The 121,896-nt window shown below is 37.7% G+C and overlaps 1 protein-coding gene, 1 non-coding gene and 1 pseudogene across 11 annotated transcripts; 1 reads left to right on the top strand and 2 right to left on the bottom strand.

Moving 5' to 3' along the window:
• Positions 1 to 9,721: 9,721 nt before the first annotated feature.
• On the top strand, positions 9,722 to 102,799 carry SLC4A7 (solute carrier family 4 member 7). 10 transcript variants are annotated; one of them, XM_085051143.1, is made up of 27 exons: positions 36,556 to 36,709; positions 45,505 to 45,586; positions 56,761 to 56,901; positions 59,136 to 59,271; positions 60,262 to 60,422; positions 62,689 to 62,877; positions 65,605 to 65,973; positions 70,858 to 70,973; positions 71,743 to 71,802; positions 72,397 to 72,554; positions 74,446 to 74,533; positions 76,074 to 76,220; positions 77,592 to 77,695; positions 79,231 to 79,405; positions 81,817 to 81,950; positions 82,502 to 82,747; positions 85,069 to 85,174; positions 87,007 to 87,168; positions 88,122 to 88,235; positions 88,680 to 88,841; positions 89,103 to 89,354; positions 91,490 to 91,558; positions 92,002 to 92,175; positions 92,540 to 92,671; positions 93,429 to 93,520; positions 95,283 to 95,390; positions 98,338 to 102,799. In XM_085051143.1, the coding sequence occupies exons 1-27, from the start codon at positions 36,674 to 36,676 to the stop codon at positions 98,417 to 98,419; spliced, it is 3,795 nt and encodes a 1,264-aa protein (XP_084907269.1). In that variant the 5' UTR covers positions 36,556 to 36,673; the 3' UTR covers positions 98,420 to 102,799. The 10 variants fall into 10 exon arrangements, with proteins under 10 accessions (XP_084907271.1, XP_084907270.1, XP_084907274.1 ...); XM_085051145.1 differs by lacking the exons at positions 36,556 to 36,709; positions 71,743 to 71,802 and adding an exon at positions 9,722 to 9,970 and having other exon boundaries at positions 62,689 to 62,838; XM_085051144.1 differs by lacking the exons at positions 36,556 to 36,709; positions 71,743 to 71,802 and adding an exon at positions 9,722 to 9,970.
• LOC146441181 (large ribosomal subunit protein uL15 pseudogene) lies at positions 29,002 to 30,311 on the bottom strand (annotated as a pseudogene).
• Positions 29,709 to 29,779, bottom strand: TRNAG-GCC (transfer RNA glycine (anticodon GCC)). The gene has a single exon. It is a non-coding gene; the product is annotated as a tRNA-Gly (tRNA).
• Positions 102,800 to 121,896: the final 19,097 nt, after the last annotated feature.

Genomic DNA, 121,896 nt, shown 5'->3' with positions numbered 1-121,896 from the left:
TTTAATATATTTTATAAATGATCTAATATCTGATTTTACTAAAGTCATTTGGATCAATATCTGAGCAAATGTTGTGTATGAAACTTTCTGCTATGCTAGGTGACCTGTGTGACCACAAAAAGAAAAGTTTTGCCTTTTGAGAAATTGGACTTTTCTATTATCAGATAGGAATTTGAGATTGTCCAACTATGTTGCATCTTTAAAATAGACCGCAGTAAAGAAGCAGCATTGTGAAGAGTATAAAAAGCACTTTAGCAGCACAAAGAAAGTAGTGCCTATGCTATCTACTTGTACACCTGTACAGAACACACTTTTTGCAATACAAAATACACAAGAGCTATTAATACAGAGGAATTTTGAAGGCACATGAGTAGAAGATGAATGTGTCAGTATAGCCAGATGATTTTTGAAGACAGGATGAAATTTTAATGTTGCAAATTCAAAGGAAGAAAATCCAAGAAGCTCTTTTCTGTCTAAATTTTGGTATCAATAGACTCTAACTTGCTTTCTTACCTCATCCCCCACTAAAATCAATCAATCAATCAATCAAAAAAAGCCAATTTTGAGATAAAATAATTGCATTTCACTGAAACTGTAAATCCATGTGCCCTGGCTATATGCATTTGAATCCTTTGCTAGACAAATACAAGTGCATTAGCAAACTTTTTCTGAACTGCTATGATTTTTTTTTGCCCAGATTGGCCTGCGACTTCATTGGCAAATTGTTTTGCAATACCTTTGGAATTAAGGTGAAGTCCGTATTTCATATCTGTAACTCTTACATGCAACTTTTCCATAATTGGAGATTCAGTGACTAGGTGTCTGTCAAGGCCACAGCTTTTTGTATCTTGCCAAAAACAACTTGGTGGTTCACAATCACGAGAGAAAACTAAGCTTCCCAACTGGCTGATGGGATGTAATCTGACTCCTACTCAGTTACCAGAGTGCTGCAGAAACGTGTTCCATTTGTTGACAGAACAATTGTCCTGGGTAGCATTTACTTACAATTTGGTACTTTCATAAATATTCTAAGAACTCATGTGGTACAGCACAGAAAGTGCAGGTAGCAGTTTCCATTTGCACTGTGATGGCCTAGGGCCATCACTTCTAAGCTCACTGCCAGCTCACTCAGCCAATCCTTTAGACTGAGTACAGGCTGTTTAGGAATTGAGACAGGTCATGCTGTACCTTGCTTTCCTCAGCTGGCCATTCTCATTGTTGGCTGCTTTCTTCTTGCTCTGACCCTCACAGCTTCTTTGCCCAAAATTGTCTGATGGGTGGGATTTGTGCCATAGTGATTTCCAGACTGGAAGTAGAATAAATCATTAGAATTGAAAGCACACATGTGGAAGAGTCCTGAACGACAAGAACAAGAGTGCACTTTGATAATGGCTCAGGAAAATTTTCAATTCTGATCTGTTTTTTTTTCTTGGCTTTTTTGTGGACATCTTACCTTTAATTACAATCTGGTGAATGCCTCTTCATTAAAGATAAAGATACAAGGATAGATTAGATTAGATTAGATTAGATTAGATGGACCTGGAAAGTATTACTTTGTTTCACTTTATCTATTGGTGATGAATTATTTTTGCTAAGAAGAATATTCTGAGGGACAGTAATCTCTAAATTTATGCTGAAATTACTTTCTCTCCTGAGCAATGCACCTACATTTGCCATTGATTCTTCTTCCTTTCAGTTGAGACTCTTTAATGTAATATGTTGTAATGGTAATTGTTTTTTAGAAGTCTCAGGAGATCTGAACTTTCTAGAAGTCACATTTACACAAGGGACTTGGACAACAGTTTCCTCACGGGAGGTTACAGTTTCTGTAATTCCTAATCTGATTTGCATTAGGGAATACATACAGCTCATTAGCAGCACTGTCATCTTAATTACTGCATAACCAAATGTGGGACATGTATTTGACTTGTAAATAAATGTTCCATATATCCATGCTCCTCTCAGCGACAGAAAACCAGAAATAGTGAGGATGATGATCTATGCAGTGTTTCTCTTTAAGTGAGGGGGTAAGCAAAGCAGGCCACCCATTTCCTCCCCCAAAATATCACAAAGCTGTGCCTAGTGGCACATGAAACCTCATTTGCATCAGTTGTGTCTGTCATCCACAAATACATTTTTCGCTATACTGAAAATGCTCTGTTAGGAACAACGTTCAAATCTGTTCTCTCCCAGGAGGCCAGGAGTGAAAGAATTGCCTTTCTGTTTTATTGGTATCTTCCCCTTTTAAAGTAAAGGTTTGCTAACTCTTGTGGAGAAAATAGAAACATATCAGGTTATGCTTTATTTTAAGAGAAAAAGGCAAAACAAGTTTGATAATATTCAGTAAAACACTTAAGTTAGAATCTGTAATTAAATAATACTGTATTTTGATTTATTATAATGGTTTATTCAAATATTAAAAGACTATAACTTTGTTATTCTGCTGTTTTCTTTCTCTAAGTACCTTACTTCTCAAGAGCGGAAACCTTTTAAATATGGAAGAAGAGTTTGCCTATCTGAAGTTAGGCATGTTATGCTCTGAAGAGTATGCCTGCCTGAAGTTAGGCATGATTTTTTGCTATGTTCTTGGTCAGAAAACAAAGACCACTACAGCTGATGGAAAACTTTTTGTGTAGTAAAGACACTTCATTTGAAAAGGCAGTGTTTGCATAAATACAGTGTCTAATTTTGTTTGAGTTTTTTTTTATCCCATATGGTTATTGAAAAAAAAAAAAGGAAAATCATGTTAATGCAGATGATGTTACAGTTGTTTATAAAGGTATAGGCACCAGATCCTGGGTGAAGACCTTGTGGTATGACATTGTGAAATAGAAATGCCAACTCTGAAGGCATTTTATATGTGGATAATTGGCATGTGGTATATTGGGCGTTTTGGAACTGAGTCCAGAGGGTGTCCAAACTCATTTAGAACTTGGCTTTTCATCACAACAGGTATGATTAAACTCCCTGGGGTGATGGAAGAGAAATTGTGTGGGAAGAATATGATCATCTGGAGAATCTTATGGGAAAAGAGATTTGGTGTCCCATGTTGCACAATTTACCTCAGCTACCTGGAACCCTGGATATATTAATATCTTTGGTATTTATTTACTGTCTTCCTTCTGTGCGTGTGAAAAATTTTTACAGAAGTTGACTAATCTTTAATATTCTTCCTTGGCTGAGGAACAGTGTAAAGGTTAAACTCATGACTTTAGGCTAAGTAGGGCTATAATAAAGGTGATGTGAAGGCCTGCCTGGGTGAGGTTAAAATATTAAACGGAGAGCCTGTAAAGAAAACACGGAACAAGTGCAACTGTGAAATGTGTGAGACCACATGACTGGAAAGAACTTCTTGGAATCTTTTCTTGGAAGAGTCTTCTCCTACTGCAGGCATTTACATGCTAAAGTCCTTAATTACTACTTCAAGGTCTATCCTAAACTAAGTAGTTTCTAGCTTTCTCAAGGTTGCCCTAAACCTGTCCTAAAAGGGTTCCCTAGATTTCATTCTTCCAATGTCCAGAAAGCTTTTCCAGCCTAAATTGTGCCAATGCTGTATTTTATGTTAAACAACTATTCCTTTTTTGTCCTGGGTAAAAAGTAAATATGGCTACCACAGAGATAAATCACGTGAAAGTGGAATGTCAGAAAGGCCTCTTCTTCTCATAAGCTGGCCACGGTGATGCTAAGTTAGCACTGTGATCCAGGTAGCATTAAACATATGGTCAGCTCTGAGGATGGATTTCACTACTTTTCTGTACAAGAGGAACATTTTAGATATTGCACACAAGCTGGATGGGGCAAGAAATATAAATTGGTGTTAAAAATCAGCTGCACATAATTGTGACTTGCACAGAAATTTAACTGAAAATCTCTTTGAAGTCTGCTTCTGCTACTGTTGATGGTCAAATTTGTTATTTGCGTTAGTGTAGTTGGACAAGGTAATTACCATTTATGATTACAATGGTACTAAGGAGGGATAAATAGCAATAGGTGGAAACAGAGTCAAGATGTTTGGTAGTTTGTTAGAAACCTTTTATACTATCTGACCATACCTTCTAAAATGGCCAGGTTCTATACACTGAAATTAGTAAATATTTTTCTTCTGTCAGAGGTCTATACAAAAAAATTATTAAGCAGCAGATTTTTATTTTCTGTTTTTTTTAAAGGCAACTTGAAAAAAATTTCCCTGGACTAAAACTTCTTTTCAAACTGTGTAACAGCTCAAACACACACCTGATTTAAAATGTGTATTATTTCTCTTTACATGGAAGAAAAAAAAGAAACAATAAGACAATTGATATTTTAAAAGGAGAATTGAGAAGAGAAAATGAAGTGGAAGTGATTTTATTAATTAAGTAGCCTGTCTTGACTTGCTATATACCTTTCAAATCTGCTTTACTCATCTGAACCAGTAGTCGTTCAAGCTAGTGACTGTAATGATGGTGACATCATCCTTTTGTTTATACTGAAATCTCTTCTGAGCACAGTCACAAAAGAGATAGTTTTAGGAGATTGATTACTCCTCAGCTTTGGAATTTGGTAATTTTGGTACACCTCAAACATGCTGCACTTGTCCTCTAGTCTGCTTTTCTCAGCTTTAGATTATGAACTCATCAGGCCTATGATTATTTCTTCATAAGCATTTAAAAACCACATAGTACACTAAATCTCCTAGAAAGAGATGAGAATAACTTTGATGCTTGACCATATGAATTTACAATAAATATTTAGTCACAATTTTGCATTTAACATTACACCCACAAACTGTGCAGAGGATGAACATTCAGCATTTGTAAATCTTAGTTAAGGATCTGCTAGAATGTGCAGGTTGTTCTTAGTCTTGATTTGATCCTGTTGTTCATGTGCCTTATGAGATTGTCTTCATTTACACAGTTGCTTCAGGTTTTTTGGGTCTTAAAATTATTTTTTTCACACAATCACTCAGACTGTATTCATCACAGAAAATATGACAGCATTTACTTAATGAACAATTTCTAGGTGTTTTAATTGTGCAGACTTAGGATGTATTTATTATTTACTGCACTGGAGTGACATAATTGTTTTTCTTTTTGCCTTTTTACTAACATTCAGGTTTATATAGCTGTTTCTTTCTTAAGCACTGACTTTCATGATAACTTTCACAAGCATGAGATGGGGAATATATCTTTTTGCAGATAGCTAGCTAAACAACGTCAAGTTTCAACTGATCTTCAGTATCCAATTTTAGATACCTCAACTGTTTTTTTTTTAAAACATGCTAAGTATTGTATGACACTTGTCATCAAAATGCAACATCATCTGGCTTTATTTGAAAATGTCTTTGGCTTTTTTTTTCAGTCTGAACCTGGCAAACAGGTACTCAGAGTGTAAAGAATGCACCGTTTAGTTGAGCACATAGGAGAAAGTTTCATTTTTAAAATTATTGTGACATAGAAATTACATTGGCAGTGGTCCTGAGACTCTTCAGTTTTCTCCTATATGCCTCCTAGCACAGAATCTTCCTTCCCTAGACCCTTTTCTTTGCCTTTAAGAGCATTAGGTCAGAACGCCTCTTTCTCCTTTTGCAGCTCTCGTTTGCATGTTTGTTTCCTCACTCCTTCTTCCCGTCACACCCCATTTAACATCTGATACTTACCTTTCTGATCCCCAAGAAATCAGCATCTTTCTCCCCAGGCTTACCCCACTTCTTTGCTTGGAGCCAGTCTTCTCAAACTACCCAGGTGTTTCTCTTGCCTGTCTCCTTCTGTACCTGGGATTGTCTGCACTAGTATTTGTGTCTTTTTGCCCTTACTCCTTTTGTTTGACTTTTGTTCCTTCTATTTAAATGTTCTTTGTCCTAGTTTAGTTATAGGAACTGGTTGTTTGCATACTGCTTCCCTCTCCTCCTCACACTATTTCTTGAATTTGTTTGCTTCTGCCAGCATCAGATGTGCCAATGAGAAAGAATGGCCAGGCCCCTTATCTTCTCCTCTGAGCTCCTCCTTTTCTTTTTGCATTGATGGCTCCTCAATCTGTCCTACCCATGAAAATTATTTCTGCTTTGTCTGGAAAGAAAAGGTTACAAGGACTATGGAATACTTACTCCTAGCATTTTACTCCTTCACCATTCTTAGGGGTGCTACTGCTGCTAAAATAATCTCCTCTTTTGATTACCTGCACTGGGTACTCCACACCATTAAAGCTGACAATGTTTTCATTAGTCGTATTGTGTCAGCCTGTAGGTGCAGCCAGTATTAATAAATAAAAATCTTAAGAATCTACTTTGGTAGAGTTAATGGCTGTTTCAGTTATCCCATCAAATGTCACCTTTTCATTCTGTTTGTAAGGTCTGTGGTAACTTCCTGTCAGAGGTCCTACTTTCCAGAGCAGCTGATGACTGGAGTGGATCTGATGCTGGTGTCAGGCTGGGTGGAAGGTGCTTTTATCAGCCTCTAACTTCCTTTCTTTGAGCTCTTAAGTGTCTGGTAGTTGGCAAGAAATTAAACAGCAGGAGAATAAAGTGTAAAGCTGACTCTGATGGCACTGCCCTAATGAGACAGGAGACAGAAAATTTCCTAGTCAGAGATCCGTCTTATCCAACAATTTCTCTCTCTTCATTCTATGTCCAAGAATGTGTTTGGGGAGGGGGTAGGCCACTCTTAGTGGACCAGGTACAGTAAAGATACTGATGGTCCACTTCTTCAGTGCCACACAAGCCCTACCCATCTCCTTTCATACATCAGCTGGTGTGTCAGTGACAGTTGCACTTATATTCATATGCACAAAGCTGGCCTGCTGCTATTTTGATAATGACTTCTAGGAGGTTTGGTAGGTTTTGAATGTTTTGAAGCTCTGGTCAACTTGTTGTGAACAGTGACATCACTTCCTTTTCACTCAGGCAGCATGGGGAAGCTAGGCTTGCCTTTTCTGCTATAGTTATACAAATGGTGACTAGATGGAATGCACTGAGCAAACAAGTTTTTCAGCTCAGCAAATGACTGTGTGTTCACCTGGAGATGTTGTTCTCAGTAGAGTGCCAAAGGAAGTAAGGCGAATGAATGCTAGGCCCTACTGCCCTACTGAACTGCCCCTTGATTTGTCCATTGGGCGTTCTCTGATGGTAGTGGAAAAACACGCTAGAGCATCTTGTCAGACATCCCTCCTCAGAGATCAAGGGGAAAGGAGCATCCTTTTATGACAAAACCTAACTGGCATTCATGTCAGTAGGCTCCTTTTTGATGGACCAAACATTTTTCTCACTCTTAACCCTTCATCTGCTGTCCCCTGAGGATCCTCACTAAATACTGTAGTTCACTGCACATTATGGGAAGCCCTGTTTTAGATATTACTGTTCTCTGGGCTGAGTCCTCAGAGAATGGAGAAGTTCTGTGCTTGTGAAGATGGGTTGTATTCATCCCAATTTCAGTGGAGAACCACTGCAATCTGCCTCCCAAGACACATTTAGCACCAGTTATGTAGGACCTGAAGTTATAATCCATCCCTATTATACCCATGCTCTTCTGTACAAGACCATTTTCAGTGGTTTCTCTGGGCTGAAACTCTGCCAGTAGTGTTCCTGGAAGAGGAAAGAATAGAATAGGTCACAGTTATACTGTAGGTGTATCAAGGCCCTTTATTTCAAGGTTATTATTTTTGTGGTGGTTGTGCACAGGGCTTTATTATCCATTAAAACTCATCTGAGACCTGACTGGGTCTTTGATTGAAGAATGTGTTAAGACTGCTCCCTGTTCAATCAGTTCCACACAGTTTGCTGTACTTCATCTCCTCAGTACAACTAGGCAGGTATAGCCTACACTAATGATGCATTCCTCTAAGTGCAGGTTTTAGTGACCTGGTGTAGGCCCATGCCAAACCTTTCATTTGAAAGCTTCCTCCAGATTTTACCCATCAGGAGCTCTGTCCAGGATTGCTAGGACTGCATCTGTGCCCAGTGCCATCCAACGGTGTGTGTACCTGCTATTCCCTACAGGGCATTTGCTTCTGTTCAGAGAAATTGTGAACGAATTTAATTTGCAGACTGATCTGGCTCTGCCAGCACCTTTCCTGAAAAGCATAGAGAGGGTTACTGATCGCCAATCAGCTTTTCCTGCCCAGGCATAGGCTAAGATCTGGAGCCTTTCACACTCCTGTGGCCAGCCTCCAAAGCAAGCGGGTCTCTGAGGCTGTGCTGAGCCTCCTGCTGGTAGGCAGTGCCAGAGGCCTGCTTTGCCTCCACAGCCAGGTTTATATTTTTGTCCGTGGGCTCTGCAGAGCCTCCTTTTATAGTGTTCTTAGTCCAGCATGGTATTTGTTGATGCACACATTCCTTTCATTTGCTGTTTCCAAAACTGCTGGTAAGACCAGAAGCTCTTCTGTCTAGATTTGAGAGGGCTAGTTTGAGACCCAGTCCAGTTTGATGCCCTTGCCTTGATTTGTCTTGACTGTGCTGTATCTGCGTCAGTCAGCCTGCCTTCACTTTTACACTGCATCTCCTGTGGTCTGGGTCTGATCCTGAGAGCTCTGTGCCTCTCATCAAATGACTTTAGACTTCTTGCTGCTTTCAGAAGTCAGGCTGGGACTGGCCCTCTCAAAATGATGTCGCTGCTGTTTTCTTCCTGACACTTCCCAGCCATTCAGTGTTCAGACACTGTATGTAACAAATAAACAAAAATAAACACAAAGCATCCCAAAAGTGATCCAGGGAACTGGCTGTATTGCACGTGTTATGGAGCTGTGTGGCTTCTCTGCCCTGCTGGTGCCCATCAATTCCTTGTGTTTGTTAGAGATTCAGTGACAGCTCTGTCCAGAAGCAAATACAGACTCTTTTCCTCAGGCCAGGCAGGGTGTCAGAGTGGAAAAAGGAGCCACACATAATTCCCCCTAAAGTGTAGTGGGTATAGTTAGAAGGAGAAGCCCGAGGGCAGTGTGAGCGTGTAGGCAAGAACAGGAAGCATGAAGCAATGCTTCGAACACCTGCTGTATGTGAATGTTCAATCCCATCAGCGCAAGGTGTTTCACAACTGAGTGAGCCTAAGGAGGGTGTCATTTTTACGGAGGCAGACAAGGCAAAGTTATCTCTACTAGACAAGTGTTAACAGCTGTTTCTTTCTAAAAACTTTCACTGGAGCAAAGCATTACAGGGGCAGCCAAAACTACAACCTTGACACTGCTCCCTCCCACCCCCCCGGCCTTTTGAATAAAGGATTGTTGGACTACTTATGCAAGGACAAATAACATTATTTTTGGAAATGACTGAATTATTTTCGTTATTTTTTTTCCAAAAGCAAAAAAAGAAAAAAAAAAAAAAAAATCAGCCTGAGGCAGACACCTGGCATGGAAAATTTCAGCTTGAGTGGCAAAAGCCTGGCAGAAGTTACCGGCAAGTGCGAAGGGTGTAAAAAAAAAAAAAAAAAGAAAGAAAATAAGAAAAAAAAGAAAAGGAAAGAAAGGCAAGCGTCAAGCAGCCGTAGTCACAGGCAGCGCTAGGAGCTCGCTGCCCTCCCGGGCGGGGGGCGCCGCTCCCGGCGGGAGCTGGTCCCGTGTGTCCGGCGGGCTCCCGGCAGCGGCGCGGGGAGCCGGGCCCGCCACGCGGCTCCGCGTGAGACCGCCCGCGCCTCCCCCGCGCCCCGCGCCCCGCGCCGCTCCGGCCCAGCCGCCGGCGGGCGGGCGGGCAGGGGCGGAGCCGGGGCCGCGCTGCGCTGCCGCCCATTGGCCCGGCCGGCGGCACGGGGCGGGGGCAGCGGGCGCGCCGCCGAGGCGGTCCGGGCTCAGCCCCGGCGCGGCGGAGCAGTCGCGGCCGCCCCGTCCCGAGGGCACCGGCGCCGCCCGCCTCCGCCAGGCAGCTCAGCCCCCGCGTCCGGTTCCAGCTCGCCGTTCGCTTGCCGCTCCGTGCCCTCGTCTTTCCCTCTCGCTCCGTCTCCCGGGCGATCTCGGCGGCGCCGCGATGGAAGAGGAGCGGGCGGGCGAGCAGATGAGACCGTTGCTCACCACGGTAACGGGGGGTGCGGTGGGGGGCGCACAAAGGGGCCGCCGGGCAGCGCTGCCCCGCGTCGTGCCGGGGGCCGTCCCGCTGCTCTCCTGCCGGGGCCGGGGGACGCGGCGGGGCTCCAGCCGTGGCTCCCCAGCCCTGGGCGGCGGGACCCTCTGGCCCGGGGGTCCCGGTCCCTCTCGCCCGGTGTGCCCGCGTGCCGGCCGCGTGCGCGCCGCCGTATCCTCCCCCGCCATCCCCGGGGGGCGGCGGCGGGGCCGGAGCCTTTTGTTCGGCCGCCGGCTCCGTGTGCTCGGCGGCCGCGGCTGCCCCGTGCACCCCCCCGTTCCTTTGTGAGAGCCCCGCGGGGCTTGTGCCGGCGGCGGTGGGCGGCGCGGCCGCCCCTGGCCTCGCCTTTCTCCCTGCCCCGCTGGCTGACGAGTTCCTGGGCGAGGGAGAAGTGCGCACACATGGCAAGCGGCGAGCTTCCCCTTGTCCTCGTGTTGCACGGCGGCGGGGTCGGGTCGGGTGGTGGGCACGCTTCCCCGGCGGGTTTCTAGTCCTGGGGAGTGGGAGTGTTGGTGGGGTGGAGATGAGTAAAACTACTGAGCTTGGGTTGGTTTTCTTCTCGGGCCGGGTGGCTCAGTGAAGCAGGCATGTGTTGCCTTCCTGTGCCGCTGAAAAATACATGTGGTTCAACGCTTGTAATTTCCCCTCCCTTCAGATGACTCAAGGTCTGGATTTTGTTAATGAGCCTCTGAGCTCTTACTCTGATGTTCTCCTTCAGGGCCCTTTCCAAAAAGGTGTTGCACAGGGATTTGTCTTCAGAGCCTGAAGAGGAGGGATATGTAGTTTGTCATACAAAGAGTGCTGTGATGGACAGAGAAATTACACTGAAAACACATGAGTTTTCATCGTCTTTCCGTTACCCTTCAAGGAGAGACTTGAGTCATATTTGATAAAATTGGCAGTCTAATGTAGTGCTCGCTTCCTGTGACATCAGTATGTTCAGAGTGTTTTTCCTTTGTTATAACAGAAGTGTTGATAACTTAGTGGTTCAAAGGGCCATGAATTTTGCAAATATTGCAATCTTCATATGTTGACTTGAGAAGCTGATGTTTGTGCTCACCTTTAAAGGTTTTGCAGATGTGTTCTAGACCATTTCTCCACCTTGTCACTGCCACAAAAAAGGCATATTCGCAATTCCTGTTAACTTGTTTAAGGTAAATTCTGTGTAAGAGCAGAGTTCTTGATAGGTTTAGTTCACGTTAAAACCATCTTGCTCTTCTGTATGAGGTATCGTCTTCTTAGCTGTCAGGAGAATACTCCCGCATAGTAAAGAGATGCTAGGTTGAGTGGAGAGACTTGCAAAAACTTTGCCCTTCAAGTGTGGGGTTGCAGTGGAAGATGGTAATGATTACCCTCAGGTGAATCCCAATGAAAAGAGTATTGCAGATGTCATGAAAGTCAGTGTGCCCTGAGCACATTTGTCAGGTCTGGGAGCAGTCATTAAGTTTCTGTTGCAAAAGAAATTAATTTTTTTGGGAGGAACTCCTGCTGTATTATTGCATGGTCATTTTTGATGAAGGCGTTTTGAACAGAGGTGCTCAGTGCAGTGGTCCAGGTTGGTTTCCATGCAACAGCCAACACCTGACCTTGGTGCCAAAGTGTATTTGGGAAGTAATTCCAGCTGAGTTGAAACAGTTAGAAAAGTGAGAGGTCAGAAGAATTGGTAGGAACTAGACAAAAAGGAGTTTCTGGCTTACAGAAAAGGCAGGACATGCTGATGTTTGGGTAATTGCATAGTATAGCAGTATTGGATATGTTGTAGGTTTCATAGACAAGAGGTGTAATTTTATGTACGTAGGAGCTACTTAATCCAAAATGTGAGTATTTTTGACAATAGAACTTGCCTTGTTCTAGCTAATCTTGTGTTTCTTGACAGTACAGGCCGTCTTCCTGCTAGCAAAGCTTGCTGAAACTGCTTACATGTGCATAACTTTCAGAAATAAGCATCTCAGTAAGATGAAAGGACTTTGTGAAAAAGTGCAGATCAAGTCTGAGAACTTCATTGCTGTAGCATAAAAATACAAAATCATAATCCCACAAAGGAGTCTCTAGAATTTCTTCCTTCCTCCAGTGTTGTTTCAGTGTTCATGTAGTATTAGATTAATGAGTTAGTTAATTAATTAATGAGTTAAAATCTGGTGCCTTTCTTATGGAGGAGCACTTTGTCAGTCATAAGCTGCTCCCTCCCCATCCCATTTAGTTAATCAAAATTGCAAAAAATCCTTTAACCTTGCTTGTTTTATGATTTCGGTCCAGAAGGACCTTCCTTACAGAAGGAAAATCAGTAAGTGTTTAGGACTTTGGTATTTTTAGGAACCTAGTTGATGGCAAATATGTGCATGAAAGTTGGAAGGGCGAGGTGAAACAAATGCCTGATAATTATTACAACTAAAGATAATCAGCATCTGGGGTGACTAGAGAACGCAGAGAATACAATAGGGAAAAGATACATAACTGCATAAATCCATGGTTCTTTCATACCTTACATACTGTTCTGATGGGCTGTTCTGCCCATCATCGTAGGAAAGACACATTATTATTGGAAAATGTTCACTGAAGAACAACAAGATATTAATTAGTTCAAAGATGATGAAAGATTCAACAGTCTAGGACTTGTCAGCCTAGTAGAGATGATGGAACAGTGATATGGTAAGGCTCTATAAAAATCCTGTGGAGAAAGTAGGTGAGCATGGAAGGGGAGGCACACAGTCAAATCTGACTTAGGTGCTAAATTCAGAACAAACAGATGAAGGTGATTACACACTCAGTGTAGGGGTTCACAGATACATTTGCTATACAATGTATACAATGTGGACTTAAGGGGAGGTTGTAGAAGCAGTGGAAGACAGATACATTGAGGTTAGTAAATGGATGAGCAACAGCCTCAGGAAGTCTGAGTTGAAAACAGCTGGAGGTTGTGAGTGTGAGGAGGAGGAGTTGTATGCTTGTCTTGTTTTTCCTCTTCCCTCAACTGCTACTTATGGTAATTCTTGTTGGGTTTTTTTTTAATAGGAGTGGGTCGTTGTAGTTTGTTTTCGGTACGGTGGTGAGTTTGACAGTTACAGTTATGATATTAAAAGTGCTTGATATTGCATACAAGTGATCTTAGTTCTAGCTTTTGTCATTATAGTGGTGTTCATTACCACATAGTTTGGTGGCCTTCTTTGCAACAGCTGTAAGTAGCATTTAAAGGAATGTGTGTTGCAGTTATGTCTCAGATGTTTTGCAGGTGATATTTTCAAAATACTTTATTTAAAAGTAGATGGAAACTTTTTTCCATTAGTATTTGATACTACTTCATATGTATCAAAATGTTCACAAGGTTGTAGACCATGCAGTAGAGTTAAGTACTGGGTTTGTTTGTGTCTTCCTTCAATTAAACACATCTGTTTTTATCATTAATTCTACTGTAGATGATAGAACTGAAAGTGGCTCTGTTGGAGAAGGGCACATTTCCAAGGATCTCCTTCTGGCTTTCCTAATCAAACCAGTAAAGTACTGTGGTCTGCCTTATCTTACTGAAGAGGGCATTAGTGTCACAGTGCTTTTTCTGAAGTGGCTATGTGGTTGGCTACAGCCTTTTTATTTTAACAGCTGTGCATGCACATTATTAGGTGGGCTACAGTCACTGTCCTATGCTGTCATCTTTTTTAACATGGGGCTTCTGTGATGCTAAGCCGAATGACAGGTCTCTGAAGAGCATTATGCTGATGCATATTATTTTTTTCTCCTACTAATGTAGTAAGCTTGAGCTGGTGTTTTCCCTTTATGGCTGGACAAGGGTAACTGAGGGTATGTTTGTACTGCATAATTGAGGACTGTGCAGGAAACTCTCCTCCCCCACAAGTTGTGGCATCTGGCTGAACAAATGCTCTGCACAAGTTAAAGGAATACAGTTATAGTTGTGTGGCAGTGCTCTAGCTAAATAGCCCTGATCAGAGAAAAATGTACTGGCTTGACAGCCTTGTAGACTTGAAACTATGACTTTGGAGAGACAAGCTGCTTTTCTGTGTTGTGCTGTTTGGGTACGGCGCGTACCTCGCACAGCTTGCACCATGTAGTGGCCTCTGTAAGCTGTTAAGTGTATGTCTGGCAGTCTTTCTGAGTTCTTGAAAAGTTACCATGGCTGTCAAAAACTTGTTGTGTTATTTGAGAACATTCATTACACTTCATTGTAGTAGTTCTATTTGCTGTCCAGAATAAGCTGGGGGTGTATCAACTTGAGTAGTTGTTGGTTTATATCCATGTCATTTGTCTGCTTCTGCAGGTGACTTTTGACATGTCACCAAATTTGTTGTGGGCCTTTGCATATTGATGCACCTTTACAGAAAGATATCTGTTGCACAGGACATTTAGTGGCCCTGAAGCAGTCGTAGTACTTAGTAAATAGAACTGCTCTAGAACTAGTGGTAGATAAAACAAGCAGAGTATAACTCTGAGTATACTCAAACTTAACTAGAGAAGGTCTCTAAAGAATACTGTCATGCTTTTGGTATAACACCTTCTGAAATGATAAAGTTTTGGGACACATCAGATTTTTTGCTAAAATGAAGATAGGTGTCCAGCTAATGTTTTGAAATAGTGATATGAATAGTGAAGTTCAAGGGGGTGTTTTGTACATAAGGACACAGAGATGAGCACCAAGATAACCCTGCAGAAAATGTCTGAATGGTAAAATGAGAATTTTGATTCTTTTACAGATGATCTTACGATGTTATTAAACATTTGCATTCCTAAATTTACATTTGCAAAATTACCAGTAGGTGAAAGTATATTATTTAAAAGAAAAAAGACCAGCATGTGTTTAAAATGTCCCAAATCTACCTTGCCAGCTTATCTCAACAGTTATTAGAAGGGATTTTCTGTCTGAGAGTCCTGTGGTAGTTGGTGTGGGGTGCCCTCAGAGTTCCGTGTTTCACTGGGAATTAAATTCTCTGCACTAGAGAGTGTGTCATAACTTAGAAAATGTACATTTTAACCAGTAGATGGAGCCATTTTAGTTATATATCAGTGTGCGTATTTACCTAAGTTTGGAAAACTTTGTTTCTTAAAGTGTTTTCAGTCATTTTGTCTTTAGAGGATGGCTTACAGTTTTTTAATAATTTCTTTACCTACAGAGGTAAATGTTTTATTCTTCCAATAACAGTGTCAGGACTGTACAGCAGGAAGTTTATTCCATTTTCATAAATGTGGAGAAAAAAGTGAATGCATGTTCTTTTTGGAAAATGCAGTTGTCTCTGTAAATTGTCCAGTGTCACATGAGTAGAGCTATAGCCTTTGTATACCTTGTGTTGTCTGAAGTAACTTTTCGGAGTATTGATCCAGAGTGATGTTACCTAGTAGTCTGGATGCTCTTGTGACTTCTGCCCAGGAAAGGCTGTTAGCTCAAAGTTTTTTGAGGTTTTTGAGACTTTGTTTTTCCTCTTCCAGTCCCTTAAACTAAAATAACTCAAAGCTGTGTAATGAAATGGTTGTCCTGTTTGGGTATACTGGCACCAGTTGTCTTATTTCAGCCATGCTGGAGTGCTTCATAACCTTGAAATACCCCTGGCTTATTATTTCTAGCAAGTCCCATTTTAGCAGAAGCATTCCCAGTGCTGTACTCATTGTATTATCTTGTATCTTCCTTCAACATCCTCTTTTCTAAAAGTTCATTTTTGGAGTTTGACTCTGCCCCTGCATTATATCCTTAATAATGTACCACCTAGACCTTCCCTTTCCCCCACTCTTCTGTCTTCTGCTCTGAAGATGATTTTAGATTAACACAATGCCAACTTGAAGAGTAGGACCTTATTCAAATCTTCATTTGAACTCTCAGTGTATGATACTTTGTAAGGTATAGGTGAGTCATCTTCTTTCCCAGAATCCTAGTGTGAGAGATTGTGAGATTTCTTGTGGCTCAGGGTTTTTGTTTCTGTTGTTGGTTGTTTGTTTGGGTTTTTTTCCTTACTCAAACTAATTGGAAGTTTAAATTTTCTACAATCGATACGAAATGAGTACTGATATTTTTCATGAGATGTAGTTGTGCTGTAAGGCATCTAGACTTACTTTCTTGGCAGTAGTGCTAAAATAGTATCCTGAAATACCAGAATATTTTTAAACTTAAAAACAGACTTGAAGGTTTTTTTAAACTTAAGTAGATGCTTCCGGATTGGACGCCTGTTGTCAAACTGTTGCCCCAGTTTAACAGAATGTCTGGAGTCTGCTTCCAAACAAACTGGAGCTTCCTGTGAATGAGGCATGTGGGTGGAAGCTGTGGAGAGGAAGTGGGAATTACAGAGAAGCATCCCCTGTATGTTGGAATTGTGCTGTTTGACCTACTCTGCCCTCTGCTACTGTTGCATTTACAGTGCAGCTATAGTAGTGAGGATCTGGTAGCTGAGGTCTGCTTTCAGATGGGGTGAACTGAGGACTCATTAAAACCTCACTTTTTTTTAGTCATTACATTTTTAGTATTTGAGGCATGTGTGTATTAAGCGTGTGTATATGGAAATAATGTCTTGAAAGACTACGCTTCCCTAAAATGTAAAGTGAAGATTTATTTTTTCCCTTACTCATTTTTGCACTAGGATGATTCCTCTTCATTTTCCATGACTAATGTCTACTAAATGTGTGCTGGCAGTGTCTTGACTGGGATCTATTTTGGGATGAAGAAAAAGGCAGCTAAGTTATTGTGAATAATAGGTTATGGCAGGGGTAATGATACCAGTAATTCCTTGCTAGAAAAAGTTAAGGATTTGTTTCCACAGAAAGTGCTGTCTGTGAACACGCTGATTGTTTCACTAGCATATTTTAATCAGAAGACTAGAGAATCTCTAATCAGCCTGCTTTGCATGCATATCTTTGTTACCAAAGAACAGAAAGAGGCTCAAACAAACCTGTTCATAGAGGTGTTGTAATAGAATCTTGTTTGGTGTCCATTTCTCAACTCTGATTGCTTCTCACTACAAAAATTGTGTTGCTGTGAAGAGATTCAAGCTGCTGTGTTCTCAATCTCAAAAATCATGCTAAGTGGAAGCATGTGTGATTTCTTTTAGACAGGGTTATGAGTAAGCCTGAGTACAGCTAGTAAATCACATTTATTGCTAACTGATCAGATTTCAAGTTTGCATTTAGAAGCCCTAATTCTTCAGATTTTCTCTTGTATTTTTAAGTAAAGAATAGCTAGCAGATGCTGGTGTGAATAGCACCTTGTACAAAGATTTATTTTCTGTTATGTAACTTCACTTTTGGATAAAAAATTTAAAATGTGTTTTCTCCCATTTGTAGTGCCCTTCACATCCCTTATTACTTTGAACCACAGCAGAGCTCTGGCTTATCTAACTCCACCTCTTCACAGTTAGATAATATCTGTATATTCCTCCCACTCCTGCTTTCACCTTTCATGTATTCTGTTTTGCATTTGAGCTCAGCCACAGGTTCCTTTTTCTTTCACACGGGTCCATTGTCAGGTCTACTTGAATTCCTGCATGCAGGAATGGTTCCTGTTGTGCTTTGAGGATGTTGTCCTTGAAGATCAGCCAGTACTCACAGGCTTTGCCTTCACACTCCATTGTCGTCTTCGGGGAGATTCTGCCAAGCAGATCCCTGGACAAGGTGAAATCCTGAAGTGCCATGTTGTAACTGTGTACTGGGTTGTGCACTGTGTACTGTAGTATTTGTCTTTCTCCTTCTCTCAGGATTTTAAATTCCATGATTTCATGATTGCTGCAGCCAAGGCTGCTCTTGGCTTTCACATCTCCATCTGCTTCTTCCTTGTTTGTGAGCAACAGGTCCAGCAGAGCATATGTACTAGTTGGGCCATTGATGACTTGCACTGAGAAGTAATTTTCAACAAACTCAAGAAAGTCCTGGAGTGCTTGTATTTGGCTATACCCTACCAGCAGATACTAGTGGTTTTAGGCCCCAATGTGTCTGCAATCACGTGGCTTCCTTCAGCATTCAGATGAAGGCTTTTTCTACGGCCCCTTCTTGATCAGGAGGTCTGTAGCAGGCACCTAGTACAAAGTTGTCCATGTTGGACTGTTCCCCGATCCTTACCTGTAGGGTCTTCAATGCCTTGTCACTCATTCTTAGCAAAGCAGGGTGTGTTGCAGCCAGCTCTTTGCATAGATTGAAACCCATGTTCCTTACCTTTCCAGGCTGTTTTTTCTGAAGATCCTCTGTCCTTCCATTGTAGCACCTCAGCCATGAGAGCTATCCCACCATCACTTTCTGATTCCCATTAGGTTGTAGCTCTGCAATGGTGCATAGACTAAGTCCTGTTACTTCCCATGCTGTGTACAAGCACTTGAGGTAGAGTCACTAATGAGGGAAATATATGAGCCTTCTGACTTGTGTTCCCATGTCTTCCCTTCTCAGTGTGACAAACTTTCTCCACCATGCCTAGTTTAAAGTCATACTCACAGGCTTATTTGTGCCTGTGAGTATGACAAAGATACTCTTGCCACACTTTGTCAGATGGATCTTTCTTCCTGGAAGAGGTTTCTGTGGTCATAGCATAAAAGCTCTGCTAATGACTATATACTGAACCTGTGGATGCATCTACTCTGCCCTAAGCCTTTTGCTTCTCGCTGGAGAGACTGAGAAACCGCATAGGCTTCCTTGCCCACAGTGCTCAGTAGTCACTTTTGATTTGCTCTGTAGTTGCCTTTTGGAAGTGTTACTGGTGTCCGTATGGATGAGCAGGAAAGTCCTGTAGTTTGAAGATTGCATGAGTCTCAGTCATTTTAAAATGTACAGCAGACCTCCCAGGACCTTCTGCTTATCTTATCTTTCCTATTATGCTATGTGTTCATCCCCTCCTGCAGCTCTTTCACCTGGCCTGCTCAGCACCTCAGAGATAGCACACCTCCCATAGGTGAGGGAAGCCACTGTGATTGACAGCAGTGATCCAGGGAGGAGCAGCGGGGCTTCCTGCAGGCCAACATCTGGATGGTGACATCCTCCCTGTGCAGATCTTGGAGCTGGGATCTCTGATGTGCAAGGGACTGTTCCTTTGGCTGGTGTTGGAGACTTCACCTTGTAACATGTTGCACAAACTTCAAGGGTGTTTCAGGGGCCCTTTGTAGCTTTGGCTGTGACATCTGTTGGCTGAGCCCTGGTAGATCGATGTGCTGCACCCAGGTTTATGTAGTGTGACTATTACACTCTACCATCCAGTTCTGTTCTCAATAAAGATTTAAAACACATATGTTCATGTGAATGTTTTGGTCTACCTGCAGTTGGTTTTTGATAGGCTTATCACATCAATATTACTTTAACCACTTCAGTACTGTAAACTTGTAATGACTGCTATTCCTTCAAGACAGATATTCATTAACAATAATTATTAAAGTTTTTAGTTGGCTGGTGCTGTTGTGTGGGCCAGTGTTGCATAACTTCTTGGCTTCTCAGCTTGGAGGGACCAAACAACAGATTTTCATGTTTGTGTTTTGCCAGTTCATTTGCCTGTAATAGTAGATATCTTTTTCCCTTACCTGGAAATAATAACAGCATTTAATAAATACCTCATTATGTAGAGCAGAGACAGTTCTACCATGTTGGAGATGCTTCCATTTTTGAAAAACCTAAATTTTTTTTCCTTTTTGTTTGTGATGTCTGTAAACACCATTTGTTGTAGTTGGAAATACTGTGGCTTTAGTCTATGTTCTAGGAATTTCTTCATCTCTGTCTCTTTTATAGAGGGATTTTGACTGAATAATGCTACTGGTGCTTAATAGGGTGAAACAAAACTAGAGGATCTTCTTTTCTAGTTGCTCCCCAGAAATAATGTTTAAAAGAAGGTATGCTCTGGGTTCTGTTACTAACTCATGAAGTCAAAGGACTGATTGCAAGCTCTTGATTTAGCCTTTGAAGCAATAAGGTAGGATTATTTAGACTACTGCGAGATTTATTGCTATTTTGTTTCTGTTAGAGAAAAAAAGCTGTTGGAAACATTGTATTTAAACTTACTGCTCGTTTTAGGCTAGCGATTTTTGGATTTTTTCCTTTGGCTTGTATAGCACTATTGTGAGGATATACTAGTATGTAAGCACATGCATTTCTTTAACGTGTCAGACATATTTCCAGACAGACTTTGTGTACGAAAAAGGAAATGAGAAACTTCTTAGTGAATAGCCACATTTGGTGTTCCTGTTAGTGGTGAATTCTTCATTTTGTTTGTCAAATGACTGCACCCTACCAGCCATGAATTTTAAAACAGTTTATATAAAAACAAACAGATAGCATCTGATGATTGTTATGACTCATTTAAGGAAGTGATAAAACCCACGAGTAGCAGAGATCCTTTCCTTTTTCAGCGTGTTTTTTTTTTTTTTATTAACTTTGCTGCGCTTGCGTGCAATTGAGAGATATCCAACAGGAAATTAATAAAGCAGATACACCTATAATTAATATATGCTTGAATTGCAGATAGGTAATGATAGCATGGAGAGGCATGCTTCAGCTTATACGTTAAGTTTATAAAACCACTTTCTAATTTTCGATTGTAAATATGAGCAATTTGGTTACAGCTATTCTAACTCATTTTTGTGGAATTCCTTGAGTTTTTCAAACTGATGATATATGTCTGTCTGAAAAGGAAGAAGAACCTTTTCTTTTGCTTGTTGGCATCAGTGTTGCCATCCATTACCTGCCTTAATAGCTGTTGCTATATAAAATGCTGGCAATTGTTTTACTTGTTTTTTAGGGACATAACCAAAGGGGTTTTTACAGCATATTTTGTAGTTAATTCACTGGATTGACTTTGATTGCTTTTACTGAAGTATGTAAATGTACATGATTCTTTGTGTTGTAAGAATAAATGTTCTTTGGCCTTGTTCTTATACACAGATGCTTGAGGTGCAGCTTCAGCTGAAGATCAGTATATTGAGAAGCTGAGAATATTTTTTGTGAAAGTCAGTGGAATGAACATTTATTTGTAAACTAAGTAAAATTACAAATTTGAGCCTTTAGAGCAGGTCACACCAAAAAATGTTAAAAAATCTGATCACCAGGAAAGAGAATAAATTAAATAGGGATATGATGCTGACTTTTTTTTTAATGTAACAGCTGTGCACCAAATGATTTTATTTGACATAAGAAACCTTATTTGTTGAACAATATTTTGTTTGTGATTAAATGTACTTAAGTTAGTCCATTTATAGACACAAATTCCAGTTCTTTATGACTTTTGCATAGTGCAGATGGGTTTGGTAGGTAGCCTTTTGGCTTGTCGTTCAGGAAGAAGATGGCCATATTCTGTTGAGTGAAACCAATGGTGTTAGTCTGAGGCTTCAATTCTTGAGCATGAGAAAGTTGCCTTTGCTATGAAGATATAAAGGAAGAGCAAAATATATACAGGGATCTGAGAACATTTGATATGCTCAAGGTCAAAGAATATACATTCTGCTTGTATTCTGTGCTTTGCATTTGAAAAGCCAGGAAAAGAAAAAAGTTCAGTGTGCTTTTCTCATTGGTTGTGGGGCCAACTTACTGTAAGCTGTTTGGTAGATGTGATTTTAGCTCGTCCTAATACCGAAATGACTTGAAATACGCTGCTTTGTTAAATAAGATAATGAATTTCCTCTCTGTCACATTCAGTGATTTGTTGTATGACTGGATATTTACTGTATTTGCATTTATGGTAGCCCAGGCTGGGTGTCCGATGATTATAAACTTCCAGATGCTGGAGCCAAAGTAAAGGCGAGCATTTGCATGTAAGAACAGTTGTTCTCAAGGTTTACTTCCTAGTCCTATAAATCAACTGTATAGCTGTGTTTCTTTAGGGTAGGGATGGGGGAGTAGGTCTCACTTGGAAAACTATGTTGGTGGTTGATGCATTAATAAATAATTAACTTCAGCTTTTTGACAAAAAGAGTATTTTGTATTTGGCTGTTCTTGGAAGAAATGTGAAGGGCTTGATGGTCATTGTTTAGATAATAACTTCAAACAGCTAAGGTTGTACTCTTGTCACTCTAAGACATTGCTGCAGAATACTCCTGAGTTGAAATTGCCGCTGGTGCATATTCTGAGTAAATTCACAGGTGTCCACTACTAGGTGCTGGGGGAGGTTGTAGCCAGAAAGTGAACTTGGTGGCAGTGAAAGCACCAGGGACCCAGGAAAGTGTCTATCTGTTTTCAGAAATGGCTTCAAGAGAATGGTGCCAGTATTTCCAAACATAGTTTTAAGATTGTTTTAGAGGCTGCAGAGGTGACAAGAGCTGGGGAGAGGCATGGGCAGTGGCAGCTATTGTAACTGTTGAGAGTCCAAGGGGGCTGTGTCTGGGGAGCTGAGTACTTATGGAAGTGACAGAAGGGGAATCTATGTTTGTATGCATGCTTGTTTCTGGAGATATAGGTGTAAAACATGCTTGAATTTCTAGTGAAGAGTAAAGAATACATACCTCCAAGATGGCATCTTTGCCTCTGTCTTGTGGCTTGCATTACTGCTGTAGTCAAGCTCAGAGGATAAATTGTAAGTAAGTCTGTAAATAATTTTATGTATTGTGGCCACTTTGATATGGAGAACATGTTTCCTCCTTCAGTTGTCCTATGGTATAAAACAGGCTCTTGGGTGAAGATAAAAAAAAATTTCCTTCCCGTCTTGAGGGTTGCTAAAAAAAAATCCAAGTACCATGAATGTATACAATATGTTATACAATTTAATGAAAACTGAACAATGGCTCTTTGTTGGTGAACAGATTGTTTGTGTGTATGTGTGTATTTATCTTTAAGGTGTACTAAATTTAAATGGAAGAAGTTATGTATTATTAGAGGAAAGAATGGACATGACCTTAATTTGGAGAACTTGTCTCCTGTACAGCTCTATATTAAAATACTTTTGTCTTGCACAAATCCAGTATGTCACTTACAGATCCTTAATAAGCATTTTCAAGTCCAGTAGTGTTATTCCTGAAGTGAAGTATGAGATAGAAAGGGGGAGAATAATCTGTGAGCTGCTTTCAATGTCTTCTTTCTTACTTAGGAATCATTAAGATAAGGTGATGGTCAAGAAAGTGGCTTACTGTGAGGGGTTAAATGGGGCAAAGCAGAGTTTGGTGGTGTCCTTATGTAGGTTCTCTGGTCAAGATAATTCTTAAGAATTCCTTGGAGAATTCACGTGTGACGGCAAGCAAGAGAGACAAGTTTTCAGCATCTTAACAAGGCTGTATTTCTCCCTTTCACCATTTATTGTGGTTTATTATTTGGTATCCAGTGCTTTTCATGGTTAGAATGAGGTTTGCCTGACTTCTATCCTTAACCTCATCTGTGTATGATCGGTCAAAGGTTGGTCTCTATACTTGGAAGCCTTTTCCAACTTAATTGATTCTATATTGACAGATGTCCTCAAAGGAACTGGATTGTCACTGAGTGCTGTATTCAGTGTGAGAAGTGAGTCTCTATTCCTGTGATGTGGAAGGATTCCCATAGGATGTTTCCTATTAAAAAATGTGCTTTGTGACTGAAAAATGGATGTGCTTACTCCACATACCTGCAAGATTGACAGTGACTTACAATGCAGCATGGAGAGAAGTTCTCTTGGTGGCTGTAGACCAGTGCTCCTCTGTTAGTAAGAGGCATTTGCATCTCAGCACTATTCCTGTGTTTCATATACTGCTTCATGTATAACTGAAAACTGAGTTCTTTTTAAGTAGTATAACATTGCCCTTCCTCGTGTTACTGTGTTCTATCTCTCAACTTTGGCATGAGTTGCTAAGTTCCAGGTGAAGTGTGTTCTAGGCAGAGACCCATAGCAGCTTTCCAGTGTATTAATTCTAGGCAGATAGTAATAAAAGCTGAAACGTAAATGGTGTCTTGGATGCAACTGTATTCTTTTGTTGGTTCTCTCTGCCATGTGCTGTTCCTATTACTGAAGAAAGTGCTTCTAAACCCCCTAGGCTCTGAGAAGAAAGCTTTGTTAGATGTACCAGAAATTGAAGAACCTCTAAATATAATCCTGTTTTTTATTTGTTATGCATAGTGATAATGCTCTGAAAAGATCATCAACAGTGATCTCCTAATTTTGTACCACCAGTGGGGACAAAAAGTTTCAAAACAAGTTTTGTGCTTTGTACTCTATATGATAAGGTCAATAATGCTATATCAATCCAAATAATAGAAAATCCAAACCTGAAAACTGTTGGTTACAAGTGAAGCAGCAAGACTCTAAATGAGCCCATGTCAAAGAAGCAGAGCTCTTGGTGCAGTTGACCAATGGAACTCGTAGATGAGGAAGCTGATTTCGTTAAGTGAACTCTACTAGTTATGTTAATGTGTTAAACCTACTCGTAGCAGGTAGTTTGACAGAAGTCTTATTAATGAGAACAATGGTTTATATCAAAGTTTTTCAGAGGCTAGATGTAATGAAACAGCCAGAATTACTTGGTTTAAACTGGATAATTAGATGTGATCCTGTCATGGTATTCAAAGACCCCACTTGAGTGCAATCAAGTTTTCTTTTCATCCTAGAAAGTGCTATAGCGTGCAACTACAGCACAATAGAGGAGCCAAGGATTGAGCAATTTGTCTTCCTTGGCAGCTGAGGGCTAAGTGAGGTTTCTGGTTTTAAATACTTACTGGTGACTTTTGTTGTGTGTGTCTCTGCTCGTGTAATAGAGAATGCCTGTAATTCAAGGCCTGCTCATGATGTGTTTGTAAAGAAGTGGTGCCTGATTGTCAAGACAATGTAGCGTGGGTGAGTTATGTTCATGGTTTCTTAGATCATGTATTAGTAATACTCTGTTGGAATGGCTCCTTCAGTGGCTTCCTAATTTACAATAGTTAGAATTTTCCTCTGTGGTTTCATAAATTTCCAACAAAAGCAGCTTAAGCAGAGGAATTTTTTTGTGTGAGTTGTGATTTCATTGCTGTTTGTTCATAAAATCTTGGTGAAGAGGTTAGTGTTTGAAAAACTGTATTTGAGTCGATGCTTCAGAGTTAATACAAAATACTAAGGATGTTCCTCTTCAGCACTGTAAACACTGACGTCTCTCCTTTAGGATCATAGAAATCATAGTCTCATTTAGGTTGGAAAAGACCCTTAAGATCTTGGAGTCCAACTGTAAATGTTTGTGCCTTTATTAATATGCATTGACAGTTCTATTGGTAACATTAGTAAAAATGACCAGTCAAGTTAGTTTGCAACACCTGGAAAATACATGAGTGGTTAACTGAAAGAATATGGGAGATTTTGGGAAAGCTTATTTATTGAATGTAATACTGCTTTAAAGTATCAATAAGTATATAGAGGTAAGAAAATTACTATTAAAAGAAAATGGGTAATTTTAGGAAACCCTTAGTGAACGCTCTTCCATCACCCTCTTCTTCCATCCTCCTTTTAAAGAGTTAGGCTATGAATGTTGCTAGTGACATCTCTCAAAACTGCATGCCTATTTTCGTCTCCTAATGCTTCCTAGTTCTTTTAGAGCTTTTAGATATGTGGGGTTATCTTGCATATTCAAATTAATACCCAGGGTAGAAGTAAAGCCTGCTGATGCACTGGTTCCAAAAGTCTGACTTGTGGTATAGTTCCCTGTTGTGTGATGTGCTTGGGGTGACACTGTGTAGGAGAGCAGGCATGTTGATGAATGTGTGTAAGGTGCTAATAACATTGTATCACGTGTTACCAAAAATCCAAAAGTTACATAATGGAAAGAGCCAAAAGTAGAAACAACCTTCAAATACATGAAGTTTTCTTCAGGTTGCTTTGTTTCATTTCCTAAACAGTAAGTGGAAATAAACATTGCAGTCTTTTCAACTGCTTTTTGTTTAAGATACTTGGCTTGGTATTTGAGTATGCAGCTTCGTAATTTTCTTCGATCAAAAAGACTCGAACTGCAAGAATGGAGAGAATGATGGATCTTCTCTGTGCTACTGTACAACAGCTTCCTGTCTGGGGCTGTCAGAATGCCATGCTTTTTTTTCCCAATGTATGACTGCATTTCAAATGTGTAAGCATTATAACCTCAGTTGTCTGAAAAAAGTTCTCTTCCGTTGTGTATCTAAATCACTTGTTCATGACTGAAAATTTACAGTTAATGGTGAGATCAGAGTGTGCAAGACATTTTTGAAGTGCACTGCTTTCAGGTTCCCCCTAGTGTCCTGGTATGGATGTGGTAATTCTAAAGTGAACTACAGTTTTCGTATAATGGGAGGGCTTCCTTTTATCCCAGTTGTTCTGTCCCAGTGAGAAAATGGCATCTTACCCTTTCTTTGAGCTCCTGTCAGTGTACCTGGACCTCAGACAGCATAAAAAGCTTTTAGTAGACTGTTGGCCTCGTTATAAGTATTTTAAAATAACCATTTATTTGTCTTGTGCTTGAATAATTTTGCTTTATATGCTTTAAAAAACCCCCACAAAATAATGTTTGTGCCAGTGTTGATTTTGATAATCAACAATGAAACTGCTTCAAATTGAAAAGACAGGTCCTTTTGGAAACCTCAGTTTTTGAGGAAGTCTGTAAAAGGTTGTTAAAATCAGATATGAAATTATTGCTTCCAGTTAAATGAACTATGTCTCAGAAGAAAGCTCTGAAATTGATGTTAAGATAGCCAAAAGCTATGATGTTGTGCTGTCCCAACTATCGAAGTGTATTCAAATGCCAATAAAAGGTACCATTTTCTGCCAAGGTTAAATGTCTTATTCTCATTCAGATATGATCTCATTTGATTCAAATTAAACTGCCATAGAAGCCAGTTTGATTCTGTTTGTTTTATACAGAGGAGATTTTTACGATGTGCTGTTGGTGATACTTTTCCAGCCTGCCTGTAGACAGTTGGTTTTCTTCTGTAGAGGCAGTCCTGTGAAGAAATGTGAGAAAAAACCCAAAGGATTTGGTGGATAGGTTGATTTCTTTGTGTGTGCCCAGACTTAGGTGAAGTAAGACTGGAAAAAGGGAAGAATATGCCTATAACTTGCATATGATCTAGAGAAATGAGAAACTTCATCATTAGAAACGTGGGCAATTGCCTAGAGGCCATGTATGTTCAAATTTTTCCTATATAAATATTTCTTTATATGGAGTAGGTGAGAAAGTTTCAATAAAGCTTCTCTTAACTGTTGTTTCTCATGTATCTCATATTTATTTTTTCAAATTCTCTTCTATGTGAGTTTGAGGTGGAGCAGTCCTTTGGAATCATGGAATGATGAAAGCTGGATTTGATTGCCAAAAACCATCATGTAAAGATGTTCTTCCCTCCCAGAAGAACCCAGTTGAACATTTAAAGTTGAATTAATGCATGTGTAATTAAGATATCTGATTGCAAAAATTTATTTGATACCATAACACATCCCCAGGGCTGTAAGCTGTGTTGTTCATATTTTATATGCCATAGTAAAAGGAAGTATTAGATTCTGTGTAGATGGCTTCTCTACAAATTTGGTACTATTGAAAAGAAATACTTCTTCTGGACACTTGGTTTCTAAATAATGAGAAACATAATGCAATTTTTTTTATTTTCTTCTCCTTGTTTGATATGTGTAGAAAATTCACTTGGCTGCTAGACACAGTTGCCATTGTCTAGAATAACTCTTGCATTTTTTTCAGCATTTAAAAATTCCCTGCTAGCTGTGAAATCCTGAATTAAAAGTGTTAAAATTCTTTTAGCCACTGGGTGTAGCATACTTGATTCATATTGCTGGAAGGTCTTTTACTTAGATCCCCAGTCTGGATGATGTATTTTATGTATTTGTCTTAATGTGAGGTTTACTGTGTGTTTGACTTGGTATTTTATTTTTAATCTGTTAATGGTATCAATTGTGTTTGTAAGGACATCTTAAAGCTGTTGAATCTCTTTTCAAGTTCAGGCAGAGAGTGCAGGAGGAGACTTTGTGTCTGGGGCTAAGACTTTAATTTATTGATGCTAGCTTTTGAGTTCCTAGGGCTGGTCAGAATTGCTATGGTTGCATCTCAAGGAGCATGGCTGGTGTAAGTTTTTTACTCTGCAAGTTCAAACTTGCCTTACAAGACAATCATGGCAGCAGAAATTTCATGGATAAACTTTATGGAAGTCTAGATAATTGTCTGTCTCCCAGAAGTCAGTGTGAAAGCCAGAAGCCTGCCTAAGTTCTTAATTGTGCATACTCCAATTTTGCTTAATATTGGTCTTTCCTTGAACATGGCAGTGTTAAGGTGCGTGGAAATGTGCTTTGTGTCTTTATTAGAAAGACAGAACTTCTCTTGTTTATTTTAAAATAGTGAAAAGTGTCTTTTCAGAGAGCACCCTTGTTAATAGGTCTTGGCTGGTTAGAGCTCCCGTGCAAGACATGTTAATGCTCTCTGAAGCTTGAGAACAAGTGTTAGACAAATGAGGAGCATTTGATTTGCCTGCCATGTATTGGATGCTGTCAACTTTTCTTACTAAGTAGCCCCTCGAGTCATAAATTTATAGTAGGAGTCCTACAGCAGTAATTTTTTCTCTTCACAGGGGACACGTGTGTCTTTCTTAAAAGTACTTTCTTAAAAGTGTTATAGATTGTCTTTTATGTGGTTATTGACAAAACAAAAAACTAATAAAAAACCCGTTATCAGTAGTTGTCCTTGAGACAAGGGATGAAGTGGCTACAAAAGAGGTAGGGGTTTTTTTTTTGCTAATTTTAGATCTCTGTTTCAGTTTCCCTTTGCATTTTGTCAACTGAACGTTCCTGTAAAATAGGTACCATGTACGATGGCATACATCAATCAGTTGTGTCAGAATCAACACCTTACTTTTAAACTGACTTCTCCCAGGACCTGCTAGTCAGACATAGTGAAAGCATTACCCTTCTTAAAACATCAGAAAATCAGCTACCTGCTTTTTTAAAACAAGAACTAAAGAAGCTCGTCTGTATAGCTTTACAAAATATTAGGCATTGCAAATAGGAAACAGAAGTGGATGCCCTTTTAAATGACACTTTAGTGACCCTTCTGAAGGACTTCGGAAGGACTCCTAGAGATTTCAAGTTCTGACAGTTTTTTTGTCTGGCAATGTCTTTATTTTAGACTTCTAAAATACTCTGTTGTGCTTTAGAACTGCAAGAGGAAAATGGAAGAAATTTTGGCAAGAAAGTACATGTCCTAAAATATGGCTTCATGGTAAGGGTGAGCTGTACTAACTAGTTCCTGATCTCTTAAAAGGAAATGTCATTCCCACAATGTCCTGTCTCCATTCTCATAAGCCAATTCAACTTCTGAAGCAGTCAACCCAAACAAAACCTTAAAAACCAGCCTACAATCTGAAACAAGACTTGGCCATTTAGTTTTCTGAAATTAATATTGAGTTACATGTTTATTCTGTAGTCAGAATCATTGAATCAAAAAATGGTCTGGGTTGGAAGGCACAGTCTTGTAGTTCCAGCTACAAGAACTAGTAGTGGTGAGGGACATTTTCAACTAGACAAGGTTGCTCAGAGCTTCATCCAACCTGGCCTTAAGCACTCTCATGGATAGGGCAGCCACAACTTCTCTGGGCAGCTCTCAAGTGCCTCACCACCAGACAGTAAAGAATTTCTTCCTGATATCTAATGTGAGCGAGCTTTCTTTCTATTTGAAGTGCAAGAGCTTTTCCTTCAGGGAAGGGTGCTCCATCCCTCTAATTATCTTGGTGGCCTCCTCCGGACTTGTTCCAGCAGGTCCATGTCTTCCCTGTGCTGGGAACCCCAGAGCTGGATGCTGCAGTCCAGGTGGAGTCTCACTGAGTGGAGTTATGGAATTGCCTCTCTAAAAGTACCGACTGCATTGGCCGGGAATCGAACCCGGGCCTCCCGCGTGGCAGGCGAGAATTCTACCACTGAACCACCAATGCTGGTGCTTACTTTATTTGTTTTCAGCTCATTTTATTCGTTGTCTTTATGTGTAAAAAAAAAAACAAAAGCATAAACAAAAAACTTTCATTCCACAAACACAGGCATCACCACCACCACCTTTGATTTTTTTTTTCCCCTCTACCCTTCTACTGAAGAACTTTGCTTCCACAATTAAAAGTTCCTTGGGCAGCTTCCCCTTGCCTAGGACTTTGTAGTAGCCTCAGTGAATAATATCAACGAGTGGGGGCAGTCCTGCCTCATTTTTCATGTAATTGAGTCTTTTCTGTTCACTTTAAGGGTCCACAGTTTCCAAATTAACAGTAGCACAGATTTTTTTTGGCTTCTTTTAAAGTGATACTGTGTCATGCCTACTTTTCTGAAACAACTAGAGTCCAAGTTGTCCAAGTTGGTCCTGTAATGATGTGTACCACCATCATTACCATGTCCTGAAGGAAGTTTGGTGTTTTTGCCCACGTGGCTGTGGCTAATGTGCCTCCTCAGCTTGTGGGTGTCCCTTGGTCTGGAAGACATCTTGTCAGTGAGCACAGGGGCAGGGAAAGAGCCTGGTGCTTGTGAGAGTGAGGAAAGGCAAGGGGGGCAGAAGTCGGAAAGCATCAGATCTAATGTAAGGCAAGGATGTTGCATTGTCAAAACATTATGAAAAGAATGGAAGGTGATGTGACTGGTACCTCACCATTTCTCCAAGCTGAGATGTGAAGGTACAGCAGTGCATATGTGGCTCTGCTATAGCCTGAGTCAGAGTTTGCTAGAGTTGCCCCATGGTCCTGCTCTACCTCCTCTGGGCTCACCAGCATCCCCTGCCTGTGCCTCACTGGTGCTGAGTGGCATCCGAGGTGAAGTGGCAAAATACTGTTGGTGCAATTTTATTGCTAGATTAGTTCCCTGATCTGGTATGTTGCTGGTTCTCATTATGGCCAGCACTGCACAAAACAGGAATTGCAGCTTTCTGGTACTGTCTGCCTTATTAACAAAATACGTGGGGTTGCTAAAACTTTTTTGGTCGCTGTGAATTTATCACGCTAGAGGCTTGCTAATACACTGGTGGCTGGTTGACATTCAGCATGTAACAGCAGTAATAATCTGACTGGCATTCATGATACAAGGATTTCAGATACCTTGAAGTTCCTGAGCATAACTTTGGAGATGTGAGTTGTAGACTTTTGGTTTTATTTTGTTGGGTTTTGTCTCGTGTTGTTTGTGGTTTTGTTTGTTTTTGTTCAGGGTTTTAAAAATTATTTTTTTAAAATAATCTTCAGATGACAGCACCTGAATCCTCTATGTTACAGCACTTTCCTAAAAATTTATTATGAAAAGCTGCTGTAGTTCAGATTGCAGGAGCAGGTCATAAGCAGACTGTACTTCCATTCTGCCTGCCTTCTTATTAAAAAGAAATGTTGTGGGCCAGCAGAGCACCGATTCCTCCTGCTGGATCGGTTGCCTGCTATTGATGTTGGAAACGTTTCCTCACCCTCCCACTGTAACTTACTGAGTTTTGATTTGTATTTAGTAATTTTGTTCACTGTAAGTAAATGTGTTGTCAGTAAGTTATCATACAGGTACTTGGTTTGACTGGGATACAGATATATGAACAGAGAACTTGAGACACAGGGAAAGCTGGAGTTAAGCCTTGAATTCATGTGGATTGGTGAGATTCAGTCTTTCACTTTTCTGTGGAAAGACATATGGTGAATAATCATTCAAAATCACACCACTCATTGAAAGACTTGTTTTATTTATTAGCTGCTGGCAGTTGGTGGTCTTGTCAAGGAGTTGTTCTGTTTGGGTGTAGTTTGGTTTGGTTGTATTTGAACAGTTTGTCTAACTGCATAATTGGATGATTTGACCTTCTTTATTTTTTCTACTTTCTTTGATCTGCTGTCAGGGAAGGGCCTTTTTGTGCAAGCACTTTAAATAATGTCAATAAAAACAAGATTAGATTATCTGTCCCTTATTACGCCGCTTCATATCTGGACTCATCAGCTGTTCACAATGGTGCCATCTATTCTAGGGAATTAATATAGAGGATGAGGGTTTAATGTTTGGACATTGACCTGTTGGAGTGGGTCCAGAGGAGGCCACCAAATTGATCAGAGGCATGGAGCATATCCCCTATGAGGAAAGGCTGAGAGACTTTGGATTGTTCAGCCTGGGGAAAAGAAGGCTTTGGAGGGACCAAATTGTGGCACTCTAGTACCTGAAAGGAACCCACAGGAAAGGTGGGACAAGGCTATTTAAAAGCAGATGTAGTGACAGGACAAGGGGAAATTCTATTTCAAATAGAAAGAGAGTAGGTTCAGATTAGATGTTAGGGAAAGCTTTTTATAGTGAGAGTGGTGAGGCACTGGAATGGGTTGCCCAGAGAAATTGTGGATGCCTCATTCCTGGAAGTGTTCAAGGCCGGGTTGAAGCTCTGAGCAGTCTGGTCTAGTGAAACGTGTCTCTGCCCACAGCAGGGAAGTTGGAACTTCAAGGTCCTCTTCCAGCCCGAACCACTCTATGAATCAGAATATTTGTACAAGTGGTTATAGAGCAGTTAAACATACGGCTTTGGTTAGGTGGCCTTAATAGTATTGAAACAGCCCTGGTTTACAGTGCTTGTGAACTTGCACAGTGATTTAAGACTATTTTAGGATAAAGAAAAATCAGAATATCTCTCAAAAATGCTGCCAGAATGCCTGGAGATGAATTTAGCTAAAGGCAAGTGATGAGAAATATGTTGCAGTTGTAAAGTGAGCAGCTTTGAATTCCTGTGTCTCCCTACCATTCCTCCACACCCCACCCCCCCATCCCCACCCCAGAAAAAGAAACACAAAGTTTAAAAACCCTGTCTCCTGAAAACCCCAACAAATCAAATCACCTAAGCCTCCCTAGCTTAGCTCAGTGCCATTTGCATGCTGACCACATGCTCATACATGCTGGTGTAAAATCTTGGTGGGGTTCTGTTGGAACATGGTGAATTTCATCTATCTATACTGGGGGACAGTTTTGAGTCCAGGAACCAGTCCTGGAAAACTTTACACACATCTTTTAGTTTTCTACTTCATCAAGTTATTTGCATCAGGACATGGGGTGATTAATGAAGTAGTACATAGTACAGTAGAGAACATAGTAATCTTGCTGTTAATGAGGGTCCAGGTTATAAATTTCATTGATATCCTCTCTAGAGAATAAGTACTCAGCTGTCCAAATGATGTTCAATTCTGTAATGTCAGGAGGGCTTAAACTAGTGATCTGCCTCATGTTTGCTCTCAGCATCCTGGTGGCTTCTGACAGCTGTCCTGCAATGTGCTGAGAAACCCAGGAGTCCACTACTGGGGCAATACACCAGAGAATATCTGTACAGAATACATCTATCTTTTTTCGTCCCCTTTCTTTTTTTGGAAACACCCAGTTCCATGTGTACGTGCCGATGCAAACTGAGGCAAGCTGAAGCGTGCTGTGCAGATGTATGTCTTGGGAACTAGTTGATATGTAGAAATTATATTCAGAAAAGTACTTGTAGGCAGTCAGACTTTTGGGTTTTATGGCTAATTTTAATTCATTAAACAATCAGCCACTGCCTGCAAAGATTTCTGTGTTCCCTTGCTAAGGCAGTAATATTTTCTTAGAGGAATACCTTATATTTAATTTCTTTGTAGTAAGAAACTTCTAGGAAGCTGTTCTTAATGAGTTAGTAGGTTCCCATTTGATAAGCTGAACAAAACCATCTATAGAAGTATTTGACCTACTAACTTTAGACTATGTGGTACAACTTGCCCTTGCTTCATCTTAATCCCCTAGCATCTTGCTTGCCCCCTTGGTCCCCCGTGGCCTGGGCCACCCTCAACACCTCCAAAATAAAGCCACATTTAGAAGTCTTGTCATGCTGTCTCCTAAGTTATTTCCTGGGTTTTTTTTATTCTTTCCTAAAGAGAGATGCATTGAGCTTATTAGATGCTGTCTTTTCAGCTGCATGAAGAAAGCGGGCAGTGTACTGGGTTGGTTTTTTGGGACTTCAATGTTAGAAAAGATAGTCATAGTGTCGTAGACTCTTGAGTTGGAAGAGATGCTTAGGGATCATCAGCTCCTAACTCCCTGATCTAATTAGTTCACATAAGAAATTGTGTGATTTTGGACTATGGATGCGACTCTTAACACCCCACCTCCCTACCCCCCAAACCAGGATTTTAAAGTATCAGTAGAAAGGGCACCCTAGATACACGAGTTTACAGGGCTGTATGTGGGGGTATGTCAGTACAGTCTCTCTGCAAGCAGACAAGCACTCGGTTTCCTTGTGCTCATATCTGGCTCTGTCCGATAGCAGCTGGGCTGGAGCTCATGTGGTAAATCCTGCTGAGAGCTCAGTCCTGCTTACCACAGCTACTTTAAATGTCCTGCCATTTCAGAATGGCAGATTAAGCATAGCTCTGCCTGCTAGACACTCTACAGACCCTGCAGTGAGGCAGTTCACTGCCACTTCATGGTGGACTGGGATCAGAATTGTGTATCACTTGAGAAAAGATGAGAAGTTTTTCAAAGATGTAAGAGCTCAGGTGAAATTTCTTTTTTTGTCTAGACAAGAGGTACATACTCTTTTGGACTCATCTTTCAAAAACATGCTTTTATAGACTGAGATAAGGTCAAATAAGTGGAACTTGAAGGGGTATAAAAGTGAAAATTAAGAAGCAAAGATTGAAGGAAAACAAGGTATGTTTTGTTACAGGTACTTATGTTCCTTTTATTTAAAAAAAAAAGCCCTCATACACTTCACAGAGACTTTTTTTCAGCATCAAACATATGGTTAAAATACTGCTGCAGTACAAATAGTTCTGCTCTGAGTTCTCACAGTGTTGTCACTGAACATGTTCAAGGATGTGATAATTTTGAATATATTTGCCTACAGTTTGTTTTAGAATACTTCTGTAGTTAAACATGTTGAGACAGTTGCAGTTTGAAGTTTGTGCTGTTCTCCATTTAATGGGAAGCTTTTTCCTGGTATTTACTCTTAAGGGAAGAGCAGATGTTTATCCACAAAGTGTTTTGGTATGTTACTTAAAAGACAAAAACTTCCATCTGTTTGAAAAAAAGCGGGCTTATATTGCTTCTGAGTGGCTTTTTTTGATTGTTTTGTTCCAAGACTGAGTGACAATTAACAAGGATAAGTTGACTGCAGACTATAAAGGGATTTCAATAAACTGCCTCAGAGAGGTGGGGTTTTTTTTTTAAATATTGAAACCAAGTGTGTGTTTTTTCCCAAAGTTAAAAAAATTTAAAAAAAGAGTGTTATTTCCACTCTTATTCTGTCTGAAAGGAGTAGATAGCCTCTTTTCCCTTCACACACCCACCCCCAGCCTAAATGAACATATTTTTGTACTTCTGGCAGTTTAATTACTAATAGTATGGATTTATGCTAAGGAGCAGTGCACTGAAGTATGGGAGAGCCACCAGGACACAGTTCAGCACAGCTGTTTCACGATTCATCTATGCAGCTGAAGAACTGCGTGAGTCCTTGCTCTACAATAGGGAAAGAATAGGTATGATTTAGGATGCGCAGTTGAGAAGCGATCACTAAGAGTTAGGGTATCTGATATTTTTGTTTAACTTTGTGCTTCCTGGATGAATCATTTAGTTTATAGCCATTTACATATGGCAGCAGAGAGGCTTTCAGTAGCTTGAAAGTGAAAAGATGCGTACGTGCGTTAGAGTGAACTTCTATTTACAGAATGGAAACAAACTACTTTTAAACTCTCTTGTCAGCACTATCTGAGAATACTTCTATTAGCCTATGGTTAGAGAATTTTCTGCACTGAAGCAGTGAGTGGAACTGAATGTGGCCTTCTGATTTCTCTACAGCTATGTGATAAATACCATCTTCAAAGTTGCACAATGTATTTGCACCACGTTGACGGACAGTATGTTACTTGGTTTATTTTGTCCAAGTTGTTTGTTGGTTGGGGTGGCACCAGTGCAGCTTCATTGCTAGTTCTCATCCAACAAGAAGTAGGAATGAAAGAAGAAAAAGGAACAAGGAAGGCAGTGACATGGCTTGAAGGTTAAGTTATAGATAACTCCTTAAAGAGCCAGTTTTCCCATGCATTTTATGATGGGATGAGGAGATTAGGGAATGTCAGTGATGAAGAGGGAAATAGTGAAATGAAGGTCTGAATTTGATCTGCTGGAGTGGAGGTTGCATTTTCCTAAGGTTGGCTTAAGGAAACAAAGTACAGCTACTCACATCATGCCTGGAACAGAGAGATCTTACTCTGGGAGGAGACATGAGATTAATTACAGCTACCAGCAGCACTTTTTTACCTCTTCAACAGGAGGAAAAAAAAAGATATTTCTTTTTAGGAAGCCTTGTTTTATTTTGTTGAACAAGAATATATGGCTTGTGTAAAAGAAACCCCCACCTGCATTGGAATGAGTATTCGGTGAAAGGTTGATAATACAGCTATAAACACACGTAGCAGATGTTTGACTTCTGGGTTGTTCTGTTCTGGGACCCAAAGTACAAATGCATTTTCGTTTTGTAGTGCTAGTGAAGTCTTGGATCAGAGCAAAAATATTACCTTGGAGCTGTTCTTTGCAGCTGTTGATGCAGAAAATATTAAGTCTGGAAGTCAGTTTCAGTTCCTTTTTTGGTATTCCCTGAGCTGGAATTGAAGGCATGCCGTCTTGCCCATTCTGCTGCTGTGCGACCCTGCGGTAGCTGTAATCAGTGGCCCGGGAGATGAGCGACTGGAGCAGGAGCGATTGGCTGGGGAGCAATTTCCCGGAGTACATCTGTGTCAGGCACAGCGAGCTAAAGCAGTCATGTATGCGCAGGCTCTGATCTCTTGGGAGGTTCATTACAGGGTCTCGGACAAGGGCATTCTTTGCTTCTGCACATCAGCATGGAAGAAGCTCGTCAAGGGAAGAAAATGCAACCTGTATGTAAATAGCAGCTGTGTAACGGAATAATGGCTTGAATGTGATTTGATGCAAGTGATATTTAGCAGCTGTGGCTCAGAATTGTGTGCTACCTTAGACTCACTAGTTATGGAAGAAATTTTTGAAAGATCTGGTGGTAACAGTAATACTTAGAGTAGAGATTTCTGTATTAGGGAAGATATTTGCTGTGTTGTTAGAATTGCTTAATCATAGTAACCAGCTTAATTCAGAAAGAAAATGTGCTTTTACAGTTGTGACACTATTATACCAGACTATTAGAGTGGTTGAGTGTTTTGGGTTGGGTTATTTTTTCTTTTTTCTTTTGCATTATTTTGAGTCAGCCTTTCTAAATTTGAAGGTTATCAGCTGTGGCTTTGCCTGATTCTGTGCAAATATAGCAGGGATGTTTCTGGTAGAGAATTTTGAAATAGCCAGTTAATTGTTCTTTTTTGACAAAAAAGGAAAGTGAACTTAATGAGCTGTGTAACTGAGGCAAAATGTTCAAGGAGATAGCATTTTCTTCAGACCTCAGTGGCACAGATACAAAACTCCATTTCTGGGGGTTTGTACAATGAAGCAGTGAATTCTAGTATTAGTGTTACAAGCTTTTGCTTACAGTTGTATGGGCTGTCATACTACTGCCATGTAACTGCAATGCAGAGTGTAACAGGGATTACTACTTAAGAGATTCCTGGAAATTAAAATCTATGGGATGGAATTTTCCTATGCTGTAATACTCTAAAGATCCCTGAATTATTTTATATGTGACAACTAAATTTTCTGTTTCCTTGTGTGAGCGTAAGAAGTAAGAGTTTGATTTAGGTGTGTTAAAGTGCATCAGATGGCAGTGGCTTTTTGTTTGTCAGGGTCTCTGTAGTACAGTGCTCAGTTTTTGGTTTTCATTGTGATGCTACTTTCAGCTCTGGGCACAGAACTCTAACAAGCATGTGTATGCCTAGAAGACTAGGCAAAGATATGAGGTGATCAGTTGTAAACGTTATAGTACTTCTGCTTTTTTTACTTGTAATTTCAGGAATTCACTTTATTACATCTAAGTGAATGGAGATGCAGATTTTTTTTGAATGAAATTTAGTACTGTGAGGCAGTGATAAAATGCAACTTTGTAAAATAGCTACTATAATATTAGATATGCAATTTGATATCTTGTGTTGGATTGGTGACAGCATTTGCTAAGTTTACGCATGGTGCTGAATTTTCTGGCTTGCAGAACACTCAGGTTGAATTCAAATGGGCTTCTAATTTTAATCAAATAGTCACTTGTATCTTAGTCATACTTTTCTAGGAATCAAGCCATCCATTTTTCTTGTGCTTGTTCTAATCCAGTTTCTTTGATGAATTGCTGTGGTGTGCCATAGTTGATAGCCATTTGCAATTGTGGCCAGTCTCTTGTTGGCATTATGTTTCCTTTTCTTTCTGACTTTCTCCTGATTTAATTTTCCCTTCTGATTAACACAAACACTTGGTTTATTGTCCAAGGACGTGTTGAATTTTTGTGGGATGGGACATGGCTTCTCTTGCAGGTTGTGGTGCTCAATGTGACCCTGACAGGAGTAAGGCCTGCTAGAACTGAGATAAAACTACTTATAAACATTAGATTTCAATGGTGCAAGAAGCAAAACATTAGCGTGTTTAGAACTGCTTTTTCCTGAAAGGGTTTGGGTTTCGTGGTGTTTAAGTAGCACACATACACGTTTTTTGTGCCCTCCACGTACAGTTTTGGAAAATTTAAAGTACAATGCGACTTCTGGAGAGTCTGACTGAAGTCTGTTGATGTCTTTTGGACATCCTTGTCCAAACAAGGTTTGTATAGCTGCTGTGTTTTTGTAAGGCTTCTAGAAGCAGATTGGTCTGATGTATTTAGTCAGGTAAGCTGAGCAGTTAATTAGAGGATTAGTAGGCTAAAAAAACTTGTCTAAGTATCCCTAACCTATTTCATTATAGTTCTGGTGTTGCTGAAATAAATCTAATTGTCAGACCTTCCTGTGAGGCTCTCGGTGTTGCTTTGATTAGGAGGGACTTTCATTTACATGTGAGGATTGTTGTGTAAAATAAGAGTTGTATAAGCACAGATAAAATACTTGGGAAAAGGCTTGTGTGTGCTGACACCAAAGCCATTGAGCTGTACTGGAGTCTTCCTTGTGTTTGAGCCCCTGTGCTAACATAGTAGGGGGAAAAAACTGTAAAGCAGTTCTTCCTGTGCAAAGGAGACCATAGAAAATACAACTAAGGGGGAACCCATCAACAGTATGCTTCCTGTTTTAAACCTGGCAAGTGTTCTGTTTGTGAATTATTATTAATTGTGCTCTCATCTGTGTATATTTAGAGGGGAGGGCAGCTAAAAATTGTATGATGACAAAATGAGATAGGACTCATTTATCTTTGGTGCATTTTTTCTTGGCTGTTAGGTTGATGTGCTTGATTTAGAACTGGTAGTGTTTCATCACTCTGGCAACTTCTGAAGATACAGTATTGCTGTGTAGCGACTGTGCCCAAAGAACTTACTTCAAATGCATCTATAGGACCACTTGTGCAGTTCAACTTAAGTTGAGCAGTTTAATAGCTTGCCTAATACCTTCACTTACTGTTATTTAGAAAGACTTTTAATTTTTTTTTTGTATCCTGACTGTCCTTCAAGGAGGCAGCTACCAGAGATGCCTGCCCTCCTGCCCACTGTGGGCTCGTCTTACCTCTGGTTTAAAAGCAGAATCAGTCTGAAAGAGAAGTAAAACAATATATTTAGAACTTACCAAGTGCTGCTGTTGGTTGTTCCTGCAGGTGAACTAGGCCAACAAGCCCTTTTTATTTACTCATTTTTAGCTAAGGCTACTTGGTGCTGTGTATGGGTAGCAGTGGGAATACTGTAGGGTGGACCTGATGATTGCCTGAGGTAGAGTGGTTATCATTAATTCTGCATATGGTGTACAGAGATGGCCTCAAAGACACTGTTTTTCTGGTTTCTTACCACTTTCAGGATTTCTGTCCCTGGTAGACTTAGTCTCCTAATATTGTGGGTCTACAACATTGGTCTTGTCTGGTTTTTACTGACTGGAGTATTAGTGCTTATTGACTTGCAGCTCTGTGAGGTTGAATGGATAGAGAGGGGGTTGTGTGTGCATTTTGTAAATTTGAGATGTATTTTATTTCTTGACTATATGGAGTACTATGTGTGCCTGGAACAGAAATACAGGCTTCTGAAAACAACCACTTTGGAAAGAAATGTGGCTGTGAAAATGAATTGTGAATTACCCTGCTGGTTCTAAATTATCCTGAACAATATATTTCAATACCTATGTAACAAAATAAAGGAGTTAATCTATTTTTGAAAAAGGTCAGTTTTAAAATATTTTATAGATGTACACACATGTACCGGGATATATTTGCAAAGTGAAGTTTTGTAATTCCTCTTTGGTTGTCTTTGAGATATTTGGTAAAAATAAAGGTTTTAATTCCTTTTTCTAGACAAACCTTTATTTTTGAAGCAAAGCAATATTGAGAATCTTTTGTTATCTAATTTTTTGGTTTGTTTTTGTCACTTGAGCCCTTCTGAACTTCTGTGTGCTCGCTGGTGGTGAAAGAAGGAAGAACAGCGTGTGAAAGGCAAAGTGCACTGTTCACTGTGCTGGATCTTAGTTGGTAAATCTACAGTAGCATGCTACAAAGATTTGCCAGTTGGGTCTGTAAGCAGGGCATGCTCCTGTTTTGAGAAGAATGATTTTTTTTTTGTGCCACATTCCAGCCTAAGAGCTAAATCCCATCTGCCAGGTCTTTTGTGTCTAGAGAAGCAGAGATGTATCCATGGGTTCTTGTGGGAAGGAGAGGGGAACTTTTTGCCTTCTCTTCAAGCCAGAGAGGTTGGGATATAGTACAGTCACAAAGCAGTAGGTTTGCTGTGATGGTGTAGGCAGTTGTATTAGAATATTATTAAAATAAGAAAAGTAAAACTCTTGGCCAGGGACAGATGTATAAAGGAAAAAAGTTGATATAAGTGCACTCCTCCCTCCCCATCCTGGGTTGGGGTTAGTTAGGTTTTGTTGGTTGGTTTTTGTGTAGGGTGGTGGTTTTTTTGGCTTTTTTTTTTTTTTTTTTGTCCTGTATTTGCACCTACTTCAAAAAATGCTGCAGTGGAGCTTCTTTGTAGCATAAAAATGGTAATGTAATTATTTTTGGAAGGAGGGGTGATGGTGTTTGTGGAGGTTTTTTTTGTTTGTTTGTGCCCTCTCTTATGCCCTACTTAGGTATTTCCATGAGCACTAGTACAGTCTCTTTTGGTGCTGCAAATCACCCCCTAATTCTGCTAGGGAAAAGCTTTGGTCTGAGGGGATGTAAATAGAGCACATGAACATTGACTTAGCTAAGTAATGGTCTTAAATGTTAAGCTCAAATTATTCTTAACACAATTACTGTATTGCTCATAGATTTCAAAGGTTTGCAGTTAGCTGTATCAGCCATTTATGATCACTGTCTATCACCAGAATGATTTGATTGAACTGTATTTCAAGTACCTTAAAAATGTGCTTCTAGCAAGTTGTCTGTCTTGGAAGTGGTTATTCAGTAATGCACTTTGGCAGTGTGCCCGTCTGAAATCTGTCATGTGTATGACTGCACAAGGTTAAGTGAGTTGCATGGTGAGAAGTGCTTGTAGAGATGACAGTGGAAACTTGCCTTTGGATTTAATACTCCGTGCGTCATATTTGTGCCAGTCCTCTGGACTGCAGCTACCACATATTGCTGGAGGTTGTCAGTTCTTCCAAACTCTAGTGCTTTCCTTAATGATTCATGCAATTTAGGATTGACCGTTTTTGTTTTTCAATACTGCTTTTAAAAAATTTGTAGCATTAATATGGTAGATGCAAAAGGTGTATTGTATTAAATGACAAAAAATGTTTGATGAAGTAAAAAAGTAGTGTTAATTTCTGGTGCTTGTTTTTCTGCCAAGGGGAATCACTCTTTTCTCATGGACTGAGAAAAGGCATTTGAAAACCAGAGGTGGCAAGAGGAAACCTACTGGGAGTCTGCTGGAGCACTGAGTATTTGAAAGTTTTGTCTGATCTACAGCAGTTGAAAAGGGATTTCATTTTTATGCTGAGGAGAGTTAGAAGGCTGAGAAGACAGGTTTTAGTGTATGCAGGCACCTCTGGCTAAAAATGAAGATTTTACTAGAGGGTTGTTTCTGCAGTATGTTTGTGAGTATTCAGAACTCTGGTGTTAGGAAAAAATATACTTAGTGTATCATCATACAATGCAGTGTATCTTAAAACAATGTACTAGGCTTTTTCTTTTTCTTTTTTTTCCCCTTTGAAGTTCTCTGAATTTGTTCGGTTTTTATAAATTAACTTCTCCTTGTCAAAACAAAAAAAAAGCAAACCAAAGGTGAAGTCTTAATCTCTCCCTGGGGCACCTTGGTTGTTGCTTCTATGGTTTTTTCCCCCCTTCTCAATTGTTCTGTCTTTTGACTGAAAATGAAAGCTACATACATTCTAAGTTAGTCTTTATTTTACTTTGGCTCATCTACATCAGCTGTATTTGGGCATCTGTGGGATTATTTTATGTAAAGGTTCACATGAAGTGAATGGTAAACTGCAGAGGAACACTTGCTTTAAGATCCAGTCATTCTCCGCCTAAAGAAGGAAGCTGACAAGTTCTCAACAATCCCACTGTTCTTTGTTTATATAAAAAGTTCAGAAAATAGAAGAAAGAACTACAATGGCAGCTGTAAACATTTCCCTCGCTCCAGTGCCTTCAACAGACAAGATGGATCATCTATAATTACTGGAAATCTATGCCCTACAGACGTTATTTTTAACCAGGAAGAGGTTGTAGTTTGGACTTAGTTTTATAATGTATTGTAATATTTTTTGGTTTTTACCTGACCTAAGGCAAAAGTATCTCATACTGGGATTTGCTCTTGGCATCAGAAAACAGATATGTTAAAATGATGCTTTGTGTTTTTCTGAACAAAGGCTGTAAATGATATGCTTCCTTCACGTTTGATATTTGTGGTTGTTAATGGTTTATTCTTGGAAGAGTCTTTGCATATGTTGAGTACTTTGAGATAGTGATGGAACGGTTGCAAGGGCATGCATGCCTTCCTGTAATCTAATCTTAAAAGACATGTTGCTTTCACATGATGTGGTTTTCAAAGGCTGCTTCTGTATGTATGAGTTTGGCAGAGAATCTCTTTTACTAAAGCAAAGGGTGATGAAAATTAATAACGTGATATAGAACATGCGGCAAATACAGTTTCAAAATGTTATTGGGAGATAAAAATCTTTCCTCGTGTATATATTTTTCATAGTGTGTATGTAGTTTTTTACTGGTATGCAGTTGTTTGTGTAATCTGGAAAAAAACTTCGTTGCTCAAAAACTGTGTGTTTGGCAAAATTTCAAGTGTCCTAAAAGGACTACTGGGGATGGGTATGTTTAGGTACAGGATATTTCAGCAGTCTGTGGCTGTAACCATGAAGCTAATTGTGGAACAGGTTTTGATAGCAGTTTTCCTATTACTGGGGTTTGTTTTTTGGTTTGTTTTTTTTTTTCCCCACAAATAATAAAACACTTAAGGTAGTTTAGAGGATTTACGATTCTTCCATCTGTTTCCATCTTTACTTCGATTTTTCTGGCAAAGTGCAGCATCACTGTGTATATATGTTTCTGTGAACTGCAGTGTACTACAGTACTCTCGATTTTGGTGTGTAGGTGACAAGAATATACTATTTCCCCCATATTCCATTCCTGTCTTATTATCATGATACTTAAAAACTTTTTGCCACTTTTTTATTAATAGGCACTTGGAACATTTTCACAGACTTGCCCAACAGACATCACTTCAATTTTTTTAATTGTAGCTGTGTGAAGTGTAGAGGATTTTGATTTTTCTAACCTGCCTACAAAACTCTACTATCACTACAGTGCGGTAGTAGTGACAAAGTTAGGTTATGGTGTAATACCTTCCTTGAAAACCCTATTTTTAGGGACACAGCTTAGAATCGACCTGTATCTAGTTGTCAGAGGTTTATTCTGCCATGTGCTACTTTTTCTCTTGTATTTTTACTTATTTACATAGTGTCAGCTGCTTTTGGTTTTTTATGTGGTCTAGGTGCCTCTGACCTTTTTTTAAACTTCATCTGAAGTTTTTTCCCAGCATGTGGTGCTTTTCATCCTCATTCTTTCATCTTCTGTCCTCAATAGTTGAATAAAAATTTAGATTTTTTTTCTGTACGTGTGCATAATATACTGTAATAAAGATAGTCTTTGTTAAGATCAAGGAGTTCTGTGTTCAAAAAAATTTTTTGAGGGTAGGAGTTGATACAGTATGTTTAGTACATACTGTACATACATAGTAGTATGTTTAACTTGTACCTGTTACACACAGGTATGTTGTTTTTCATCCTTGCCACTTTCCTGTGAAGTGACAAACTCGTTCTATATATATAAAGCAATTGCTTAATTCTAAGACCAAAGTTTAGTTGAATGTCAACACTGTTGTTAGGGTTCCCAATCCCTGTAAGACTCCTGATTTAGGCTTCTATTTTTCTATCATGAAACCATTATCGCAGATCCTCCGTGGACTGATGTAAATGCATCAGATCAATGTAAATGCTGCTAGAAGCAGTGATCAAACAGATAAACTTGTGCTGGATCTAGCGGTGATATAGCTCCAAGAAAAGTCACTTTGGTGAGCTGATCTAACGGCAAACTAATTAAGTTGTTATAAAAAAAGCTAAAAAAACCCCATGAATCTGTTACTTAAGTGCTTTTTATCTGATTTCATGATGGCTTGGTCTGACTTGAGGAAAAAAGTGTGTGGTCACGGGAGCAGAAAGAGCAGGGACAGTAATCTTGAGTGGTTAGCCTTGCCCTTATACTTGTATGTAAAGCATTACCCTTAGGCAGTCATTCTTTTGGAGAACCAGCTCTGTCAGGAGGCTGTAATTTGTGAGCTGTGAAAAGTGGACTTTAAGGAATGCAGACACCTGGAGAAAGGCAACTTTAATGTAGTTTTGATGTCAAATCTGAGATGAGCTTAAGGTTTCTACTGCTCAGTTACTTCATTGTTGTTAAGACTGAGCAGAAGGTGGTTTTAAGGTCTGCTTTAGTGATGTGCTAAATGTGATTACAGGACGTGTTCAGAGATAAGCCTATATCTATTTCAAATACTGTGTGTTATGAGTGGTGTGGTTTCAGTTGTAATGGAAGTTGAACACGTCTGCTTGAAAATGCTGCTTTTTAACTTTGTAGGTTAAAAAAAAATTGAATTAGGTTGACAAGTGGCTGTTGAAACCTGACTGAAGCAGTTACTTTGATCTTTCCAGAGCTGTTGCTCTAGGAAAGACCCCCAAGTTGTGTAACCTAACCCTTTTGCTACCCCTTAGTTCAAAAAAGCTTCTTATATTTTCTGGAAAATCTCACTCAGGAATTGTCCCCTAAAAAGAAGAGTTCATGATCTCTGAATGTTAACTTCTGTAACTTTTTATAAATTTACCAGTTATTTTATTGAAGTAGATTGATTGCTTTTGAAAAACTGAAAGAATACTTCACTTCTGAAATGTGTGTCCTGATTGTTGATACGATGAAATCAAGAGCATTGCAGAAGGAAATTCTTTGGTACTTAGCCTATCTGTAGATTTACTGTCTTTTTCCTTCAATACAGGGTAATGTTTTCATGAAAAATTGGATGGGTAGGTTTTCAGTGATGTTTCAGAACATATTTAAGAATTTAGGAAAAATATAGTTCTATTTAGTTTTCACTTAAACTTGTGTCTTGTTTCTTCAGGGTCATGATGAAGAAGCTGTTGTGGATATGGGCAAAACCAGCTCTACTATCAATACCAATTTTGAGAAAGAAGAACTAGAGAGTAAGTTTTTGGTGGTTTTCTGTTTGCTTAGCATGCATCTTTGGACTAGGGATAAAAGATGACTTTTCCTTGCTAAAAGGAATCAAAATTTTATGGCTATAATGAAATTCTGGGAATAAAAGTAGTGAAAGGTAGAGGTGACCTGCCCTGTTTTTTGTCTCTGTGCATACTGGTAAATATCCACTGTTCTAATCTGTCACAAAAAAAAAATTATTGAAGCTTTCCAAGGTTTGAAAAAGTTTTTGCTGTTAATAAGTAATTTTCCAGCATGAATGATGTCAAGTTCTGCAGAATTGAAAGTCAGGAAACAGGGGTCATGAGGGAGATGTTTGTTTTCTTTTCTGGAAGTTAAGTATCCTTGTGATTGTGGTCATGCACTTCAGAAACTGAGAGTCTCAACAGACATGTAACTGTCCTTCTGGTTCCATAGTGGATTGTAAATTGCACACTCTGCTGTCAATAAAGCATGATAGTAATCTTCATTAATTGACTCAGGATCCCACATTCAGCAATAAAAATAGTGGTGATTTAGTTTCATATAGGAGAATGTTAAGTTAGATACTTCATCTAAGACATGACTTTTTTTCTAACTTGAAAAGAAATTAGTTTGGGATAAGGATTCATGGATGCTATTTAATGAATGAGGAAAAGACTAGGGAGATTCAGCGTTAAAGTCTTCATTATTTGCCTTTCATGTGGAATACTCTGAAGCTTAATTAACATTTGCAGAATGCTAGAAGGCAGTAGATTCACTGAGTAATACTGACTCTTACTGCTTCAGCACACTGGAGAACCATTATGGCAGCAGTTTATGGCTAAGAAAAGTTGATTTAGGTTGCTGTCAAGTTTTTCCCATACTGTGGTATAACAGGAGACAGTTTAAAGTGATTGAAGGTGTTTGCTGCTGTTGCAGTCATACTCTTGCTCCATTCCCTTCATTCTGTTACTGTTTTCTGTCTTGTTCTGACACTTCGGTTTGCCTGACCATACCAGAAGCCTGGCTAAGTGTGTTAGGCCGTTGGAAAATGTAACAGTCTGACAAAGGAAAATGGTTAAGATCTCACCTGTTGAGCACCTGAAATACCACACAGATGGATGTGTGGCAGAGCTGAGCAGAGGAAGTGTGAATGTGAGGCTGAGGTGCAGCAGTGGAGGCTGTGACAATGCCAGTTTAGGTGGGGTTCTGCTATAGGGAAACCAATGCCTTGGCTGTTTCTGCAGTTAAATCTTCAGTGTGGATTTAAGCTGTATCCTTCTTAATTTCTTTCTCTTGTCATTCTCAGGAGATGACCCAGAAAAAGCACATGTATGTTTAGCAGGGAGGCAGGGGTTAAGGGGAAGCAGGCATCCAGCTGGAGTAGTGTTTGAGGCAGCAGCCTTAGCAGCTGTGATACCTCGACCACAAAGAATGACATGGGAATGTGCAGCCAGATCACTTCCCCAGTCTCTTTCGGTGCACATTCTTGTAGGAATGCTTCAGCTAATACAGCACTGCAGTTAAACAAGATAATGGGTGGGAAGGCAGGGGGTTCAAGCTGTTTGAGGCAATTTAAGCACTTGGATGACTGCTATGGAAAATAACCCTGTCTTATCCATAGCCAGAGACTAAATTAAGGTGAAATACAAACTGCTGTCTAATGAGCAATTGTGTCAACATAAGCGCTTTTGGAAGAAGGAGTTGAGATCTCACTGTCCTCGCCTTGCTCTTAGCCATACAGCCTTATCTTTTCTTTGTCTGCCTCACTCGTTTTGGAGTGGCCTAGTGTTCAGGTGTCTCAATGCAAGACAGGACTGGCTATACAGAGGTTAAACAAATAATTAATAAGAAGTATCTGACAAGAAAAATCCTTTCCAGTAGGATTATCACGTACCTGAAGCTGTATATAGGCACACATTTTCACACATAAGTAGGAATTTTTCTTGGTGTTCACATGTATTTTTTAGTATCGTGTATATTTGTAAGAATTTATTTTTTGTTGGTAGAATGGGACAAGGGAGGGACAGCATATCTCTTGACTTCAATAAAAGTGAAAACTGTTTCAAAGTAAGAACAAAAGGTTTTTCCTTTCCTTTATGAAGGAGAAAGGTATGTAAGTGTGATTGTTTGACTCCTGGAGTTATCTTCTCAGAGATTCTTCAAATTCAGGGGGTTTTAGAGGATAAACTTATGTGAACTTACAGCTCTGTTTAAGAGTTCACTATTTATAAGTTATTATGATGCAAGCAGGTAAGTGGAATTTTTGAGTTTTGTTTTTAATTCTGGTATTAAAATCCTACAAGGGGAGAAATGGAATTGTTGCCTGCAAGCAGTGAAATAATTCCGACCAGTATTATTTTTCATTTTTGACAGTGTTTTAAGACCTTAAATTTTTTCAGTCTAGACTTTCAATATATGTTTCTGATGACTTGAAAAGGAGTTCCTGGAATTTTGAACCTTTACAGAAATGTGCATTGATGTATTTCAAGAAAAGGCGGCAAGCTGTGAATTGAGTTAAGCTATGGTGTGAAGCACCACACCTTTTAGAGCCCACCTGGAGGGGTGATACTTACCTGATTTAAAGCACGTGCAAAGTAATGTTGATAGGTTTGATACTGTAGAAGGCATAATTTTGCGACTAAAGTGAAGGTTTCTTGGTGTTGTCAGGATTGGATACTTGTATTTTTTGGAAATTTTGGGATGAAATGTTAATGGAAAGAGAAACAAATGCTAAAGGCGAAAATAGATGTTGAACTTGGACCTTCTCAAGCTCTGCATTCTATTTATGGTGGCTGGCAAAGTGTAGTACCTGTCTGGAGTGACAGTGTTTAGGTTAGAAAGGTTAGGCACAGGCTGCTTCTTTCGTAACACCCTTCCCGTAAAAGAGGAATGGTTAGAGATGGTAAACTGCAATTGTGGGCAGACTGTGTGTGTACTAAATAAAGGTACTGCACTTTACTAACCTGTAAGGCCTTATTTTGAATTAACGAATGTCAGTTTACAGAAGAGCTAGAAAGGGGAATAACATCTTAAAATAACCTTTTTAAGAGCACCTAATGTTCTTAACTTGATGCCAGGCTCTTTGAGCTGCAATGAATGAGAGTAATAACAAAGTAAGCCAGGAGTTAGAAGTAAGGCAAGAATATTAATGGCAGAGGTATTTCATGTGATCTTGTAAAAGGTATTTTCTGTTAAATGATGTTTAAGGAAAACTTCCTTAAATTTGTGTTAGGAGGTCTGGCTTCATACTACCAGGACGCATCTTTTGGAATATGTGGCTACTTTTCAACCTTGATTTAAGGATACATTTACTAGATATGGTTTAAGGGAAAAGGGATACATTCTGTTACTCTTAGCCAGCATAGCAAAGATAAGGAGTTTACACATAACAGAGGTTTTGTTTCGGGTACAATCTTGAGGTCAGGAATGCGTGTCTTGGTAGACTAGTTTTCTGTGGCATATATCCAAGCACCAGCTTTCAAGAGTTAAGATGGTTTAATAGCTATCTACTTTCACATTATCCTGTGGCAGGTGTAAGTAATGTTTACATTTTAAGTGACCCTATTACCTCTTACACCTGCATGAGCCTTAATTTTTATTTAAGAAAAGAGCTGTGCTTTTCACTTAATCTTAGTTGACAAGGACAAGTAATCAAATAATCTTGTATTTTTTCCCCTCTTTAAGGTGAATATTGTGTATCTAAGTAGAAAACTTGCTCTACAAGTGTTTTGCAATTTAAAACTTTTTGAAACTGTTTAACATAAACTGCGTCCTAATATTTTTTCCCAAACTTATTTGAGAGAACAATATGTAATGTTTTTGTTCTGACTGCATCAGAAATTTTATAAAAAGGCAGCTAACTGCTAACTATAAAAGCTCTATAATCTGAAACATACATAATATTATTAAAGTAATATTGTAATAAAATTGAAGTTTTACTGAACAGCACCAACTGAAGCTTAAAACTTGCAGTAAACTTGATAGCCTCAGATCACTAAATAAAAAATCTTTGAGATGAGGGAGAAGAAATAGGAGACTACTTTATTCTGCAACCTATTACTTCTTGATGACTTTTCATAATATGTATGTTTTTCTAATCCCTTAAAAATCAGTTCCAAAAATTTACTGAACTTGTACCTTGTTGGGTGTTGGAATTATTTCTGAATGGATGATTTCTCTAATTACAGTTCACTAAAAGCTAGTGTTTTCACAACAGTTTAAGCTTTTAAAGTGTGGATTTACCTCTTTTTTTAAAATTTGCAAATAAGAAATAAAAAAATGAGAAAGTTTGACTTTTTCTCAAAAAGGGGTAACCCTTATATAAAGCAAGATTCCTTCTGTAATGTTTATCATATCTTAAAATATCAATAAATGCATTTGGCAAACCAGTGCATTTAAGCACTTGTCCCAAGAGAGGGGTGTGATCAAATTTGTAATGACAATGTATTTGTGAGCCATTGATGAAGTCAGAAAATTTTCTTTACAAAAGTTTCATATGAAATCCTTTACACGAACATTGTTATGAATGTGGAAGCCTTGTGTCTTTACCAGGGGGTTGGGAGCTGATGATCTTTAAGATCCCTTCCAGTCCAAACCATTTCGTGGTTTTTATGTTGAGTTTAGTGGATAAAGATCTAGTCTTGAATCTTAGTGGGACTTCCTCTTGAATTGTTTGTTTCTTGGTTTTCTCTCCTCCAACAGAAACAACTCTGAAATTATCTTGTGTGTGTATCCTTTTTCCTGAGCTCTGCTGTAGAGACAGACTGGAGCAAGGATCTTCAGCTCAGATAAAGTGTGGGGCCCAGCTCTGGTCTGGCTTGGCTGTGCAGTGCAGGGACAGCTCTCCCCCTGCCACGGGTACCAAGGGTTGGCTCCTTTCCCAAGCAGGGAAGATCGGTGCTGGCAGTGAGCCACAGGTGGAAGTCTGTGCCACAATCTCTGTGTGGCTCTGCCAGCCAGCACTAAGCTTTTCCAATTGCTGTTCCTACCTGCATGTCTGATGTAATTACTGGTAATGCCTTCTTGAATATTGTTGATTGTGTCAAATAGAAATCAGTGCATTTTTCTCTGTGACTGCCCTTACAAAATCATTTAGTTTTAAGTCAGAAAAAAAAATCACTTCTGTGTGTAATGAGAAATCTGGCATTTACTGCTTCTGTCAGTGTAAAATGCCAATTTTTGTCATGTAGTGAGAAAACACTCTTTGCGAACTGCTTTACCTATGCTGTGCATACTGTGGTTTGGGATTACGCTTCTCAGTTTTATCAGTTTGAGTATAAAGAGTGTATTCTCAGATATGCCTAATTGCTAGGAGCAGCAGGAGATTTCAGAACGCAGCCCGGGTGGTGCAATGGATTCTAAAATATGCTGTACTGTGGAGAACCTTTGGGTTGCAGTTATGGCATGTAGCTATCCCATGAAAGAACTTTCTTCTTTCTACAGGTTCAGTTAGAAAATTTTATCTCAAGTGTTTAATCCGGAGAGCAAAAGATAGCTTTTGTCAAATAGTTCCTTTAACAAGAAGAACCCTTGGTAATTAAAGGAGTTCACAGTAATCAGTTCATGCATGGAAGACCAAGGTTGTATTAAAATATTTTGTATTCCCTTTTGATACATTAATTCCTTAGAAAATAATTTGATTGTTTCTTGGGAACATGCATGAGAAGTTTATAAAATAAGTGAAAAATACTCTTTGCTTTGAAATATTTAGTTTCTTTCTTATGCCAGGAACTTCACTATCAATACTAATTTGTGCATTTAATTGCATCCTTCAGAAATAGGGCATTTTAATTAGAAAATTAGCATAGCAGAAGCATTTTTAGTGAACTAGTGACTGGAGTGATTTTTTTCATTATAAATAAACAAGGGTGTGTGGGTGTGTGTGTGTGGGGGGGTGTGGGGGTGTGTGTGTGTGTGTAAAAAGGCATTGTTCTTGTTCCTGAAGTTTTACCAGAACCAAGAATATTTGGAGAAGTCCTATAGGCTGTGAAGTCTTTTAGGGCAAGAAAAGAGACTTTTGTTCTCACTCTTTACTTCTTCCATCCACTTGCTTTTTCCCATTTGTGTGTTTCTACCTTCAGAGCAGTCTTGTGACAGAAAAGGACACAAGAAGTTGTGCTCGTAGATTGCATTAAGCTTATTTTTGTGCATACAAGTACTCTCTGTGATGTAAGGGAAATTAATACTAAGGAATGAGATGCTGTGTTCCAGATCTTTCCTACTAGGGTAATGCATTTGGAGATGTGCGTTAAGACATCAAACGTCCAGACTTCTTCCCCATTTTATGATCTTACGAAACAGATTAGGATCTCTCTTGCAGATACTCCAGTTTTTCCATAATGGAATGTTCCAATGCTACAAGAAGATAGATTATGATATTATTTAATTAAAGTCTTCTGTATCAAAGAAATTATCTACCTTCAGATTATTTCTTCAAGATTTTCAGATAAAACAGTAATTCTTGTCACAAAGTTTTAGCCTTCAGCAGTCTTGGGAGCTTATTGAGAAAGTGGAGTTACCCTGATGCATTGCAAAAGGGTGAGGGGCATCACACATAAGATGCTGTATTGAATGGTTGAATATTAGGACCTTGTTTTTTGCAGGTAGCATGTTGCTGTAGGTTGGTATAGGTTGCCTGTATAGGCTGTGTAGGATATATCCTTAAGAATACTAAAAGCTTGGATGGCTGTCATCCTAACTAAACTGATCAAAACCATGGCTTCAGCTTTGAAGTTGGCTGCACTTTGAGCAAGACTGGACCGGGTAACTCACCTCCAGATGGTCCTTACATCCATCAGTAGTGGTCTTAGTTAAAAGATTGTTCTTAGTTCAAATTTCTAAGTAACAGGATTTGAGAGAATCCTCATAGATATAAACTTGATTTCCTTTGCTTTTCCTTTTTGACATGGGGAAGAATGTCTTATTTCAGTGAAGCTTAAAAGGCACCTAGCCAAAGAAAAGAGAAGGTTCTGTGTGGAAATGTATTTAAAGCTTTGTGACATCAGGATATTTTTGGATACATGTTTTTGATCTCTCTCAGACTTCAGAAATCTTCTAATACCATTTTCATAGGTGCTCTGGGGAGAAATCAGGGAATGTGGAGCATTTTCTTTCCTGTAAAAGTTAGAGGATTTGACACAAACCGATTTTTGGAGTGAGACCAACCGTGTGATTGGAGATCAACCATGTGATGGAGACACATTGCGAGTTCCTAACATTTAAGTTTGTTTCATATCGATAAAGGCCTTAAGTAGTAAATACTCTCAGTGGATTTGAACAGCTAAGCTTGGATAAAGTCATGTTGGATTAAAATGTCCAATTATCTCTTGAGCTTTGTATTACTAAATTTAGTATTGGGCAGTCTACTAATTCTATTGATTATTGGTTTATAGTAATTCTGTAAGAAGCTTGGCTTGAAAGTGGTACTGTGCTACAGACATTTACGTGAATAAAGCTTTGAAGGTCACATAATGTAGCTTTTGAATTTCTAAAAACAATATTCAAGGGAAAGATTGTGTCCCTTTTAAAAGTAACACCTGATGCTAGAAACTTGGATCCCAGCCTTTGTAGAGTTAAATTTCTCTCAGTTGCTTCCACTGATACTATGACATTAATTTTATATTAATTGCCTTTCTTGCAGGTCTGTTTTTTTATTTTTTTCAGGTTTGGTTTTTTGGCCAGGCTGAAGGATATCATAAGTTGTTTCACCCAATTCATTGGGAATGAAGGAAAAAAAATGGCCATGTTTTTGTTTTGTTTTGCTTTTCCTTGTAAATCGTATTTATAAGTAAATCTTTATCTGTCCATCTGCAAACATTATTACTCCTATCTGAGTAATGAAACTTAAGGAAACACAGACCTACCCAGTGCAGCTGTCTTATTTTAGAAGCCTTCTCAGTGCTTTACTTTGTTGTGTTAGAATCAAAGTTAAGCTTGTTCAGTTTTTATTATCTAGTTTTGTCTCACCTTTGGAGTTGATTATGCCTGTAATATGTTTTTGAGTAATCATGGCAGTATATTCAACAGCAGTAGTATCAGATCTTCTAGGTAGTAGTTGAGATATCTTTATTTATGACTGTTTGTGATGCCAGAATGGAGGTCCCTTTTTCTATAGAATCAGTCAGGTGCACTGATAAGCTGCTGCTTGCAATAGGTACATTTTTCTTGGTTAGTTTATTGTACTGCCAGTCCTGCTGCTTGCTCTGAAAAAGGAAAGAAAATTCAGAGGCTCTTTGTCAATATCATGTTCTTTCTTGAAATTACTCTGGTAGGATTACATTGGATTGTGATTCACTTTACTTAATAAACAGTGAAGATCATCTTGCTCATTGACATTTCATATTAGTCCCAAAATAGTGCTGCAGGTGTAGCAGTCTGAACACTGTGCATATACAGAAGTGGCTTGGGGAATGTGGTCTTGGTTTACATTTGCCTGCAAGACCCTGCCTACATGAGGAAGTTGTCACACAGTAGTCACTTCTGGGCAGTGTGGGCTGAAGGGTAGGATAATCCATGGTTGGACTGGTCACCGTCTTCGTGAGACCCTCGTTTGTTCACGTAACAACAAAGTAGCACGTTTATTCACGTAGCAAGAAACTTCCTTTAAATTTTCCTTTTGGAGTTGAATAGCAATATTGAATGTTGTAGGTTGTGGGCTGATTAGGTTGAGTGCTAACTTGGCAGTGCCTTCCTGGTGTGCTTGAGGCAGCTTTCAGTCACCTGGACACAATTCTGTGGTTCTGTGGTAGTGATAGCTGAGAGGTCTGTGCATTTTGGGTGGCAAAGCAATGTGCTACGGACACAGATTGTTTAAAAACATCTTCTATTTTTTGCCTGTTTCAGCTTAGTTTTCTGTAGATTTTACCTGTACCTTTGCAACATACCTGCTCTCCTCCAAACTTCTCTACTGCAAAAACATATTCTGTTTTAGTGCATGGTCTTTGACTATGGAAGTAGTTGCACTATTACAAATGCCCGTCTTTCCAGTAGCAAGGTGTATTGTATCAGATGGAGATCCATGGAAAATCTGTGAGGGATTTTTGTCTCTAGTTTGTTGGAACAGCAAGAGACCAAAAAGTCTTCCAAAAGTGGAAGTCCTTATTTCTCAGGGAGTAAAATTCTGAACCGTTTCAAATTCCTGCAAGGTTCTTTTTTTTGTTTGTTTGTTTGTGGTTTTTTGGTTTGTTTGTTTTTTTTAGTGCAGGGATCAAAACACGTGCTTAAAACAGTCTTAGAATATTAAAACAAGCAATTATATAAAATGCTCTATTAAAGTATGCTAGAGTTTTTCTTAGGAAGAAATACTTCCTGCAAAAAATACAACACTTTGGCAACAAATAGAACTGTTCTAGGGTATATGTAAACTGTAGTTTGATACTTGCTAATTGAATATATAAAATAAAGCAGAAATCGTAACAGGCATAGTAGCAGCATTTGCAGTGAGTGGTGGCTCTCTCAGTTGCAGCTTTGAGTGGGGTGTGGTGAGTAATGCAGTTATTTTTGAACTGCATACTTTTGCTTTCCCTATGCATATGATTATTGTATCATGATAGCATCAACAACATGACCATTGTTAATGATGCTCCCTGATCATAGTATATACCAAGTGCAGTGATTTATGTTTTGGTGTCACATTGGCATTAATTTCTCTGGGAATTGCATTGTGCATAGCAGTCACAAAGGGCAGAGGTCAGGCTGCTGGGCAGGGGCTGGGTATTGTTGTTGGAAGGAGCTCACAAAAGACAACTCTCTCTCTATAAATAGGACTGATGAATGCTTGGAGAAATTAATCTCTTTTCCACTCTTACATGGAAACAAATGGCTTTTAATATGCTTAATTTCAGATTTGGTCATAGTGCCAGTCAGTCGACTCTAATTAAACTAGTGTTGGAATTGTGTCAAGAGTTGGCTCTTGTTATGTGAAAAGGAATCTTTGACCAAATTAATTAAATGTTGAACTTACTTGTGTTAGTAATGATTTTTGCTTGTATTTGTAGTCATGTAGCGCTGTAAAGCAGTATCTTTTAGGGCTTAGGGTTTCCTTTTTTTGGGAAATAAATTTGCCATCCAACCATTATTTATGTCTTTAATGCCCTGTAATCATCAGGAATTTTCAATATCTTTAATCTGGTGTATGTGTGCTGTTTATGTGCATCTGTGGGTACATTCACAACTCCTAGGGCTTGCCTGCATAATGTAAATTTGCTGAATTTGCATCTGTCTAAGAGCTGGAAGACCATTTCCTTTTCCTTTGGTTAACGTCGGTCCTCTGTAAAAACTCTTCAACACCATGAAACAGAGTATTAAGTGCTATAGTTAATTTGTCTCTTCCTGAGATTGTTTGCTTAAATAGGAATTGGAAAGGATATTGTATATGCTATCTCCATTACAGGAGATGTGGTAGTAATATGTTCGTAACAGTCAGTTGATTGATTTCTTTTGCTAAGCTGTTGATGCTAGTGTTGTCTCAATGTGAAAGGTTAAAAGAAAAACAAGATGTTGAAAGTGCATGTTTTAAAGAGCAGTGTGTATTAATTTGAGGATGTGCTCCTAAATTTATGAAAAGGTTCTAGAATAGGAAAAAAACTCCCACAACGTCTCTGTAAGTTATTTGAAGTGTTGACCTACATTTCAGCATACAAGTTTCTTTTATGTTTGTGATACTAAATTAATGGTGTAACTGAACATCAGTTTCATCTAGATGTGTTATGTGCTACTTGAGGAAATACTGGCAGCTCTTTCAAGAAGAGAAAACTAATTGCAAACTCTAAATGGAGGGTAATTTTTTCATGAAGTTAATAAGCTGAACCAGGACTTTATTTTGGCATTCTAACAACTGCCCTGATACGAATCCCTGCAAAAAAGGGGAGTATCATGTAATTTCTGTGCCTTGGATTTGTGTTTATCAAGTAGCTTCTTTCAGTGTTGCAAGTCAAGCTTGTACTTCTGTATTACTTGTTTCACAGCTGGATGCTTACACTGAATAAGAGTATGACCTAATTTATCAGTGAAATGAGTCTAGCATTAGTTTCTTGACACCCTGGAAGGACAGAAAGTAAATGGTCATGTTAGTTCACTAAAATTGATTTTGTCAAGTGCTTTTGGATTTCTCTTTCTTAAACCCCTTGTCTTTAGATACTAAATTTGGGCAGTAGGTCATTTTTTGTTTACTTGTGTCCTTTTAAACTTTCTTGAAAAGGCCACAGAGCTGTATATATTGGAGTTCACGTCCCGCTTGGAAAGTCAGGCCGTCGACGGCATAGACATCGTGGGCACAGGCACAGAAGAAAAAAAGAAAAAGAAACTGATAGAGAGGATGGCCGAGAATCTCCATCATATGGTAAGAAATTTGTTGTGCATGTTCTTTGTGTCTCCTGAAGACAAACTTGTAGTAGCTACTCTGTGCTTTAACTGTTGTTTGTTTTGTGCTATTTCTTTTATTCTCACTATAGTTAATGTCTTTCTGTGTACAATCAGACAAGGATTTTGTGGTTGTGTTTTATCTACGTCAGAAGCTGTTGGACTTGGTCCAGCTGTCTGCATGAATGTTCAGCAGCCTGCACTGAATAGGTTAGACTAGAGCTTTGTAATGCTCTCCTGTAGCATGAAAATCTGTGTTATTTAAATTAGACACCTTTTTTCAGATTGTGTAGTCGTGTATGCTTCTTCCTCTGATTTTTGAAAGTAAGCATGTAGCTGTGAAAAGCAGCATTTGCCATGGTAATTTGATCAATGATCTTATTTTATTTAAATATTTACTTCAGCCTTCTTGCTGTCTGCTAGTAAAGGAATTGTACTGCCTCCTAAGTCTCTGGTTTGGATCACTAACTACCCAGCCCTCTCCCCCCCCCCGCCCTGCCTTTTATCCTCAAGAGGTAACAGTTTTGTCATATCATTCTCTGAAATGAAATCATTTGGCGGTACTCCTAGCAGATTTTCTTCAAGACCCTACGTCCACTTGTATTCTTAGACTTCCATGAATGGGCAAATTATGGTGCAATGTTTGAATTTAAGTGTGGACACCATGCTGTTCACTATTATCTTTCTATAACTAGCACAATGTTCTACATGTGGCCAGTACCTGAAAAAAAGGATTTTTCAAATGGAAATGTTTTGACAAATCTCCTTTTACCATTCTTCTACAATTCTTGGTTTCAACCGTCTTCTAGGCTTCCCCTCCCAAATACAAATGATTGTAACTGACATTATGTTTGTAGAGTCTTGATGTACAGTTTTTTAAGAAATAAGTGATACTAAGTTGATAGAAATTCACTTCCCTCTTCTGTATACTGGATACGCAGGGTTTGGTATGATTGTGGGGGATATGTTGGTTTTGGAATGGAAACAATCTGTATAGATCCTAACTGGTAATGAATGTTGTTTGCATTCAAGAACACATTTCAGAATTATGCTACTTGATGATGATATATACCAGAACAACAATGCAAAAGCAAAATTCAGTTTGGAATGAACCATGTTAGTAATTTGGTTTTTAGGCTTAAATCTAAATGGCCATCTTCGTTCTACAGTAGAAGTATATAGTTGTATATATATCATATACATGTTCATATCTAACAGCTGTGAGAGTTATGTTTCAGTGAACAAAGAAAAATCTTTAAAATTTGAGAAAATTAAAAAGAAAATTAAAATTGAAACTTACATGGACTTTCTGTCTCTAACCTTCCTGGAGATAACATTGCCATTAATACATTATTGAACTCTTGTAATATGAAAATTTGCTAGAGTTGAAACAAAATCTTAGTGTAAGTATTAAAAGTCTCTCTTAAATCATGTGTTTTCTGTTGGTGTTGATTTTTTTAAGTTTTGCTTATAGCAGTTGAGATCCAGTATTTACTTGATTGATAAGGATAGTTTAATTTTCTAGCAAGTTATTATTGAGCCTGTTTCACTAAGCATTATATTATGAGAAGTTAAAATATTTTCTGGACACTGCAGCTGCATAGTTTTCTACTTTCGTACGCTAACTTATACATAGTGCTCCAACCATGCAGTGAAAAGATTTTATCTTACATAAGTAGCAACAGACCACAGAAAAATCTGCTGCTCTGACAGTGAGTGCCTGGGTACTCACTGATGACTGTCTCGAAGCATTGCCTGGGCAACTGATCTGTAAGTAAGGCTGTTGGTTTCCCTCAGCCTGTTTTGTTTTCACTTTTTCCTTTAGTGTCTTGTGTTGTGATGGTATTACTAATTTGTTCTGAAAGTGAAAAGGTTTCTAGAGTTTTGATTTATTTATTTATATTTTTAAACCAGATTTGCTGTTCATGTTCATTTTCATATTGGCAATCTATGGAAGAGCCAAAAATGGTTTATTAACTTCCATAAACATGAATTTCCAGATGTTTTGTATTCAGAAATAGTGCAAAATTTTCAGAGAACCTTTTTTTAAAGAAATGATAATGTTTCTTTTGTTCCTCTTCCCTCTTATAGAGGATGTTGTCCTGCATATTTCTAGCTGAGGGCAGGAGATTTTACTGTTAGGTAATAACAGTAAAATCTTGTGTAATAGAAGTGTAAATTCTTCTAATTGTGCAGTTTCTTCTTTTCCTCAAGACACACCATCCCAACGAGTGCAGTTTATCTTGGGTACTGAAGATGATGATGAACACATTCCTCATGATCTCTTCACTGAAATGGATGAACTTTGCTTCAGGGATGGAGAAGAATATGAATGGAGAGAAACTGCTCGGTATGTTTGGAGTAGATTGTTTCAAGGTATATCTTATAGTAATTTTATTTCAAAGAACTGCAAGCCAGGTTTGGGTTAGAATCTTCACTATCTATAGGAGTTGTGTGCTTAATTCACGCTCAGCAACCCAAAACTTCAGTTCTTTTTGTCCAACTCTGAAAGAATCAATATGGTTTCTTGAGAGACCCTCAGTCTGTCTGGTGGTGTGTTCACTTTCCTAAAACTGATCATACTAAATATTGTGAAAGGTAGGAGTATGCTGAGTTATAAATACGGGTGTTTGTCCATAGAGTGTGGTATTGGCAGTCTCAGAAATCTCTTTGATATATTACTGCCATTATATTAGTATAATCTTTTTCTCAAGCGTAAAGAAAATCGGGTATTATGTTTTTCTTTGGTAGTATTTGATTAGTTTTTGGCAAATTGCATGCCTGAACGCTACAGGATGCCATGGTGGTTTTTGAACCTTACTTGTTTAGTTGCTTTCTAGTTGAATTCTTCTGCATTCAGTATTTCCAACTACCTCATTGCATGTTAGCTTTTGTATAAATTCAGTTTGCATAATGCCTGTGAGTCAGAATCAAGATCAGTTTATAGTTTCACATATTAATATTGCCTAGTTCTTAAATGCCTGACCTAGTGCCCTTAGGAGACCTGAACAATATATATGGTATGTTTCAGACAGGTTTCTAATCCTGAAATACTGATGAAATCAAGGTGCAAATCGGGTAACAAAGGATATTCTTCACAACATGTGAATAGACAGGTATTGCTCAAGCCAAGAGAAAAACAAAACTGTTAGATGCTAAAACAGTAGAGTGTGGTTATTAGGGCCTGATAAAAATGTCAATCAGTTGGGCTGTCAAGAAAATTAAAGCTGGTATGATTTCCCGTTCTGTATCATGCTTGAAGCCACATGGAAGAGTGGGATTGCTTGCCAAATTTTCCTTCCAGGAGGAATATAAATACATGTATGTGAATGCCTTTCAGGTGGCTGAAGTTTGAAGAGGATGTGGAAGATGGCGGCGATCGGTGGAGCAAGCCTTACGTAGCAACTCTGTCTCTGCACAGTCTCTTTGAACTGCGGAGCTGTATTCTCAATGGGACGGTCATGTTGGACATGAGAGCAAACACACTTGATGAGATAGCAGGTTGCAGCAAACATTTTTAAAAATACTTTATTCCTAGATTTTAATCTATAACTTGAGGTGTTTTTGGTGTTGTCTTAATGTTCTTGGAAATACTGTGTTGAAGAAACAGGTATGTGCATGCTTGCTGCACTTTTCTTGATCTGATTGTGAGGAGCTGATCATATAACCTTCACTTACGAAAAGCTACACTGGAGGAGTAGGAGCTCCTTAGTATGTATTTTAGAATGAGGCCCAGAACTTGCTTTTATGTTCTAATCCCTTAATGTGTTCTTTGTCTTTGTTTCTACAGATGAATTGTAAATATCTGCCAGAACATTTTAGGAGTTATTTGTGCACTTTAGTACCATAATTATTAATCATATTTTGGCTGATGTTAACTTGATGCCATTAGTGCAGTTGGTTGTTGCACATCTGGTATTTTTTTCACCTTTGTATGAGGTGAGCAGAAATAAATTTTGTACATGTTGTTTGACCTACTGTGTTGAGTGTCCTCACTAATCACATGGTCATTTTGGATAATATACAGGCAGCTTTGAAGATTTTCATATATATATGAATATATATATGTATATATATATATATGATTATATATATATGTATATATATTTCATATATACACACATGCACATATATATACATTATATATGTCTGCTTGGTCTGAATGCCTTTAAAGTAGTTCTATATGATTTTCCTGGTATCTCTTGCTGCAGGTACCACACAGTGGAATACCTTCTCAGGAATCTTATTAGACTTAGGGTTAACCAACATGTCAAGGTTTAGACCAACACCAAGGTGTTTTGGCCTTAAAAACTTCGGCAGTGCTTGAAATGTCTTCTTGTTTTGAAATCCTTGAAATTCACTCAGGAAATTGGTATTCCCTTCCTATTTTCCTGACTTACTGAGCAAGAGTGTTCAATACATGGTTTGTAAATGTAATGTTTTAGTTTATAATTTTATTTTTAGCAATTGAATTTAGCAATAATCCTAGTACGTAAGGAAAGTAATTGCTTAATTCTGTGTAACCAGCACTCTTAGTAGTAGGTATTTCAGTTGGAGCTAGGATGCCTTAAGAGATTGTGTGAATTTGTTTCAAGTGAATTTTAGGTAACGTTGTGAAGCATGTGGGTTAGCAGTGCTTGGTATACAAATGTGTTGTCTTGTCTCCATAAGCCAGGAATACACAGTAGGTGTTACTGTTTCTTTCTCATAATAGGAGGGAGAGAGTGGCAGATTTCCTTTGGAGAACCTGTAACAAGAGGCTCCAAAGGAAACCTGTGCTCTCAGAAAGAAGCTGCTATGTACAGACAGAAACTTTGCTATATGTTGTTGTGTTAGTAAGGACAGAGCCCTATCCTGAACCCTAATATTTTTCATTGTGCAAATTTCTCTGCAATTTCAGTTGAACAGTGCAGTTAAGTTCTTGATGCATTACTTAAAACTGGCAAAATATATTTAAAAATTTGTCACATAGGTTTGTGTTGCTTTGTGCAGGTTGGGTTTTTTTAATGAATTTATTTCATTTTTTATTGTTAAAAAAAGGACCTCTAAGAAACCACAGTAGATACTTTCCCTGATATGTAGGCTTCCTTTCCTGATGTGTGCATACAGCTGAGATGCCCCTTTGAAATTTGGTGTTGTTTGACAGATGAGTAGTTAGTTTTAGACTATATACTGTGAATTTTGTTTTATACTTCCTCTTCTAATGAATCACATGAAGCTTGGTAGAGAGTCTCAGGAACTGAGGACATCTGAAGATGACAGGAGTTGTGTAATTCATCTCATTCTGTAGGAACTTTCATTTTCTTATAGTTGTATATACTTTTAAAAGTAGGGAACACCAGATTAAGCCTGTCAAGTCTGTTCTCCATTGTGTTTGTCTTTGTGTACTCTACTCCTAGTGTAGGTTTGTTGAATACAATAAATACTTCTTTTGAATGTGGGTTTCCATTGAAAGTTGAAGTAAATGACAATAAATTATAAGATACTAAGTAATTTATTTCTTGAAATGATGCTACTAATAAATACTCTCTATTGGATCTGCATGTTGTGCTTTCCTTATTCTCAAATTTGCTTGCTTGTATAGTGACATTTTGGAAAATTTCCTGTGGATTCTTGAGGATGGTTTTGCTAAAGAAAATACTTTACTTTTAAATATATGTATGTATTTTTAAATTATTATTTGATGCAACTACAGTGCTTGAGTGTGGTGAGATTTGATAGCTACCTGTATAATTTTCTTCTTTGTTCTTTTGTTGTTATCATGTAGATATGGTTTTGGACAGCATGATTGCCTCTGGCCAGCTGGATGAATCCATACGAGAGAATGTGAGAGAGGCTCTTCTAAAGAGGCACCATCATCAGAATGAGAAAAAATTCAGCAGTCGGATTCCTCTGGTTCGGTCCTTCGCAGATATAGGCAAGAAACATTCTGACCCTCACTTGCTAGAACGAAATGGTGAGATAAGTTGTAGCATCCAGTTCATACTAACCTGGTAAATGCTGTTCTCACTTGGAGAGGAAGGAAAGGTCAGCTGGTAATAGCAGATAAGTGTTTCTTGGTGAGCAAATAACTAACAATAAGAGTGTGTATGATGAGTAGTTGTGGATGATAGTTTTTAATTTACTCAAGTATTCTACTCCTGCCTGTATACCATAGCATGCATTATTATTTTGAAGTATAGTAATAGAGCTAGATTGGTCCTAATGTTTTTTTAGTATCTGCTTAAACAAACATGCAATGTTTGAGGAATTTCAGCATCGTGGCATTACTTTATATGTGTGTCAGATGGATCCTACTTGCTTACACAGTCTTTGCACAAGAGATTTGGTGATCATGTCATGAGTTCAGTAGTCCTGACAATTACTGTGTTTTAACTCAGTGTTATGTTCATTTGACAAGAAGAAATTCACTATGCCAATGGTGAAGATACTACTGTTGGCTAGGACACTGTTTTTATCTTGTTTTGTAGAGAAGGGCCTAATGGGAACAGAAGTCCCAAACCCAAGAAAGGTATTAATAATTTTCTTAGAAGCTACCCCATATCTTTTTTGAACCAGTTCCTGAAAATTTACTATAGACATCCAGTCCCAAATCCCAAATAGCACTATGTACTACAGAGCAGTTTACTTGTATTCTTGTGTTTTTATGGGGCTTCTATTTCATCTCTGCTCTTGGTTTTCTTTTGCCTTGCATTAAGTAAGACACATAGAATTTCAAATGAAATTTTTTAGTCTGGTGAAAACTTAATTCTGATTTCATGAATCAGTCCTTGAAGTGAACTTCCTTTTCTGTCTTGAAAAATGCCTCATGGCTTAGAATATGTTTCACTTAGCTAAGTGCTTCTTAGGAGCTACATATGTTGGAGTATTCTTCAGTGAATGCCTGAGTTTGCTGATATTTTTTGTTAGCCAGTGGATATATGATGTATGCTTAAATATTTCTCTGGTAGTTTCAGAATTATTTTTTCAAGAATGAAAATGCAGCTAATTTATCTGAGAGCTTAATGTCTTCTGTAGCTCCTGACTTCCATGTTTTGTTCAGCAAAGATTAAAATTTCACACACAGACTTGCTTTTGCCCATTCTTGAAAACCTGTATACCCAAGGATAATTCTGGGAAATTTGTGTTTGAGATCTCTTTCTTGTCAGTTACCTTTCACGTATAATTTCCACTTTTCAGGGCATTTTATTCTTAATACTCTTTCTACAAGAGATTATGGGATATATGCTGAAATAGGAAACCAGTATAATATTATGAACTCATTGTCAGCATATACTGATTCACTTTTCTCTTTATAATTTTACAGTAACCTTCTAATAAACTGGTAAAGCAATCATGCCTAAGTACATATTAGTTCTTAGGCTCCTTGGCGGGATGTGTGTGTGTTAGGTTATCTCATCTCTCATGATTTATCACAGGTATACTGATGGAAGTCTAGTTATTACTGTAGTGATTAATGTAGGCAAAATAAACCAAGTCTGCTCTGTTGGTCCTATTTTCTGTTTTCATGTTTTAATAGTTGAGTTTTGAGGCTTTTGTTCTTAAATCAGGTTTGTATTTGTAGGATCAAGTCTTGTTTTGGGGGAGGGGAATGTATGTGACCTTTACCTAAGCATGCTTTCTGTACCTCCTTGTTAATTATTCTGGGCTTGTTGACCTTACTGGTCTCTGCAGTGCTTGGTATAAATATGAAAGTAAATGTGTCTAGTTTGCTGTTTCCTCGCTTGATGGCATGGTACATGAAACTGGCATGTTTTGGATTTCAGGGATTGTAGGAGAAGTCATCAGTAATGTTTTCAAGGAGACTGGCCATCCCAGGAAAAATGTTTGTGGCAAATGGGAGAAATGGTACCACTAAACCTTTCAATGGAAGCACTAACATGAGTATAAACAGTCTCTCTTTCTGCTTAAGGAAAAACTGAAATCCGTTGCAAACTCCAGTCTGAGGGAACTATCACAAGACTGTTATCTTCATATGAAATTAGTGGGACGTGGAAACTAGAGCAAGAAAAGTAACAAGGGATTTTTCAGAAATGTTCGATTTTAGGCATATGGGGCTACTAGTAAGTCATAGCAAGAGGATATGGAGAAGGGACTGTGTATCTCATTTTTGTGCCCTCTTTCAAAAATATATGTTAGTCTACAGCTGCCTGGGAAAATTCTTAGTAAAACAAGACTTTTTTTGGAAGACAGTTGCATTTAACACATTTGGCTATGTTTGGTCATGATCACTTTTTAAAAACTAACAATTCTTTGTCTGTAATGGATGGAGTTAACTGAAGTCTTGTAATGTTTTGGTCGGTAATGATTTTTTAGTTCATTTTTTGGATGGATTAACAGTAGTTGCTGTGCAGTTTGGAATAAGAAATCCTAGAAAAATTTAAGAGTCAGTTGCAAGAGATAAATTTTTTTTAATTAACAGGTCTTACTCTGACTTAAGATAATATCTTCTCCCTCAGATCTTTAGCATAATAATTAGTACTCCTCAGTAATTTCTGACTTTTCTAATGTCTGAAATCAGATTTGCTCTTATCTTTCTTGCATGAGTATGACACTTTGTCCCGTAAAGCTTGCAATTTACTATGTTAATGCATATTTGTATCTGTGTGGGTGTGTTTTGTTTTGTTTTAATTTAATTTATCCCTTTTGTAAGCCTCATGGTGTTCCATTTGTTTTACCTCAGGGGAAGGCCTTTCAGCCTCCCGCCACTCTTTGCGAACAGGTCTCTCTGCCTCCAATCTTTCCCTGAGAGGAGACAGCCGTTTGTCAGTTCTTCTCAGTTACCTTCTTCCTTCTTCAAGAGCTGGGACCCCGGCAGCCTCAAGGTGTACAACCCCCGTAACTACCCCTCAAAACACACCACCCTCCAGCCCTACCTGCAGTCTCCCGCCAACAGCGAGTGCCCAGCCAAGTCCACTTCAGGGCAAAGAATTGCTGGTGTCACCTGCCAGTGATGCTATTCCTTCAGTAATAATCCACCCACCTGAGGAGGACTTAGAAGTGCAGGAAAGCCAGGAAAAGAAGACAGAGGAAAATATTGGCAAAACACCAGGCAACTATTGAAGTTTAAGCTGTCCATGTGTGATGCTCTCTGCATCTGGATCACTTGCATTGCAATGTTTTTGGCACATAACTTGGGCACAAAGAAATATGATAACTATTACCTCTGCCTGCATGTTTATTTCTTCTCAGTTGTGACTGTCTTGTTTGGCATTTTTAACTTTTTAGCTTTTAACTAAAGCAAGCAAAAAATTCTTTAACATTAATTTGTGTAATTAAAAAGGAATATGGTTTTAAAATCTAATGTATAAGCAAAATGTCAAAAATGGTGGCCTTTTCCTTTCACTCACCTACAGTCCATAGCAGGTTTTGCTTTGGTTTTTTCAGTGGTTGAGTTAATGTTTTAAAACAGTGTTTGATATCCTAAGAGAGGTACCACTGAAAACATAGTAAAGTACTAGAGCTGAATATGAAAAGAATTAGGAAGGACACAATTATCAGTGGCATTCATAGTTTAGTTATATTATGAAGTCTTCAAGTAGGGTTTTTTTTTGGTTTTGTGCTTTTGAAAACCATTGCTATTAAAACCGGTAGTAGTCAACTGATGAAATTGTCAGGTTCAGTTACCTGCAACTGTTTCCAGGTGGTTCTCTGTTAGTGCACTGCTTCAGCATCAGACACTCCTTTAGTATTTTGTTGTGTTTGGTATGCAAAATGGGAGACAATAGTTAGTCAGAACTCAGCAATTTATTATTTTGTTATCTGCAAAGCTGTTCTTCTTTATATGTAAAAAGGTATGTAGATATATATAAAAGTTGAAAGAAACTGTAAGAACTTTTCCATCCTTTCTTGAAATGTTTTTAGTAAAACATTAGTAAAAGTAAAAACTTCAATAAAAGTTTCATAACTCATGCATTCTGCATACATACTGTTATAATTGGTTTACTTTAGCAAAATTATCACCGAATTTGAACCTTCAGAATTCTTGGCAGATTGTGTTTTTAAGGGGGGGATCATCTTTCTTTTCAGCCTTCAGGCTCTTCCTTCCCTTCCTAGAAATTTTTCTTGCCAAAGTCTAGCTTGTAGGTTTGTCTGCTTTAGGCCTGTGTGTGTTTGGAGTGGGGAGGGTGATTTCACTCAGTTCTTCCATCAGTTGAAGCTTTTCTTGGTTTTCCTAACTTGTTTAAGAAATAAGAGGACACTGTTATATATAGCAGTGAAAATATGCTGCTAGAGAAGAGGCTGTGGTTATCTGCCTTTTCACATTGGCAGCCAAGTCACTGAAAAGGAAAGACCAAACTGTGTCATAGTTTCTTGTCTTCAGTTGAAATGTAGAGGCCTTGTCATTACTTAAGTTCAGAAAAGCAAATAAAAATCTTTTTCTGACTTCCTCATGGGAAATTAAGACAGTTCACATGACGATAATTCTCTTGCAGGTCATCTTCCCAAGGTGCTTAGAAATCAGAAGTAAAATAACAGTTCTAATTGTTGTTCCAGTTCTCATTTCTCTGATGGGAAGACAGCAAGATCTTTAGAATCCAGGAGAAGGCAAATAAATGAAGCTCAAGTACGCGATGCCATTGTTATCACTAGTCAAGTTTTCTACTAGAATCTCCAAGTCATGTTCAAATCACTTTTGTTCCTCATGGGGATGTTTCTAATAAAGGAAAAGTCTGAAAAGTATGATTTCACGGTTAATCCGTGAGTAAAAGTCTTTCCAGAGAATGATAAACACCAACAATGATGGAAGATATTTTGTTTTCTGGGGTTTTCCCCCCCTTTTTTAATTCAAGAAATCATCTGACCACAGAAAGACATGTTTTTTTCCTTAGAGATGCTTCTGAAGACATTCTCAGACTATGACTTCAGGGCTGCAACTAGACCAATCTCTGCCTTGGGAGACAAGAGTCAGAAGGAAACCCTGACCAGGAACTCATCTTCCTGGTATTAATTAAAAACACCCAAACATATTCTTGGTCCATTCTACTATAGTTTATGGTCTGTATCACCTCTGTAGTAGTTCAGAATATTGCAATCTGGATATAATCTACATCTGTATGATTGAGTTGACTTTGCCTACTGTGGGCATTAGGAACTGTGTTAATTTTCTAGTAGGTGGCTTTCTTGTGTTGGGCTTGTGTTATTCAGACTTTTATTTTTTAGTTGTCATAAATAGCTGGAAGGTTACTGAACTTAATGTGAGTTACTCTAAAAGGAGGGGAAAGAGACACACCTTTGGTCTACCACTTAGTTGTAATCAGCCAGTCATCAGTTCATAGCAAGTCAGCCAGACAAAGGCTTCTCTTAATAATGTTTTTCAATTTTGTCATCAGTTGAAGAGCAGTGTTTGTTTTCCCATCTTTGAACTGTTGAATAATGAATTCCATAAGCAGGGCTAGGAAGTGAGCTGTGTTACAGCTAAAAATGAACACTGTTAATTCACCAGCTTCACTGAGCTTTCATAATGTCTGTGAGCAACAGCAAAGCAGCCTGTTTTAAAGGTTTTTTGGTCCACTGATAAATGTACTTCAAAGCTGAGCAAAATAACATTCGCAATAGTTTTCCTCTTACAGGAATTGCTTACTGAAAATAGTAATTCTGAGAGGTTTGCATATTTGCTCTCTAGTAGTAACTTGAACATTTTTTTCACATTAGAGCTGCAATGAGTTTCTCTGTCTCACAATCTGAAAAGTACTACTAGGTAGTTGTCCTTGAGTTTGCATCTGCTGAACTGGAGAAGAGAAGGATATAAGTTGTTTTGTTAATGTGAGATTGGAATAGAAGTGTTTCACTATTAAAGAAGATAATTTTTATTATTCAGAGTTTCCCTGCAAATACTAGATTGATGGATAAGCATAATGAAATGCAGTCTCATATGGAAATGCTTGCTCTGGTCTGAAAACCTGTGAGCAGTATTGTCTTGTGAGAGCAACAGTGTCCAACTGCAAGGCCAACAGAAAGGAAAACTATTCACACATGATTAAAGATCAGACAAATGTTCCTGTGTCAGTGCCAAAATTTGTGAGCCTTAACTGTGACTGATTGGAGAAATTTTGAAGGCAAACCTTTTAGAAGCATCAGTATCACTTTAGTACTGAAATAATATTTCTGCGAATATATAGAATCCTTATTCTCTGTCCTTCTCCTTGACTGTCTCTCCCCTTTTTGTTCTAGTCTCTGGTTGGTCTTGCTCACAGTGCTTTTCCAAAAAGTGCAAAATGATGCATTATGGCTCATCTTTCATCAGCTAAAAACATTTTAAGTTACCTGTATTGCTACACAGAAGGGGAAAAAGTGAAAAAAGTTTATATATCTAAGCTTTTATATTATGCAGCTCTTCTGCAACAACTGTTTAATATTTATTTTGAGTTCTACAAACACATCAACTCCTAAGCAGTTAAACACTTTGATCAGCTGATTTCTTAGGTGGTTGATGCGATGATTCTTTTGACTAACACATAAATCTTGGAGCAGAAGAGTAGAATGTGGTTTTTGTTGTTACTGGTGTGGGGGTTTTTTTGTTTTGGTTTTTTTTTTTTTGTTGTTTTGTTTTGTTTTGTTTTTGTGTGTGTGTGTTAGGAATTATGAAGGAAATGACAGCCTATAAACTCAATTTGATTTTTGCTTCAGGAAAACTACTCACACCACTTACATCCCTTATGAACTGTAAGAATGAAAATTAGTGGTCGAGGCTTGGACATGCATGTTTTTTGTTGATACAATGACTTTTTGGAAGAGTTTTTTTGGAAACAAATATGGGGATAAAATAAAGTGAATGCAGTTGTCATTTGAAATGCTAAAAACGTCAAAATTGAGAAATTACAAAAATGGGAGTATGCAAGTAGTTATGTGGCAGTGGTTATGATAGAATAGTAGCCCAATGGTAGCCAGAGAGAGCTTCATTTATATCTTGTCAAGAGAGATGCTTGACCTAAATACAAATTTTCTCCATGTAATACAATGTTTAGGCTTCAGTCTTTATCTAGATGTGGTTTTGAAAGCATGTGAAAGCATATTCTGTCACCGCAGCTGAAAGGTCTGGTATAGACAAGCAAGAAGGCTAAATGCACTTCTAGTGCATGTTAAAATGAACAAGTAAAAGCTCTGTAATTCAAGAGCTTTGGGCTTGATTATGCATGCCTAGACCAGCTTTTAAATGTTAATTGGGTGGGGAGAACCATGATGCAACATGGAATTCAGTGTGTGAACACTTGGGTTACTTGCCTTTTGCAGCCTTTACTGAACCTGCAATTCAGTGCTGCTGGAAGTGTAGCAAGATACATAACATGGTTTTGTTTTGGTGCGTTAGAGGGAAGCTGTATATTGAATTTGAAAAACTTTATTGTGTGTGTCTCTTCAGCTCAAGCGTGTATTCCATATGGTAATGTGTGGGATGAACAGTGGGAGCTTTGGTCTGTTGTTTGAGGCCATGGTTAGCAAGCTGTCTGTCCTTCATGTCATACGCTACTTACTTGTCCAGCTTAGTTAACTTAGTTGACCACATTCCTTGTAGTTGTAGTCTGAGGCTTGCTGACACTTTTTGCAATTGCAACAACTGTTACACAGCAGACTAGAGAGGTTTGCATTTGGTGACCGAGGACTTCTTAATATGGTGAAGTTGCTATATTCTAACTACTGAATCAGTTATGATAAAAATGCCAGCAGTTATTTTTTTCTGCGATTAAAGTAGCTCGTGTTTTCTGGTGACTGTTCTGCAAATGGCCATCATTTGGGCAATACTTAATTTTTTAAATTATGTCATTATTTTAACAACACGATGACTTGTTAATGTTGCATTTTTGATACTAATGTAGGGCACTTACTGAATAACGTGCACTTTTGCTTTAAGCAAGCTGCCACATTGAGTTTGGGTAGTGTTGCACACTCAGTTCACTTCCTGCACCATTTTGAACTTAACTCCTTTGTTTTAATTTAGGGCTTTTGGCGTCTCCACAGTCAGCACCTGGAAGTCTAGACACTGGGAAAAGTGGAGATGTTAAAGGTACTGGGTCAGGAGGAAGCAGAGAAAACAGCACAGTGGATTTTAGTAAGGTAAGTAACATTAAATACCTTACTGTTTAGCATCAGTTTACTATGTAACAAAAACTCTGCCGGTTGTAACTTCCCCCTTAGTTACAACTGAAATGTGTACCAGTGTACACAAGAAGTAGGACTAAGAGATAGCTTGTGTCACAATGTGACCTAGGCTAAATGTGTCACATGTTTTGAAATTCTTCCCAGTGGGAACTGTTTGATGATCTTCTCAGTATTTTGGTAACATAAAAGTGCAGCCGCTGTACTTTCTCATGCCGATGGAGATATTTTCACATCTGCTATTAAGGCTCTTATGAAAACAGTTCTGTAGATTGTGTTGTAACTTTTTTTCTAGGGCTTTTTGTTGGTTCCCTTTTCTTTTTTTGTGAAGATGGCTTTTAAGGAGGATTTGCTTTATATGTATTATGAGTTTCCTCTGCAAAAGTTGTACATCTTAATGTTTAGGATCATATAATACTACTTTCTTACAAGGTTTGTAAGAAAATCTACTGTAAATCTCTTATATTTCTTTCATGGTTTAAATTTGCTGGGCAAGTTCCATTGTGGCTGTCACTATGAAGTCCAGTCAGAAGTGTCATCTGTTCTGTGAAACACTGTAAGAAAATTAGTTTGCCAAGTTAAATAATTTTGTTTATGGAAAGCTAACTTATACTGTAGTTCTGATTTAATCATGGCAGGTGCCATATATTCCTGCTCCTCTGTCACAGTTTTTATATTTTTGTTTGGCCTGTCCTTGTGTACACCTGCCTTGTCTCCTGTTGGACAGGAGTCAGCCTCCTGGCACTGTAGTTGTGGCACACTTGGTGTGGGACTCAAGAGGCCATCTGTAAGTTCTCTAGCTAGCAATGTCACTGGTGCTTGTGTGTGTGTGTGTATGTGAACACAGAGTTCATGTGCTGTACCATTTTCTAATGCGCTTCTGTAATTATGTGCAGAAATGGAGGTGAAGATTTTCAGCTGACATATTGTTTATGGATGAAAAAATAAATATACAAATTATTCTTCAAAATTATGGCATTTGAAACATACAGCTATGAAATAACTCACTGCATTCTAGAAACCATGTGTAATTACATGAACTCTCCTTACTTAATTGTGCATAGATTTTGTTAATTTATGTCCTATCAGAGAATGTGTGTTGTGATAATAATAGAAAGGTGGTTATGCAGTTTGGAGTCTTCTAGAATATACTAGGTGTTGGTAATTCTAACTTGTAGAAAGTAGTTTATTATTATTTGGCTGGCTGGCTGACATTTTCTAAATGTGTTTGTCTTTTTTGTATTGTGGGATATTTAATTTGCTTTTTAATTTTTCTTTGTAGCATAAATGTCTAGTAAATTGTGATAAACATAATTATGTTATGGAATTTCTGCTAAGAAATGTAAGGGAATAAACACTTATTTCATCTTTGTATGAATAGGTTGATATGAACTTCATGAGGAAAATTCCTTCAGGAGCAGAAGCATCAAATGTATTAGTGGGAGAAGTAGATTTTTTAGAAAGACCTATTATTGCTTTTGTGAGGCTCTCCCCTGCTGTGCTTCTCTCGGGTCTCACAGAGGTTCCGGTTCCTACACGGTAAATAAATGCCTGGAAAGTCTGGCTTTACTTATAATATTTAAGACCTCAAATATATATACTGTATTAAGCTAAAAAAATGTAAAGTTTATTGTAACTTTATGCCATTAATTTGCTGCAAAATTTGAAGAAATGAGATCCGTCAAATTCTCTGAATGCATAATATATATATATCTATATCTCTATACACACACACACATACATATATGTATACATGTAAAGATGCTCTCTTAAGCAAGTGCAGGAGTTGAAACTGATAGCTGAGTTGGAGTAAAAGCAATGAGTCTTCCAAGTTTGTGTTGCCATTTTAAAGATGGACATGAAGATAGTTATAGTTCCCTTCGGTGTGACACATCTTGTCAGTGGGGAAGAGCACACCAAGTCTGAAGGTCTGTCTAATCTGAAACTCTGCTCTTTCTATAAAGAACACTCTGCATATGTGTGACTTAGGTGATGGAAAAACATTTTTTTATTGTATGCCCAAATCTACATGAAGTAATCAATCTGCAGCTAATACATGGAAGCAGTTTTCAGTCTGCAATATGCCATCCAACCTGGTGCAATCACCCCTGCTCCCCCAAACCCATGGATCTTGCCAGTCTACTGGGGGTATATTTACCACAGATGTTCAAAATACCAAAATACGTGTCCCATGATGAAGGTAGAAGATAATGTCATCAGTCATGATGCATGACACTTCATTTTCTGTGCATATTGATGTATTGGGCTGTTGTGTGGTGTTTGGCATACATTTGTACATTTATGTTTTTGGTGGGTTTTTAATGTTGTAAAATGATCAAAGTGTTTGTTTATCGTAGTAATTTTCAGCTTATGCACTCTCTTGAAAGGCAAAAATACATATATGTGAGAATTTTCAGAGGGTAGTTGACCTGAGTGCTCATAATGTTTACTGGGAAATTCCAAAATTTCTGCATACAGATTACTGTATTACTGTAGCTAAAATTATTCTGTCCTATGTTTTTCAGAGTGATGTAGACTTAGAGATCTGGAATAGCATAACTTGGATTCTGAAGATGTGCTCTCAGTTTCAATTAGGGTAGTAAACTTGCAAAGGAGACAGAACTGAGCTTTTTGTACTATGAGTTGCAAGAAGGTGCTACTTTTTTCAGATATTTTGTGCTTAGGAACATCATTTTCATGGATTATAGGAAGAAGGTTGTGAAACAAATTACTGAGTTTAACTCTTTTGGTTTATATCCTTTTCAATTTTTAAAATGCTACTCCTGTTCAAATTTTTGGTGGGTTTTATGTTAGGCACTGTTACTGCACAAGGAAATGGAGAGACTGCTCACATACACTGTGACCAACCCCCAGACTAGATCAGCTTCCCAGAATCACTTGATTTCTTAGGTGTTCAAGTATCCAGGTTCTCTTCCTTTCCACTGACACAAGACTGTGACTATAGTGTGACATCCTTTGTGTGGCATACCCAGTCACAGCAGGTGAGGGGATTTAACTCCCCTGAAAAGGTGATCATCAGGGAGCCTAGGACAGGTCATAAAGCTCCTAGGCTGCAACTTAAGGGATCTTTGCTACTGGGAATGTCAGAAAAGCTTAGAATCCAGAGGAAATACTCATTGAGCTCTAGTCTGTGGATTTCTACTGTTTTTCAGGCATTATAAGAAGTTGAAAAATTAGGCTTAATTAAGAAGATACCTGAGTAATTTTCGTTCAGGATCTGAGTTTCTTCCAGTAATAATTTTAAGCTGAGTCTTTTCACAGTGTTGCAGCAGTCTTTTTTAAGATCTGAAGTGGTGAAAATGGTATTTTTATTTTACCACTTAATTTTCTTTAAACATTAGTCTGAAAGACCCCTTCTGAATATATGCAAATGAGTCAGCCATACTCATCCTTTTTACTTTCTCCACAGGTTCTTGTTTTTGTTGCTGGGACCAGCAGGAAAAGCTCCACAGTACCATGAAATTGGACGATCAATAGCAACACTTATGACAGATGATGTGAGTGATCTGTTTTAAATGCTTGTAATTAAAGTCTAGAATAGTGCATTTACCAACTGATTTCAGTAAGTGATTTGGAGCAGCAGGTTAAAGAAAAAAACCCACAAACTGGTTAAATGAAGAACTGTAAACGTAAGTATTTTTTGTGTTAGTGAAGAAGATAACGGTAAATTAACTTTCCTCCTTGTCTGTCTTGAAGAAATCCTAAATGTCTTTCTGAAAAAATTTTGGCTTTCATATATAGACTTTATTTTTGTGTTAAATTGGTTAACAGAACTATTAAATAGAACTGCATTTGATATGAGTCACTGTATGTCAGAAAGGACAGAACAAACTGCATAAGTGTTCAGGACACAAAGTTTTTAAAGTGCATGCAATTGAGTCGTCTTTTTTTTTTTTTTTAATCTAAGCAGGGTCAAATAAACAAAATTAGAATTTTAATATCCTTTTGAGGTCATAGAGCCCTATTGGTTTTAAAGGCTGCAGGGGGAAACCAGGACTTTTTAATAGTGTTGCCATCTTACTGAGAAAAATTAGGATGTTTTAATTTTTACTTCACATTGAGCGCCACCTACTGAATTGCTGATAATTTTTAGGGTTATCTACCAGAAATGCAAGTTCTTTTTACTGTAGAACAATAGGAAGTTTAGGAATGTAAACTAGAAATTCGTCATTTTGCAGTTGGTAACCAGTCTATGAGTACAGTTTTTGTTCAGTGTGAGAACTGAATATTAAAAACTTTAATTGTAGCTTCTGATTTTTTTTAGATAGGCTGATCTGATTTTTTAGGAATACTCTAGATCACTGAAATAGAAAAAAAATACAAATTATTCAATGATCTAAAAAGACCTAAGGATATTTCAAAGATCTATTTTAAGATTAGAAGATTTAATGGTATATGGAGAAAAACAGTTCAGGTTTCATATGCACAGAAACAATTTAGGATCTTTGTCTGCAAGCTGTTTTTTATAGCAAAATAGCATCTTTTTCTTTTGTATATAAAATGCATCTTGGAGTTCATGCTGTAGTCTGTAAAACACAGCAAGGATTTTTTATTAGGATTGTTTTCATATGCTTTTTAAGTAGTCTTCTAAACTTAATTAAGCTAGATGTGTACAAATGAATTTTTATTTGTAATAAAAACTTGTGTATTGCTTTGAAGCTTATTTGAAGTATTTTTTGTCATCATTATTTAGCACAGCATAGTGGTACAGTGGCTGTAGGGCAGAATTATTCAGACAATAGTACATGAAGTTGATGTCCTGAATATTGAAGATTAACTTTTTATTTAATTTTGCAAATGAACTAAGTATTTTTTTTGAGTTTGAAGATTAAAACTTCCATATTTTATGATCCATAAGAATGTGCATACCGGTATCTTTTAATTTAAATGTATGTAAGTAAAAGCCTAACTTTTGAGGACCTACAAAATATTTTCCATGCCATTTTAAAAATAATCAAGTATAGTCATGATATAATAATGAGTTCTTCTTTTGGAAAAATTAAAGAAAAATGAATGTTGAGTACTTTCTTCTTGTAGGTTTTCCATGATGTTGCCTACAAAGCAAAAGACCGAAATGATTTGTTGTCAGGAATTGATGAGTTTTTAGACCAAGTGACAGTCCTCCCTCCAGGAGAGTGGGATCCATCTATACGAATTGAGCCACCAAAAAGTGTTCCTTCCCAGGTAAAACAAAAAAAAAAGGTCCAGTCTATCTTGCAGTGAAGGGGCCTAAACTGAACTTAGGATTTGAGCTGCTGAGTACAGAGGGGGACAGTCAGTGCCCTAGTCCTCCTGGCCACACTCTTCTTGCCACACACCTAGATCTCACTAGCCTTTCTGGCCACACTGCTGGCTCCTATCCAGATGGCTGTAAAGCATCAGGAAAGTCCCCACATCCATTTTGCAAGAAAAAGTGGACTGTCCATCTGAGATAGAAAAAAAATTTAAAAAAAAAGAATGGGGGGAGAGGTGTTTATCGGTTTTCTGCTATGCTGTTAAGTAAATTTTATTTACTATTTCCTTTTGTTATGGTCAAATGAGTTCACGTGACAACTGGGAGAATTGGTGAGAAATTGTACTTGAGTTCATGTTACAAATTTTACTACCAGTCTAGCAATGATCAGCAAAAATATTTTAATTCTTACAAGAACTTCTGTTTGCATACAGCATTGATTGCAATGCTTTAATGTATTTTGTCTAGCATATGCTGTTTACAGAATGTTTATGAAATAGATAAAAATCGATTGTATTGCTCAGATGTGATGATGCAGGCTTAGAATGAGAGCTAAGGAAAGTGGGTCCTTAGAGAGACTTTCTTCCCCTTCTCCCTCTTGACAACTTAAAGGAATTTGGGCCTCCAGGATCAAAAGCAGGGGAGAGACCAGTGCTCTTGGTTCAGAAGGTTGATACTGGTGTTAAGTCCAGTGGTTTGGCAGAGTGGGTGGAATAGAAGGGGGTAACAGCAGTCCAGTTTATTCATGAATAGCCTGAGGTTACCATGTAACTTGTTTCCAAAATAAGCAGGGCTCAGGGTTTTTTTGGAAGGTAGGCTCAGCTGAAAAATTTATGAGAAGCTGGTAAGCAGCTTGCTCAGCAGGGGAATGACTTCTCATTTATATTTCAACTAAATACTGTGTTTGTCATAAAAAGAGGTCAATTTCTGCTGCATGTTAAAAATTCTGCTCTGAAAATGGTTGAAGGAAAAGAAAGTATCTCAAGATTTCTGTCACATGGTTAAGCCTCTACTTCGTGTTGAAAATCTGGGCTTTGTTTCATTGTGTTTCAGGAATCTCTTTCTTGTAGCTACAGGGAAGATTAATACTGTTGTTCAAGGTACTAATAACGTCATCCGGGTGGTGTTGTACAGTTCTAGTCATCTGTACTCAACAAAAGATTAGTTTGGAAAGTGGAGGACTGCTGATGAGCTGAGAATAGGAAAAAGGGTGTGCAAGGCATAGAATTTCTGCATGCTGTCTTTTAATTATACTTTTTAGTGTACAGGCAGTGTCAAAGTATTTTTTTCTTTTTCTTTTTTTTTCCCTGTCTCTTCTGTAGGATAAAAGGAAGGCACCTAAATTTCCAAATGGGTCTACTCCTACTGGAGACGGTCTTAAAGAAGAAGGCCATCATGCCGGACCTGAACTTCAGAGAACTGGAAGGTGTGTTCACTTCCCTGAATGCTAGCTACCATAAAGAAATAACTGATAAATATTCATCTTAATGATTGACATTTAAACATTAAAAAATCATGGTATAAGTGTCAGAGCGCATCCTTTGTCCTTTTTCAAGTGTTGGATTCTTGCCTATAAGTGCCAATCTGCTTAAAGTATTTTCAAGCCCGTGGCAATGTTTCTCAACACATTTGTGAAGGATTTCACATAAGATGCTGCCTAATTTAACTAACTGACTTCTAAGAGTTGGGTTTTAAATTTTAATTTTCAGGAGCATGCAATTATCATAATTACATCAGGAATATGCAATTTTCAGTATTGGGCTAGGTACTAAAAAATCCCATTAATGCAAATCTGTTTTATTAAACTTACATGAAATGGAACAGTAAGAAATAAAAAGTGGCAAAAAGTAGTTTGGTGTTGGTTAGCTTTGGGTTTTGGTCAGGTCTCTTGTATAGATAAAATAAAATGAAAGGAATTTCTGTCAGTTATTATTGTTCTCTGTTAATTCTGAAGTATTTGCCAGAGAAGTCTCCAACATGGGAAATACCTGGTTATGATTAAACTTTAATATCAGGAATGAGAGTAGAGATTAAATCAACAGAAGAATTCTGGACTATATGTACAATGCTGTTATCCCCAGAATAATAAACCTCCAAATAAAATGCTTATTTTTCATACAGTTGCTAGAAAGACTTTACAACATTTGTGTTGATTTTTACCATTGTGGCTTTGTTACAATTGCTTTTTAGTGGTTTTATAGACAGTATGTGAAGCTGAGAAGTTTATTTCTGGTCACAGAATTATCTGTAGATGAGGCTTTTCTTTTTTTAGGAATGTTTAGGGTTTTTTAATAATTAAAAATAACATGAATTTTTCTAAGAACAAATTAATATCTAGTATTTTGGAGTCTTTAAGATTTTTTAAAATTGCCTTTTAAATTCTTGGCAATAACTTACTTACCCAGTTGAAGTAACTTACATATGTTTGGTTTTATACTTATATTTATAGAATATCTGTGTACTCAAGATAAGAACGCTTTAAAAAATTATGGACTTAAATTTATTTATGGACATAACCCTATGAATGAAGAGAATTCAAATAAAAAAAGCTACAGCTGTATGTTGGAGTAGCAATATTGAAATGTGTCAATGCAGTGATCTTGGTTGAGGTTTAGCATATTTTTTCTGTTCCTTGTTTTGAATATCATAAGACAGATTTGACTTAAAACATTGTTTATATAAGATGGCTTTCAAAGTTATTTTTTCAGTATCTAGCCCATATATAAAAAAATAAACCTAGTCAGCTTTTAAAAATGTGGGTAACCTGCTTGATTGTATTTGGAATACTGCTGAATTGGACAAGATTTTCATTTACGTTTTTAATTGTTATGATTTAGTCTGGATTATGAAATAGCTAATTTGTGCCGGCAATAGGCACTGGCAGTCATGTGTAGCCCATAGTTTTAAACTAGCTAGAATCCTTTAGTGTACAGTTTGACGAGTTTCATCTCACCTATTTAGGCTTTTTGGTGGTTTGATACTTGACATCCAAAGGAAAGCACCTTTTTTCTTGAGTGACTTCAAGGATGCATTAAGCCTGCAGTGCCTGGCCTCGATTCTTTTCCTATACTGTGCCTGTATGTCTCCTGTAATCACTTTTGGAGGGCTCCTGGGAGAAGCTACAGAAGGCAGAATAGTGAGTACAAAGAATGGTAGTGGCCAGGCTTTTAGACCTTCAGAGGCAAGTCACTGTGTGCATTTGTCTCATTTATTTATACTTGTATTTGAAGAATTTACCTGCAGCACTTGATTAGCCTGCCCCAAAGCAGATCTTCCCCAAAAGGTAATTGCTATGGAAAATGTGGGGAACCCATGTGAACAGGAGAAGATGCACAGGGCAGGTAAAAGATGTTTATCCTGCCTTATTGGATGAATGGCTTCATGAATTGAGAAAAGGCTTGCATTGCCTTCTTTTTGGCTGCTTAACAGTAATGAATAGCAGTAAAGGTGCACCATCCCACTAGGCCTACTTTAGGCAAAGTCAGAGGCTCAAGGTGGATAGCCAAGAACATGCACTGGCCTTGAGTAGTATGCCTATGAGGATGATAATGCCTGCAGTGTGTGGCCAGCAGTCCATTTATGAAATGGACAGGATATGTCTATGCTTGCACTAATGGTATGTTGCTCACAATAAAATAAAGTGTCTGAGGTTTATAAGCAGAAAATACTCTTCATTGTAAATGACTCAAATGTAAACCATACACATACAAAATTTTGGTAGTGTTATGCTGGGGAGCAGATAATACCAGCGCCCTTTTCACCAGAATATCATTGCACTTTAGTTTTTGAAGTAGGGAAAAATTACTTAATATCAGCAATGCTAGTAACTTAGTTTGAATTGGCTTATGAGTAAACTAGTTTGAAGTGTATTTTCTGTTTTTTAAATCTATCAGAAACAAACAAGGTTATGTCCTTTTGTGGGAGGGAAAGATGTCTTCATGTCCTTTACAAATTTTAAGATTCTGTTGAAGCTTATAATGTTACAAAATTTTTCTTGATACTGAGCTTAAGGTTTTAAGCTTGTACTGTATTAAAATTTAGTTAACTGTTTTATCTCTTCAAGTATTGCTGTTGACTCAGATATTTGTTTATTGGTGTAGCTCTTCAAGATGATAGAAAGTACAGAAATCAATTATATCTTTTCTGTGTGCTGGTTTTGCCACTCTAAATGTTGGAATGATTACTAAAATGCCAGTGTAAACTTTGAACATACAACATGTATAATAATGAAAGTACCCTCCTTTTAAAGCTTGATTCTCAAACACCTTCTTTCTTTTAGCTGTCTGGAATTGTTTACGGGTTTGTTCCTGCCTTCAGATACTTGGTGTGCATCATTGAATAAAACATTTAGTTACTTCACACACATGTTCAAGCACAGTAGCTGACATTGTAAGGTACACAGTTTGTCTTTGAAACCTTCCCTCGCATTCTCAGAGGCCATCACCTCCACAGTACTCCCGTCCCTGCCACCCTGACTGAGAGCCCCCAGGTTAATGCATTGACTAACCAAAAACACTAATTCAAAGGTAATAGAACAAGAGACTGGGATTATATATTTTTTTCTAATGTTATGAAGAAAAGATTCACTTTCATTTTTAATAGCCCCAGTTCAGCAAGTCATTTTGAGCATTTTCAGATGCTTTCCTGAACTGGAGCTCAAGTTTGCATAAATCCTGTTTTCTTAGGCATGCATAATTTCAAAATAGCAAATGCTTGAAAGTTCCACCCGGAACCTTGTAATTCTATGGCAGGAATCTGTAATCTGTGACTTCTCATAGTGGTAGGTGGTGTAATTAACTATTTTCAAGTAAATTTAATATAATTTTAGTATTTAAAATTCCAGCCTCTCTCTTTTGAGGTGCATTGTGACTGGGTTTTTTGGGCAGAAAATCTTACAGTAAAACATTTATTTCAGTAACTAGAGACCTTAATTCCCTGAAAAGAAATGCATTACCAGGTGGGACATTGGTTTACTGCTCATCTATTTTTGGTGTCATGTATACATAAACCAATATTATTCAGTAATTGCCCCTAAACCTCTGCCTGTCAGTTTATTTTAGTTTTTTTTTTCTTTCTTTTGTAATTCTTGATTGACTGATGCAGGTTTGATACGCCACACCGCATCACATTTTGGTACAGGTATATTACAATATATATATCTATTTTCTTTACAGAGATTGATAATTCTTTCTCTAAATAACAAGTTGAGTAACAATTTTCTTTTTTATTTATTTAATTTTTTTTTAAATTTGTATAATTGTTGGTATGGTTTTCCTCCATAGCTAGTAGGACTAGTAACTTGTTCTCATGATATTGGATGGCTTTATGTTTCTCAGGAGTGAAGTTTTCAAAATCTTATCTGTGGTATTGTTACTGCAAAACTGTGTTAAGTTATTCTTGTCTCAGACATGGGTATTAATTGCCATGTGTTTACATCTTGTCTTGTTTCTAAGTTAATGCATCTTAAAGCTGTGTTTATGCAGATATGATGCTAAATGCTAACCTGAAAGGCAGCATAGTTACAGCAGTTTCTTTTCCCCCAAACAGAGTGCAATAGAGTCTCTCTTTGGAGCCTCATTAACTGGGATTGCCTACTCTCTCTTTGCTGGGCAACCTCTTACTATCTTGGGAAGCACCGGACCAGTTCTAGTATTTGAAAAAATATTATTTAAATTTTGCAGGTAAGTGATGTTTATACTGGCTTGGTGCACTTTTCAACTTCCTAGTCTGTTGCAATAGGTGTAATTGAAAGCAGATGTGCAGTACATGTGTGTGTCCATGAAGGTAAATAAAGTGACAAGAGACTGAGAAATTAATAGGGTTTGGTAAAGCTGTGAGGCACTGGTGAACCTGAATGACAAAATCAGTGATAAGAAAGGGCAAGGACTTAAATAAAAGTTATATTCTTCTGTGTGAAGATGTTGGCTTTGCTTCTGCAGTGGTAAGCAGAGATCGATCTACCCTCTAGGAGAAACCATCTGGGTAGTTCTGGAGAGATCCATCCCCAGGATGCTTCCCAAACTAGGTTGTCAATCGTAGAAACACCTTGCAGTGTTGCTTTGGCTTTGGTGGGAGATGATACAAAAAAAGTTTCTGCTTCCTTCAGAGCTAACATCAGGCATGAGAAAAGTGATGAATACCTGTAAAGCTTGGCCTCAGTGTCTCTTCAAATATAATATAGTATGGTTGGGTTTTGGCTCAGTTAATGCTTTTTGTTTCTTTCTTCACACAGGGATTATGGTCTTTCCTACCTTTCCCTGCGAACTTGCATTGGTCTGTGGACTGCATTTCTGTGCATTGTGCTTGTGGCCACAGATGCCAGCAGCCTCGTGTGCTACATCACTCGATTTACTGAGGAGGCTTTTGCAGCGCTTATATGCATCATATTTATTTATGAGGCAGTGGAAAAGCTTATTCATTTGGGAGAAGTGTATGCCTTCAATATGCACAATGATTTGAATAAACTTACTTCATATTTGTAAGTACCAAGTTTCTATCTGTTAGTGAAATAAATAGGAAAACATAGAGAGGCACATTGTTTACTAAATGGCAGTGGGTGCCACTTCCAGGAAGGGTAGGAGGAGTGCTAGGGGTGTTGTATGGGTATGAGAAACCTCAGAAAAATTCTATTCAGGATGCTGTGGAGTTGAATTTCCTATGTTAGCTATAGGTGGTTGGAAGGGATAAGGGGTTGTGACAAAGTCTGCTGTAACTGAAGCTTTACTAAAGGTCAGAACAGGAATTCTGCCTTGCTACTTCTAGGAAGTACAGTTTCTCATGAAATAGAATGAGTTGGCATCTCAGACCTGCCAGATGGAGATCCTGCACATTGTTGCTCAGAGAAACTGCTCATTTCTCAGAGTTTAAATGAAATCATTTAAATGCTGGCACTCCCCTCCTGTTGGAGATGTGCATCTTCCAGTTTTAGTTGTACCTGTGCGGTCACAATGTGGGTGAAGGACCCCCAGCGAGGCTGTGTCCATGCACCTGAGTTGAGGGTCCTTGCTTGTTGCACTGGGCAGTCATTCCCTAGTTGGAGAGCAGAGTACGCACTGTCCTGCTGGGCAGCTGCTCTGCCTGGCCAAGACAGAGATCATCTTGCACACAGGATGACCTCTACCAGTGTCAAACCAGGTTTGCACTACTGTGTTTCCCCTCCCAAGATTTCTACTCACTTTTACAGTCATTCAGTGTTTCTTCAGTACTTTCTTTTGGGGGAAAGGGCAAGCACCCTGTCAGACTGCTTCTTGTATTTTGTTCACACTTGACATTTACTCCCCCTTTCCTGTCTTAGCTGTTAAGACCTAGCTATGTTGCCAGGAGTGGGCTGTGGGAGTACACTCATTTCTTACTTTCCCCTTTCTGCTGGCTGCTCATCCTTCTCTTTCAGTGGTTCTAGGTCCTCACTCGTCTCCTGTGTGAGCATATTAAATTGACTGATCTGGCAGAAATTGTACTGTAGGTCTCCTGGCACTTGCCACCTGATTGTGTTTTGCCATAGGCTGGCCAAGAGGGTGGAGGGGTGAAGGTGGGACTTCAATATGGTTTAGCTCTGTGATTTTTGGGACATGCCACAGCGTTCAGCTTTGGTTTGTCCTGTATTTTTTTTCTCTCACAAAGCTGTAGGAGGTGCAGCTGTTCACAAATGCTCTCTCTTTTTGCTTGCTTTTTCTCCCCGCTCTCTACTGTCCAGTGGGGAAAAGGGTGCAGAACAGGCATGTACAGTTAATTGAGCTGGAAGACAATCTCAAATACTCTCACATTTTCTCTGGGTGTGATTGTTTTTTTACTTTCTCTTTCTGGATTTCTGCTTATCTACTTGGTGGCATACTTTATCTTCATAGTCTTTGTAGAGAAATTTGTTTTGTCAGTCTTCCTTCAGCATGCTTTTTGACGTTGCTGCCTTGACCAACAATTAATGATGCTCTCTGTCTCTTCATGCTTATTGTTGCAATTCCTTTCTCTTCTGATGATTCTGTGTTGGCAACTACTTGGTAGGAATTACTGCTTTCCACTCCTTTCGCATTTCCTTTTGCTGTTACTTTAAAATTCAGTTAACAAAAGAAAATTTGTTTACTTAGTATAATTTAAATTCCCCTAACACTGTGCTTTGCATATCTAGGTTCTTCCTGCCCATGCACATTTAGCATTTTTTCCTTCTTTACCTCCACAACTAGCAGGATGCAGATTTGCCCTTCCATGGTTCATTGGGGGTTTTTTTCAGTGTCTTTAGTGAATCCCATAGATAAAAGAGTAATTTCTTGCTTAATACCTCTTTTTCCTCTTCTACATAAATTTTTATGAGCTAAACTTACCATTTGGTGTACTTGAATTGCTTTATTTGAAAAAATCCATTAACTCTGTATTCAATCTGTTGCGTTTTGGAGTTTTTTTAATCTGATGTGTACTTCTGTCAACCTGTCTGAAAGAAAGGATTCTGCAGTCCAAGTTTGCAGAATGCTGCAACAGGGAGGGGCATTTTTACTTCTACAAAAATATTGCTAAAAATGTATGTATACAGTTGCTTTAAAGCTGAGCACTGTAAGCATTTATTTTTTCAGTTAGCTCACTGAATACTCAAACATGGTGCCTTGAGGGTTACTCGATTCTTCATTTCCCCCATCCTCCCAATAGTCCTAGGTCATGTGATGTAAGGGAAAGCCTTGTACTCTGCTGCTTCTTCCATAGAAGTTTATGATAAACTCTGGTTTAAATTCTTCAGGGTTTTTGAATTTACTGCAAATTGCTGCATTTTGGCATATATGTCTTAGAAGCATGTAAACTTTTTCTTGCCTTCAGTTGTGTGTGTTCTAAGCCAGAGAAACCAAGTAATGAAACATTGCGTCTGTGGAGGAGTATGAATAAATCTGGAGACGATATAGCATGGAGAAACCTTACAGTTTCTGTGAGTATCTGAAATCTGTATGTGTCTATCTGTGTGCGTGTATGCACCTATGTATAAAAAATAAAGACCCACACGGTACCAGTTTTGATTAACATTTTTTCATCTGATTTCTTTTTTTAATTGAACCCGGACTGTTTTCCTTAAAACTATATTTGGAACTCTATTATTTCTTCCATAAGGCTTTAAACAGTTGTTGTAGAGGTGATGAGTGGGTCCAGGGAAGTAAACGCTAATGTAAATATCTACTTGAGGTAGCCACCTCAATGCTCCTAGGCACTATAGTCATCTTTCTGCAGGTGAATAGGATGAGGTGAATAAACAGGAATTTGCTTTCTTCCAGTTCCAGAAAAAATACTTTTAATATGATGTGATGGTGGAATTTGTAGTTAAAGTGTGGTAGCAAACACATTTCATTTGTTTGTTAGGCTTTGGTATAAAAATACAACAGAATCAAAGGAACAGCCTAAATATTGATTAGAAGAAAATATTTACTTGAAATTGAAAATAACTGTTTGGAATAGGCTTAAAAGCATTACCTTCTGAAGTGGATATTTTATACCGGTATCTAATTTTGTGGGTAGAAGAAGAGGAGGAAAGTTACAATGTAGAAGTGCTCTGGAAGGCATTTAGGGAGAAACGCTTTTGCTGATTAGTAGTTTCTTGGGCAGGGTGCAGTGGAATAAATGCAGCTGTGTACAGCTGCTTTGTATACCCTGTCATTTGACTCCCACCTGCATCTTGAATGATTTGGATTTGCCATGGTTTTTGTTACCCTTGCTAGGTGTGTGTGCTTACTTTGGCCATCTGAAGTTCTCTGAAACAGCAGTGGATATCTGTATGGGCTCTCTTTGTGTCTGAGCATAAACATTCACACTGGAAGCAGATCTTTTGCACAACAGAAGTACCATGTAAAATCTTAGTGCTTTACTTGAGTTCTATCAGTCCTGTTTTTTATGTGCTACCAATAGCTCCTAGTTTACCATAATCGCTTAGGATGGCAGTTTCTTTTGAACTTAGCTTTTATATTTCCTTTATATTTATTATTTATTTTATATGCCTTTTCATCCTCTAAAACACCTTTAGTATTACTTGAGAGACAGAACTGATCTGGGATTTGGTGGTGCTTATAATCCAAGTAGATTGTTAAGAAAGAGAATTTCTGCCGAAAGTTAAATTTTCAAGAAATTAATCTATTTAAAGACTATGTTGTGGCAGTGCTGCACCCAACTATTTGATTTATTGGCTTGTTGTTTCCTTGTACTCCATGTGTCTACTTTACCTTCTTTGCATTTCAGTAAGTCTTTTGGATAGGTATCATATGACTTTCTTTTCTTTTTTATTTGAATCCATTATTCATGATGCTTTCTTACTGTGCTAGAAACTTTTTCTTACGATTTGGTTAATCTTACTTTATAAGAGTATGTTTTCTCCCCTTAACTGTATCAGAACAAAACAGAGAGGTGGGAGAAACTCAGGACGTCCTTCTTTATGTTTGTTAGCTTAAAGTTGATATTGGATATTCTACTTTTCCTGGGCTTAGTCTTTAGCCTTTATTTATATATTCAATTTTGCAATGCTTTGTAAAACAGAATAGAAGTAATGTGACTGTAAAGAAGTTGTTTCTTCTGGGGCATCTCCCAGCATTTTTGCACCCTTCTGGAACAGACAGCACTCGTTTTTGGCTTTTCAGGCTGAGGTAGTGGTGAAGGAAGGAGCCCCCTTTCTGGAACTATGAACATTCTCAATTGTGTTTTCTGTATAAAAGTTGGAAGCTTGGTTGAATGTACTGAATGAATAAAACATAAACATATGAAGAGTTTTTCTCTTTGCAGGACTGTTTAAAATTTCATGGTGTGTTTCATGGATCAGCTTGTGGCCATCACGGACCATATATTCCAGATGTTCTCTTCTGGTCTGTCATACTGTTCTTTGCAACATTTTTCCTCTCTTCCTTCCTTAAGAAATTCAAGACCAAACGCTATTTCCCAACTAAGGTAAGATTAGAGTCTCTCTGATTAGAAACTATCGTTATCTTGTAATGTATAGGTTAGTATAACTTAACGGGGTTGAATTTTGTCTTGGGAGATTTCTTTTAAGACAGGAAAGGAAATTAAAAAGCAAAAATTAGCTAATAATTACAAAAATAAAGACATCAGATTAAAGAAATTATCTGCAGAAAATTTGGTGCTTATTCTGTACTTTTGTAGAGTTATAACAAGATATTCTAAACTTTGAAAGATCTAAGCAGTCTTATCTCCCCACATTAATGAGTATTGCCAGGTATCATTAGTAGAGATAATATTTCTGTTTTTTTCCTCACCTAAACATACAAAACAATTGCTTGCTTTCCCCAGACTACTGATGTCTGTTGGGTTTTGAGTGGTTCCTCAGGGGATTACTATTTCTGATAGATGTTAATGTGATGATGTTAGATGTGATGATTATTCTTAAAATCATTTATGTAACTTCTGCTAGGCAAAATGGTTTGATCTGCTATAAATCTCAGCTCATCCCTGCAATGTCTTCCTAATGTTTAATAAAGTTAGGTTTGATAATCTGAGTGTATTTCAAATTATATGCCTCTTATAGATTAAAACATCAACTGTATGAATATTACTGACCTAAGCTACCAGAAACTGGCTGTATGGCCCAGCCTCCTAGAGGGATTGAGGGGAGAGGAAGATGATGGAGTTGCTGGAAGTAATTTGCCTCTTGCAGTAGACTGCTTTCAAATGAGTGAACAGTTGTACAAAATCCTTGTCTTCAGACCTCATACTGTGATGTTAGGCAGCTTAAATTTTGAAGTAACAAGAGAAAATATATAATGTCCAGTGGAGTAGTATAATATAAATAAACTTCGCTTTTTACAGGGGAGAAAATTGTCTTTCTGCACATGGAAATTATAGTGGTAAAAAAGCAAGACTTAACACAAGTCTTTTCTTTATAGGTGCGTTCTACCATCAGTGACTTTGCAGTATTTCTGACCATATTAACCATGGTTTTGATTGACTACCTTATAGGAATACCTTCTCCTAAGCTCCTTGTCCCAGAGAAATTTGAAGTAAGAAATAAAACTTTTTGAAAAACATAATTTTTAAATGCTTCCAGTTATGCAAACAGTCGAACAAATGGAGTAGTATAGGAACAGATATTTCTCCTTTTTATTGCAATATAGTTGATCAAGTAGTTTCTCTTTTCTGTTTTGGATGTATGTCTCATCCAACATATGCTTTATATTATTACTGAAAAGGAACCATTCTTTTGTGTGAATGTACAAAAATGAAGCAATTAAATGGATTTGTTTTAATTTTCGTCATATAAATGTCATGTTCACTTGTAACTAATCAGTCTAAATCAGTCTTTTGGTCAAAGCCACTGGAAAACAATGTAGATGTGTATTTAAGAGACTGATCTGTTGTTCATTGAAGCTGATTGTAGTGATAAAATCTGCATGCCATTTTAGTAATTTAATTCCTATTGTTGGTGGGTTGGGTTTTTTTTCCAGCCGACCCGAAAAGACCGAGGATGGTTCATAGATCCTCTTGGAGGCAATCCTTGGTGGACACTCTTGGTTGCTGCTCTTCCTGCTTTACTCTGTACCATTCTCATTTTCATGGATCAACAAATAACAGCTGTTATTATAAACAGGAAAGAGCATAAACTGAAGGTAAAAGTAATTTTTATGGAAATCTAATGTTGTGTAAGTCAGGTTTATTTTACATCAGATTAATTCTGCAAATTTGTGAAACATTACTATCAGCTGCTACATATATGTATAAGTTGACTAATAAAGAACAAATATAATTTTGTGGATGCTGTCAAAGTATCTGACTTTTGTAGTTGTAGGTTATTCACCTGCTGAGTTAGAAGTATGGTGTCATATAAATAGAAAGTTTATCAAGTTACTTGTTTACTTAATTTTTTACAGAAAGGCTGTGGTTATCATCTTGATCTTCTCATGGTTGGTATTATGTTGGGAATATGTTCTCTCATGGGCTTACCATGGTTTGTTGCTGCAACTGTCCTGTCTATAAGTCATGTTAACAGCCTGAAAGTTGAATCTCAATGCTCAGCACCAGGAGAACAACCAAAGTTTTTGGGAATCCGGGAGCAGCGAGTGACAGGATTGATGATTTTTGTGCTGATGGGGATGTCAGTGACCATGACTTCTGTGTTAAAGGTAAAAGACAAATTTTCTGAAATATTTTCTTTGTGCTTTTGATTTTGTTGTTGTGATTTAGCATTTCATAATGCTAAGAAGTTCTCTTATGTTAGGTAAGGTATGACTGGACTCATCCTCAAATTGCTCTTTAGCAACAGATGTTAGTTGAATAGAAGCAATGTGGAAGGATGCAAAAAAATGAAATCTGAGAAAGCTAGGAATGTAGGGAGTAGTGAAGAGAGCAACCTTTTCCTGTTTTACCTGATCTTCTTGCCAGCTCCTTTTTAGTTTCTTGAGTTCACATTAACTAAAAACTGCCGTTCTTATGTGAGTGCATAAATGCAGAGAGAAAAGGAGTGTGATAAAGATGTAAAGTTATTTGAGCAGAAGTAATATAATATAGCAGAAGGAACAGAAACATTGCTTTAAAAGGGAGAAGTGACATTGTTCACTTCTTTTTCTTCAGCTTAATAAACTTCATTTAATTTTTAGGGTGTCAAGATTATTTCATGCATTATCATGGTGTAATGGTGATTTTGCTGGTTGTGTTGTAGTGTCAGATTACACTTTAGCTCTTAATTTTTATCCCGAGTGACCTTTCAAAGACTAGTGGAAGAAAATTACTCATCTCAGTTGGATTTTTGCTCTGATTTACTAAAATCTGTTCAACTTCTGCTTTGTTTTTTCAAATCCAGTAGTTAAAAGGAGAAACAAAAGAAGTGATCTTTTTGTTACCAGAAATGCAGACATTGCATAACTGTTGGTACCTTTAAAGAACTTTGTAAAAGTCTGTTTAAACAAAGAAGATCACAAGTAATTTCATAAGTGCTGTAGCTGCTTAAGTTTAGATAATGGACAAGAGTAATCCTGTAAACATACAGCTATAGTTTAATAAGTACTTAAGTTTTATCATCTTTAGCTGACCATTTGCATGTATATTGAAGAACATAAAGGACTGAAAAGAATATTTTAAAATAATATTTTTAGCAGTTACTAAAAATAAGTATTCAGATTTTACAATCTCTGATTGAAAAGTTACCATGAGCTCATCTGCATAAAGCAAATAATCAGAATCAAAAGCAGGAATATTGAAATAGATTTAATGTTGCTCAAAAGCAAAAATTAAAAGTGCTGATAGCTGAAGCAAAGTGTTTACCCCATGTTTTAACATCTGCTTCTTAGAATTTAATACTTTTTTTTTTTTATGGATCCAGGGTAATAGGAATGAATGCTCTTTATGAAATGCTTTTCTGTGTTCAGTGTGAATGACTGTTGTTGTCCAAAAGAAGTAAGGAGAACAAAGCCTTGCATCTGCCAGTTGCTGTGCTTTTGTTCTGTGTGTGGATTTATATGATTTATTGCAGTAGAAGATACTATATCAAGTTATAGAATTCACAGTGAAGGCATAGTTTTATTCCACACTGTGTAAGTGAAGGCTTTTGTTCAGTCTTGATAGCAGCAGTTTTTATTAAGATTGCACATTTTATCTTGAGTGTCCTTTACTTGGAAGCTTAATGAATTTGGGAGCAAAGAAGGCTTCCCAGCAGAGGTTTGATGCAAGTGCCACTGAAATCAGTGGACAACTTTGTTATCTTAGTAAGCTTTAAATTATATGAAAATATAAAATCACACTGTACAATATTATATAAGCTATTATATATTGCAATTTAAATTATTATAAATATTATCATTAATAAGCTTTAAGTAGCTCTTCTTACTGGAGCATAATTTAGCTCTGAATAATTAGCAGATTTTCATAGCTCATTTGGTATGGTGGGGTTTATGTATTGTCTGCTCTAGAAATGCAAGTGATCGAATGTAGAGACGGCAATTCCAGGAAATTGTACAGAATACAGTAGTCTCAATACAGTTCCTGTCAAATAGCAATATAAAGCAGTATACTTAGCATGAATCTAAGTATACTAGAAATCTTGGTTGCAACCTAGAAAATATAGTGACTGGCCAGTCAAGGCAGAAATACCTTTTTGTCCTGGTGATTACCTTGTTAGTTCTAGATTTTTTTGCTGCTCAATGATAGGTATGTTTTCTTTTAAATAACTTTATATTTTACTTAAGTCTGTGCCTTTCACTGATACTGCTCTCTTATGTTACGTTGGTTCTGCTTTTAACTGTGGGTGTTTTTTCCTCCCCAGTTTATTCCAATGCCAGTTTTGTATGGTGTCTTTCTTTACATGGGAGTATCTTCATTAAAAGGCATTCAGGTAAAGTCTGATTTTAATGAGCAGTTTGCTTTTGTTTTACACTGAATGAAAAAAGAAGCTGTGACACCTTGCATTATGTGAGCCACAATAAAGTTATCCCATGTTATCTGAATAGCATGTAGGATGATTTCCTGAGTGTTGTCTTCAGGTATTTGTTCTTACAATATTGTGTCTTCACTTGTCAGTTCTTTTACATATATTCTTTCAGTAGTATAGCTAAGAAACAAATTTTCTGAAATATTCTGGAATTTTTTTATTAGTAGTGGTGGGGGGGCAACTCCAGCAAAACAGCCCCTAGTTCCACCCCCTTGAATGTTCAGTGTCCTCCATTAGTATTTTATTTGAACTTAGCTTACATTTCTGTAGTCCACTAAAAATATTTCTATTCTTCCGGAGAGAGAGAGAAAATAAGTAACTGAAGAACAATTTTATTTTCCATGCAGTTTTTTGACCGTATAAAACTGTTTGGAATGCCTGCCAAACATCAGCCTGACCTGATTTATCTACGTTATGTGCCACTCTGGAAGGTCCATATCTTTACAGTTGTTCAGCTCACTTGTCTAGTTCTGTTGTGGGTGATTAAAGCCTCTGCAGCTGCTGTAATTTTCCCTATGATGGTAAGTTTTTTGGTTTGCCAGTTAGTAATTTTTATACAAAACTATGTCCATTATTCAGGATCTCTTCAGAGGATGTTTTCTGCCTTAAGAAAGAAAAGAGTGGGAAAGAAACAAAAAAACTCAAAACCGTGTAGTATAAGTTGTTCACTTTTGAAACTCAGAGACTTCTCATTTCCTGAAAATAAGCAATTCAGTTGGGAATAGCTATTGAAAGTGGAAATTATTTACCTTTGTTGGTAAGATAAAATCTTACTACAAGAAAAAAAGGCTTCAGTTGCAGCTTCTGAGTGTACCAGAAGTGTGTGTGCATTTTTGTTCATTTAAATAGTTTAACATAAAGTATTTTGTCTGTGGTTCCCTTTAGGTTCTAGCATTAGTTTTCATTCGCAAGCTCATGGATTTATGTTTCACCAAAAAAGAGCTTAGCTGGCTTGATGATCTTATGCCAGAAAGTAAAAAGAAGAAAGAAGATGACAAAAAGTTAAAAGAGAAGGAAGTAAGTGTGAAAGCAATCAAATGGAGCATGTTCTAAATTACTTAGGAAATACTTAATGCTATTTAAAAGAATTTTATGTGACCTGACCATTTGACATTATATACACCAGATACACATTTTGAAATTCTTTACTAATGAGAGGAAATTCTTTACTAGAGGAGCTGTTGCTGGTGGTTAAGGGCCTAAGTCAATTTCAATTAGGCTGTTATGAACTATGATTCTTATTTGTGATGAAAATCAGAAAGCAAAATGGAAAGAGGCAGTTGTTAGCAGAAAAATGTTGGATTTTTTGTCTTTTTTTGGATTAGAAGAAGAGAAAATGGAGAGGGAGGGAGAAAGGAGAGATAGAGGTGGTGGTGGAGTAGAGTTCTTTATTGTCCTTAAATTACTCACAAAACTGTAATATCAGAGACATTTTTGTCACATGTGTTTTTGTGGAGCTGTCTTTAAAAGCAGCTGCTAGTTACCAGTAATACACCAATGTAGATTGTATAACTTCTCCATACAAGTCCTGCCTTGCTGTACACCACCTAGCTGATTTCCTTGCGGAGCTTCTAACACCCTCCTTCCCCAGTCTCCCATGTTCCCTGCCTTAATAAAACTCTTCTAAGAGAAAAGGTCCTGAGTTCCATCTCCTGCATTCAATTCCGGTACCTACACGGAAGTGTTTCTTATCCCTATGGAATAACTGTCAGAATAAGATACTTCTTCGGTTTCTGCTGCGTAATTTTAAAAACTTCTTACTTGAAATTTACAGGAAGCAGAGAGAATGTTTTCAGACAGTGAAAGTGTACACCTTGCATATGGAGAAGCAAATTTGGATTTTCCTGGAAAAAACCTGAAATACAGGTATAAATTAATGTTGGTCTTGTAAAAGTTCTTGTATCAGATGCTGTAATTTGCTTTATATTAAGGCGGTTATGTAGGAGTTGAAATAACATTTTTTCCCAAGCTTGTAACTTAGCCATGATTAGGAAATATGAAGATATCTCATGGTGCTACATTAGTATTTTTATTCTGCATTGTTTTTTAAAACACTATCCTAATTATAAATTTACGTGACCATCTTGAACAGATCAGATGACTCAATTTCAACCAGCTGTACTAAAGGTGAAGAAGCGTCCTTGGTCAGTTTTTTTGGAATATTTGTGTGTTACTGTGCATGAAATACTGAGCATTAAGCAACTAATAGCATCAGTTGAGCCATGTGTTTACCAGCCACTTGGATTTTTCAGAAGAAATCTAAGTGTGTAATTCTTTGGTTTACTTAAGCGAGGGTTAAAGTCAGTAATTTCTGTGGTAGAAAACTCCCATTTTACAGGCAACCATTTTTACTTTAAAGGGTTATTTTCTAGACATAAATGTGAGAAGAGGTTCTCTTCCAGGAAAGCAAGTACTGGAATTTCAGTCATGGAGGTTCTTTCAGCCTTGGTAGGCATTTTGTCTCAGTTGGTGTCTCCCTTGCTGGTGTTGTATTTAGCTGAGTTGTCAGGTATTCTCAACTGTTCCAACACGCCCTGAAGATGTGACAGAAAAATAGCTTACATGTTTTATTTTTGTCTCTAATAATAAGGTTTCTTAGGTTAAAAATTGGCCTTCCTATGGATCTAGGGTAGTACCAGGTATACCCTGGTGTGAGTTGGGAACAGGCAGAAATTTGGATTAGACATTTCTGCTGAGTGCTGTTGTCTACTCTGAGAGCAGTCTTAATCAGACTTTAGCAACCCAAATGAAAAAGGCAAATGCTAATCTTTAAAAAAAAAAATTGGATTGCTAATTGCTCTCACAGTAGAGCTGTGATTTCATCAACTGTGTGTTTTGTATGTATTCTGCTGCCTTGCATCTTGTAGGGATCCCTGAGGAAAAATGGCTTTGAAAATTTTTTCTGCCATTTGAAAAACTTACAGACAACCTGGCGTAGATTCTTAAGCTAAAATTTGGTACAGAACAGAAAACAGTCCTAAAGTCCTAAAACACCTATGTCTGCTGTACATGTAACTGTGTGGAGGGCAACAGTGGAAATAGGCTTTAAAAACTTAGCATCTGTGAGGGTAAACTTGTCTTCTGCAGCACTTGGGAGGGGAGTGGTCTGGCAGAAGAACCTTGCAAAATGTCTAATAAGGCTTTGGACAAAAAAAAAAAACTTTGTAATTTATCCAGATAACTGGACTTTCTAGATTTTTAATAGTTTCAAATCTTACCTGAATTTTTAAAATTTTATTGACCTTTGCTCTTTTGCCCTCAATTATTTGCTAGAAGCCACTTAAAGTAACTGATTAGTGAAAACCTCAGCACAGTAGTGTGATTCAATCCATTATTTCTGAGCATGCAAAATAATTTTCTCAAGTTAGGTATGAGTTACCTCTCAAGTATTCTCAATATCTCTCTGGTATCTATGTAAAAAAACTGTTTTGAGATGCTATGTGATTATGGTAGTGCTAGTGAGTTGAATTTTCAGGTTTTTATTGAAGTATACTTTAAAGAGATGAACTCGTCCTGTGGCTGTGTAAATATTGAAAGAAGGCACAACTGATGTAAATGATGAGTGACAGTAAGTATAATAGTGTTGCAAGGAATTGAATACTAACTAGAAAGTATGTTTGTTCTTTAGCACTGATCCCTCAGTTGTAAACATATCAGACGAAATGGCCAAAACTGCACAGTGGAAGGCTCTTTCCATGAGTACTGAGAATGCCAAAGTAACCAGAGCTAACCTGAGGTAGCTATAATTACTCATGTGTTTTCTAACTTGTCTGGTGTTTAGCAGCTGCACTTTTAGTTACTGAAGTGTATCTAAAAAAAAGTGTATGTGGTTCATAAGTCTGAGTTAGTGACTTTTTACTTTCAAAGAACTTGAATTTGAGCTTAATTTTTCCTCTTTTCTCTGAAGTTTATCCATGTCTATAAGGAATAATTTTATTACTATTTTATTAAATATATTATTTTGATTAATAATTTTAAAGTTACTATGTATTTTCTTAATATAAGTGTTTACTACTCTGGTGAGGTTAGGATTTCTAAATATTAGAGTGTATATGAGCATGGGAGTGGTTTGATCCTCAACAATACAAATTCTACTGAGAATAAAAGGTAAGTCCAACACTTTCCTTGTTGCTTCGTGCTGCCCTAGGATCAGCCCCATGATTTTGTGGGTGGGTGGGTTGCTTGGATTGCTTTTCCTCAACTCATTTTTAATATCTAAAAATTTAACCTGTCTCAAATACTGTCTTCACTGAATGTGAAATACACTTGAATGAAGTACATGGACAGATCACGAGTCCTCAGTGCTGTGAACATTGCCTGTAAGCTGTCAGGCTTCTTCTGTGCTGGCCAGTAGCCATTTTCTCCATGAGCTCCCCATCAAAGAATGAAGTCTGTGTACGATGTGTATCATTCTGCTCTTCTGTCCTGGTTTCTTCCCTGTCTGGCTAAATCTGTCAAGGGAAACAAGCCAAAACATGGTTATTTATGTGGAGTATTCCCAACTTCCTCAAAAGCTTGTAATTTATAGGGACTGGTATCTGTGGACTGTTCCATCACATCCATGCAGTTATTGCTTAGTAGTTTTTGTGTAGGAAAGGAGAGGATGGGCATGTTTGCCTTGGAAAACTAAACTCAAGCAATCTTCTTGTCTGTTGTATGCATCTTCTGTTTGTTGATCCCTTTCAGCCAATTCTGTCAAAGGAAGACATATTTCAGAGATACAAAATTGTCAGGTTTTGTATAAAATTGCATCTTGGTGAAAGAGATCATGGTGAGGAGAGAATGTTTAACATTACTGCCCAAGTGAATGTCTAGGCTGTACTGTTGGAACATTTTTAAATGTTAAACACATTTAATTAAAATATTTTCAAAACTTGAGTACCACACAAATGAGACTGTCAAGAAGACACATGATAAAGGCATTAAATAGGTAACAGAGCATGTGTGTCAATATACCCTCCTTATTTAATTGGCTTTCTTCTTTCATGCTAAATTCTCAACAACCCATAACAGAATTTTTGGATGCTTCTAGTGTATCTCTGGTAGCCATTGGGTGTATAAGGATTGAAGAGACAGAGACCTGTATTTCTTTGTCCAGAAGAATTAAGATTTTTAAATTTGGTTTTCAGGCAGTTCTAAGTACAATTCCATCTCTTACTTTCCTGTGTCCTGAGTAGGTTAAATTAGCATGGAATTATATGCAGCATTAGAAAATCAGGCTTCTGACCAGTTTGCAGTGTTCTTTGTTCTGCTTAGCCTTGTATTCGTTATTCCATCTATTTGTCATGTTTTGCTAGAAGACATTCCCCTTTGATTTCATAACATACCTTGCTTGAGCTTAGTACAGTAAAAATTCCATCTTAGTAGGGAACTTGATAAAACTACAAATTGAAAATAAAACCACTGGTGCCAGAAACTAGCTTTTTAACAGGCAATCTGATATTGCATTAGTCTGGAAAATGTTGGAAGGCAGACTTCTTGAGCCTTATCTTAATTGGTTGCTGTTTTGAGGTATTTCCTACACTTTCTTTGTGTGCTGTTGAGATTCAGAGATGTCACTACTGGTCAGTCAAAAGTAATTCCCAGTAAATTACCCATTTCGCTTCTGTTAAGGTTTTTCTGCATAACTGTCTTCATCGAGTGGTACAGACAGACATTAAGTGCTGTCATAAAAATGGTTCTGTAGGCACTGCTATTTTCAGATTTGTATTCAAATACTAATGCAGTTCAAAGCAAGCATGTCTTTTATAATTCCACATGACTTGTTGTGTAGGTTGGCATGATTTATTAATGATAATGTATTTTTTAAAAAATCGTTTTCTAATTTGTTTGTCTTTCTGAAGTGATCCAGATTGCCTTTTCTTTCTACCTCAGCCATCTGTCATAGTTTACACACTCTGTGGAGTCCTGGCACACTTGTATTTTCTAAGGAGACCCAGAATTCTTCTCTTTGCATGAATTTCTAATATTTTTTTCTCCTTAAAGAGCAACTCTACAGATGTGTTGTCTCTTCTAAAACTCATTCTCCCTCTTAATACTGTTTCATTTCATTTTCTACTGACTTGCAGCTACCTCAGGACATTCCTTATTGTCCTTTGGTCAGGCACTGTTCAGTGTCTGTGTCCCTGAGAGTGTCAGTTTTGCAGTTGCCATTTGTCTTTAGGGTCTTCTAAAGACCCTAAAGGTTCACTTGAAGGGACACTTGCACAGGTTTCTTACTGTCCTCTGCTGTTGTTGGAAGCGTGGTTCCCCCTTTTGAGCAGACTGAAATGTTTTCCCAGTCTTGTGAACAAAATGGTTTTCCTGCCTGAGAATAAAGAAGTATTAATAATATTGCTTGCTATGTATTTTTGAGTATTTTTAACTAGACAGTTTTTCAGGCTATGTTGGGGTTTTATTTTTTTGTGTGTTTTTGAAGATGTTTTGCATTAACAGTTTCAAGTCAGTAAAACCAGTGGAATTCGATATGGCATTTATGGATGAGATATTGCGGTTTTCTCTTTAAGTTTGTACTGTTCCTGTGAATAGCATTTAACAATTACTAAAATGTAATAGAAATACCTCATCATAAAAGCATCCTTATGTAAATACTTTCAGTGTTTATTGTGAAGCATAAAATGTTTGAAAGTTAACCTTTCCTAAAGTGACCCAAACCTTACATTTTCTTCTTTGTTTTCAAACAGCCCTGAAAAACCAGAAAGTGTGAAAATAGAAGTGGAAAATACACACGTTGTAAGATATGTGGATGCTGAAACATCTTTATAGAATGGAACCAATGGGAATTAAGTGTATTTGTTTGTGTATATATATCACTGTAGGATAATATACCATGGAAGTGTGATTTCCAATTTAAGGAGCAACATATATTTAATTTCTGCCATTGTTTAGGGCACTGTAGATATGCTTGCATAATGCAAAGATCTCCCCATAAATAAGATAAGTGGTAATCACACTTCAGCTATTTATTTTATTGGAAATTTTATTTTCATTTTAAATAGGAAGACTGTAGTGAATGCTTTTTATTTTCAGTAATCAATATGTGCATAAAAGTTACATCAGCTTTTGCTGATGATTACTGGTCCACATTGCTTAAAGTTTCGCAATACCTCTGTTTATAATGTGCGCTACAGAAGTTTTGTTTTCAATGCAGGCAATTAGTGCTTGTTTTTGCAGGGTATACTTTTTTTGGTGGTTTCATAGAACAAATATTAATGTGCTGTTGACAAGAACTACTGTGTTTTATGTTTCCACTCCATGCTAGTGTTTTCTGTATTCTGTCTCTCCTATTTTACAGAAGTGGCCTAGAGCCCTATGTCAGGTGGTTAGTTAAGCCTTAAAATGTATCTAAATACCCTGGTGTGCTGCTTTCTTTGTTTCTTTTTTTTTGAGTTCTCTTGGGTTTTCATTATTGTCCAGTAGCAATATGAGTGCAGCAATGGTAGTTACAGTCCCAAGTCAGTATTTGCCATTCTGGACACTCCATGTTTACACAATATAAATTGGATTTACAGGCGGCAATTGGTCTATAGGAAGTTAAAAATACTTACCACATCAGTACTCTTGAATTCTTTTCTTCCTGTTTTTGCTTACATTTTTTTCCCATCAATTTTCAGAGTCTGATTTACTCAGCTCTAAGATTTTAAAGTATTTCATATCTTCATCAAATATATTTCTTGGTTAATACATTTTTTAATTTACTGTGTATTTGATTAAATTAGCTGTAGTTCAGTTCTGGAGTAGGTTTATGATCAGTATTATTTTGTGGATTACTAATTGCTTGTGGTATTTGTATGTACAGTTCTGATCCTCTCCGTTGTAAAGGGCATATATGATAGCACACCAACTTATTTTTAAACACTTTATTTATTTTAATTAGTATAAATTTTTATCATGTAAGAGGAATTGAAAAAAATAAATATTCATTTATTAAAGTAAATGGGATGTTTTGGGGACTCCACTGATAAAGATGCAGTCAGTGCATTTATTGTACTTACATTTTCAAGTTCTAGTGTTTAGCATTATAATATTTGAAATAATGAGAATTTTATATATAAATGAAAATCTTGATCACTTACCTGTGCAGTTTCCATTATTAATATTTTTTTGCCTTATGCCTTAGTTTTTTTTTGGCTTTAATTTCCAACATTATCTCTTTACATTCTGAATTGCCACTAGCCCTTTCTGGATGCATTACAATGGCTTTAATCAGAATCTGTGTTCATTTAATATTAGAAGATGCTGTTTGTTTAATTCTGCTTTTGGCAAAGTTGAGAGTTTTACCATGGACCAAGTGATAAAATTCTCAACAAGTGCAAAAGAAGCTGATTTTGGAGGAGGGCAGACTTTATCTGAAAATACCACTGAGGTGGAATTTTGGTGCTCTTCAGCCAAGTGTCACCTGTAGAGAAGATAATTGTATATTACAAAAATAAAGCAATCAGTGGGAATAAATAGAAACATTTTAAAATAGTATTTACATTACATGAATTGTTACTGTTCTCTTTAAATGCAGTGCAATTATTTAACATTTTTTTCCTTTTTTCATTTGAGTGAATTCTGAGAAGACAGTTTAAAGAAAAGAAATCGTAGTGTACAGCAATATGAATAATGGTATCCAAACTGTCATAACAAAGGCTCAGGTCAGTGGCAAAGCAAGTGAGGTCTGCATAAGTGGTTCGACCAATACTGTGTAATGACCTTCATTCTTAGATAATAGTGTAGCTTGTGCCTTAGTTTGACTTTGTGCTCTTTCAGAAAATAGCCCATGTTTACCCTCTGACTAAATTGAGATACAGGGAAACTACAGGAGATGGTTTCTCAAAACTTTCTGTTATTAAAAAACCCCAAACAAGCCCATCTGCATGTCAGTAGTTGACTACTAAGTACCTCTTCCTCTGAATCAAGGAGGGAAGAGATATTCTGAGCATTTTATGTAGCATCATCCACAACATAGTACTTTTGTCTTCCCAGTAGTATTTTATGTTTTGTGTTCAGTGTCCTGCAACAATTTCCAAAGACTCAAAAAATTACTAGAAGCCTCTTGGATTTCTAACTCTTTAATGCTGGAAATCAGGGTTCCATGGTGCTGCACACCTTGTATTTGGCTTCTGCTTCAGAAGGGTTAAGTTTTGGTCAATGTTACAAGAAGTGGGTATATTTTGGGTAGAGTTGAAAGAAAACAAAACCAAAGCCCCACAAGTCTAATCAAAGTATTTATTTAATTGTGTAGATATTTTAATCAGTGCCAGAAATACCATGACTTGGCAAACCAGTTTACAGTGACCTTTAGTTCCAGTGTTCTTGGGCAGGAGGTGCACTTGCACTTTCTTCCCATATGAACAGGAGAAGATCTGGTATTAAGTGCATAAATCCCTGTTGCTAACATATGGTTAAGTGATTCGCTGGTCATTTTACACCTCTGCTTTAAAGTCACACATAGTATTAAGATAAAACAGCTAAGGATATAGTTTATTGTATGTAGATACATGTTTTGCCTTAATGGATGCAAAAGAGCAGTGATAATTGCTGTGCACTGATTTTTTTTTTTCCATAGGGCTTAAGCCCTGTAAAAACTACGCCAATGGATTTCCATTCCAACAGTTAGAGGAAAATAAACAACCCTGCACTTTTTATAAATGCCTTGGTTTCCTGGAATGGAGCTTAGTGCTACTGTGTACCTGGCTGCAGAGCCACCTCAGGAAGTCCCTCTTTTTTTTTTTTTTTTTCTTCTTCTTCTTTTTCCTTTTTCCTTTTTTTTTTCTAATTTATTTATAAATATGAATGTTTACATTAAATGTAGGTCTTAATTTTGACCACTCCATTTAAATTATCATCTAAAATGTATCACTTAAAATGCAGCTTTGTGTTTAAATTATATTCTGGAAAACTCATTCTTACTATTTTCATATGTATTACAGTGACACGTTTTTCATTCTGTTTACATATGCCCAAGTTAATGACCATTTCCTCCTAGATTAATTTTGCAGCTATAACATAATATTTTATGCAGTTGTTCCATGAAATGTTCCAAATTGCCAAGTTTGTCATCATAAAACCTGTCAGGGTAGAACTTGGTGCCCTAATGGTTTGGGATCTTTTTCAACCAAGTATCTTAGCCAATTTTTCTGCATTTAATGCAAGTTCTCATCTAAGTTATCATTTGCTTCACCTGCATCTCTGTCTTTATACAGTCACTTCCTAACTCGTGCCCTTTGCAAAGGCAGGTTCGATGGGCTGTAAAATATATCTGTAACAAATGGGTGTCACATCACAGAGCCTGCACTGCTCTAAAGGGTTTGTCTTGTACATAGGTTCTGTAAATCATAAAGTAAAATGGTTCATTACTTTCAGTTCACAAATGTAATCTGTCAGGCGAGCACCACAGTGAGCTTAGTTTTCTTTTTGCTTTCTTATGATTAGTAATGTTTTAATTACTCATCTAGGACAAAATTATCAAGTACAGTAAAACGTGGGAAATACTTTGTTTATACCAACAGTAATTTATTTTATGGCAAATTTTAAGACTATAGATGCACACAGCTTTGAGTCAGCATAAGTGTAGTGCTATAAACAAATTGCTCAGTAAGTTTAAGTCAATTTTATTTTATAATGTTTTTAGTGAAAACTTATAGGACTTTGTAGTTGGCATTGAACTTTACCTAAAGACACTTTCATGTTGAGTTTAGTATCTGTTGACATTTATTTGGAATAATGAATTTGAAAATTGATACTTTTCTAAATGATTTTATTGGAAAGACACATCATTTATAGTGTTTTCCTTTCTATTGTTGCTGATGCTCCTGTGCAAAGGTGTCTTCCAGGTTCAGCTTCTGCAGCTGAACTGCAGTTTTGATTTTAATGCTCTTTATTTGAAATGTGATTACATACTGTATGGTTCGAATTTTTTATGACTGCTTTTCTAATTACAGTGACGTTTTCTTACTTTATAAACAAATCCAAAGCAAATGAAAACATTATTCCAGCTGTAGAATCAATATTCAGTTTATACAGAAAACACAACTCTCAGACTTGTCTTTAATGTGAAAGATTCAGCCTTTGTGTTGTTTTAATTACTGCTAGAATAACATTATCTTTTGTAACGTTTCAGAAAGTTGGTAAAAGCAATAAACAATCTCCTGGACTCTACTGAGGCCGCTCGTGTTTTCATTGCCCAGGCTGGGCCCGGGGGGTGCTGGGGTGCGGGAGACCCTGAGGCGGCGGCCCGGCCGGGGCGTCCCGTGACCATGGCAACAGCGCCGGGCGGAAGCGGTCGCCGAGGAACGCCGGCACCGCACAGCACGGCGGCTCGCGATTGGCCGGCGGGCCCGGCGCCTTCCAAGAAGAGGGGAGGCGGTTGGCTGAGGGGTCCCGTGCCGGCGGAGGGAGCGTCGCCGTTACCGGGCTGCGCCGTGGAGCGGGCGGGGCGGGGCGGCGGTAGCGCGCGGCGCGGCGGGACGCGCTGAGGGAAGGGTGGGCAGGGCGGTGCCGGGTTCCCCCCGCATCCCGCTCCGCTTAGTGACGTGTGATGCAGCCCTGCGCATTCGCCCGCGCTGAGCTTCCAGTGGGCATCGAACAGCCTCACGGCTCCCAGAGGCTCTGAGTAACAGCGAAGTAATTCCCTATAAAAGTCTGCCTAGAGGGCGTATATATAAAAGTATAAAAGTAGCGAGGGCGGAGAGGATGAACTTTAAAGAGCTACATGTTACTGTAGAGTTGATACTGAGCTGCTCAGTAGACCTCAAATATCCCTTTTTTTTTTTTTTTCTTTTTTTTTTTTTTTGCCTTTTTGTCTTACATGTGCAAACTGCAGGTTAACAGGGTGGATTCAGGCAGACTCTACAGAGGAAGGTTATGCTCTGGAAATTGTCCCAGAGGCTGATATTTGGTGGATTCATAAATCTGAGAATAGGCCTGGCCATTTATGGCTCCACTGGAACTGGGGTGGTGCAGAGGGAAAACAAAAAAGCAAGAGAGAAACAACCCCAAAACAGCAGAAGCTTGAATGTTTTCATTTGTCAGGAAACCAGGAACCTTACACTGGATCTTAATTAATCTTTAGAGAATCTCAAGTTATTAAAGAAAGATTGAGGTACATATATGTGTGTGGAAGTTTCTGTGTATAGGAAAAACACAGATTTCCGTATTGATTCAGTTAATAAAATGAATGAAATATTCCTCAAACATTGTGTGTATGGATTCTTCAGTACAATATCTTAGACACAGGCTCTCACTGCTGGGTGTCTCTTATGACTGCTGTGCTCTTTGAGAACAAGAGGAGAAGCCATCCAGAGTTCCCTTTTTTTCCATCAGACTGGGTAAGGAAAAGTACCTTTTGGGAGTTTTTTGTCACCTTTGATGCTTCCTTTGCTATCATTTTGATCATGTTTGAAATCTGTTTCTGTTTTGATGGTAATATATTCATAATTGCTCTTTTAAGGAGTGAATTTTCACCTGACCTTCATCTGACCCTGCTTATGGTATTAGATAGAGTATTAGATACATTCCTATCTAGCAACAGCATCAAAAGTCTTATTAAAGCCAACTTATCTACTGCTTCTTTAGCCACCTTAAGCCTGTTATCCTGTGTATGATTAGACAGTGGAATTCAGCCACTGGAGTGACTAAGAAAGGAGTTCAAGGGAAAATCAAGCAACTAGTTGGCTTACAAACTATCCAAATCCAGTAGTTATTGCTAAAAAAGATTATAAGGAATGTGAGACGTCTTGTTGAAGAGATCATTACAGTGTAGTCGGGGGGGTAGAAATATCCTCCAACGCTTTGTGGTTTTGTGTATTTTGGGGCTTGTTTTTACCTTCTGAAGCTTATGTGCTTATGTCATCTGGGACAGATACTAGACTGGGCCACAGATCAAGTCTGGAATAATTCCTTTGTCTCCTGTTTCTCATCATGTGGATTCTTTCATTTCTGACAGGCTTCTTGGAGCATTTCTTGTCCTATGCTGCATTCCAGTGCTATCAGAATGCATCTCTGTTCCTATGTAATTGAATCAGCGCAACTAATTAAATGTAATTATCCCCAATTAAAATGAATGCATTAATATTGCTCTAATTTCTTTGTTTTAAATGGAATTAAATGAGATTCTGCTGTAAAGACATTGTTAATGTGTATTTGTTCTTTATGAGAGCTGTCTGATCTCAGTTTTTATCTGGCACAACTGAGTATTGTTTGGTGTGTTTCTTATACATTCCTCATGGCTGGTGTAATAGCAGGGGGATAGTTATGAGGATAGTGAATAGCCTGGCTCCATGGAAATTTCTGCTGACACGAGTAAAGAAGAAACACGGGATAAGAACTTACTTGGTGACTTCAAGAAAGTCAAATAACTATGTGATGAGGTAAGGGAATATTAATGTCTGTTTTCTCTGAGGTTTCTGGCTGATAGAAGGAAAATGGAGTTGTTTCTGTTGCCTAGCCCTCACTCAGGACGTGGTGCTAGTATACCTGCCTGATTTGATGACTGATGAAAGGCTACTGATGAAAGGGACTTCCTGCTATTCTCCCTTGATTTACACCTGTGCCTTCCTGCCCTGTTAGCAGAGACACTCATTAGGCCACTGTAACAGTGAGCTAAACTTGTAGGAAAGTAACGACATAAATGGGAATATATTGTTTTCTGCATGTTTAGCTCTCTAAGCTGACTCAGATTTGGGTCAGATCAGCTGAAGAAATAGAGAAGAATTGCTGAGGGAAGGGAAGGGGAAAGCCATTTTCACTGGCAGCTGGCTGTTAATTAATTGGTTTAATCTCTGTAGTAAAGGGAAGGGCATAACACTCTAAGCTGCATGGATAAATCCTCCTTCCTGCATATTGTCCCTGCTCTTATGCAGCAGAAGTGCTTTGGAGACAAGGTAATCAGGGCTAAAGTGGGAGAGATTATTTGTAACCTGAATCAAGTTTCCCAATCCAGTGAGTGGATGATGCTGGGCTAAAGAGGTCAGTGCAGGGTCAGCTCATGGCCAGAGCTGGTCTATTTCTTGAAGGGTTTACTGACTTGTGCTGACTTGTTGGCCTCTAGGAAACAGAGGTGACCACAGTGTGAGTCCTCAGAGCTGGGTGAGGGCTATAGCCTTGAGTGAACTGCATCCCTTCATTCTCAGCAGCAGTGAAGGGAATTTGGCTCGATATTTCTCAGGTTCAGTTTTGCACAGGGACTTTTGTATCTGTAATGGCAACGAACCTTTAAAATATTAGTAATCTGCTACTCTGTTTCATCTTTACCACGGTAGAGCAAACAGCAAAAGAATTGGAATGGCAGTCCTAAAGCAAGGTTGGTCGACTGCTGTAAAATGTTTAAAATAATCACAAAGACCTAACAGTTCTGGATTAAATCCTAGCCATACTGGAAATTCTGCTGTTTGCAGTTTAGAGATTTAACCCGAGGATTTAATAGGATGCTGAAAATTTTAAAGGTTTAACTGTTTGCTCGTGGACATGTTTGTGTGTGGTTTGGTTGTTTTCTAATTGGTTGAAATCTGTTTTTGTGCACACGTACTCATGGTCAAGTAGACAATTTGTGAATTTTACAGTATTTCCTACTGCACAGATGTGAGGTGCTTATTTCATCATGTCATATCTCAGTAATAGCCCAAATGGATGAGGTATTGGGGAGATGACATAATATCACTGAAACAATACATAGAACTTCTTACTCACGAGGATTCTTAATGTACTTAGTGATGTACATGGCATCTCTTAACTTTGAATGCTCTTGACACAAAGGAAAGAAATGCTTTGAGCAAACTGCATTTAGTTTAGTCTGAACTCAGGAGTTTTGTCTGCTGCCTGGTGAAACAGATCCTATTTATATTCATTCCCTGGTAATAGCTGGTGCCAGAGAAGTGTTCTGAGATATTTTTTGATAACCTTGTTGAGGAGATGCATGGAAGAGAGAGGAGAAGTTTCTTGTGGATCCAGATCAATGATTCCCTGTGGTAGGATAAGGGCTTGTTTAAAAGACTAGAAGTGGATAAACTAGGCTTACAGGCCACTCCTGAGAGGGATTTAATACAGTGCACGAGTTCATACTGTGAACAGTTGCATTTTGGGTAGTTCTGTGATGTGAGATTTGGTAACTGGGAAAATGACTCTGATGTTCTTTTGGGACTGAGCAGCTTCTGGCAGTTTACAATGCTTTTGTTTCATGACCAGTTTTTTTCTATGCCTTCATGAGGAGGAGAAATGAAAATCACTAGCAGAGGAATTCTATGCTACACAGCAAGGAAAGGAGGCCATCAGGTTTGATACAGAAGATCCTGTTAAAGATACACCAAAGGGAATGTCCAAACAGCCCATGTTTAGTGAATAGTAAAATGGGTAGAAAGTATCAGACTGTGGTATTATATCTTTGTTTTTTGAACCGAAAGTGCTCTACTAACATGCCACAGCTGTATGCAGTTCTCTAGGCTAATTCTACAGCTCCAGCTATTCATGACAATTCTCTCTTTTCACTCAGAGAAGGATCTGCATCAATATAATTGTTTTTGTGGCAACAAGAGATTGCTCTTGAATATCCTCTTTCTATGTCTTTCTGTGTCTTTCTAAAGCTTTATAAGATTTTCAGGGAACAGGTGGTGTGTACTGAGCACGTGACTTGCTAAGGGCTGTTGTGGGAACAAACAAACAGACCTACAGACTGAATGTTTGTCTGCAGGAATTTAATGTGTGGTAATGGCCCTACTGAGGCCATACTATACAGCTCTGCTCTTCTGTGGAAATAAGCTATGTCCCACTGCAAGGAAAGCAGGCACTGTTGGTATAAGACATTCAGAAGACCTAAATTCCAAACTGCTGAAAATTTCTGTTATTCTTTGGTAGACTGTATCATCATAGATTCATAGAATAGTTTGGGTGAGAATGAACCTTAAGATCATCAAGTTCCAAGTCTCTGCCATGGCAGAGGCACCAGTCACTATGTACCAGGTTGCTAACAGCCCCATCCAACCTGACCTTGGATATTGCCAAGGATGTCCACAACTTCTCTGGGCAACCTGTTCCAGTGTCTCACCACCCTCACAATAAAGAATTTCCTCTTAATATCTAATCTAAACCTGACTTCTTTTAGTTTAAAGTCATCATCTCTTGTCCTAACACCACATGCCCTTGTAAAAAGTCCTTCTCCAACTCTCTTCTAGGCCCCTTTAAGTACTGGATTGCTGCTCGATATCTCCGTGGAGCCTTCTTTTCTCCAGGCTGATCAACCCTAACTCTCTCAGCCTGTCTTTGCAGGGGAGGTGCTCCAGCCTGATCATCTTTGTAGCCCTCCTCTGGACTCACACCTATAGGTCCCTGTTCTGATGGAAGCCCCAGAGCTGGATGCAGTAGTCCAGGTGGGGTCTCAGGAGTGTTGAATTCAGGGGGAGAATCACCTCTCTCAACTTGCTGTATGCATCTTATTTTTTGTCAGGTACCTCCTTTTTCTACCCTTCATTTGACTTATTTATTTGGATGATAGAACTATTATATTCTCTGTTGTCTGGACAACAGCTTGTTGTTGACAACCTCGATCTTAGCCCATAAGCACTGCTGTAATATAACCAGCCAATTCACAATGAGAGATAATGGCAGTAAGATGAAAGAAGAGGAAAAATCCTAATTTAAAAATACATGAAATAGCAAGACAGTATTATCTATGCATGTGTTGGAAAACCGAGGTTTCTTTATGTTAGGTTACTAGCTTTCTTAGTAATACATGGAATTTCAAAGGATATCCTGATATAATGCCCAAGGTTTCATGCTGAGAAAATGGCAAAGCTGGTTATATTTCTAAAAGTGGTATCAGTTGGTTCTGTAAGTAAACATGTGTTCCTTCTGCTGCAGTGATGTAATTCTTTGGATCTACTTTGTTTTTAAGGAAACGAGTTTTTAGCCCCATAATGATAGCAGTAATACATAGTGCCTGATCAGGACAAAAAGTTGAAGAGCACAGAAAAAGCAGCAGACAAAAAGCCTTCTGGGATCTCTATGAGGTATAGTATCTGATGTTTTACTTTGAACTTCAGCAGGACTCGTGTGGAATTTGCACTGGCTGCCAAAGCAGAATGCTTCAATTTGAAATGCAGTATAAACATGACAACTGTTACTCTGGTCACAAAGTTTATTTACACCTTTGTTGATTTAAGGCATTCTGGAGAAGCTGTAAATTCTTCTGTATGCAAAATGTGGGCACCAGGCAACGCTAGAAAACTTTATTTTCTGTCAGTAGCATTGTTGCTTGTTGACCTTCCTTACACTTATGGAAAGACTTTTATGTAACTGTTAACACATGCTATTGTGGTTTTTTCCTAGGGATTATTGTGATCTTAAAAGACATCAGTCTCTCTTAAGTGTTCAGTCAAGCAACCAAAAGGTATTTTTCAATAACTGTTATTAAATGTGATTTAGAATTGCAATTAATGGTGATTATGATTTGTGGCATATGCTTAGAACATTGTGTTCTATAATGATTAAAACATGTTAACAAAGTCTTGAGTAGTGGATGTCTTTCCTTTTGTCTCTTCTTTTCCTTTTTTTTTTGGTAACATTAGACCTGTGTGGGACAATTCCCATTTAGAATGGCTAAAAGAATGAAACTGATCCTCCTCCCGTTCTACTCTACCATATTTTTTATTTAACAGGAAAAAATTGCTTTGTTTTGTATTTTGTGCAGGTTTTATCCAGCTATTATTGCATATAGTCAAGTAGCCTAGCAGACTTGTTTTCCCTTGTGCCCTTTCACAATGTCACAAGAAGGTAGGCTTAGACATGTGTGAGTTACTGCATAGGGAAGAGTGGTAAAGAATATAAAATAAGATCAGCATTTTAACCATAAACAATTTGTCTTTGAAGAATAACACTTCAGCTAAAAATATTCAGGACATAAATACCAACTTATGGGAGAAAGTCAAATCTCCTTCACCTCAACTCACTGAAGCTTGTATTTGCCATTTGAAGCAAAGAAAACCAATGCATGATGATGGGTGTGAGTCTTTGGAATCACAGAACGTTTTCTCCCTGTCAATTGTGTAAAAAGATATGACAAAATGACTAAAGGATTCATCCATGTGAGGCAGGAGTTGTGCACTTTCTACCTGGTTAGAGGACTGGAATTGCTTCTGAGCAGAAAGCTGAAACATGTGAGTTCTACAGCCTAAAAACCATGTGAAGGCTAAGCAGTTGTAGAACTGGGACAGGTAAGCATGTATAATGAGCATGTGCTGCAGATTTTGTTGAGCTTTGCTATTATAAATTTTAAAGGACACCTTTCTTCATATTTTACTTACCTCTATGTACTTGTTTTCCAGTCTTGCTTTGCATCAGTTTTCTACCACCTCAGTTTTGTTTTGTAGAGGGGGTGCATGTATTCTATAATGGCAAGTTTTAGGTCCAAACTCAAGTCAGAACTTGACATAAGGGACTTTTGCTTGATAATATTCTCGTAAAACTTAAAATGCAGTGTTTGGCTCATGACTACTTTCCCTCCTTAGCTTCCAGCTATATATTTTGAAAGTGGTCAAACCAGTGTGATAAGAGCTTTGCAAAATGTCAAAAGCAATGAACAGAAGTCCAATGGTCAATGGCAAAAATGAGCTTGAAAAGTTTAGGTAAAAGTAATTTAAAAAAGGGCTGATGATGACACTCCTATCTCTGAACATCTTTATGTATCTAAGAGTATCACCTTGTTGAGGTGTTGAAGGCATCTGTACTTTTACTCGTCTGTTACTTGTACTTTTCATGTTAATCCAGTATTTGAGATGAGAATGATGTATTTTTAACTTTTTGAAGCTGTTTATGTTCCTGTCTTTGTAAGTTTCAAACTTTCCCACTTAGCAGACTATACTGGTGAGAGTTAATATACTAATTTTAAATAGTGATAATTTCTTTATTTGGAAAAGTGATACCATTCTGATAGTCCCAAATTATTCATGAGACAGACTGTTAACGTCTGGCAGTCTGGAAATCGTGTTATTCTGTGGTGTAGCAACGTGGGGTTCTAGGATTCCATGTGCTCCTTTGTCTCTCTGCTTTGTATACCATTGGTTCATTTTGAAATATGCTCTGCTGTACCCCAAAATCTATTGGTGGGTTCCCTATGCCTGTATTCCCTTCAGACTCCCCGGAACTGGCTCCGGGGGAGACAGTCCCTCCCCTTCTTTTCCCTTTATAAAGTGATGTCCGGATCAGCTTGAGTTCTTCTCTCTGGGCTGGCAGCCCCTATCCTGTTCCTGCTTCCCTCCCCTTCTCCTTTCCCTGTGTCCCTCTCCCCCGTTTCCCAAATAAACCTCCCTGCCAGAACAGAGATGGAGTCCAGTTCTTTTCTTAGTCTCACTATATTCCTGCTGAATTGACATGGTTTGAAGACTCACGCCATGCCGCGGAACCTCGGGGGCCGCCCTCCCCAGATCCGGTAGAATTACACAGACCAGAGACCCGGTCCGGGCGGGCAGCCAGCCTGTGCCACCCTCCTGGACCCTGATACATCATTGTGGTAACTGCTGATACAACATTTCTTAGGGTTTGTTGCTAATGTCATGTTGTATCAATGTAAAATTGTCTTATGGTAAGTTGATTTGCAATTCATTTCTTTTTCTTCCTCATTAGCGTGATCTACAAGAATGAGAAAATTTTAGCAAACATCTCAAATGTCGGCTGTTTCAAGATATCTTTATGACTTTAGCTAAGAACAGACTTGCCTGTAGGTCAGCATATGAAACATATTCATAGCCAAGAAGGAGGACCACTCTTTCTTGCCTTCCATGAAGAAGCTAGATGCAAGGATAATACTTCCTATTGTTTCAACAATGCACCTCTGTGTGGAAACTACCAGCAGCACTTCTCTTCATAATCTCAGTTTCAAACAACCACTTCTATATTGGCTTTTAGGAGCGAATGCTTGGCTTAGTGGGACAGAAGAAGGAAGGACTGGGTATATGACAAAACTTGGATAACCAAAATTATAACTGCTATGTTTTCTTGATCATTTGTCTGTATATGGTGTCTGTAAGCTATGATTTGCTTTTATAATTTATTTTACTGATTCTATTTGTATTTTATGGACTGCTGCTTTTATAGAGAGAGGCCAGTTGCTTTCATAAAATTCAGATGAGTTTATGCCACTTGCTTGTATTTATTTGTATTTGTGTGTATAACAGGATTGGAAAGGGAAATGCCTTCCTTATGCTGCTCTCATTTATGAGAGGAATAGGTGCAAGACCTTAAAAAATAGGGGGGCAGATCAAGATGTTTTTGGGGAAAAAAAGATTCATTTTCCAGGATTTTTTTACTATACTTCACTGCAGTGTATTAGTGTATTGTATTTTCCTCTTTAAAGCCCAAAAACATTTTCTAAAAAAAAAAAAACAACCTTAAGTGGTACAGAAGCTTAAAGAAGGAATCCTTGAGCGTTTAAATGTATTAATGTGTAACTGCTAGAATTTACAGAAGAATCTAAAAACATCACATAGTTTGCTTCGACCTTTATTAAGAACCAGGTGGGGAACTAGGGATATCATCTTTGATTATCTGAACAGCAATGAGCTTAAAACAGATCATTTAGGTTATTTGTAAATCTGATACCACTTTTTTGCATGTTAACTCAGTACTCACCAGTACGAGTTCAGTGTCTGAGCTTCATTTGCCAAAAATCTAAGAATAGCTTACGTTGTGATTTCCTAAGTTCTGTTTATGTATTGTGACATGCTTGGCTTATATTTTGGTTTTCTTGGGTGGTTCTTTGTGATAGTGATATGGCAAAACAAGCCTCCTGTGTTAAGAATGAAAGCACCCAGGCAAGGTTGATGAGACAAGCATATGTTAATGGGTATGTAAAATCCCTAAGGTAACTGGAGTTACAAAGGTGACTTAACTGCCCTTTGCAAATATTTTACTGTGACTGTGATGATGTCCTCTCTTTGGACCTACTGCCATTTCATTGTTTTGGAGCCATCGACTGTCACCTTGATCAGCATTACACATGTTGACTGCCATAACCATGTTGGTTGGGTGCAAGAAAAAATCACCCTCCCCTTACTGGCATCACTGTGTGCACAGAAGTCCAGCTAGTTTTCTTCACAAGAAAGCTGCAATCAGCTTAGTTTAAGTAATTTGAATACAGAGCACAACTAAGGCAGAAAAAATCCTACTGGTATAAACTGGATATACACTGGTGTATCTAGTAATATATATTGTAAATGTAACTGTAGTAGAAGAGGCTCTCAGATGTTAACCCTTTGAGTCCACCATGGTAATATCTTCAGGCCTCTTTAAAATCTGACGTACAAATTTTGCACACAGGTATATGGCTGCTGTTTTCTTTCCCATGAAGGTTTTGTGCTGTTCTGAAGTGGCCAATTATGGAATAATAATGAAAAGTGGTAGTACTTTGGGCAGAATATTGGCATAGAAGGGCTGAGATTTTTTAGTATCTATTTGTAAAACATTTATTTTTATGGAAGTATTTTTAGCTATTGGCGTCATTCCCAACTGCAAATGATGAAATGGGAAGAGAACTGCCATGACCCATATACTTTTTCTGTTTCTTGGAAACTTATCCAAACAATTTCTGTCCTCTTAGTTAAAACAACAACAAAAAAACACATGGCAAAGATGTATAATTTTAGGTTTATTTTAAATAGTGAAATGGGGATACATACTTTAAACATACCGTGGAAATAGTGATTCCATTACTGGTATTTTATGCAGGAATACTGCTCCTGGATGCTTTCTGCAAATCTGATTTGTGTTTTCTGCCATGTCTTATGCTGGAGAATCATATGGAGAAATAGAAAGTAGGAAGTTCTGTATGGAAATACAATCCTATTTCAAGAAGACTTGAACTAAATAGGAATTTATTCCCAGCATAATAGAGTTTTTAAAAACCGGGATAGATTATGGTAATTCAAAAGAATACCTTAAATATAGCTATTTTTACTTCTGTAGCACCGATATTTTCGTGTAAGTGTATTTTGTGCACTGAAGTTTGTGTGGTTTCTCACTCTGCCCTTTTGGGCCTTGATCCAAACACCAGAAGTTTGTATCAAAGCATGGTTAGTTTGCTCATAGAGATACGCACGTACTTTCCAGCATCAGTTCAGTGATAAGTGATGGCTGGTAATGCTCATATAATGAAATAAATTTATTTATAGATGCTACTGTGTTTGAATATAAATTATATTAAAAGTGCCATGGTATGGTATATTGCACAGTTGTTGTACCTCACTAGTTTTCCAGTCAAGTGATCCAGAATCAAACTGTTTTATTTAAGTCTTAAAACACTTTTTAATTGCGTTTGCTTTATATTTTGAATATTTATTTTACAGGCAGTGAGTAATTCAAGCTCCATTCATCCATTTTCTTAGAGTATTCATCTGCTTGATTCATAAGGGATCCATTTTACCAGGTCAGTATGTCAAAATACTGTTTCTTGCTTGGATAAGAGGTTGCATATAATTGTCATGCATATGAGTTGTGTTGGTTCTTGTGTGTAAAAATGTTTGTTCTTATGAATGCACACCTACATGCATGTATTTCTATATGTGAAGATGTGAATTGCAAATAAACAATTCCAAGAGTGGTTTTGCAGCATTAGTGCAGAGCTTGCTCAAATTCTGGTATATCTTATGTCATGTCTGTTGTTGCTGACCATAACAAAGAAACTGTAAATCTCCATAACAGATGGCTTGGTCATTGCTCTGAGCCCTAGTCTTGGTATTTGACTATATTTGGTATATTTCTATCATATAGATATAGAAAATTCCCACAATGTAGTAAGTGAAGAAAACTGAAGGCTCCAGCTTAAGGACCTTTAAAATTTGACCTCTTGTGGTTTTATTTATCTACGAATTTTAAGTAATTCTGACTTTTAAAAATTTTCCTATAGGAAATACTCCACAGCCTGTGTGGAATCAAAAATCTAGGTCAGGTAGAATTTGTCATAATACCTTTGTCCATTATGTTGCATGTCAGTTTATGATGATTAGAATGAAATATACTGTCAAAAGTAGTGTGCAGATATTCTTGGTTTATGGAAAGAAGTGAGTCTGTTCCTCTGTTTGCACATGAGCAGTTGCTGTGGGTTTTTCAATAGTTTTCAAAACAACTGTCCTATAATCTAGCTGCATTAATCCAGGACTTCTGGGTAGGAAATTTAACAAACACCTCCTGAAGTGGGAGAAGAATTAGAAAAGTCATCACAATTGGTTCAGTCAAAAGAAACTGTAGACTTTTGAAGGGAGATGAGTAAAGTCACCCTGAGCTGTAGCAAATGACTTTGCAAAGGAAAAGCATAATGATAAAATGTTGAAACAGGTTTAAATTTGGGGGCTACAGCACTATTGCTTTACAGAATATTTTTTCATGAAACTGATGCACCACCTACTGGTTATTTCTCTGCTTAACAGTCTAGGTTTATGAAACCTTCAAATTTTTTTTTCCTAATGGTATCCTTTATGTTTCCTCCCCTACTTGCAGTGTATGGAAACAGTAGCAAACGGCTATCTTAATTATGGAGAAGAGCAGCATAATGTAGACAAGTTGGTCTTGTGTCATGTAAATGCAATAGCTGATAACAGAAATTATAAGCCTACTTACAGTATTTTGTTTGAGGCTTAAAATGCTTAATATACTTGAGGTGGTCATTAAGTAAGATATTACTTGATTCATTGTAGGCATCATCACACAAGTAAAAGCTGAAATTCCTGTGGAAAAGAGTGTCTTGTTTTTCTTCATAATTTATATTTATTTAAGAAAGTAATACATTTTTATGCATTGAAATAAAAGCGTAAAATGAGCTAGTCATGGTTCAAAGAACTTATGCAGTGTTTTGCTTTGTTATCTGAGTGTTAAAATGAAAACATTAGTGTGAAAGATTAAATTTGTGACTTCCTTTTTTCCATAGACATTTTTCAAAAGCTTCCTGCTGTTAAAAATCAAAGAGAATGGGTTATAGCAAGTGGAGCACATAAAGTAAGTACTTTATAAAATGGCTAATTTTGTGCAATTAGCTACTTAATGGAATGACATATGCCTTTGAGATTTGACCTAGGTGGGACTAAATTCCTTACCTTGTCAGGCTTGTAAAGTAAATATCTGTGTTTTACAGATGTATTAGTAGTATAATGAAAAGAATTTCTTTTAACTAAGTTAATTGGTCTGATGCATGGTTATTGTTTGTTTTAGGTGATTAGGTAGTAAACATTTGGACTAAACTTGTTCATATAAAAATTAGTGCTCATGTTTACACTGTCCCGAGCTATGCATTACTATGATTCAAATAGTTTTATATAATTTTAAAATATAAATATATTTTAGAGTTTTTTTATATGAGTTTCTGCTGTGATTTTTCACTTCCAAAGTATTTTCTAAGTATTCTGTCTCCAACCAGACATCCCTTGCTATGCATTACCATCAGTCTAAGAATCTGTACTTAACCATAGCTGATTTGTGGCTAAACTGAGATACAGTGGAGATCAAAATCTATATAACTAGATTTTCATAATTCTATCATGCTGCAGAAAAACAGTGGTGCTTGTGATTGGATAGTGTCAGACAATCTATTTTTAAAGAATTTAGACAAATATGAAGTTTACCTAGATATAAATCATGAACAGAAATACATGCAGGGCCCTTAAATTACTATGCTGTTTAAATATAAGCTGAATATTAATTTCTTGCTTTGGGAGGCCTGATTTAGAGTTCTGAAGTGTTACTTAGAAACAAATTTTTACAGTGGTGTAATAAGTTGGAGAGAGGCTTTAGCAGTCAAAGAGACACTAATTGTAGTTTGAGAAGAAACATCCTTGCTTGTTCTAGGACTGGGTGTATTTTAAGACTTTAAGCGTATTTTTAAGTGTACTTTAAAGATGTTGTTAAGATTTGGTATCTTAATTTTTACTTCCAAATAAATATTTCTATATGCATTTGAGTTGTAAACTAATATACTTTATATTTACTTACCTTGTTTCATATTTTGTTTTCCAGACCTTAGTAAATTTGTTATCTGCCAGAGACAGCAATGTGTATTTGGGTGCCCTCCTTGCTCTGACTAGCTTAGCAGAAAGGTATGTTCAACTTAATGGGCTGTAATTAACAAAAGCTTTTTAAAGTTTTCTCTTGGCATGATAATAAAACTGCTCTTTATGAGGAAAATTTAAGTGTTGTTAATTTTATATTGAAACAAAGTAGAAACTTTGGTCCTGGCAGACTTCTTGTTCATGTGGAGAACTCTCTAAGACTGGAATCACAGAATCTCTCTTTGCAATCCTCATGCAGGATTCTGGAATTCCTGCTGACTTCCTGCATATAAAAATATTTTGTCCTGAGCTTAATATAAAAGTGCCTCACAATAATCAGGTAGAATATTGTTCAGTGTAGTAAATACAGAATGCATACACGGAAATCTATGTATATGTACCCTCTTCTCAATAATGAGTGTTTAAATACAGATGAATAGGGGGAAAAAAAAAGAGGAAAAGGAAGACAGAGTAACTTTCATCCATAGTGGTATTATAGAAGAAAAACTGATGTTTCTACATTGTTGGTCTTCTGTCTCCCAGACTTTCCAAAATTCTGATTCAGTTTAATTTTTTTTAACATCCATGTTAATTTAAATGATGTTATACATACATTTTCAACTTTCATTTAACTTTCTTCACTGAATTAAATGTAGGATTCTGTGTTACATTTGGACTAGGCAAGAGAGACTTTGGAGTATATTACAAATGTTCATGAAAATTTTGGTTGGTTTTAAAAATGTGCCCTATTTGGTTAATTACCAATAAGACATAAAACACATTTGTGTCTTTATTTTTATGCATTCACATTTACTTTTTTTGTACTGGGAAAGCTGGAAAATTGTTGCACTGTTACTCTTGACCCAGTATATATTTGTAACTTTAAGTGTTTGGGTGCACAATATGGTATTATTACTTAAGGCTTGAGAAAAAAATAATTCATCAAATGTATAAAGAAGGAGACTGAAAAGCAATGTGTGTTTTTCTTATAATTTCATCTGATATAAATGCCAGGAATAATCAATTTTTATTCCAGAATGTAGGGAGAAGATAAGTGAGTTCACCATTGTTAAGAACTTGCTGTTGATATTATATGAATACAATTTTCTCTCTAAAAGGTGAAACTTCGTTTGTGGTTTAATTGTGTTAAAATAAATTTTGACTTTTTCACTTAGGGATGTGTGGATTTAGAGGAATAAGAAAATGTGCCACTTTAATATACCCAAGGTCAAGTTCTGATACTTGTGTATTTTCAGTCACATACTGAAATAGCAAAATCTTTTCCAGCAGTTTCGTTGTAATTCATCTCCTCTCTCTCTACTGATAGCCTCCAGTGCAGTGCAAATGGTTGCAATGTCACCATGAAGTGATAGCAATCACTTTCCTTGGTGCATCTGTTCTTTGCTCCTGGCAGACCTGAGTGGTTAGGTGGAAAGCATGGTGAGCCCAGACAGTTCCTGTGATGCCCAATATAAACTAGTAAAACAGCAAGACCTAGAGCTGCTGTAGTTCATGCCAGAGGCTGAGTCAGATCCCACACCCTGTTAATCAGAAAATCATCAACATTCCTTCAATTTTTTAAATATCTCAACTAAGACTGCTAGCAAAGCATCACTGCATTTCAGTGAGAAGCTGAAAGACTTTCAAATTTGATACTACATCACTTATGACATTTAAAATTCTGAAGAGGTTTTTAAAATTTCATGCTTAATTATTTCACACATATAAATGACCTTATGACTAAGGATAGAGAAATTTACTATATGGAAAGGTTTTATTTAGTTTCTGTGTTTGAAAATTATTTAGGTTATATGTAAATCAAAAGTTAGATGTAAGAGCAAGAATTTGAATGTGGACAGAAAGATGAAGTTCAGTAAGAGTTAAGGATAATTTTAAATTCAGATATGAATCTGAATTCATATGTTTCATTAAACACCCATGGATCTTTTTTGCTTCAAGTGGAAATTGGTATCCTTAACCATATTTTCTGTGGGAAATCCACCTTAACTGAAGTTAGTGAAAGTCCTCTACAAACCTTTTATGGGATATATCCAGTCACTTTCTAAACATGATATTCAAACCATACTAGAGAAGAATCATGCTTTTTTTGTTTTGTTATTCTAGTCTAACTAGACTATTCAAGTTTCCCAGATGGACTTTGCAAGTTCATGCAGTCAGTGCTGCTTGTAGTACTAATGCCATTAACAAGAAGATGGTACCATGAATGACTGCTGCCAGCTGAACTCACTGTAAATATAATTTCATCTGTTGTGAAAATTTGGACCATTGTCTTCTTTTATTTTTTTAAACAGTGACTTTAACCAGGTTGCAGTGACTTTGAAAGTTGTTTTCTTTAACTTCTTTTTTCTTTTTATAGGAGGTCTCTTTTGCTGTGTTTTGTTTCCCTTTGCTAATTGACAATACAAAGTAATGATGGAGTTATTGTTAAAATTTCATGCTGGTTTTTTTTTTTAGACTCACTGCAGAGTTGCTATGACTCCTTTGTGCAGAGTCATGAGTCAAAGAGCAAATAAAAACGTATGAAGGAGTTCCAGTCTTGCTTAGTTTACTCCATTCTGATCACATCAAACTTCTATTTAGTATGGTTTGTATTCTGGTTTGTGAAGATCCTGAGACTAGTGTGGAAATTTGGATCTGGGGTGGAATCAAGCAGCTCCTTCATATATTACAGGGGTAAATTTTCAGCTGTCAGCATCATGGCAATTATACAAGACTGTTTGATATTCTAAGATATATTTGACCAAGCCCTGTTTTATCTAATAGCATCTTTGACCTGTTCAGTTGTATGTGATACCTACGGAATTGACAACACTATTTAGAATATAATGAATGAGCAATATTTTTGCCAGCTTTTCGTATTTCATTGTTACCCTAAGATGTTTTTCATATTTTCAGTGTATAAATTAAACAACTAATAAATTATAACTATGTCATTACTATCTGCTTAGTTTTCCTCTTAATCAGACACCTCTTTAGTGAGCTAGAATTGTGAATATAACTGAACATGGTAAAGGAATTTTCTTTAAAAGCTTGTTTGCTTTTTCAAAGTGTATTAGCTAATGTAGAGAAAAACATACAAATTTTCAGTATTTCAGAAATGTTTAACAAAGTCCTATGGATCACGCGGAGCTTCAGAAAAGCCCTGCCCTAGCCTCAGATGTTTGGCAGCAGGTTAAATTTAGGTGGCCTGCACCTGAATCACTCTGGCTCACAAGTTCTAAGGATGGCAGATCAGGTCTATTACAAAATGAATTATTTATTGAATAGACAACAGATTTACAGACAAGAGGCCTTAAACAGAGTTACTTACTAAACTTACAGTAGTGTAAGTGTATACTGTATACACTTACAGTATAAAAGGACTGCTAGTAGATTACATAAAACAGTGCACAACATAAATGTACCTGTATTATAGCTAGCAAAGAAATACTATAGATTAGTAGTCAATGTAACTTACCACTGAATTGATGATAGTGTCCACAGAGTCCTTTCCCTCTACCCTTGAGAGAGAAACCACAAAAGCTGGTGTCCCAGCTTTGGGGAGAAAGCTCCACACTTTCAGTGAACATGCAGAAGATTTCTGCTTGGTGAAAGTTCGGTGTAGCTTTTATTGTTTGTAAAGTGAAGTGTCCATCAGTCAGAAATTCCAGCTTATCTTTCCACATCTTGCTTCCACAGCATGATGTTTACTGTCGCCTGAAAGCATCAATGCCGTGGCACCAAAACAACTCACTACAAGACAAACTAGCCTGATTTGGTTATTTCACCAATTAGCAAGCTCAAGTGAAACTCATGTGGGGGATGAGATGTCCTGAGTTATTTCATCAGCTAACAAGCAACAGATAAGCTCTTGTGGTGGGGGAGGTGCTGTTCTATACAAAGACATATTAAGCCTTTTTTTAACACTGGAACTTGATTTTTGTTTTGTGGTGTTTTTTTCTTCCAGGGAAAGAAGCCTTGTATCTGATAGCTCTTCAGTTGGAAGTTTATCTAGTGCAAATGCAGCATGGAGAATCCAGTGTCTTCACTTGTCAGAGTGAGAAAATACTCACACAGTGAGAAAATACTTACTCACTTCAAGCAGGTAGGTTAATAAGGTCTAATCCTCTGTTGTGTCTTTACAGACACTTGTGCAAAATGATTTAAAATATTTTGAAATTGTAAATTTTATACCTGCTTTAGGGAGTAGGAGCATCAAATCAGATTTCTTTCTTTTCGATTGTGTGATACCAGCACTTATTTTCAAAAAGTACACTTTTTTTAGAAAGAAGGAAACCATAAAGTATTAAGTATCTGAAAATCATATGTATTTCTTCACCTGTAAAAAGAGTGAGAAAAGAAATATTTATTTATTTATTTAATATTGTGTTTAGCATGAGATTATTTTTATTTGATCGTATTTTTCTTCTCTATTTAAATTTGCTATGATAGATCAATATGAATCGTGTGATTTCAAAGTGGTATTGTAATGACTTCTAGTCAGGTGAGGGTTCATTGATAGTTATGGAACAAAGCCCTTTTAGAGATGATTTCTCAGCAGAGTCAAATGGCCCTAAATGTTACATCTGAATTTTTATTCTAGCTTGTTGCGCTGCAATTACTGAACTGGTGCTCAATGAGACTAATGCTTCCAGGTTGTACAGGTAGGAAGATTTTATTCAGTTAAGTAAGGCATTATAGTTAATGATTTCACTTAATTTTTACTATTTGGTTATCATAATTTAAGAGATTGAAAATATGCCTTTCTATAACTTTAGTATTTCTGTTTCTTTACAAATTTACACACAGAGACATAGACACAAAAGTTTATCAACATAGGTGTCTGGAAGAATAAACAGCTTTATTAAGAAAAGGTTCATTTTGGCATCTCTTGCCATGCTTTTGTCATATTCAAAATAAGCTAATATGTAAAAGTAATCACAGAGCAATCTGAGAAACGCAAATTTTGGATTTTGTGAAGTTCATTACAAAAAACTATGCAACTTAAAATTGAAATGTTTCTGTTTCACAAAAAATTTCTTTTTTCTTAAGAGTATGGTATTTCTGAGAACTTCCTGGCATTCCATATCCAGGAATAAACCATTCTTCAAATCCCTGGTTGTGTTCCAGACCTAGTCAAACATATAAATAGTTGGGCCATAATATCAGCTAAAAGCTATAGCCAGCTCTTAAACTCTATATGTGAAATCAGTGATCAAAGCCTTCAAATTAACTTAA

This window comes from Lichenostomus cassidix, chromosome 2, assembly GCF_008360975.1.
Source record: "Lichenostomus cassidix isolate B80296 chromosome 2, HeHo_3.0, whole genome shotgun sequence".
Taxonomy (NCBI): domain Eukaryota; kingdom Metazoa; phylum Chordata; class Aves; order Passeriformes; family Meliphagidae; genus Lichenostomus; species Lichenostomus cassidix.
This window is presented reverse-complemented; position numbering and strand designations above follow the sequence as displayed.

What these genes read in the sequence shown, in the direction of transcription:
- SLC4A7 (XM_085051143.1), top strand. Translation starts at nt 36,674, where the DNA reads ATGGAAGAAGCTCGTCAAGGGAAGAAAATGCAACCT. An exon ending in ATATTATTTAAATTTTGCAG is followed by an intron (nt 81,951 to 82,501) that starts GTAAGTGATGTT and finishes TTCTTCACACAG; the next exon opens with GGATTATGGTCTTTCCTACC. An exon ending in GGAAAGAGCATAAACTGAAG is followed by an intron (nt 88,842 to 89,102) that starts GTAAAAGTAATT and finishes AATTTTTTACAG; the next exon opens with AAAGGCTGTGGTTATCATCT.